Source organism: Notolepis coatsorum (assembly GCF_963971535.1).
Source record: "Notolepis coatsorum genome assembly, chromosome: 13".
Classification (NCBI taxonomy): domain Eukaryota; kingdom Metazoa; phylum Chordata; class Actinopteri; order Aulopiformes; family Paralepididae; genus Notolepis; species Notolepis coatsorum.
In genome coordinates this window covers 24,851,445-24,995,623 of record NC_140177.1, presented here as the reverse complement: position 1 = coordinate 24,995,623, position 144,179 = coordinate 24,851,445, and the positions used below count along the sequence as shown (strand labels likewise).

At 43.4% G+C, this 144,179-nt stretch overlaps 2 protein-coding genes across 3 annotated transcripts; one reads left to right on the top strand and one right to left on the bottom strand.

Moving 5' to 3' along the window:
• Positions 1–26,838: 26,838 nt before the first annotated feature.
• LOC311238827 (calcyphosin-like protein) lies at positions 26,839–31,728 on the top strand. The gene is made up of 4 exons (XM_084327029.1): positions 26,839–27,048; positions 27,143–27,320; positions 27,698–27,907; positions 31,449–31,728. The coding sequence occupies exons 1-4, from the start codon at positions 26,846–26,848 to the stop codon at positions 31,551–31,553; spliced, it is 696 nt and encodes a 231-aa protein (XP_084183155.1). The 5' UTR covers positions 26,839–26,845; the 3' UTR covers positions 31,554–31,728.
• Positions 31,729–38,408: 6,680 nt separating this feature from the next.
• ranbp3b (RAN binding protein 3b) lies at positions 38,409–112,784 on the bottom strand. 2 transcript variants are annotated; one of them, XM_084326780.1, is made up of 17 exons: positions 112,752–112,784; positions 90,551–90,606; positions 86,377–86,413; positions 85,682–85,771; positions 85,516–85,587; positions 65,839–65,904; positions 61,512–61,604; positions 60,925–61,028; positions 58,133–58,231; positions 57,855–57,946; positions 57,656–57,737; positions 57,436–57,532; positions 53,242–53,366; positions 53,013–53,133; positions 44,880–45,022; positions 41,049–41,255; positions 38,409–40,407 (listed from the first exon to the last, which is right to left on the bottom strand). In XM_084326780.1, the coding sequence occupies exons 1-17, from the start codon at positions 112,771–112,773 to the stop codon at positions 40,351–40,353; spliced, it is 1,563 nt and encodes a 520-aa protein (XP_084182906.1). In that variant the 5' UTR covers positions 112,774–112,784; the 3' UTR covers positions 38,409–40,350. The 2 variants fall into 2 exon arrangements, with proteins under 2 accessions (XP_084182906.1, XP_084182907.1); XM_084326781.1 differs by having other exon boundaries at positions 41,075–41,255.
• Positions 112,785–144,179: the final 31,395 nt, after the last annotated feature.

Genomic DNA, 144,179 nt, shown 5'->3' with positions numbered 1-144,179 from the left:
GTTATGATTATCTGTGTAACCAATTGAATGGACTCTGTTGTACTGTGGGTGGATCACCTGTCAGGCGGATCAGCCACAGCGCGGCGGAGATTATAAATGGGTGATAGGAACCAGCTGGGGTGTGTAGCCACGGGAAAGCATAATATTTTCTGACCGCTTCGGAAACGCTTCGGAAACGCTTCTGATGGCTTCTGATCGCTTTAGAACGTTTTAGATAGTCTTTGAACCATTATAGGAAAATAGGATCGCTTTGATCACCTCTCCCATGTAACCCATACATATTCTAAATAAATCGGATATCTGTGGTATCTGATAACGGAACTCAAGGTGTGGAGACTATTATTTGGATGGAGCGCGTACGGAATCACTCCCCGACTACCACTAGAAGCGGACCCTGGCAGAGGCCTCTACAGGTACCTTGGTCGTGTAGTGTATCTTGTAGACCAGGCTCATTGCAAGTTGCTGTACTCTGTCGTCTACTCTAAGCCATCCTAGGTTGTCAAAGTGGGCAGGGGTGAGGTGGGTTCTAGGAGTAAGGTCAAGCAATCGTTACAAGAATCGAGTTTGTTGGTTGACTTTTTTTATTACATTGGATGCCATTTTGTCACAGGAAAGATTAGCCTCTAGGATGGAACCCAGATAGGTAATTTCATCTTTCCTTGTGACAATATTGTCACCCACTGTAACTGAGAAGCCGTCGGTCTTGCTGAGTTTGTTATTTGAACCGAAGAGAATGGACTCTGTTTTGCCCATGTGTAATGATAGTTTGTTATCAGCAAGCCATATGCAGATTTTGCTTAGTTCCGAGCTGAGTTTTTTTTTTTTTTGACCAAATCTTTTTATTTCCATTTTTCAAACAAGAAACAACACAGCACAATAATGACAATAATACATAACAGACATCCAAGAACACAAACTAACACAACAATGACTAGACAATAAATTAGACCTATATATATTGGATACACAACCAGTCAAAACAAGTTGTCACAGAGAAAAAGGATAACAAAATAAAATCTTTACTATAAAAAAGTGCTCACCGAGCCCCCTCCACCTCCAGGTCCGGCAACCGCAAGCCACAGTCCCGGAGGACCCACAGCCCGGCCCCCCCGCGAGCCAAAACACCACGCCTCTTTAGTGCCTCGACCCGCAGAGACCCCGAACCGCGGCCCCCCCCCAGCCAGAGCCCACGATCACCAGATCCAGATCAGAAGGGGGTCAGAAAATATACATCAATATTGAATGCAAAATAATAAACAAAACAAAAATACAAAAACCACCATAACCATCAACATACATGAATATTTGCTCGTTCTCCCCCCCCCCCCCCCCCCCTCTCGCCCCAGGACCCCAACGTGAGACATCAATATAATACCTTATTCAGTACTCAATTTCCAGAGTCATATGCGTTCTTTTAGTTTTTCCACCACAGCCCACCAGACAGCGATACTGGCCTCATTAACACCTATAACACGTGCAGTGGAAATCTCCAAATAAATAACATCAAGATAATTGAGAATCCATACCTTCGGACATAACTTATCTGGTTGTATCCAGCGTGAGGCAATCAGCTTTTTGGCAGCAGTCAGCCAAAATGAGCCTCTTTACTTGTAAATATCTTCAATATATCAAATGCAAAGTAGTTTTTATGGGGGGATTATTACAGGCTAGCATAATGTCAATGATTAGCAACAACACTGATTTCGATGGATTTTTTGTTTTTTGTAATGTCAAATTGAAAAGAAATACTCACTCTTACCATTAGGGAACTAATTGTCCTCTTCAAAAACGCCATAAAAATATGATATGCTTTTTCTTTCATACATCTTTTATTCAACTTCAGCCCTGATCATAACCACCACGTATTCAATACATTTTCGAATTATAACCCTTTAAATGCCAGTGTGTGTGATGGCATCACAAATTATTGTTAAAAAAACACAAACATTTTAATATTTTCAATATATCAAATGCAATGTAGATTTTTCTGGGGGGAATTATTACAGGCTAGCATGTGTCAATGATTAGCAACAACACTGATTTTGATGGATTTTTAGTTTTTTGTAATGTCAGATTTAACAACAACTCTTTTCAGAAAAGTGGGAGTATTTCATTTTTAATCTGACATTACAAAAAACCAAACATCTAAAAATAAAAATGGTTATGATCAGGACTGAAGTTTAATAAAAGATGTATGACTGTTTAGACTGCGTTACTCTCTGTCTGTTTATTCTCTGTATACTCTCCGTCTGTTTTTAATATTTTGGGACTTAGCACTTTTCTTTTTTTTGCTATGCGACTTACTGTGAAGCACTTTGGTTGACGTGTGTGTCATGTGTCATGTGTCATGTGTCAGGTCTAAATGTGCTATACTGTACAATTAAATTAGATTGATTGATTGTCACAGTGATCTCCTGGTTGTTGTTCCCCACTTAGGTTATCTAACTATCGCGTCGCTGCAACTAGAAACACTGGCCTAGCCTGCTTCTAAGTTATGTGGCCCACGATCACCAGATCCAGATCAGAAGGGGGTCAGAAAATATACATCAATATTGAATGCAAAATAATAAACAAAACAAAAATACAAAAACCACCATAACCATCAACATACATGAATATTTGCTCGTTCTCCCCCCCCCCCCCCCCCACCCCCCTCTCGCCCCAGGACCCCAACGTGAGACATCAATATAATACCTTATTCAGTACTCAATTTCCAGAGTCATATGCGTTCTTTTAGTTTTTCCACCACAGCCCACCAGACAGCGATACTGGCCTCATTAACACCTATAACACGTGCAGTGGAAATCTCAAAATAAATAACATCAAGATAATTGAGAATCCATACCTTCGGACATAACTTATCTGGTTGTATCCAGCGTGAGGCAATCAGCTTTTTGGCAGCAGTCAGCCAAAATGAGCCTCTTTACTTGTAAATATCTTCAATATATCAAATGCAAAGTAGTTTTTATGGGGGGGATTATTACAGGCTAGCATAATGTCAATGATTAGCAACAACACTGATTTCGATGGATTTTTTGTTTTTTGTAATGTCAAATTGAAAAGAAATACTCACTCTTACCATTAGGGAACTAATTGTCCTCTTCAAAAACGCCATAAAAATATGATATGCTTTTCTTTCATACATCTTTTATTCAACTTCAGCCCTGATCATAACCACCACGTATTCAATACATTTTCGAATTATAACCCTTTAAATGCCAGTGTGTGTGATGGCATCACAAATTATTGTTAAAAAAACACAAACATTTTAATATTTTCAATATATCAAATGCAATGTAGATTTTTCTGGGGGGAATTATTACAGGCTAGCATGTGTCAATGATTAGCAACAACACTGATTTTGATGGATTTTTAGTTTTTTGTAATGTCAGATTTAACAACAACTCTTTTCAGAAAAGTGGGAGTATTTCATTTTTAATCTGACATTACAAAAAACCAAACATCTAAAAATAAAAATGGTTATGATCAGGACTGAAGTTTAATAAAAGATGTATGACTGTTTAGACTGCGTTACTCTCTGTCTGTTTACTCTCTGTATACTCTCCGTCTGTTTTTAATATTTGGGGACTTAGCACTTTTCTTTTTTTTGCTATGCGACTTACTGTGAAGCACTTTGGTTGACGTGTGTGTCATGTGTCATGTGTCATGTGTCAGGTCTAAATGTGCTATACTGTACAATTAAATTAGATTGATTGATTGTCACAGTGATCTCCTGGTTGTTGTTCCCCACTTAGGTTATCTAACTATCGCGTCGCTGCAACTAGAAACACTGGCCTAGCCTGCTTCTAAGTTATTTGGCCTGAATTTTTTTTTTTTTTTATTATATATATATATATATATATATATATATATATATATATATATATATATATATATATATATATATATATATATAATTATTAGGGATGCTCGATATTGGCTTTTTTACCGATACCGATATTCCGATATTGTCCAACTCTTAATTTCCGATACCGATATCAACCGATATCAACCGATACCGATATATGCAGGGGTTCCCCCCCAAAAAACCTAATAATTTCAGGTAACTAATAATTTCCCTGGATATATATATAACAAATATTGTTATTGTTTTTTTCTTTTTTTAAACCGATACCGATATTTTCCGATATCACATTTTACTGCCGATATCGGCCGATAATATCGGTCGGCCGATAATATCGGACATCCCTAATAATTATATATATTTTTTCATCAGCACAGGCCAGGCCAGGCCAGAAAACTCCCGGTGCTCCTGATGGCCAGTCCAGGCCTGCATACTGCCATCAATAAAAGCACTTGCAGTGTACATACATTAGTATTTAGTAATGCATAATTGGTAAAAAAAATTCAATCTTTGCAACTTCAAAGAAAGCTTGCTGTATTACCTACCTCACACACAGCAGTAGGGTGCAGGGTTACAGTTCAGACTGCATTAAGCCCTCTGGCATCTGAACATTCAAGAGGGGACGTGTCTAAAACTGACAACTTAAATGGATGGAATATTGTAGTGACAGGGCTGCTCAGAGTTGTGCCTCAAGTTCCCAGCATGCTTGGACTTTGTGCCTCAGTTAAACTAACTATCTAACCTAACCTAAAGGATACATTGGGGGGAAAATAGGGACAGTGCAGATCGAGAAACATCTAAATGTTAGCTAGATATTAGCCCATTGGTTCCTTGCAAAAACTCAGAAAATATTTGCTAATGGCCATATAATGTGTTTAGAATATAAGCAGGGTTTAACTATTTTGCAACACCCCTAGACTGTCTTCATCATGGCACCCACTTTGGGAAAGCCTGCCCTAGTAACCTGCATCACATTTTATCCACTAACAGAGCAGTCATTAAGACACGTTATTAAATTCTCTTGCTATGTTTTCACCACTCAATAGGGCACTTTAGCATGACATTATTTAACCGTGGGGCACATGGTCAAGTTTAGACCATTGGAAGAGCACTAATAGGGCACACCCTCTCATTTTCCACCACTCAAAAGGGCACTTTAGCGTGCATTTTTCAACCGTGGGGGCACCAGGGGGGGCGATCGCCCCCCTTGCCCCCCCCCCTGAGTCCGCCAGTGATCTGTAGTGTATAGCATAGCAAAAGTATACCGTTACCTGGCCCATGGGGACATTAACGTGTGTTGTCGGGCCTTACAAATACATTTTATTTTGATTTGATTATCAATAAGGTAGGATATCTGGAACACACAAACACACTATTTTTTAAATCACATGCCATGAAACTCGGGGACCTGGCTGAATTTAAGACTGCACAAATCATGTTTAAAGCACGAAACAATTCACTCCCGGGCAGGGGTGTAGCTCCAGAAAAAAAATGTGGCCATTTTTTTATTGATGAAAACGCATAATATGGTTTTTACCTATACATTCGGATCAGCAGTTCAGCACCTGCACTGTTGGTGGGTGAGCCTAGTAAAGGATGTCGCATTGCGTTCATCTTCAATGAATGGACCAATGCAATAGTCTACCAAAGCCCCCCCTCTCTCTATATATATCTCACACACACACACACACACACACACACACACACACACACACACACACACACACACACACACACACACACACACACACACACACACACACACACACACACACACACACACACACACACACACACACACACACACACACACACACACACACACACACACACACACACACACACACTTCAATAATCAATAATACACCTGAGTGATGTCTAGTAAAAAAAAAAAAAAAAAAAAAAAAAATTGGGGCCCCCCTCAGTGCTGGGCCCTTGGAATCATCCTAAGCTACCCCCCCCCCCAGCTACGCCCCTGGCCGAGCGCTGCTTCTGTAGATTTCAGGTAAAGAACGCTGGTTCCAAGGAAGAATTCAAACTTGATCGGTTTCAGAGACAATGGCTCTTGTATGGTGGTAGGTTTATTCGACAGCAGGCAAAGCAGGTCAACAGCAAAGTTACATGGTTCCATCTTGAGACAGCTACATTCTGTCCTCCTCACTGGTTACCAACAGGACAATTTATACAGAGTTGAAATCAACAGCTAGGTCTGGGTACACCCCTATTTTGAGACTGCTCGTCAAACTGGTTCTTTATATGAAACCTTTAATCACCAAGGGGTGATTGAATTAGTCTGGTAAAGAGAACCGGATCTAATTCGCATCATGAGGTTCTCTGGGGGTTTGTGTGTGTCTCTGTGTGTGTATGTATGTGTGTGAGTGTGATGTGTCTAGTGTAGTCTAGTGTGTATGTGTGTGCGTGAGAGTTAGTAATATGTGAATGTGTCTATATGTGTGGGAGAGTCTCTGTGTGTATGTGTGTGTCTCTGTGTGTATGTGTGTGTGTCTAGTATCTGTGTGTGTGGGAAAGAGAGTGTATATGTGTGTGTCGTTAATCAGGTTACCTTTCTGTTTACACCAAAACCCAAATGGTTCCAGTTACATTGCCTCTAGATGTCTTCAGCCTCTCAGACGTCTCAAACAGGGGCGTTTTTAGGGTTAGAAAACATTGGGGGCTTCAGCCCGGGTTTTTTTTTTTTTTTTTTTTTAACACAATACGCAATTTTAGAGTAATTAGAGATGAATACTGAATAACTAGAATCATTAGAGGTTCTCAAAGTGAGGTCCAGGTCCATGAGAGGGATCTGGGCAGTCCCCATAGAAAATTCAAAGTTAACAGGACCAAATCATCACTTTCTTATTTATTTATTTAACCTTTATTTAGCCAGATAAAACATTGATCTGGTCCAAGAAGCCCCAACAGGAGTACAAATATACATATATACACATATATATACATATATATATATAATATATATACATATACTGTACAGTGTACATACATACACACATATACACCAATAACAAAATAAAAACACAGTTAAGAATCATACACATAAGCAAATAAACAAACAAACAAACATATGCACAGCCTATGTACAAAAGAAATAAACAGTTCATCTCTAGTCTTTACAGTTTTCTTCAATTGCATAAACACTCAAATCAAAAGTATTACACAATTATCAAAACCTTACACTCAAGGAGCAAAATATAGGCCCAGATTTGCACCCCTACAACCCCTCACACTTTTTGCAAAACAATACACACAGTGATTTGCAAAACACTAAACACACTTGCATTACATTAGACACAGAATGTCAAATTACCACACATATGAGCCAATTGGTTAAACACAGCCATCAGATGCACAAACACACCATTGCTTAATTGTAGATACACCAATCAGGTTTAAGCACTATAAAAATGCAGCAGGTGAGTTCACCTGTCTTCAACCAAAATGGAAGGAGAGTGAAGTACTGTACACAGAGAACGTGAAAATATACAATACATTCACCAAACACTACACAAGACAACCAATGATGCAGACTGATGAAAATATACATTTTCTCCCATTTTCCCAAATCAGTCAACATGGAGAATCACAACAAAAAATTATCTTGCCAGATCCAGCTAGGCAAAGAGATAATGTCTAGTATTTTCTGTTTAAATTTTTTCAAAGAAAATTTTGTTTTACTGTCATTTTAACCTGTACTGGATACAGTATTTTATGTTTGTCTGATATTTGCTGAGCTTACAGTGTTATGCACATAGTAGCATGAAAACTGGGACATGTATTGTTGTGATTCTCCATGTTGAAATGTTGACTGATTTGGTTATATGGAGAGAACATTTATATTTTCATCAGTCTGCATCATTGATTTCGGTATATGGAGAGAAAATGTTATTTTTTTCATCAGTCTGCATCATTGATTTGGGTATATGTAGATAAATAAATTATATTTTCATCACAGCATTGGTCTTGTGTAGTGTTTGGTGAATTTATTGTATATTTGCACATTCTCTGCGTACTTCACTTACAGTACTCTAATCACTGAGAAGTAGAATTGCTAAATGTGTTTTAGGTTAAGCACAGCAGTGTGTGTAACTGGTTCAAACAGAATTAAGTCATATGAAACGTGTGTTTCATATGGTAACAAAATGTAGTTTTTATAAATTAGTGTATGGTTTTGACAAGTGTTTAATTTAGCAAAGGATCTGATGTGTTCTGATAATTGTGTGTGTGGTTGTGCTAATTGTGTGTTTTGAAACACCGGGCCCCGTTTTCAAAATCATGCTTAGGCAATCGAAAAAAAACTGTATTGTGTGTTTCATTAAATACATATGTTTCAGTCTTCTCATAAAAAAAAAGATTCGATTTTTGGGTCTTTTCCTGCCTTTGGTCCGCTTTGCATTCACATCTCAAATGAACCGCAGCAGGGTTCACTTGCAAGAGTGAATAAGCTTTCACACCACCCCAAACCAACCGGACTATCCGAGGAAATGAACCAGGGTTCGATTAAAGCTTATTATAGGACACTGGACATGGGTATGGATGGCTCCAGGTGCTGCTGCGTTAAAGTGCACCACTTCAATATCTGTACTATTTAAAAGCACAGTGCAGGACACACTCAAAGGTTATCGCACCTCAGAGATGGCAGTGGACATGTATGACAGGACAAAGGCCATATGTAATGGCCTTTGGATTGAGGAACATACTACCAGCCAAAGGAGGAAGCAGAAAAGGATGGACGAGTATGTAGTTGAGTCATCTTGTGGCACAAGCTCAGACCTCAGCTCAGGAGATCAGCTGAGACAGAGACTGTTCTATCCAGTCGTCGACGGAATGCTGCAAGAGCTTGAGAGCAGGTTCTCATGAGTTGGATAACAACTTATGAGAGGCATACAGGCATGTTATCCAGCCTCAGACCAGTTTCTCTCAGTGGAATTGCTGCAACCCCTCGCCATACATTACAATATCCAACTATTGCCAGAGGAGATCACAGTTGCAAAGTGTTTCCTGGTCAGGACAGGCAGAGATGCAGTCCCTACTATCCAAAGTGTCTTTTCCCTCCTGGATAATAATAATAATAATAATAATAATAATAATAATAATAATAATAATAATAATAATAATAATAATAATAATAATAATAATAATAATAATAATAATGCATTTGATTTATAAGGCGCCTTTCAGGACACTAAAAAAAAGTCCACAAATCGGTGAATGAAAGAATTATAGGATCAAATGAAAACTACTTACTAAAAATGGACGTTTAAAAGTACTAAAAACCAACAAAAAATACCAAACACTAACAAACATTCAGCACAGACAATGGGGATGCTGACATAAAAAAATTAAAATAAAATAAAAAAAAAAAGTTTTTTTTAGATCCGGGGCTAGGAGAAAAACATCCGGGGCTAAAGCCAGGGCTAACGACGCCACTGGTCTCAAATACATCTCAAATAAATCAATATTATTTATCTAGCTAGTTTTAACTTAATCTTAAATCAATGGCCCTGTGAATCAAATGTGTTACGTCACTAGATAACTGTTGTGCCGTTCTTATGCTAAATGAGACTGTAGCTTTTTATACATTCAACATACATACATAAATTGCACATTTACAGTTTGTAGAGAAAACGTTGAGCCACTGGTCGTGCCCGACCAGAAGGGCTCCTATGGGAGATTCCGCTCGATTTCACACATTGCTGATGAGAGGAGTCCTCTTGTTCTGTCCAGCTCCATTACATAAAGGGGCAGTTCACCCAAAACACACAAATAACCCCAACATATTTCCACTTTTACCCAGAGTGCTATTCATCCAGATAGTTTCGGTGTGATTTGTGGAGTTTTGAGATATGGGCCGTAGAGATGGCTGCCATCAGCCCAGTACAATGGCGTGCCAGTACTTTCCCGCGCATTACATCGTGTTGCTGTAGTTTGTTTATCTTTCATAAGTATGACATTTAGACTTGATCCTCAAAATGAATGGAAGTGAATGAGGAGCCTGACACCTGGGAAGAACGGTCTGACCAGGGGCGGATTTAGGATTGTAGGAGATCCGGGGCTTAGCCCAGATAGGTGCCCGCGTAAGCGTGCACGGATTTTTGTTACTTCGACACCACAACCTTTAACTTATACCACCACCTTAAAGCGGACAAAAGGCACTAGAGAACACTTAAATTCACACCCTTTAATTAATGAAGCAAACTATAATAATTTATAATAATAATAATAATAATAATAATAATAATAATAATAATAATAATAATAATAATAATAATAATAATAATAATAATAATAATAATAATAATAATAATAATAATAATAATAATAATAATAATAATACACTGTGTTTGTATAGCACCTTTCATACAAGAATTGCAGCTCAAAGTGCTTCACAGCAGTACAAAAAGACAGGTATAAAATGTGCACAACATTGGCAGATCAAGAGCAATGCATAAAGTGCAGACATAAAGCATGAAAAAGATAGCAGTAAAATAGACAAAGTCAAGGTAAGACATAGAACATTAAATCACATCGTTTTTCATATTAGGATCTAAGATCTAGGGTTAACTCGCCGAACGTTGAGCGCCAGGACCCCCGAAAACCAGAGTATAGTCGGGTTTTCATCGTTGTTTCTTTTATTCGATATTTCCATTCATAAAGAAATGCCGGCAGCCTGTGTTATCACTGGGGATGGGTCTGATATGTCAAAAGTCCAATACCGCCGCCTAACACCTTGCGGCCGCTATTGCACTCCATTTGAAACGATGTTTTCATTTTGGAAATGACACCAGACCACCCTGAAACTACACTCATATTCATGACGGTATAAAACGGAAATGTATGGATGGAAAAATGATCTGTTTTTTGCATCTTGACCGGAAGAAACTCAATGACAATCGACTATATTATTAGATCCATAGCTATAATATATAATATAGCTTTAGGCCTGCAAACACAGCCACGTATCCCCATGTTAAAAGGCGCTGGCCTTTCAACAGTAACAGTAAACAGTGCCATCTGGCGCTGAAAGTGTTAATATGCGTCTTTGTTTACGGTTTGATTATCACTGATGCAAAGTAAAATAGTGCAGTGCAATAAAATAGTTAGTAAAATAGAATAAAATAATGCAATAGTGCATTGCAATAAAATAGTTATCATCGTATTTTTTCGGGGAGGCCGGTAAGGAGTGCATTACAGTAGTCGAGTCGGCTTGAGATAAAGGCATGGATCTGGTTTTCAGCGTCCTTTTGATTTATAAATGGCCGTACTTTAGCTATGTTTCTAAGGTGGAAGAATTATGTTTTTGTCAACTTGTTGATTGTGATTTAAAGCTTAGGTCTGAGTCTACCATAACACCAAGACTTAACTCACTCAAATACAGTTAGTGTGAGGATTCGCCAGTCCCTGGACCCTTTTTCCCTGTCTACTCTCCTCAACAGCCCCCACCCTTGCAGGAACTTTTCCCTGCCTCCTACTCTCCTCAACAGCCCCCACCTTTGGACGTTCTTATACTCTTGGCGTTTTTATTGTCTCCTGTGTTGTTTAACTGTGTTCTGTCTTTAGTCTCGTTCCCTTTGTAATTATTTATTAGTTCCTTGTATGTTTTGTTTACTCTGTCTAGTGTTCAGTCTTCTTGTGTAGTTAGTTCTGTTTGCTTCCCTGTTTATTTTCCCCATTGGTCTGGGGTTTTCCTGTAGCCCTGTTAGTTCTGCCTTTTCCCTCTTGTGTGTCTCATTTAGCTAATTGCCCTGCTGTCTCTCTAGTGTTAATTGTTTCCCCTATATCTGGTGTGTGTTCCCTACTCTTATTGTCAGTTCATTGTTTCGGTTCCATGTTTGATATCCTCGTCCCTGTTTCATGTGCTGTTCTCCTGTGTTCATAGTAAGTTTTCCAGTGTCATTTAGTGTTGTGTTTTTGGACTTGCTCTCTTTTTGAGATTATTCTTTGTTTTGTATTTTGCCCTCTGCCAGTCTTAGCTGAGCTATACCTTGTTTTTGTTTTGCTACTGCCTTGGAAGTATTTTTGTTACACTTCACCCCTGGCTCGAAGTGTTCGAATTAAAGGAGCAGTGCTCATTTGTGACAATCTACCTTTACCTCTCCCTCGTATCTGTTTGCGCCTGGGCCCTCTGCTAACAATCCCTAACAGTTAGCAGCTGGATAGACTACAGATGGAAATAAATCTGGTGCAAACATATTTTCATGTAACAATGATTAATTGTCAAAAAAAAATATATATATATAAAATATATAAATTAGTACTACTATGTAATATGTACAGAGTTGTAATATTAATATGTACATTGATACCGGTATAAAGACACTATGATAGGTCATACTGGACAGCAGCGTAACTACTAGATGGAGGTAATATTGCTGAATCTTGAGAAGTTTGTGAAGTGAAATGTCCCTTTACAGTCAGACAGAAGGATGAGGCTGTGGAATCTGCTAAACCCACACACACCCAAGCTGCCAAACAGGAAAGCGTCGCCTGACATTTTAGCCGTCACACCAATTAAACAACTGCTTAGCATTCTGTTCCATGAGACTAGTACATCAAGTTTTTATCTGTTCCTCCTCCTCCTTCCTTCCTTCTCCTCTTCCCATTCTCCTGGTTCCTTTCTTACAGACATCATCATAATCATAACTAATTATTGTCTATTTTATATTTGTTATATGTCTGCACTTTATGCATTGCTTTTATTCTATCAATCATCTGCTCATTTTATGCCTGTCTATATGTATGGCAATTGTATGCTAATTTTATGTCTATTTTATGTCTACATTACTTCTGTGAAGCATTATGGGCTGCAATTCTTATATGAAAGGTGCTAAAGTTGTTATCATTATTATCTATATTATTCTTATTCTTATAACCATTATCTCGCAGGTCAATGGCAACATAGAGAAACAAAACAGAACAAAAGAGAAGAGGGGGGTTTACAGGATTTCCACACATGAGTTTGACTCCAGAAATAAAAAGAGGTATTATTCTTCTTCATTCTCACAGAATCTACACAAACAGGCCTCAGCAGCATGTTTTTAGGAAGACATGTATATAAACTGTTACGTACCCCAGTAAGGAGACGCAACACAAGGCCACAGACAGGGTAGGTGAGGGTGCAGTGACACAAAATCAAGGAAACAATTTGCAAAATAATAGTATTTATTTTTACAAACACAAAAGAAACTCAGCAACACAGAGAGCAAGGATGACTACCTAGTGGCACCAAATGAAATACCAAAAGGAAATGAACCCCCCCCCCCCCCCCCCCCCTCCTTACAGGCGCTGGCACCCAAAAGTACAGGTGGTGATGCTCACTCTAAAGCTGGTGTCTTTAACATCAGGTCACCTACGTGATGCAAAATGTAGACCCAGGGTATCTTCCTGTCCTCAATGTCCCTGTGTGCGAAACAAAAGGAACAAGGGAAAAGGAATCACCATAGGCTGGGTGACAAGGGAACAAATATACAAGGGATTAATACAGAAATGTACTACAAACACCAAAAGACACAAGGATTCCAATAAAGAACTATTCACCAAAGGTCCTACTCAAAAGCACACAGCTCTACAATTACAATAATGCTCCAAAAGCCACAGTTCTACAATAAGGCTGAACACAAAAGATATCTCCTAAACTAACTAACATCCAAGTGCCAGAGCCTTCACCAGCTCTATTACCACACAAACAGAGAGAGCTCTACCAACAAAAGCACAGAGACAGAGTTACCACCAACACACAGAGCTCTGGCTAACACTGCACACAATGGGACATATGAAGTGAGAGAGAAGGTTGATTGCTGACGAGCCTCAGCTGCTGCTGCACTGGGGTGAGTTGCTGATTGACTAGCTGCTGCTGCAACTGGGACTGGGAGACACCTGAGAATGGGGATATGTAGACACAAGAGGGAGACAAAACAACAAACAAAACATGCCTATATATACAACAGATCATATACATAACTCCCATATACATATACATAAGGACACCGTCCGTAACATAAACCATCAACTTACTGTTGCAAATTCAGTTGCAAATCTTTTGTAAAACACGTGATCATCCCAGGGAGATTCCAACAGTAGTGGCCTCGCTCTTAGCTAGATGTTTACATTTACATTTAGTCATATAGCTGAACGCTTTTATCCAAAGCAAGTTCAAGTTCAAGTTATTTATTTGTCAAATACACAACAATACAGGGGCATTGCAAGTAACGAAATTCTTGTGTTTCAAGCTCAGACAGTGTACAATTAAGAAACAACAATGAATACAAGAATGGTAACAATAAGTAGTAGTAGTAAGATAAAATAAAATCTAAAATGAGGTACGATAAAATTATTATTTATAGAAAGTGTCTTGCATATAGTGTTTGTGCTTGTTAAGGTGCAATGCAGGGTGCGTGTGTGTTTGTGTGTGTGTCCGATAACAATAGTTAAAGTAGTAGTAGTACGATAACATTTCATTGAATATCAAAATGAGATTTACTTTCTGTAAATCTATTGTGAAATTTGTTAATTGGACATTTTTAATAAACAGATTTATATATATATATTTGTTTAAAACATAATGATCATCATCATATTCACTGTTTGTTATAAGCAAACTTATTGACAGAAAGGCTTGCTAGCATAAAGTTAGCTTTTTGGGTCATTATCATTGGCACACAGGGGAAGTTTACCTTCAGGGCTTTTCTGAAAGACAAACAAGTGCATTAATTGTGTGTGTGTGTTAGTGATGTTAAGATTCACCGATTCGCATCGGTGCACCGGCATAAACTTTCACAATGCGAGTGCACCGGTGGAATAAGTGCGCATCGGCTAGAATTCAGGTTGAACTCGCGATGCATCTGTTGTTAGCGTCTTTGCATCGGTCAAAACCGATTAATTCATATAATTTCCTCTCATCCACTTCTGTCAGCAGTGCACTGCACACAGCAGATACTATCTTTGCTTCGCTACTACATCAACAAACAGTGGAAGTCGAGGAAGAGACATGAATTTAATTGATCAACTGGCTAACGTTAGCCAGTTAGCCGTTCAGCTAACGCTAAACTACAGTATCTAACTAACTAACGTGACTCTGCAACACCAATTCCATTAGTGAGGAAATGGGGGGGGGGGGTTCAAAGATAATTCGTTTCTTTATATCGCTTCCTCCAGGTTCAAACTGTGTTGTTGACAAAATGCCATCATGGTGTGGTTAGCTACGGAGCATCAGAACGCTCAAACTCAAACACGCTCTCTCTCTCTCTCTCTCTCTACGTTCAATGATTTAAAGTGGCCAAACGTTACAATATAAATACTAACTGGATAGTTGATGATAAACATTTAATTTCATTATCTGAAATATTATAAAATCATAAAGTCTGCTATAAGCCATTATCCCTTTGTGTGTGATTATTATTGTCTCACAGTAGTGTGTATATATACATCAGTGGTGGCTGCTGACCAAATTTTTTGGTGAAGCACAAATTATTATATTATATATTAAATTATATTTTTAAAACATCCCACACTGGGTCCCTACCTCACCGAGATCCTGCACCCCTACACCCCATTACGGTCTCTGAGGTCTGCTGACCAGTCCCTCCTTGCTGTCCCTAAATCCAGGCAAAAAAACGTGGGGGACCGTGCATTTGCGGTTGCAGCCCCCAAACTGTGGAACGAGTTGCCCCCCCACATTAGGCTGGCCCCAACGCTCCCAGTGTTTAAGTCCCATCTTAAAACATATTTGTTCTCCTTAGCTTAAAAAAAATGTGTCTGCTGCTCTCATTTTGTTTGTAGTTCTGTGTAATTTGTATTGTGTTTGTGTGTTTTACTATGTTTTTTTTTTTTACTGTGAAGCACTTTGGTCAACCATGTTGTTTTTAAATGTGCTATACAAATAAAGTTGGATTGGATTGTTCAGAGTGTTATTTCCCCTGGTTGCAAAGTGTATGTGTTGATCAGACTTTGGCAGGTTTTGGTTGGCATGATTAATGTCTCCTAAAGCAGTGAGGAATGTGTCAGGATGGGCTGTTTGTTGCTCACTGATGGCATTGAGAAGTTCATTCAGAGCCTCCTTAGCGTTATAACTTGGGGGGATATTCACAGTAGCAATGATGATAATACTTGTGAATTCCTGAGGCAGATAGTATGGCACTTCAGGAACAGTCTATAATAGAGCGTCCTGACACCATGCCTTGTTGGTAGGGATGCACCGAATGGGAAATTCTTGGCCGAAACCGATACCGAAAATAGAAAACAGTTGGCCGAAAACCGAAAGCCGAAAATGATTCATAGAATAGATTTTTTTACCAATGTTGTGGAACATTATGATTATGGAAAAATATATGATTATGGCAAAACTTAACTTAAATAATAAATAATCACTATTATGGGTCCATAAAACATTTATTCAGCACTTCTGAATGCATACAGTACATTAATTCCATCTTTTCTCTGGCTGCCGCAGCGGACATCTGTGCTCTACTGAGCGCACCTTTCTAGTCCCCAGCTGAATGTGCTCGCTTGACTCGGCACAGTAGACAGACGGACAGCGTCAATGTGAGAAACACAATCCCCCCCCCCCCCCCCCTCTCGCTCTGAATAATATGCATATTAGATCACTAACCGCGACGGGCATATAGTAAATAAGGATATAAAAGCATGTTAAAGACGCATTTATTGGACGCGTTGCGCGCAGAGTTTACATAGAAACAGCGCAACTCCCGACAGCGCGACATCATCACAACAACACGCGTTAGGTTACAGGTTGTTTCTGTTTCGGTGACATATTTTCGGTGAAAAAATTCTTTCGGCCGGAAGTTTTCGGCCACCGAAATTTCGGTGCATCCCTACTTGTTGGCATAGTTTTATACAGGGACGCTAGGGACATGTCCCCACCAAAGCCACATAGTTTTATACAGGGACGCTAGGCATAGGCGGCGGGTGAGCTGGACATTAGGGTAGGCTATAGATGGGATAGGACTCCTGCGGAGCGTGCAAAATGTTTCCCTTTCTTTTTTGCTTGCACGCAAACGGTGCTGTCCAGGTTCTGATTTCATACAATACACATACCCACTAGGCTACTACAGCGAGCCCCACTCATTTCATATAGTGCAAATTAATTGTTCAAATGAAGGCATCCAATATGATTAACCATCGTCTTACCTTAAAGGGGAACTATCTTATAAATGGCCTTTTTCAGTGTTTAGCATTATTTTCTAGCTATGTGGACTTATATTAGGATCTATGTCTCTAATTCTCAAATTGGCGCATTCTTCCAATTCTCCTCTCACAATATTCACCCTCACTGAACTGAGTCATCTGAAAATGTGCATATCTGTGATGTCAGAGATTTCTCAGCTGCATAATAATGTGGCAGTTGATGTGGCAGTTGGCACCAGGCCACACAGTGGTTGGAGCCCAGCTTCAAAATGGCTTAAGATCTTGAGGTAGAAAAATGCTGTTTTTGAGTACTTGATTAGAAATACAAAACAATGAATTTTTTTGAAGAAAAAACGTACAGAGGTGTTCCATAGACTCATGGAAATTGTGTAAAAGTGCACAAATAGTGAAAGAAATAGTAAAATAGTTCCCCTTTAATGCAACAAAATAAAAATGTGACGTTTCGCGCATCAATGATCTTTTCTGCTTTAAGTTTGTCTGTGAGATCACTTTCAATGTGAAGCGGACTCAGAGTTGACCGTCTCTCCTGGCGCATATTGTTGTTCTTCTTAGCCAGTTTCAGATGCGCCTCATTGGGAAAGACCGTTCACAAGTTGCGGTGCCGATGGCAATGAAGGAAACGTTTTCCGTAATTTGGATCTCATCATGCTTTGAAAACAATGTACATAGTAGCTCTAAAAAGTTTCCACGGTTTGATTAACTCTGACTCAGTCTCATCATGCCCTCGTAGAGCAAGCCCTTGGCCTCAGGTGATCCGGTGTTATGCCCAGGCGACATGTAACTTGGAATGGAGTTCCAGGTCTTGGCAGCTCTCACGGAGAGGGCTGATTTGCTAATGTACTTGTCCTTAATGGAACAGCCAAGTCACCCGGTACAACAGTTCTGGTGAACCTGGAGGTGAAAAAATCGGAATGAATGAAAACTTTATTTAACAGATTGCAGAATGGGTACAATAAGGTACGGCTCAATACACACAATTGTTAAGGGGATGCAGACCAGAGAAAGACGTTTGTCTTGTTTGCATCAGGGTCCCCCATTTTCATTTCATATTGACATTTATGACATACTCAACATACATGACATTTATGGCATAGGGACATATAGGTATTTAGTACTGATACATTTTACATATACGGTATTCAAATATACAGTACTGTTACTCATAGATCCTGACAGAGTATATACATATGATGGGGGGACTGTACATTAGGAGGGGGTGGGTGGGTGGGTGGGTGGGAGAGAAATATACATATACGGTGGGGAGAGAATATATACATGCGGTGGGGAGGAGACTGTCTATTAGGAGGGGGTGGGGGGTTTGGACATTTATGGTGGCCAGTTTCGAATTGCAGCCTCCCGTAGGTGCTCTTTAAGAGCGGTTTTGAATGTGGGTAGGGATTCACATTCCTTTACAGCTTTGGGTAGGGCGTTCCACATTGATGTGGCATAATTGCGAAACGTGTTTAGTCCCTTGTTTGAGCCGAATCTGGGTTTAACATGATTTGTTGAGCTTCCTCTGGTGTTGTGGTCGTGGTATTCACTGACCTTTGGGAAGTATTTTGACATGTACATGGGTACCTTAGTCGTATAGTGTATCTTGTAGACCAGGCCCATTGCAAGTTGCTGTACTCTGTCGTCTACTCTAAGCCATCCTAGGTTGTCAAAGTGTGCAGGGGTGAGGTGGGTTCTAGGGGTAAGGTCAAGTAGTAGTATGACTAGTTTGTTTTGTGATGTTTGTAATCTTGTTTTTAGCGCCTTTGAGGTGCTTTGGTACCATGAGGTGCAAGCATAGTCGTAGTACCCTTGAATGAGTGCTCCTGCCAGAGTCTTCAGGGTATTCTTGTTTACCAGAGAGGAGATCCGGTACAAGAATCTAGTTCATTGGTTGACTTTTTTTATTACATTGGATGCCATTTTGTCACAGGAAAGATTTGCCTCTAGGATGGAACCCAGGTAGGTAATTTCATCTTTCCTTGTGACAATATTGTCACCCACTGTAACTGAGAAGCCGTCGGTCTTGCGGAGTTTGTTATTTGAACCGAAGAGAATGGACTCCGTTTTGCCCATGTGTAATGATAGTTTGTTATCAGCGAGCCATATGCAGATTTTGCCTAGTTCCGAGCTGAGGGTTTTTTCAACCTGCAACTTGTTCTTGTCAGAGACCAGCAGGGTTGAGTCGTCCGCAAACAGGAACAAGTTGCAGTCACAAGCTGACGACATGTCATTTGCATAAATTAGGAACAGTAGCGGTCCTAGTATGCTTCCTTGTGGAACACCACAGCTCACTGTGAGGGGGGGGGGGTAAGAGTACCGTTTACCTCCACCATCTGTTCTCTCCCCTCCAGGTAGGATTGCATCCAGCTCACTGATAAACTATCAAAACCAATTGCTTTTAGCTTGTCAATCAGAATGGAGTGATTGACAGTGTCGAAGGCCTTTTGGAAAGTGGGGGTGGGGCTAGACCATAGAGGATTTTGAAGACCAGACTGGCATCGGTTAGTTTGATGATGCGGCGTGATTGGTTACTGCCTGCAGTCTGGCATGTTAAACGGCCACCACACCTACTGCCATTGACACCTTGGTTGGCCGACCCTTGCGTATCGTCACCACCGGGCTGCAGCAGCCCACACACACACAATATCGTAGCCTAGGCTGCCTATAATAATGCGCAGACTGGGGCTGCCAGTTTGGGTAGGTAGGCATAGCCTAGCCTGGCCTTATATACCCGCCGCCTATGACGCTAGGGGCATGTCCCCACCAAGGCCACGGAAACACAAATTGTCCCTGCCGAAAAAACTGCAGAGTGAAAACTGTAGTTGTAGTATTATAATTCACAACATTGCTGTCTTGCGAAACAGAGCCATTTATCTGTGGTGAAAGTGTAGGTTGACAGCTTCATTAAGAACCAAGCAAGCATTACTATCTTTTTTGGACCCAATTTGCTATCAATTTGTATGCAGTAAGTGCACATGTAGGCCAAATGCATCAGTTCAGGAGGTTCATTAAAGAAACAGTCACCAGGATCCTCTGATGCTCTTTGTAGCTCGGAAAACTGTATTTACGCTCAAATTAGTGCAAAAAACATTTTCTGCTTGTGCACTTTGTGCACTCGCAAATGAAGTGTCTGTACCGAAGCTCAAATCAGACCTACGCCCCGCCCTGCTTGTTGTTTAACACAGGCCGGCGCCGCAGCTCTTACCAGACAGCTATTCTGGTTATTCTGTTTTTCTGTCTGCTGTGTTTTTACAGTCTCTCATCTCTTGTCACTATACAATGGCTGTTCCAGCTCTGTGAAATTAATGCATGGTACTGCGGTATTGGACAAGGCTGTCTGGTTTTTGTTAGTATACCCAAATAATGGCTACTTGTGTAAATCACCCTTCCTAGGAATAAATGCAGTGGGGAAGGATTTCAAACTTTGTCAATCAGCAGATGATACTGCAATTCTTCTAAAAACAGGCTTCAAAAGCAGTGGCTTGTATAAATTAGTTTACTAATGTTTCAGGTTTAAAGATGAACTTGAATGAATCTGTTTTGTTTCCAATTAAAACGTGTACTTGAAGAAAAGGTGACATATCTAGGCATTATTATTTGTAAGAATTGAAATAGAATTAGTAGTTAACTAGATATATTTCTATAGGGTTCCGTTATCCAAAACAGAAGGAATCTTAATGATCAGTTTAAGTCATTGTTGCTCAGTGTCCCAACAATTGATTACCTTAGACGAAGAACCATACAAGTCAGTTTTAAGTTATTCTCACTGTTTAATCACTGTCCTGCTACTGTTTAATCACTGTCATGCACTGTCCTGCACAGTACAGGACACAAAATGATTTAACTCTCTCTCTCTTATCAGAGGAACAATGTTTTCAAACTTTATTATCTAAAGATGGTAGGTTAGAGTGTTGTGTTCATTCATAGTTAAAGACAGTCGAAGTTGAGTCGTTTCACTCCAAGTGATTTAGATTAACTTAAGTGCAAATACATGAGCTGTCCAAAAGATTTCAGAAATAGACTTATATGGTTCTTCAGTGCAAGGGTTCAATTGTTACCAGGTACTTTGATCAAATACTATATGGATTTTAATATATTGAATAATACTTTTAAGATTAAGTGGATTATAGAATGTAAAAAAAAAATCCCAACACTATCTGGAATGTTTTCCTTGCATATTTATTTAATTATACTGGTGGCAGTGATGTTTTTGTTCAAATGCTATTTTTCTGTTGACAAAATCCCAATCAAAGCTCTTTTTGCCTGAGCATTATTATAAACACAATTTCAGTCCTCGTAGATACTTTATCTGTAGACTTATCCCCCCTCGACACACCACAAACCACCTCGGTCCACCACACCACAAACCACCACCATCAGGCTCGACAACCGTGGACATATACTGCTGCCAATAGCTGGAGAGCAGGAAACTTGAGAACTGTTACTTAGGAATGTCTGACTTTTAATAATAAACACTGCATGAACTCTGGTGTAGTGTGCTACTACGTTATGGACCATGTATACCACCATCACTATTACTACTGTCTGATTAAATCCGGCCATTCCTCTACTATCACTATTATTACTATGTTCTATCACTATGTCTATGTTCGTTACCATTACTATTCCTATTATTACCTAGTTATTGCTATTATTATTCTGCCTGTACCTCCCCTCCCCCATGCTGCTATGACACCTGAATTTCCCCAAGGGGATTATTAAGGAACACTTGACTTGACATATGAAGCAGTGGCAGCTGGTCCATATAGGGCGCTAGGGCGATTTCATATTTAATCAAAAGGAAACATTACCCACGTATTGCCCTGATTGCCCAGGTGTGCCGAGTGGAGCTATTTTAGTGGAGCTGCTGGTTGAGCTATTTTCCTTGGGTGAGGCGGTAAAAGCTCTTTGGACGATAAATACGTCCAACGACACACACACGCAGCCGCGGTGTCTCGCTATCCGCCGACGCGCAGACGGGGGTTCCCTCTGACGTGTCTCGCTCGGGAGACTCGCTCCGCCAAGTATACGTCCCGTGGGCGTGAATATTAAAGGCAACCAACTTGTGTTCAGCTTTTTGTTCAGCGTTTCTCTGATTGGCCACACGGCCACGTGACCGCCCTAGCACACGCCCTTATCCGCGCTGTGTGTTGTCAGTAACAGAGAGAGACGCGGCAGACGCGGCAGAGAGTGACCGAGGCCGTGCATGCGCATGAGGCTCCCCCAGGTGCTCTGAGAGGTGCTCGAGAGGTGCTCGTTGGTTAATGTCTCGTTGTGTTTGCGTTGTTGGTTAATGCCCGTTGTTGTTGGTTAATGCCATATCGCTATCGCCGCATCACTTAACGCCATAACTAACTGCCTAACTAACTAACTAACTAACTAACTAACTAACTAACTAACTAACTAACTAACTAACTAACTAACTAACTATTTCGCGATGGACCCTGCCGCCAACGTGCAAGCTTTTGTGCCAGCACAGAGCAATTCGCATGTTTCATTGATTAACGCCATTACCTGCTGTAGGCGCAAGCAGAGGTACAGTAAGGTACAGTAGGTGTAGGTTACATGTTTCATTGATTAACGCCATTACCTGCTGTGCTGTAGGCGCAAGCAGAGGTACAGTAAGGTACATAATTGTAAGTAGGTGAATTCTACACATCTGACAACGCCATCTGACAATATCATAATGATGTGTTTTCTATATTATATCCACAATCATTCATCTAAAAAATTGTATGGGCGTAAATACATGTTAAGATATTCAAAATCGTCACAGCAGTATAGTTTGTTTATACTTCAGAAGTGATGTACAGTGACGAGTGAATCTGGTAGTTGGTTGTTAAAAACGCGAAATGACATAATAACGTTAGAGCGTACAGTTTCTAGTTCAGTCAGCAGCCTCCACTGATGTTATGACGTTACGAAATAACATTATACATTATGCTCCGCGCTTCAATTATACATTATGCTCCGCGCTTCATTCATTCATTTCATAATCAGTCAGCAGCCTGCGTCCTCCACTGATGTTATGACGTTACAAACGCCGCGAAATAACATTATACATTATGCTCCGTGCTTCATTCATTCATTTCATAATCAGTCAGCAGCCTGCGTCCTCCACTGATGTTATGACGTTACAAACGCCGCGAAATAACATTATACATTATGCTCCGTGCTTCATTCATTCATTTCATAATCAGTCAGCAGCCTGCGTCCTCCACTGATGGATTTCATTTGGGACCGCTGCCGCTTCCTCCACTGATGGATTTCATTTGGGACCGCTGCCGCTTGCCTGCCGCGTTCGCGGCAAAAGGGGGCGGGGGGTCGTGGCCAATCAGAGAAAAGCTGAACACAAGTTGGTTGCCTTTAATATTCACGCGTCCCGTGGGGCCGGGATAATTAACCCTAGCACGCCGAGCGGGGGGGTAGAATTCGGGGTCCCCAGTCTGGCTAGACGGGGCTCTCTCCGTGGGGCCGATTAGCCCCAGCACACCAAACGGGGGTTTCCGGTCTGACGAGTGGCGGATGCCAAGCGCTTCTCTTTCTGAACGCGCAAAGGACTTTGGTGGAATCTCCATCTCTAACTAACAAAAAACTAAATCGTGCTCTTCAGCGCTGCAGGTGCTTATGAGCACTCAGCCTTTTCGCCTGAAAAAACGAGGAAGGGTGTGGCCACTACATCAGGCCAGGCTATATGTGACTGGAGGTAGGCGCTACGGTAGATGTAAGGTGCATGATTGGTTTTTATAGCAAGTGCAATAGGCACACGACTCAGTGTAGTAAGTAAAACGTGTTTGATATATATACTAAGTGTTCCAAATCTTTCCTGTGACAAAATGGCAAACAATGTAATAAAAAAAGTCAACCAACAAACAAGATTCTTGTACCGGATCTCCTCTCTGGTAAACAAGAATACCCTGAAGACTCTAGCAGGAGCACTCATTCAAGGGTACTAAGCTTGCACCTCATGGTACCAAAGCACCTCAAATGCACTAAAAACAAGATTACAAACATCACAAAACAAACTGGTCAGACTACTGCTTGACCTTACTCCTAAAACACACCTCACCCCTGCACACTTTGACAACCTAGGATGGCTTAGAGTAGACAACAGAGTACAGCAACTTGCAATGGGCCTGGTCTACAAGATACACTACACCACTAAGGTACCCATGTACATGTCGAGTTACTTCCCAAAGGTCAGTGAATATACCACGACCACAACACCAGAGGGAGCTCCACAAATCATGTGCAACCCAGATTTGGCTCAAACAAGGGACTAAACACGTTTCGCAATTATGCCACATCAATGTGGAACGCCCTACCCACAGCCGTAAAATAATATTGTAACGTTGCTTGATTTTGCACCACGTTATTGACGACTCTCGAGGCAGGTTGATAGTTCTCAGTTCACTGCTTTATTACAACGGTTCTCATACAGGCTGCAGTATAAGTGACTCATGTCTACACATTCCCATGCCCCAAGATGCCGCACCCCAGGTTCTACACCCTCTTATAGCCTCCCCAGGTCAGCCCGCGCACTCTCGACTCTGTCAACCCGCGGTTGGCGCGACCAATAGCGTCGCCGCCAGCCCTGGGGTGGCGGAGTGCAGAGTGGCAGCTCGACTGACCAACCACCCAAATCCCAGGGTCGCTACAATATTAATCCCTACCCACCTTCAAAACACACCCACCCACCCCCCCCTAATGAACATTTGCCTCCCCCTCGTATGTATATATTTACTGTTAGGATCTCTGTTTAACAGTACTGTATATTTGCATATCTTGTATGTCACAAATGTAACAGTACTGTATGTCATAAATGTCATGATTAGATTAGATGATTAGATTAGATTTATATCTGTATGTTGTGTATGTCATTATGAATTGAAAATGGGGGACCCTGATGTAAACAAGACCAAAGTTTTTCTCTGGTCTGCATCCCCTTAACAATTGTGTGTATTGAGTTGTACTGTATGGTACCCATTCTGCAATCTGTTAATTAAAGTTTTCAATCAATCAATTGTTTTAAGTCTGGAGAGCTAGCTAGCTAGGTTTTCTGTTTCACAGAGCAATGGCTAATTTGGTTGAAAATGTTCCACCCTGTTAGTTTCCGAAGGTCCAGGGTTCGATTCCCGCTTGGGGACCAGGTTTCCGCCATAGGTACCCAGGTGGGGTATCTCCCGGGCCCTTCTGTGTGGAGTTTGCATGTTCTCCCCGTGCTCGCAAGGGTTTCCCCCCCGATAAGATAAATTGATCATTATTATGAATGTTTATATTGTCAAGTTGAAAAGGTCTATACGATTTGCATTATAATAATTCTCTGTCTCTCTCTGTCTGTCTGTCTCACATTCTTCAATTTTGTTTCAGGTAAGTATGACAAGATTTCATGTAATCGGGTAAGTATAGGACACTTTGTATTATGTTTGTATTATGTTTCAGGCATTCTATTGTCTTAATAACTGTAATTCATTGCAATACTTGTCTATATTTTAGGTAAGTATACACTTCATTCCATTTAAGGTTTTTGTTACATTAATCGCTCTGCATGTCTCTGTCTACACTGTTCAGAAAGATTCCTCAACGTATCTCCACGTTGCTATATTTAATTGCACCAACCTTTTGTTTAGTGCTTGAGGCTCTTCAATCAGACGCAGTACCTGACTGTAAACATACCAGCTGAGATCTCTGCGAGGCATTTTGGCCAGAAATGTGCAAAATGTAGAGTCGTCACTCTACGGCATTGAAATGGTGTCAACAAACTCTTCTGACCTTGTCTCGCAGAGATCTCAGAGCCTCAAGCACTAAACAAAAGGTCAAATCCAGCACCGGGTACAGGTGGACCCAGATGGCCGATGGGTCGTGCCTCCGAAAAGGGGAGATGTGTATGTTCAGTTGCTATTGCATGCACTCATCTGTGTTTCAGCTGCTGACAGCTGAGCACCATGGGAACAGCTGTATAGCTGTCATAGGGGTGTGCAAAACAGTCGACTTACAAAAAAGAACCTGTGGGAGGATTTCAACAAGATAAATGCGACAACAGTGCAAAATATTTCACTATAATATTTCAAAGCGAAGAATTTTTATTTTTTTTATTATTATTATTAAATATATTTTTTAATGTTGCCCCCTGTGCCAATGAAAATGCCCCCCCCCCCCCCACCTCCTGCACCCAACGGAAAACAGCCACATATACACACAGATACAGCGTCGATCGGGGTAGAAATACAGTACATATCAGATCAACGATAAAATTTATATATAGTGTTCTTACCTTGTATCTGATGTAATGCAAAAGAAATAATCCAATTATCTGATCGCCATTTGAAGTGCTGGGCGCGGAGGTCCGTGCCACGTTCAACAGCATTGCATATGAGGGGGGGGGGGGGGGGGGGGGGGGGGGGGCAGCCTCGCAGATGTATTTTTTTAAATCAGGTTAACTCGCCTGATTATTTAAACCACGCCCGCACGGCTTGGATCGTCCCAGAAAATAAACTATACCATTCCCAGTGGAGTGCAATACTAGCCGGAAGGCGTAGGGGGATCAGGCTGGATGGATGAAAATGAATGGATATCGCTAATAAAATAAATTATTAAAACCCGACTATACTTGTGATTGGCGCTCAAGCGATGGCGAGTTAACCCGACTATCATCGTGACTGGCGTCCAATGAGTTAATGATCCCCTTGGAAACAACATCAACATTCAAGGGTGTGAAAAAGAGTCAGATGACGTTTGCTGTCAAACGTGTTTCAGCCTACAGTGTGTGTGTGTGTGTGTGTCATACAGGTACAGCTCTGCGTAGCAATGTGCGTAGAGAGGTGTTTGTCCCCTGCAAACGTATTTAAGATCAGCAAGTTCACATTTAAGGCGCATCTCTTTGAGACAGCTCTCCCAAACCGTGAGCATTTGACAGAAATGGCTTCGAACAGTGAGACCGCTGAGCTACTGGAGAAGCTGAGAGGGAAATGCATCGTGAGAGGACCGTCTGGGATGAAAGCCTTGGGACGGTAAAGTAAACAACATCTGCACCCATCAATAATCCATATGACATTAATGAGGTGACATTGATAGCTTTGCCACTGTTGATCCTTTCTCCTGAAGCATGTTCAAACGCTTCGATAACGATGGTGACGACAACGTAAGCCTGAGTGAGTTTGTGAAAGGCCTGGACGATTACAGAACCGGTCTCACCCACGAGGAGGCCCAGAAACTGTTCGAGGCGTTCGATAAGGACGGCAGTGGAACCATTAGGCTTGATGAGTTCCTGAGGGATCTGAGGGTACGTGACGCAAGCAGGCTGTTTGACACAGGCACAATTTTGACAGTGTACTGTATATGAGCCAACAGAATCAAAATCAGAATTTCTCTATTGCCAAGTAAAGTTTGCACATACAAGACATTTGTTTTAGTCATTTGGTGCAACATTAACAGACAATTATGGTAGAATAAAATAAAATGGAATATATAAACCAAATAAAAATAAAAGTACAATAGAATATAGGACAGGGCAGTACAATACGCTGTATACGCTAAATTATAATAAAAATATAAAAGAATAACAGATACAGCTTTGAAGAATGTTCAACCGAGCAATGTGAATGCATTGTAAGAAGAGTCAAGTACTATTCTGTCCACATTTCATCAATTGTCCACTAGCCTCCCATGCCCAGCGTCAGGACAGAGGTGGTCCTCCAAGCCTTCAAGAAGCTGGACAAGTCGGGAGACGGCGTGTTGACCGTGGAGGACCTGAGAGAGAGCTACGACGTCAGCGAACACCCCAAGTTCACGAGCGGCCAGAGCACCGCGGAGCAGCTGTTCATCACCCTGCTGGAGGCGCTCGATACCCCCAACGACAAGGACGGCAAGGTACACACAGAGCGTAGACCTGGTACACACAGAGCGTAGACCTGGTACACACAGAGCGTAGACCTGGTACACACAGAGCGTAGACCTGGTACACAGAGCGTAGACCTGGTACACACAGAGCGTAGACCTGGTACACACAGAGCGTAGACCTGGTACACACAGAGCGTAGACCTGGTACACACAGAGCGTAGACCTGGTACACAGAGCGTAGACCTGGTACACACAGAGCGTAGACCTGGTACACACAGAGCGTAGACCTGGTACACACAGAGCGTAGACCTGGTACACACAGAGCGTAGACCTGGTACACACAGAGCGTAGACCTGGTACACACAGAGCGTAGACCTGGTACACACAGACAGTCATGTTTTGTCATGTGTGTGTATGTGCACAGCATGTGTATACAGTGACAGTGGCTGGTAATGGTAATCGGAAGGTTCCCGTTTTGGTTTGATTCCGGCTCCTCCTGGCAGCGTGTCGTACTGTCCTTGAGAAAGACACTCAACCCCTAACTGCTCCTGATGAGTTAATTAAATAGACTTGTCCATGGATTATATCCAGGGGTGTGTTGCTCATGGGACGGGGTTGCACGCCGTGCAACCGGCTCTGTGAGCAGAAGCACGCGCACGCACATGCACGGATGTGCGCGCACGTGCACACAGGAATGCGCTGCACTCGACTGATGCGCCAACTCGCTAAGTACCCCTGGCTACTTTGCATAACAATAGCGCCGGTCGTCAGGTGTGTTCAAATACGTTCTCAGATACATTCACACAGAACTTGTGAATGAAATGTCTTACATTCCATTCGTAGAGGCAATTAGGCACCGTCTTTAGTCTGTGCCTATGCGAGAGAACATTTATGAGAATGCGCGGGAGCGCGCGTGCATGTGGCGTCATTAAAACGTGCAACCAGCTTTGATATCAGCAACGCAACACTGATTATATCACTCCAAGACCCCCAGACCCCCCAGGACCAGCACCCCAACCCCGCTCCTCTGCTAGATAGTGGCCTTTACTTTATCGGCCGCTGTGACCCACAGCTCAATGCTGGCCTGTCCCACCCCAATTACACATGCAGTAGAGATTTCCATATAGATGACATCCAGTAGTGTCAGAGACCAATTAATCAGTGTGAGTTTCTCAGGTTCCTTCCACCTCATAGCTATCAGCTTCTTGGCTGCAGTAACGCCCGCCAATTACAGAATTACAGTCTATTGTTTGTGTAACGAGTAACACTGGTTCTCAACCTGGAGGTTGAGAGATAATTACAGGGTTGTGAAAAGTATTTGGCCTACTGTGGATGCTCTTTTTAAATAATAAATATTTTAATCTAAAGCTCTCATCCGATTATTAATCAAGATAAATACCCTTAACACTTTGATTGCCAGCGTGGCGTGCACTATTTATCGTTGGATGCCACCACCCACTTCAATGATAGCGCTCTAAATGCATAATCTCTGTCTTAAATTATGGCTATGAGTCTAATCTGCCTGTCGTTTATCAATGACTTGTTTGCAGTCAACATTGTCGAGACGGATTGTGTTTTTTCTTTAATTTTTAATCGGTTCATTTCCGTTTTATAGCATTTTGAAAAGCCCTCGTTTTTCAGGAAAATATATAGATTCCGTGATAATCGCCCTTTACTGGAATATTCTGGCATACACAAAAAACGTTCACGTCGGCAGCTAAAAATTTCAGCATGAGCTATATTTTCTGCTCCCAAATATTTGAAAATTATATTATTTTATTCTAATACAATTGCTCAGAGGAAAAGTTTTATTTTAGACCTGTATCCGGGTCTGACAGCACTACAATTACATTTTCATATCATAATATCTTAACGCAGAGGCTGAGAGACTCACTGAATGTATCTTGTGATTATTATCAATTTTCGATGACGACAACAACCATTAGTTATTTCCTGGTTGACGTGTTTCCGGACGTGATCTCACACGAATGCCACTCGCTCAGCCAATAGACGATTAGTTTTATTAGTAGGCAGCTGTAATCCTGTCTCTTGAGTCCCTGCATTCATCATTGTCGTCATCACGTCAGTCCCCACTCCATCGCCCTTTAGGCATCATATTTGAAGACGCTAGGTGCATTTATTTTGCTATGTGCATTTTTCAATTGGCTGCGTTGCGCACTGACTGCCGGGCGATGTTTCCATCGCCCCAGAAGAGAGGGGATGAACAGGAAGCACAAACAATGATTTATATTTTATATATTACACGTTGAGATGAGATTCACTTTATTGTCATTACACAGTACAAGACAGTGCAACGAAATTGTGTACGTCCAACCAGGAAGTGACAATCAACAATCAGTTGAAATAATATATAAATAAATCTGTGCAATGGTTAGCACAATGTGCGATGGTGAGAAAAAAGATAATTAAAATAAAAATCGACATAAGCTATGGGCTATATACACAGGTATACAGTGAGGTGCAGTGGGCTAAGTAGTGTTTTGATTCAGTAGTCTGACATCTGAGGGGAAGAAACTATTTGTGGTCCTGTTGGTTCTGCCTGGGAGGCTGTGGTACCATGTCCCAGAGCGAGTACCCCGCAGGCGGGTGAACAGTCCATGGTTGGGGTGAGAAGCGTCTCTGATGTTCCGTGCTCTCCGTGAGCACCACTTCTCATAGACCGATGAGATGGGGGGGGGAGTGGGGTCTTGGTGATGCGTTGGGCTATGTTCACTACCCTCTGCAGTGATTTCCGGTCATTTACACTGCAGTTGCCGTACCAGACTGAGATGCAGGTGGTAATCGTACAGCGATAAAAGTTTGCTAGCACGGGAGGGGGTTAGTGGAGTTTGGCCAACTTCCTCAGGAAAATTGTCAACTGTTTCTTTTCTGGCTTAAACATCTAGCCCAGGGACTACACCTGAAAACTAGCAACGCTGCTAATGTTGGCATATTTACAGTTTTTTTATTTGTATTAATTTATAAATGTATAAACTGTTGATTAATATGCACTGTCCCTCAAATAAACTGAGTAAACTAAAAACTAAACAAAAAATAGGCGCTTGTGGGCCTTCTTGACCAGGGTCGAGGTGTTGGTGGTCCAGGACAGGTCCTCAGAGATGTGGACTCCCAGGAATTTAAAACTACATACCCACTCAACCTCCTCTCCATTGATGTGGATATTACACGTTATTGTGCATTTTAAACACAAACATACTTAAAATGTGTAATTATTATTTATTTTAAAAATGTTTATTATACTTTTAGTGGTCGAAATTATAGAAAAATCCAAAACCACTTTCCACCAGGGGGAGTCGGCGCACTAGCGCCCTCTAGTGACCAGCCGCCACTGTCCCCATCTCATTTTAGCATTTTAATGTTTGCATTTTGTACTTTAGTTTGTATATTGTATCTAGTAGTGCTTGGTCTTTACTCTTTTTACTGTATGAAGCACAATCTCAGGGGGGTCATACAGAACCAAGCATTCACTGTAATGAACATGTACCTTAATTAATATATGTGACAAATAAAACAAAACTTGAAACTTTAACTAGTCTTCCATGCCCTGCAGGTGACCGAGGAGGAGTTTGTGACCTGCTATAGTGGATTAAGCGCCGCCATCAAGAGCGACGAGAGCTTTGTGAAGATCCTGAAGCGGTCCTGGAAACTGGATTGACATTTTCCATGAAGAATGTTTGTGTTAAGAAAAGCCAGATTTGAAATGGAGTTAATGTATTTCAATGGTGCTCACACACACATTTGTCATTGTGTACTGTACTTGTGCTGTATAACGACAATACATTGAATCTAATTTGTCATCTTCGCTACATTCTTAATGACCCACGATTAAATTGTGAGATTTATTAAGTTGTTTCCATGTCTGAGCGTTTTTCATCTTTCATTCATCATGAAGAGGCATGATAGATATAGCCTACCTTTTTCCATACAACAGTCACCAGTAACAGTAAGACTGACTAAGATTGGTATTTAAGTGTTCAGGATCTCGGGCCCGTACATTAAGATGCAATGCATCGCCTGACAAGGACCAAGAGCAGATGTCATCGCTCCAACCTCATGACTGCTCTCTCAGGACTGCTGGGCCTGCGGTAGTAAAGTCCTTGTTCATGGGGACATTACCACGGAGCTGTTGCTCTTTTATATCCATACATGGGATGGCAGGCAGAGGCGGCAGGCAGACAAATCATGACATGAGATTTGAAATGTAAGTTTAACTTAACAGGCGCCCCTCGAAAATTGGCCATTTCGGTTTTCGAGGACTGCATACTTTTTTTGCAAACCAAAATACTATACTTTATAAAAAGTATGCATGAGCCTGGTCTCTTTTGAAAGATGACATTCTGACATTCTGATACAATAAGGAAAACTCACCTTTAGTGCTAATGAAAGAGAGTAACATAGGTCTGAACCCGAGTTGTAGAAAAACTTGTTACTCACATTTTTCTGTAGTAGTTAGTAGTCCAGAAGTAGTATTTCCCCAGAATGGCTGGAGGCTTAAAAAACCCGAGATCCATAGCCTGAAGTCTTATGTAGTACGTTATGTATGTACATACATACATCCAGATTTCATAAAGATCCGTTGAGAAATGAGTGATTAGGAGTGATTTTGGTCAACTGTGTACAAAAGAAAAGCTCAGTTTTCTCATAGACTTCAATTCATTCTGCGGTTTTTCTCTTCCTGTTGTCTCTTGCAACTTTTCACCTAGATCCCTGATTCGTACATCCCCAGGTGGGGTATCATTGGAAAGCCACACTCATTGGCTACAACCCTGTCCAATCATTTTTGAGATCGCCAAATGATTGACGGAACTAGAGCCCCAAGAGTCTGTAGTATTTGCGCAATACCGTGTACTTCGCGTGTACTTGAGAACCGCTGAACGGATTCTGTCACCTGAAAGGGCTATCGACAGGCAACAATGTAATAAAAAAAGTCAATCAACGAACTCGATTCTTGTACCGGATCTCCTCCCTGGTAAACAAGAATACCCTGAAGACTCTGGCAGGAGCACTCATTCAAGGGTACTACGACTATGCTTGCACCTCATGGTACCAAAGCACCTCAAAGGCACTAAAAACCAAATTACAAACATCTCAAAACAAACTAGTCAGACTACTGCTTGACCTGACTCCTAGAACCCACCTCACCCCTGCACACTTTGCCAACCTAGGATGGCTTAGAGTAGACGACAGAGTACAGCAACTTGCAATGGGCCTGGTCTACAAGATACACTACACGACCAATGTACATGTCAAAATACTTCCCAAAGGTCAGTGAATACCACGATCACAACACCAGAGGGAGCTCCACAAATCATGTAAAACCCAGATTCGGCTCAAACAAGGGACTAAACACGTTTCGCAATTATGCCACAACAATGTGGAACGCCCTACCCAAAGCTGTAAAGGAATGTGAATCACTACCCACCTTCAAAAACACTCTCAAAGAACACCTACGGGAGACTGCAATTCAAAACTGGCCCCTACAAATGTCCTAACCCAGTTGTACAATAAAGACCAAGCATGGCTTTGTCAGTATTCCAATGTACAGCCCCACCCAACCCCACCTACCCAACCTCCTCCAATGTACAGTTTCTATGTCAAATGTATGTCAGTATTCCAATGTACAGTGCCCCCCCCTACCCAACCCCCCCCCACCTCCAATGTACAGCCCCACCCCACCTACCCAACCTCCCCCAATGCACAGTTTCTATGTCAAATGTATATACTGTAGTGATTGTTAATGGTACATAATTCACCCACGGAACTATTGTTAGGAACAAGAGTTCCGCCCGAACATTATAGGAGGTGGCACTTCCTGCCACCACAAGTCAGTCGACTGCACGCAACGTAGCAGTAGCATGTTGTATTTGTGTACTGAATAAATGCTGTTCGCTCTACCTCGAGCTACCGTCTCCGACTCTCATCTCTCGGCACTACACTGGTGACCCCGACATTGGTCTCGCTGAAGTATCAGGGACCGAACCGAACATGGCAAACGATGCCGTTATTATTCGATTGCCAGAGTTTTGGGAGCATTCTGCGGCGGCGTGGTTCGCTCAAGCAGAGGCGCAGTTCGCCCTACGAGGGGTTGACGACGACGCCGCGAGATATTACCACGTCGTCTCGAGCCTCGGGAGCACTACAGCGGCGAGGACGGTAGGCTTCATAACAGCTCCGCCTGCACGGAATAAATATGAGGCGTTTAAGACGCACCTACTCAGAATATTCGAGTTGTCACAGTCAGAGCGGGCCCGACGCTTGCTGGCTTTACGAGGCTTGGGGGACAGCAAGCCTTCGGAGCACATGGAGATGATGTTAAACCTGCTGGGTGCAGAACGGCCTGATTTCCTGTTTATCGAACTGTTTCTCAGGCACATGCCGCCACACGTGCAGACGGCACTTGCCAATACAGCGGCTACGGATCCCCGTGCTTTGGCAGGAGAGGCAGACCGCTTCTACCTGGCCACTCGACACTTTGCCCCAGGGCTAATAGCCTCGACATGCGGTTACACGCCGCAGGGGGGAGGGGCGAGGAAGATCAGGAGCAGCGCTGCCGCAGGCCTGTGTTATTACCACGCACGTTTCGGCGCGAGGGCGACAAGATGCCGTTCCCCTTGCACTTTCGGCATAACGCATAAACGCAGACACCTGCGCCCAGTAGCAGCGGTGAGCGCAGGTATGTCGAACCGGCTGCTTTTCATTAGAGACACACTCTCCGGTTGCAAATTCCTCTGCGACACCGGAGCTCAGAGGAGCGTCCTGCCAGCTACAAAAGAGGACACCGCCGGCGATGATAGAGGTCCACGCCTGACGACCGGCAACGATACCCCTATCCGCACCTACGGTACAAGGACCGTGGAACTGTGTTTTGGGGGCCAGCGGTTCACGTGGGACTGCATCACGGCCGACATTTCGTTCCCACTACTGGGGGCAGATTTCCTGGGTGCACACGGTCTCCTCGTGGACATTAGACATGGCCGCCTAATAAACGCACAGACACGGGCTTCGTTGGCATGTGTCCGCGATGAGGCGACATACGGCGGCCTTCTTACAGCTTTCACCGACCACGAACCCCTCACGTTTTCTGAGTCAAGGGTAGCGGAGCCATGGTCGGCACGACAAGAGCTCACGTACGATTCCGAGTGCGCCGCGAGACACGTCGCCGAGAAGCCCAACGTCGTCATCGGAGCTGTACAGCCGGACCTCGACTACGTCAACAGGGGCTCGGAACAGGCCTCCGAACACGACATCCAGGCCCTCGGGACTGCAGATTCCAGTCTACGCCTGGAGGACGTCGCGATTGGTCACTCGGGTCCGACGCTGCTGGATGACCTATCCACCGGACACCCTAGCCCACAGGCCCCTGAGGACTGGCGAAGGCTCGCCTTTGAGGTGGGGTACAACCACCACAAGATTGAACCCGCCCACGTAGACATTTCCCAGCCCTTAGAGCTGGCCCTCTCCCCCCGCCGAGGCCGTCCGCCGCTACCCCGGGACCCGCCAACGACGGAGCCGCCGTTGGCCTCGTCGACGTCTGTGCCCCCGGGTGTCGGGGAGGACGCGGGCGCTGGCGCCGCCCCTACCTCCCCGCCCCTGGCTTTCCGCACTCACCGTGGCCGGTTCATGCCCCCGGACGCCGTGGAGGGCGCAATCGCTTGCACCGCGCCCTCGGTTGTCCGCTCGCGCCGCGGCCGGGTCGTTGTCTCTCCCCGCCGTGGGGATTTGGACCATGGATGAATTCTGGGGGGGCTTGTGTAGTGATTGTTAATGGTACATAATTCACCCACGGAACTATTGTTAGGAACAAGAGTTCCGCCCGAACATTATAGGAGGTGGCACTTCCTGCCACCACAAGTCAGTCGACTGCACGCAACGTAGCAGTAGCATGTTGTATTTGTGTACTGAATAAATGCTGTTCGCTCTACCTCGAGCTACCGTCTCCGACTCTCATCTCTCGGCACTACAATACACTCTTTTTCTGGATTTTTTTAGTATCACAAACAGTACTGTATTTGAAAATCTGGTAATCATAAATGTATAGATGTAGCAGTACTGTCTATCTGTATGTCGTGTGTGTCATATGATGAATTGAAAATGGGGGACCCTGATGGAAACAAGACGAAAGTCTTTCTCAGGTCTGCATCCTCTTAACAATTGTATGTATTGAGCTGTACTGTACTGTACCCATTCTGCAATCTGTTAATAAACTTTTCAATCAATCAATCAAAACAAATGGGGCTTTAATCCGATATATATATTGTATTAAAAAATATGCACACCTGAGCCACTAGAGGTCGCCAAAGTGCCTGTAAATCGCCCTTAAGAGGGCCCGCGCTTGCCAAGAGGTTTTAAATGTCTTAAAAAGGGAATTTTGGTGTAGGTTACATGCATGTGTCACCAAGGTGTTTAATACGAGAGTAGAATGAGTATAATAAGTATAAATTGTATACGTCATGCACTTGTCCTAATAAACTAACCTACACTGTAACACGCAACACTTTGATGAACATTGTTACTCAGCTGACAGAGTTGTACCCTTCTTGCTGTCTTGTCGTACAGAACTTGTAAGTCGCTTTGGATAAAAGCGTCAGCTAAATGACTAAATGTAAATGTATATGTAGAAATTATAATATATTTAAGAGCTTGAAATAAGTGAATAGTAAATAATAAATATAAAATCAATGGCATGTGTAAAGTGCATATATGTGCGTATGTATGTCAGTGTCATTTTGTGCTCTCTTCCGGGGGTTAGGATTTGACAGATGGAGCATGGCGGATACTGAGTGCTGGTAGTCCTTGTGCTTCATGGATAATGGGTTGGAGTGATGGCTTGTGGACGGCTGTTGAAATATCTTTGACCGATTATTCCTTGCCCTTGCTTGATGGTTCCGATACCATAAATCTGCTGGGTCTGTGCTGCTATTCCACCCTTGTAGTGTTGCCATATCTCTAGCCCCGCCCTCTTTTCTGGCTTCTCTCAGACAAAGAGGGAAGCAGCAGTTGTGATTGGAGGATCAAGAAGAGGGTGGGGCTTATCTCCACATGCACAATGTGGGGGCGTCATATCCGGTTACGTCTTTAGCCCCGTAGACTTCTTCCGGTCCCCTCACAAATTAATATTGAGTTTAGCAACATTTCTCCCGTCAAATAAACAACTTTATAGTCAGTTTTTTCTTTCGAGAATATCAAACGTGGGTCTAACTGTCTAACAGATGCCACGTCGATACTAATCGAGTTATGTATTGGATTTAGGCAGAGCTAAATGCTAATGTGGCTAACTAACAGTAAACCTTTTTACATGAAATACAGCCCAAAAACATTAGAAAAAAGTGACAATAAAGTTGTTTAATTGACGGGAAAAAGTTGCTAAACTCAATGTATTGTGATGGGACCGGAAGAAGTCTACGCCCCCACATTGTGCAAGAATCACCTATTTTAACACATTGGTTGCCAGCCGGATATGGCAATTTATCGCTTGAATGCCACCACGTTAATTAATGAGGACGAGCACATTTGCGAACGCATAAACTATATCTTAAATTATGGCGTCTAATACACCCGTCACTTATCAATGACTTGCTTGCAGTCAACATGTACGAAACGGATTTTTTCATCAGTACATTTCCGTTTTATACCGTTTTGAATACGAGTATAGTTTGAGATTTCTAGTCATTCCAGAGAAATCCGCAAAAATAGCCATTTACTGGAATACACAAAACACATTGTAATTTTCCGGCTGATTTATGATTTATGAGCGTTTTCAAATAAACGCTAGATTATCGAGAGTATTTGTGTTCTTATGCACGATACAAAAGCGGGCTGAAAAATCATTTATCCGTGCCGCACTCAGCGCCACGCCACACATGTTGTGCAATCTGAAAAACAACTCCGATTAACCCAAAACTGGTCAAATAGATTCCTTACCTCAGATCAGATGTTCTGCAAAAAGATTAATCCAATTCCTGATCGCCATTCCAAATATTGATCGCGTTTATTGATCCAACGTTATAGTCCGAAAAGCATGATCCAAGCTGCTTCCAGCTTCGCCAGTGACTCTGGTAACACAACACTGCTTGCCAGAGGTGGGGAAACCCTTGGGCGGAGTTTCTCTCTGATGCACTTTTTCACTCAATCCAATGATGTGCATTACCATCCGGGAGACGATAGGGGGCGGTATTTGCCCTTTGAGCTCAGAGCCATTCCCAATGATGTCAGGCTGGACGGATGAAAAATTAATAGATCTCTCGTTGTTGGCACCCAATGTGTTAAGGTCCTATATTTTATATATTACAGGGTATCTGCAGGTTTTAACAAGTTCAGTATAAGACTTTAATACCAATTTCACGACCATACTGTACTAGCAAAAAAATAAAAATAAAAATAACACATTGACTCACTGAACTGGCTGCTGCACTTGTGCGCCAAATTAAATTCTCACGTGTTCCATACAAGCTCTCACCAGACGCATCAAGCTCCTGGTAGCCCCGCAAAAAAACGACTTACAAAATACAAAAACATTTCACATATTTAATATTGTTTCATCTCCCGACAGCTGGGCTGCCCCCAAAAATGTTATACCTATGCAAATTAGACTTTTTAATACCTTTTAAGGCCTTAAATTGAGAATTATGATTGTAATTATTTTCCAGTAGGCCTTTCTTTCCATGTATCAAACAGGCCTTCTTGCTAGGTGCAACACAATTTTTGTATTAATCATTCCCTTCCTTGCCCGACTACACCACATCCATAAGTAAAAAGAAATCAAATACAAATGTTTACAAACTTGGTAGGCAGTGTTCCTGGCTGAAAAAAGTGCTGCCAAATGATTAATTAAAACCAATAGCTCATTGGGTGTCCTTGGCATGACATCACAAAGGGCAATACTTCTGAGCGGCTCGTTGATCTGAAGACTAGGTAAAAAGCCCTAACCAAATGTCAAGACGTACATGTAATTTTCCCCAGGGACTAAATAACATTTCAGACTGCAGAGAAAACACATTTTACATATTAAGAGACTTTAAATAATCTAGTCTGACAGAATAACACAATTTAAACTGAATGGATCCGTGGATTCGTGGTTGGAACCCGAGATTTTCACAAAGAACAGCAGAGGTCAGTCCAAAATGTTTTATTTTGTAAAGGGGGCAGTCGGTGGATCTGAGAAACATGATGCGCTACTAAATGATAATATATTCAAATGTACATGACATTCAAGGGTATTACAGTTATCACTCAAAATTTTCCACACACAAAATAAGTCTTCATTCCAACAGGTTTTTTTTCTCAAATGAAAATGGATAAAAAGTTTATATAATATCTTCAAAATAAAAAATATGTATCAACACAATATAAACCCTCGGGATGTTGGAAAAAAAAGAAAAGAAAAAACAGTTACATGCAGAATGTCAACTGATGGCGCGTTAAATTCTTGAGACAAAAACTAAACGAAAAATAAAAAAAAACCTAATAGGAAAACCCCCATGAGGGTCAGAATGACTAATCACAAAGTCTTACCAATTTAGATAAGATCTGTGGTGAATCCTGTACCCTCTTGTTACCTTTCACTACTGTTAACTCGCAGAGAGAGAGAGAGAGAGAGAGAGAGAGAGAGAGAGAGAGAGAGAGAGAGAGAGAGAGAGAGAGAGAGAGAGAGAGAGAGAGAGAGAGAGAGAGAGAGCCTGTGTTGCTTTAGTTCTTAATTCACTATAGTAGCGGTCAATAGGAAACAATAACAAACTGCGATCGTCGATGACTGAGTGGTCTTGGCTAGCAATTACAAACAGTGCATATGGGTTGTTAAGATGCCTTGTGAAAACGATGAAACCAAAATAAATTACATTGCCAGACACTTAACAGACTGGTTGGGGGGGGGGGTGTAAGAGGTGAGGGGGGTCAGGGGTGGGGGGTCAGGAGGAGGGTTTAGGAAGATAGGACTCGTCGAAATGGATGTAGAAACTGACTGATGACTAGTCGATACACTGAATGAGGCTCCTCTGGATGCGTGGCTCCCAGAGGGACGGTGGTACGAGTGAGTAGAAAGGTCCCAAGGTAGAAACTGCAGTCTTAACATGTGCCATACTTTAAAATGTGGAGGAGAACACCCTCGCACTCATCAATATGATGAGCAGCCAAGTCCCAAACCAAAGCATTGAAGTCTTTATTTTTGCTATCGAAAAAAAAAAAATCGTAATACTCGAAAACAAAAATAAAACACAAAACGGGTAGGGGAGGGGGAGGGGGAAGGAGTAACAACTCCAGATATTACGCTGAATGCAGAGAAGATGAACTGCACGAGTTGGGTGAGACACTCCGGCACGGGGGGGGGGGGGGTAATCCTGGAGCTAGACTTCTAATATCCAAAAGTACTGGTCTGGGGGGACCCATGTTGGTCAAGGGGTGTCCATAGAGATGCCTATAGTAAAATGCCTCGATAGCAGCATCCTAGAAGGCCGTTCCTAGAGGGTGTCGCTATGTACTTCCTGCTGCCTGGCTCTCGCCTCCCTCTGAATTACCTGAAGGGACAGAGTGACAGGTTGTTAACAGGATTGGGCTCCAAGTGGCTTCTGACATTTTCACAAAACCAGCCAAACAGGACAGTCATGGTGCAGACAGACAGAACCAAGTGTTTCACCAAGCGTAATTAGCAACTTGAAAGATGTATCTAGATCTTATGGGTTTACTCGATTGGGTTTTCTAATGTGATTCAGTCATACATATTGATAATTGTTAAATATTATAGGAGCAATAGGCGGCCATTGATTTTAGGAAGAACTATTTGAAATATTTTCAAACCCTTAAAACTGAATTCGACAACGCCCTTCCTAATCAGAACACATCAGGATGCCTCCAAAGCCACGCCAGGTAGCTAGCAGAAGGCCTTCCTGTGGACACACACTCACACACACAACTGTTATGTGCATAACAAGCCTTGTCACTAGAGGGGTTGATAGGCAGCTCACTCGTTCCAATCATTTGTCTAGTTTGATTGGATGTTGTTTCATTTCGGTGTCAAACGTCTTGTTTTTTTTTTACTGTCGAGATATAATAAGAAATCTAAAATGTTGCCAAAAACCAGCGGCCGCCTATTGATCCTCCAACAGAATATCAGAAGTTATTCAATGATATATTTTGGAAGTCACATGTGTATTCCTACCAACACGTCCATCAGTCCCGACTGACCTGCAGCAGACGTGTTGTTGGAGACATCGTCCTCGTCGCTGTCGTCCTCGTTGGACTGCGGGGGATGGAAGTCAGGGATGGCTGTCTGGGGGGCCTCGGGCTCCTGGTCCGCTCTGCTCTTTAGGGCCAGGATACGATGGTGTAGAGCTGCAGCCAACTGACCTGTGTCCTTAGAGCTGGCCTGGAGCACGCACGCACACACAAGCACGCACACACACGAGCACGCACACACACGAGCATGCACACACACACACGAGCATGCACACACACAAGCATGCACACACACACGAGCATGCACACACATGAGCACGCACAGACACACGAGCATGGACACACACACACAAGCACGCACACACACACACGCACGCACACACACGCGCACGCACACATACATACAAACATCATTATGCAAACTCACTAAATATAAATGGTAAATGGACTGCATTTATATAGCAGCTTTTATCCAAAGCACTTTACAACTTATGCCTCACATTCACACAACGATGGCGGAGGCGACCATGCAAGGTGCCAACCTGCTCATTGGGAGCAGTTAGGGGTTAAGGAGGAGCTGGAATCAACTAGCAAGCGACAGCTCTACTTCCTGAGCCGCTGTCGCCTGGTTAGATGCAGCAGATAAGATAGTCCATCTCAAAATGGATTCAAATCAAATGTCCCTTTATTTACAAAAACCACGGCATAAATCTCCTCTCGTTCATTTAAAGTTCACATCCTCTGCCTACAATAATCCTGGGTGGTCCTCACTGGCAGAGACGTGCTTTGCTCTGGCATACGTTTCTATATAAAGCCGCTGTTGGGAGTTCTTCCCTCTTATATCACTTCATTATTAGACTGGACCTCTGGACCTCATCATACTCGCTCCAATGACTGTCTTACACTTCAGGCCTCCAGAGTTTACAGTGAACTTGGGAAATCTGACTTTAGGTTCTGTGCCCCCGACACATGGGACGTCCTGCAACGTACCTTAAAACTCAATGCATTAGTATTGTAAATCTATATCACGGTATAATTACCGCATAGGTGCCAACGGTATATATCACAGTATATTAATTCATCTTAAAATGTCTATATAAATGCTTCTGAAGGGGTAACACACTGGTATGGCTGCTATTACTGTACTCTTGTATTACTGGGATAAATTTCACATAGTACAGAAGTATTTTAAGAACACGTATTGTGCAAAACCGCAATAGCAAAAAAAAATGCAATAGCAAAAATATGTCGGTTATGTCGGTCCACCGCTGGCTTTTTTGTCCTAAGGACTGCCTTTGGAAAACACCTGAGTAACTGATGTGTGGCGATAGAAAAGATTTTTACTGCCCTTTGCAAACACCGTCTTACAACATAATTTGCAGATTACGGTTTTCTACTCTTGTGTTTGGCGTTTTAAAACCAAAAGTTAAAACATGTCCATATAATTTTTTTATTCGCTGTGTGCTGCGCTTTCAGCCTTCTCTGTTCATAACGCCGCATTTTCCAGATGATTCGGTGGCACAGGCTGATGACTACACAGGCTGCACGCATTGCATCACTGCCTCCCACTGGCGTGGTTAGGTCATTGCTACTTTAGAGGTGCTCTACCGGTCACAAGGTATAGTCAAAATCCATACCGCTGGTGTACTCTATACCGTTTATACTAGGGGTGGGGGGGGAAATTGATACGTAGTAGTATCGCGATACTTTGCGCGGCGATACTGTATCGATACAGGGACACCAAGTATCGATATTTAATTATTCATAAAATAAATTATAAATCTTTTAATTTTTTTTGTATAAGGAAGTTGCATTGTTCATTTCAATACGTGTAATAGTACAGTAGTCCACACACATGTGCATTCAGTTAAGTTGGAATATGACTGTAATACAAACAGTTCAGTTTGTCAGGTACATGCAAGTAACACAGATTACAGTGTTTACATCTGTCTGCTTGAGAAAATACCATGTTCTGCAATAAAAATTATTGAAGTAAGATGAACAGACTGAAGTTTATTTTATTAGATAAAACATGTTGACAAAGTTTTACTTTGCAGTTGAAAAAAGGTAATAAATTAAATTTGATCAAAAAAGATTTTCTTTGTTGCAATACTCAGCGTATCGCGATATATTTAGTATCGCGATACTATCGTATCGTGACGCAAGTATCAAAATAGTATTGTATCGTGAGGTCTCTGGCGATTCCCACCCCTAGTTTATACCGTCCACAACTAAATATAACCATCACTTTTTTTAATGGCCATAACATGTTATCTAAATGCAAATGTGTGGATCCACCAATGAGAGCCACGCAGGCATAGGAATCGGCCTAATCGGCATACAGTATGCTGTACGCTACTGAAATCACCATGTTATTGGATATAGATGGACACGATACAAGGAGAGCTTAGTTCCTTTCCTTTGTGCCTTCCTACTGTGTCAGGTGAGTTTTACACAAACAACGTTACCGAAATGAGCACATCCTCCGCTGCACAGCTAATGTATAATTGATACATTTATTATTAATAATAATAATAATAACTTTATTTATATAGCACCTTTCATACATGGATTGCAGCTCAAAGTGCTTCACAGCAAATAGCATACAATTAACATAGGCATAACATTTGCATAGGCCCAGTGCCATCCCAGACCACCCACAATGCCACACGCGGCCCCATCCAACCACCATGTCCATTCACCCGTTGAGACAAGTTGTTGGGTAAAATGTTGTGTCATTGGACTGAATTATGGCGGCTTGCTCATTATTATCACGGCACCAAGCTGTGTGATCACCAGCTTAGATGTGATTTGTTTTTGACGATTTTGGCTGTGAGAAACGAATATAGGCCAAGTCCTCTAAATTGGATAGTGGAAAATTGGGCATTTTGAGTGCACTCAGCAGACACATTACAGCCCAGTTAGGTTTGATTTCTACCTTGTGGTTCGTTATGGAAACTCTGGAATACATGGGGGAGCCACTTGAATGTAGGCAGGAGCTACTGGTGGAGAGATCACTGTACTGTGATCTGAGTGTACAGTATGTGGTGTCGAGGTGACAGAGCACACAGCCATGGGATACAGTATTAAAGCATGTCGACTCGAGGTGACAGAGCACACAGCCATGGGATACAGTATTAAAGCATGTCGACTCGAGGTGACAGAGCACACAGCCATGGGATACAGTATTAAAGCATGTCGACTCGAGGTGACAGAGCTCAGCACACAGCCATGGGATACAGTATTAAAGCATGTCGACTCGAGGTGACAGAGCACACAGCCATGGGATACAGTATTAAAGCATGTCGACTCGAGGTGACAGAGCACACAGCCATGGGATACAGTATTAAAGCATGTCGACTCGAGGTGACAGAGCACACAGCCATGGGATACAGTATTAAAGCATGTCGACTCGAGGTGACAGAGCACACAGCCATGGGATACAGTATTAAAGCATCGCACAGGTGACTGATCCGAGCGTACAGTATGTGGTGTCGAGGCGACATAGAGCACACAGCCAAGGGATAGTCTATGTTATGATTATTGTCCATTTTATACTCATTTTATGCATTGCTGTTATTTAGTAAATTCTCTGCTCATTTTATGCCTACGTCTATTTCATGTCCATTATGTCTACATTACTGCTGTGAAGCACTTTGGGCTGCAATTCTTGTATGAAAGGTGCTTTACAAATAAAGTGTATTATTATTATTATTATTATTATTATTATTACTGGAGAAATTAAGCCGTACATTGTATCTTCAGAGTTGTGTGTGACATGAACACGGGTGATAATAATCTTAAATTGACTCACAGATATTAGGAAGACCTTGACTCCTTGGTCCTCTGTGTCCATGGCAGTGATGCGCACACTTTTCTCGCTGGCTTTGTCCACTTGCATCTGGGGCCATAGCTTGGTGTTGAGGATCAACCGCAGGCTACCCTGAGTCCGCATCACTAAAGACAGAGAGGAAGTGTGAAATGTCTACACAGAACCAAATGTCTCGAGACATCTCCCCATGTGGCCAACCCCAGGCCACACAACAGACCAAAAGAAAAATAAATGCAAACAAAGTGCAATAACAAACTGGGCTTTTTTTGCCTACAGGTCACCGCTTTGTGGCATTACAGATTCTACCTTTAAAAGCAAAAATCCACCCTAAAATGGAACATTCCTGTCATCTTGGACAGATCAGTCAATATAAATTAACACAAACAACGGTCTCCCTAAGCTGGAGACCAGAGCATCAACATTTTAATGTGTGAGTGATGTCATCAAGTGACTTTTTGGAGATGGTTTATTGACAATGAATTAGTGACCAACTTTGTGGGCTCTTGGATTTTAGATTACCATTACATCGCTATTACATAGAAATGCACGGCTTTCCCTAAACACTGGTACAGGGGAGCAGCGTCACTATGACAACACTCCAGCGCCACCATGCGTTTAAAAAAAAACATTATATATATAAATGTATTCTTTTGCAGTGAAAGCTTGGGGCTAGCTTATAAATACACTTATACAAAAACATTTCCCCCCCTTTGTAATGTTCTTAATTTGCAGGAAATTACAGCAAATGGGTCTTTATTGCAGATGTATTTGCCTCCAGGACGGGGGGCACAAGCCTCCTCTGAACCTCCCCCTAAATCCTGAGTTTATTTAAACGTAAGACAACGTACCCATATCCCAGTAAAATCACCCTGGCAGTGGCTACTGTCACAGTATTATACACTCTAGTCACCATCTATGGAGCAGCTCCAGGATCTCTTGATGACATCATCACTAGAGTCTCTCTGGTGTTCCGCTTCAGGAGAGATGTTCACACATTGAAACTGAGCTGTACAGCATCACAGAAACAACATGGGTGGATTTCACCCTTAAGTGGTATTTTGTTGCCATCTACTGGCCAAGGGAATGTTTTCAGTCTGGTAAAAAAAATGAAAAGTGAATGGTCCTGTTTAAACAGCTTTTGACAACAGTCTCTGGGCCTCCAGTACTGGCTAATGCAATGCCTGGGAGGCCAAGAACAATATACACACAAACAAGGATCCCCCATGAGTGTATATGTAGATGAAGAGGGTCTTGTTGAGACCAATGTTATGTTTAAAGCAGAAATATGCTTCAATGTCAGCTGTATTTTGCGTGTGGGAGCTAGAACGACATACTTCCACATCAGTAGGACCACAATGGAAATAAGTCTTGACTTTTTTGTGTAGCATCCTTGATGTTTTCTGGAATCTTGTATTTTTTTAAATGTCAAATCAAATCAAGTACAACGTGTGGGTTGCAGTACACCGACAAACCACTAGGTGGCTGTGCTGCGTTGCGTTGTACAAATGGCTATATTTTCGACTTCCTTAGGGCCCGTGTCGACCGGGGACGTTTTATGAGTTGTCAGCTCCTTTCTGTCATTAATTTCTATGCTACAGACGCGACAGGCGCGCTCCTTTTCCCAGCGCCGCGCCTCGCGTTTTAGCGCTCTCGGCGGCAGCGTTTTTGGGCGGAACGCTCCCAGCGCATAAAGTTGAAACTAGTTCAACTTTTGGAGAGGCGCGCCACTCATCAAGGTAACTTTTTACGACCGACCAATCAACACCGAGGAAGTGGCGGAGCCGCGGCAGTCGCAAGACTCAGGAAAACGCGCTGAGCTTTTTTTTTTTGCTTTTCAAATCGGTCGGTCTTGAAAAAAAACATCCCTGGTGGACACAAAGCCTTAGACTTCCTCGCCAGTCTTTCTTCGATTTAGTCCGTTTGTAATGCCTGGCCCAGGGCGCGTGTTGCTTAATAACAGCGGAAGAGTGCAAAAATGCTTCCGCATTAGTCACCGCACGCCACTACGGTAATGCGCCTTTCCTTTTCCTTCGCCCAGGTGCACCGGCGTGCTCGCGAGGTGCTCGCGCCGCACGAGATCCCCGCTTGGTTCGACACATATTAACACGCTTTGGTTCAATTTAATCACACTTTGGTTCATATTAATCACCATACACGTGATGGACGCAGCAGGCGATCACTCCTACTGTTATTCAGCTGCGCCGAGGTACATGATTGATTGATTGAGCACTACTGAGCTAACATGAAGCTAACTACTGAGCTAACATGAAGCTAACTACTGAGCTAACATGAAGCTAACTGCTGAGCTAACTGAGCGCACTACTGAGCTAACATGGAGCTAACATGAAGCTAACTACTGGGCTAACTGAGCTAACATGAGCTAACTGCTGAGCTAACATGGAGCTAACATGAAGCCAACTACTGAGCTAACATGAGCTAACATGTATATTCCATAGTAAAGTACACGTTAACGTTACAATGTGTTGTGTTCACAACACTGTTTAGTCTGACGACGCGTCGCGATAATATACATGTATATTCCATAGTAAAGTACACGTTAACGTTACAATGTTGCGTTGTGTTCACTCATAGTTAACACTTTGACTGCCGGAAAACGCTTTAAAGCGTCATTCCCGGCCATGCTCAAGTTGCCGGAGGACGCTGTACAGCGTCCTTATATCAATATTTCAAAAATCTGCGATCGGATTCATATTTCCCCTCCGCTGGCCTGAGATCCACCAGGAGGACCCACTGAGCTCTCTGGCGGTTCAGGAGCGCCATCTGGTGGCCGATCGGCACAATCGCCAAACAGGAAGTGCTATGGAGGTTGTGCTGGTCGACCATATTACTTCCGGGCACTCTGTTTGGCTCACGGGACTCGATCTCGACAGAATACATAGCGATCGATTGCCAATAACTCGATAAACAACATGATTTGGACATATATACTATTATACAAGCTGGAAATGGACCCGATATTTCTACATACCATAATAGGTAAATGACTGTTCCACGCTCATCGCCCAACGGCGCGAGGAGGATACGGTAAGATTCAGCGTTATTTTTGATCGTATTCCATATAAACTGTTATGATGAACATATCACCCACACTAGATTAATGATATAACGCTGCCCACGGAATTATAAACGATCCCCCGCCCATCCGGTCATCATCAGATCATACGTAGATCATTCTAGAAGTACGTCCAATTGAAAATTTTTATATCGCCCCGATTGCCATCAAACTGTATTTCATCATCAATATAATGCATTTGAGGCTATATATCACGTTCTGGAGAAAGCTGCAGAAAGAGATGAAAACATACTTATACATTAGACCATACTTTACTATGAATATGTGAATGAAAAAGTTTAACGTTGCTACACAATGAACAATACATATAGGACTTTGAATGGGCCCTAATAATGGCAATGTAGCAATAGAATTTAAAAAGTTATAGCCCTGCAAAGAAGGGGAATTTCTCCATAGACAAATAGCGCTGGCAATCCACAGTCATTTTCCGGATTTCTGGCCGGCACCCATAGTGTTAAAGACAGCCGAGGTTCCAAGTGATTCGTTGCAATGTACGCGGAAATGCCATATGCATTTGTCTGAGCGGCGTGAAAGGAAAGGCGCATTACCGTAGTGGCGTGCGGTGACGAAAGCGGAAGCATTTTTGCACTCTTCCGCTGTTATTAAGCAACACGTGCCCAGGGCAGCAGCCAATCACAACTCCGCGCCGCTCACGCCAGCTTGTGTCGATTTGACACGTTACATTTTTGGCCAGATGCATGGAGGGCGTTGCCGTTGTATACATTAGGCATTAGTTAGATTCAAGATTCAAGAGATTTATTCGTCACATACATACACAAGACATGTAGTGAAATGAAGGTGGCCATGCCCGCCTTGATTGTGCAAAAAAATACAAATAGAATAAAATAGAATAGATAATAAAATAGACATGATAAAAAGTACTAAGATAAAATACAATGCTTACGCATTAAAGGTAATGAGTCCTATATTATACGATACAATATACAGTTATACTGTATATAACTATACAGTTATACTGTATATAACTATACTATACTAACTATTAGTGTTGTCAAAAATATCAATTTTTCGATACACATCGATTCTGAATATTTAAAACGGTTTCAATACTAATTTCCCGCAATATCGATATTTAATTATTCATTAAAAAAAAGGAAGTTGCATTGTTCATTTCAATGCCTGTAATAGTACAGTAGTCCACACAGTCACACACACACATGTGCATTCAGTTAAGTTGGAATATGACTAATACAAACTGTTCAGTTTGTCAGGTACATGCAACACAGATTATAGTGTTTACATCTGTCTGAAAATACCATGTTCTGCAATAAAAATGATTGAAGTGAGATGAACAGACTGAACTTTATTTTATTAGATAAAACATGTTGACAGTTTTACTTTGCAGTTGAAAAAAGGTAATAAATTAGTATTAGTTAGTATCGCGATACTATCGTATCGTGACGCAAGTATCGCGATAGTATCGTATCGTGAGGTCTCTGGTGATTCCCACCCCTAATGTCATGTTATGATGAATTGAAAATGGGGGACCCTGATGTAAACAAGACAAAAGTCTTTCTCTGGTCTGCATCCCCTTAACAATTGTGTGTGCTTAACATTACTTAATTACTAAGATTATATCATTTAGTTATTTTTAAATGTGTGATCTAAAGATAAACAAAGGGTTTTTAAAAGTGTTACATTTATCTTCTCTTATAGTACCAGAGAGAAGCTGAGGAGAATCAACCAGCAACAAAAGCAAAATTTATTTAAAATATATTTATATATATATATTTTTTTACATTATAAGATTGAACCTTTTTCCCTGTGGTATCGAAAATGGTATTGAATATCGATACTTTTCAAGGTATCGTATCGAAGTTCGAAATTCCAGTATCGTGACAACACTACTAACTATAGAAAAACATAGTTATTTTCTTTAAAGTGACCTTTTTCTTTCCCTTCTCCCGGTAGGCCTTCTCGTCATTGTTAGAGATCAGGCCCACCACTAGTGCTTGGATCTGGGAAGTGACTCACTGGGAGTGATGGCTGACACCTGCATTGGTGTGACTGCACACCTATATATACATATGGGTGCCTGAGCAGTCTCTCTCTCGCTGCCCAAAATATCACGTCAGGAGTTTGACGATATAACGCCGGTATGTGACAGAATAGTGTTCCAGTACAAAAGTGTGATATCACATCTTCTTTGCGTCTTTGTCTTGTAATACAATTATCACATATAGGGATGTCCCGATCGCCTTTTTTTTGCTCCCGATCCGATCCCGATCATGTAATTTTGAGTATCTGTCGATACCGATCTTTCACATTAGTAACCAATTTGCCGCATTTGTCAGAAACTGGCGAAGCAAGACAAGCCCCTCTGTTCCCTTGAAATAGCCCCAGTCGAGCGACGTGGCTCGCATTACATTCACCATACGAGAAATATGCAAAGTTTCAATCTGTTGCAGTGTTAGCACTTGGTTGGCTAGAGGCTAGCAGTGTTAGCACTCGGATGGCTAGCAGAGCCACTTAGCCAGTTAGCTCCCACTAGCAATCCTAGCACTAGTAGAATACGGCGATTCCACTCAGAAAAAGTCAACATTAGCGTTTGCACTTCCCTCGAGTTGACCGCGTCCTCCTGATGTACCACGTCGTGTGTATCCCTCCGTCTCGGTCCCACCTTGAATCGATTGGTATAACGTTGGGTCCGGTATAGCGTTGATATAACGTTCCGTGTGCGTTTTGGACTGGCTTCGGTTTAAATTTTTAAATGCTTCCAAACTTCTGACATTTTGTCTAGCTGCTCAGGTGTTACGAGTTATCAGGTGGACCTGCCGGTGTTTTGGGAGCGACGCGTTGTGAGGTCTCCTATTTTTTTGGCCCACATCACTGTCGTGCGACGGTGTAAATCAAAGGAAATGCATTTGTTTTGGCAAATTCTTCTGCTCTGTGTGACAATAAATAAATGAATGCTGATATGTAATTTAAAACCAAAACTAAGGCCTCAGTAGGAGTTTAAGACGTGAACATGGTCATGTTTGTTGAATAAAATAAAATTTATTTATTTTTACTGCCGATTAAAAAAAGATATATATATCCCGATCCCGATCCTCTGAAAAATCACGTGATCGGCGCCGATCCCGATCACGTGATCGGATCGCGACCTCCCTAGTCACATCCCTATTTCAGAGACCATGGCACTCCCCTGACAAAAAGTTGTTTCAAACAAAAACGGCTGGATGTCATTTTGAGAGTGTGAGTCTTTCACCTTTTACATAATCTAGCTTTGGCATGGATTGATTGTTTAGATAGCTAGCATGGCTAAGAAATTAGGGCTGTCCTTCGAAGCTTTTTTTTTAGCCGTCGAAGCTTCGGGCCAAGATTCGATTTGAATTCGAATTAAATGTGCTGGATTGGATTGGATTAATTAATTAAATTAATAATGAGTCGGCCTGGGCGGCTGCTCTCCGTTACACAGCCAACAACATTACATTACATAATTATGTTGCAACCTTCGTCTATAAAGCAAACAATTATAAAAATATTTATATGTGGGCGGCTGGGTGGCGCAGCGGACATTGCGCTCGTCACCAACGCAAGATACACCGGGTTCGAATCCGGCTGTCGGCGTTGCCTCCGGCTTGGGCCGGCCGTCATACTAACTCAATTGGCAGAGTTAGGGGGTGGAAGTCGATGGGTGGTAATCTGGACGTTGTGGACAGCGACTCCTACAGGTCGGTTGGGGGACGCCTGCACAGCAGACAGGAAATGGCAGGGGTAGTGTGAGCCTCCCAGACGTTACACCTCGCCAAATGACAGTCCGCGCTGGCAGGTGAAAAGATGTGACGGGCTGCCTCCTCGTGTACCGGAGGGGACACGTGATGCAAGGCTTCTATCCTCCCTACAACCGACCAGTGTGGGGCATATGTGAGCAACGTTCAAGACAGGGGAGGGGAGAGTTGGAAACACGAAATTGGGATGGGAGACATTTTTTAAATAAGGAGAAAAAGTGGATAAAAAAAAATATATATATATATTTAGAGACAAAGGCAGAATTCGACTTCATTTTTTATTAAGACATGTTTTTATATGGGTCGGGACACTATAAAAAATACTATAAGAGTTAATAAGGCATATGGCGTTCATTGCATTGGAGGCGCAATTTTGCAGGTGGGAGGGGGGATAACATTTTTTATTATATATATTCCTTTACATATCTTTTTTTTATATATTCAAATTATATTTTCCCGTTCGAATCCCGTGCCCATCGAACAAAGCTTTGAAGTATTTAAGACAGCCCTATAAGAAATGCAAATATATTGTAGTCTGCCCCGTTGTTCTGACCAGGATTATGTTCCTTTCTGATCCGGTGATGCGCACGCACACAGAGTCTGACGTATACAGCGAACAGGTCTATATAGGCGAGTGGTCACACCAGGTGTCAGCCATCACTCCAACGAGCCCCTCCCCAGATCCCACCAACCAACTAAAACACAACACTGGTCTGGAGGCCTAGGAGCCGACACAAGGGGCGCTTCACAGACAAGTCAATTCAACATCTATGGTGTTTTGTGTGGACGGTGCATGAGATGCGTGCCTATGTCCATGGAAACATTAAAAAACATTGTGCTAGCCATTTTCACATGCACTGTACCGCCCGGCCTAGTGACCATTCATTAATGTAGATTTCATTGGGAATAATTCAATACAAATTCTATGCATGAGTCTCCCCTGGTATAGAGATTCACAAGCCAAAATCTAAATCCTGCACACAGTCTTCTCACATGAAATTACTTTATTTAGACTAGACAATATTGGATTATATGGTGGTTGGAAGTGTGACATACTAAAGTGTGCTTCACGACTCACATTATCGAAGAAAACCATTGCTGCCATCACAGTGAGGAGACAATAAATCTGGATAAATTGCCCAGCCCTCATTGCAAATGAGAAGACAAGTGTGTGGAGATGCATTAGCCCCAAGTAGCCTTCGCTTAATCACGCTGAAAATATGTTGAGCCATTCTGACTAAACAAAAAGGCTTTTCTGTGTGTCTGTACCTAAGCGGGACTGTAGCGTGCCGTCGTCCGTGGACGCCATGTCGTTGAGCCTCAGTAGACCTCGACCCCGCTCTATCCACGACTGAGCAGTCTTCTCAAACACGAATAATTTGCATTGTATCTGCAGGGAACAGAAGGCAAAACAAACCGGAACATCTTATTATCGTTTTCTGCTCCACGCGTTCATTGGCCTTCGTGTTGAGGTCTAGGAGACCGGTTGGTGACTCACCTGTAAAACATTGCTTTCTGATTCCTCTCCAGTTTTAACGTCTACCTTCTCTAAGATGCACTTCTTGGCTGTGGCTTTGGTGTACGCTGCTGCAGACTCCTCCAAAGACTCTGTCACGCTGTTCACTGTATAGAAACAACAACAGACTGTTCACTGTATAGAAACAACACTGTTCACTGTATAGAAACAAGATACTTCACTGTATTGAAACACAACACTGTTCACTGTATGGAAACAACAACAACAGAGACTGTTCACTGTGTGAAAACAAGATTTTCCGGGAGTAAATACTTGACTTATTGAATAAAGTATGCTATATTCACTAACTAGTTTGGCAATATTATTCTGTGCATGTTAACCGTATTTCCATTTGATTCATTAGATTACTCATGTGAATGTTTAATGTTTTAAAAACTTTTTCAGTTAATGATTTTTACTATCCGGTTATGGAGGAGAATACCAAAGTCTGGCCAAGAGAACAATCTTTAGCTTTAATTGTTATTGGGGGATGCTAGAATTCAGTCCATGTTGTGCAGGTTCATATCACAAATTGTACGGGACCTTTTTAAATAATAATAAAAAAAAATCTTTATCAATCAAAACAACGTTGGACATCTACGTCTTATAAATGGCCTTTTCCAGTGTTTAGCATTGTTTCCTAGCAATGGGGGTTCGTATCAATGGGGTCTGTGTCTCTAATTCTCATTTTGGCGGATTGCTCCAATTCAGTTGAGACAATATCCTCCCCCAGTGAACTAAGCTATTCTGATTTGTAGGGCTGACCTTCGATTTTTTTTGGTAATTCGAAGCCGATATTCGATTTTAATTCGAAGCTTCGAGATAAAAAAATTAAATAAAAAAGTTGTATTATTATTATTATTATTTTTTTTTTAATGTTGTGGGACTTGTACAGCACTTTGTTCAACTTTGTCAGTGCTGTAAAGTTTAAATCTTTTTAAATCTTAGACAAACGAAACACTTTGCTTTCATGAAATATTGTAAGTTGTCATTTGAGGCTTTATAGAAGCAGCACAATGGGAACACAAATCTGTCAGTGCCGAGTCCGACCTCATCTTAAATAACAAACAGCATATTGCTTGTTGTAGTTAACAAAGAGAGGCAGAGTTGATTTTGCCAAAAACTATTATTATTATTTTTAATCATTTTTTTTTTTTTATAAATAATCGAATTTTATTTTCTTATTCGAATCCCATGCCCATCGAACGAAGCTTCGAAGTATTTAAGACAGCCCTACTAATTTGACTCGGTATCCTACGTAGCACGGAGCTGATCTGCAGTAACGCCCCCTCTATGGTTGTAGCGCAACCATTCGCTCAACAACAGAGCGAGTGGAAATACAGACACTTCCTCAAGCGGGTGCTGACAGAGACAGCGGAGAACGAGCGAGCGAGCGAGAGAGATAGAGAGGGGGGAGGGAGAGAGAGAGAGAGAGAGAGAGAGAGAGAGATAGAGAGGGGGATACGGAGCAGGAGCTTCTCTCTCTCGGGGAAAACACACACATTTACCGGTACACACAACCTACACACGTGGGGCTGGAGCTTCTCTACTCGCATATCACTGTCAAAATATCTTTGACTCCCACGCACGCGCCCATATTCCGATCCGTGCAATAATATTCACAGGGGTATATATTGTCATTTGAAACAAGTTACCAATGCATTGTCCCGTGGGATTATGCCCCCCCGCGGCGAAATTAATTAGTATCCCCCTCAATCTCTCTATATCGCTCTCTGTCTGACTGTGGGTGACTGTCACTCAAAGCGCTTATGGGCGGAGCCCAGCCCAAAACAGCTTGAAATCTTGAAGTGGAAAAATGTGTTCCATAGACTCACAGGAATTGTGTAAATTTGCCCACATAGTGAAAGGAATAGCAAGACATGTCCCCTTTTAAACAACAAATGTATGTTTATTTTGCAGCAATTCTTTGTCGTTGCCACCATCTTTAGTGTTACAGCCCCTCACACTCCAGTTCTCAGGCTGCAGCTGGTTTGAAAGCGAAAGTACCAAAAAAAAGTGGCTGTGGCTCCAGGGGAGTTGAACAGTTCTGGCTCTGCTAGTTTCTTTTCCATCTTTTGGCGCTTTTCTGGTGGACAAACCACAGCACACATGCACCGTGACTCGCGACTGGAGACTAGCTCTGCTAGCACACATAACCTACTGTGTACAGACGGTTTCAAACTGTATTTTAAATTAGAAAGCAAGCGAAATAAATGGACAAGAGAAAAAGAAATCTCCATTTGGTCAGTATTGTCATTTGGACAAGCAAAGCCATTACTTTAAGTTGCAGGCAAGAAAGACAAGTCTGTCCACCGTCTCTGGTTTTAAAGCTGCCCTGTTGCAGGTCACAGGTTTTGATATTATTTTTTATTATCGAGTATAGAAACAACACTGTTCACTGTCAGGCCATGTGAGCGGATCGGAGCGTGAGCGGCGCGGGGAGCGGAGCGGGCGGTTTTGACGTGAGCGAGGAGTGGGTTTTAAAATGGGTCGGCGCGACGTCCGGAGCGAGAGTTCTCCTCCGCTCCAATCCACTCCGGGACGCTCACACAGTGGTTTAACACTGATGTAATAATATACATGTAGTACAATGCCAAAGCAACAGATGGCGATGAACAAACATGAAGGCCATTTTCAACCAATGAGAATTGAGAAGGGTGAACCTGTGATATCCTGTTCAGGCTTCACTCCTCCTCCTTCACTCACTCCTGTTAGAAAAGTATCGACGCCATTGTTGTTGTCGTTAGCTTACATGCTAACGTTAATGGCAGCGACCATAGCATTGTGGCTTGGCTAACTATCATCGCTTAATAGAGCTAGTGAATGGATAAACAACGTTATTTAACATTGCAGAATGGGTACAATTACAATGCTGCTCAATACAAACAATTGTTAAGGGGCCCAGGGGGTGTAGACTGTTGTAGTTTGAGCTAATTTACACCATGCTCCAAAAAATAAATAAAAAAAAGCCGAGCGATCTGGCGCGGGGAGCGCTCGATTCAAGGTGAGCGGTGAGGGAGCGGAGAGCGACTTGGGGGCGGGGTCAACATGAGCGATTAGCGGAGCGGACCAAGCTTTAAAGAGCGAAGAGCGGATTTCTCGGCCGCGCCGATCCGCTCACGTGGCCTGTTCACTGTATATTAGGGCTGTCCCCGACTAAGGATTTGGATAGTCGACTATGATTGGCCAAAATTTGCCGTTAGTCGACTAGTTTTTTTTTCTTTTAATTTAAAAAAAAATTTATCATTCCATTTGGGCTGTGGGGGGTGCTTAATGTCTGAAGGAGTCGACTGAAGGCTTCTTGTCCTCTGCAAAAGCATGCAATTGGTCCACTGATGGATACATCTTGATATTTGTCTAGTCTAGTGTGTTCATTAGATGGGTGAAATCCTCTTTCAGTGCCTCTGTGCCTGTTTTCTTAGGCAGTTAGCCTCTGGTATGCATGCCATTAGCGTTAGCCACGCTTCTAGGCCTCTTTTCTATTGGAAAGAATGATAAAAAAAAAAATAATAATAAAAAAAAGAATTGTAATCGACTAAGAGGTTGGCAGTCGACTACGGCTCCTTTCGACCGATTAGTTGACTAATAGGAGTCAGCCCTACTGTATATAAACAACACTGTTCACTGTATAGAAACAACAGAGACTGTCAACTGTATTGAAACACAACAGACTGTTCACTGTATATAAGACTGTTCACTGTATAGAAACAACAGACTGTCAACTGTATAGAAACACAACAGACTGTTCACTGTATAGAAACAAAACAGAGACTGTTCACTGTATAGAAACACAACAGAGACTTCTGGGCCAAGCTAGGGGCCAGTTCTTAGTCATGCTAGGGGCTGGTTCTTAGTCATGCTAGGGGCCAGTTCTTAGTCATGCTAGGGGCTGGTTCTTAGTCATGCTAGGGGCCAGTTCTTAGTCATGCTAGGGGCTGGTTCTTAGTCACGCTAGGGGCTGGTTTTTAGTCACACTAGTGGCTGGTTTTTAGTCACACTAGTGGCTGGTTTTTAGTCAGGCTAGTGGCTGGTTCTTAGTCAGGCTAGGGGCTGGTTTTTAGTCAGGCTAGGGGCTGGTTTTTAGTCAGGCTAGGGGCTGGTTTTTAGTCAGGCTAGGGGCTGGTTTTTAGTCAGGCTAGGGGCTGGTTTTTAGTCAGGCTAGGGGCTGGTTCTTACCCTTCTCTGGGGTGGGTTCCTGTGAGGAGGGCTCCGATGTTGGAGCAGCTGAAGCCTCTTTACTTTCCTCTGTCGACGACTCTCCTTTATGGGGACTCTGAAAACACAACAAAAAACACAACATCTCAACTCCGTGAAAAAGCTGTTGCCAGTTTTCTGTATGTGACCAATAAAAGGAATAAGAAGGCACCGGCTTGACCAGTCAATATGATCGACTCACCAGGACTCGTTCGGACATGTTCTGTCCAAAGACAAACTTCGCCCCGGTGTCTGCGTCTGTGTTGTTGGCGGCATGTTTTGAACTGGAGGCAGAAATAACAATAGAGAGAGTTGACTGGGATTAGAGACAATCCGAGACTCGTTTGCCAGAGGAAACGCTTGGGAGGCATCCATATGAGAAAGCCCTTCTGACACATTACCTGGGGGTGGAGATGTACTGTAAGAAATAATTAGTGCCCTCCGACTCCAGTGACAGCCCGTCCTTTGACTTGTCTGTGCTGTTCTCTTCCAACTGGGGAGAGGGAGAGGGGGAGAGGGGAAGAGAGAGAGAGAGAGAGAGAGAGAGACACTTAGTCACTCTTGCCCGCCCACCCCAGGGCTATAGAGGAATTAACAAAAACGCATGCAAAATGCAACAGCCCTGTGTCACTGTGTGATTTTCATGTAGGATCACGTGTGGAATTTGAAATGTAAAAACCTTCGCTCTGTCTTTGATATTCTGACCAAACACAAAAGAGGACGCTACGTCCGGATCCCCCTCTTGACCAGCCACCATGTCTTCCTCCTGTTCATGTTTCTAGAGGAGAGAGAGAGAGACAGAGGGGGAGAGACAGACAGAGGGAGACAGAGGGGGAGAGAGAGAGAGAGAAAGAGAGGGGGGAGACAGAGAGACAGAGAAGAGAGGGAGGGAGGAGACAGAGAGGGGGAGAGAGAGAGGGGGAGAGTGAGACAAAGAAGAGAGAGAGAGGGAGGGCGGTGAGAGAGAGAAAATCTGAGTTACTATTGGCCAATCACTGCAGTGGCAACCACCATTTACATTCAATTTAGTAATTTAGCTGAACGCTTTTATCCAATGAGACTTACAAGTTCTGTACAACAAGTCAGCAGGATGGGTACAACTCTGGCAGCTAAGTAACATTGTTCGTTCAAGAGTGTTGAACTTGGAGTGCTACAAGCTACAGTATAGACATATTAGGCCTAAAAGAAAAAATGGTTTGTTTCCGGTTGCAGACCGACCCTGACGATTTAGGTGCGACCCAATTTATTTTATGATTTTTTTTTTTTAATAAAGTTTCATAGAAATCTTAGTCAAACCTTTAGTATTATGGATATTAAACATGCTGGCAGAGTACATGCATCCATGTTGTTGTGAACATTTTAATTAAATAAAGAAATTCCCTATCCATAGTCGCCGTGGGAAAGAATCAAATAAATTAAATAAATTCCCTACCTACCCATGGCCTTAACTGACAACCAACAGGAAACAAACAATATTTTCTTTTATGCCTCAGCATAGTAGTACGGAAGCGTATTGCTGCCACACCAGAAAAAAAAAAAAAAATCCGTATCACGTTATAGCATAAAGGTTTCACGTTATAACGTGATAACTTCTTGTTTTAACATAACACGTTACATGTTATAACGTGATAACTTCTTGTTATAACATAAAGGTTTCACGTTATAACGTGATAACTTCTTGTTTTAACATAAAACGTTTCACGTTATAACGTGATAACTTCTTATCACGTTATAAGGTTTCACGTTATAACAAAGGTTTCACGTTATAACAAAGGTTTCACATTGCTGCCACACCAGAAACAAACAAAAAAATATCCGTATCACGTTATAGCATAAAGGTTTCACGTTATACCTACTACCTAGGGATGTCCCGATCACATTTATTTGCTCCCGATCCGATCCCGATCATGTGATTTTGAGTATCTACCAATACCGATCTTTCCCGATCGGTAAAGAATTTGTTAAATATTTTTTTTATTTTTTTCCCATCCCAATTTCTCACATTACATTCACCCTGAATGTTGACGTTATCCAGGTGAAAAGTTAACTTCATTCAAGTGAGGCATTGCAATCCTTGACATAAATCATTTGATGTATAATTAAAGGAAATGCGTTTGTTTTGGCAAATTTGTTCTGCTCCGTGTGACAATAAATAAATGATATGCAATTTAAAACCAAAACTAAGGGTATGAGTTTAAGACGTGAACATGGTCATGTTTGTTGAATAAAAATCTCAGCCCCGAAGCTTCCCCCCCCTAGTTGCTACCTCAGTTAACATTACATAAGTTACATACATTACTACTCACAGCCCCCAGGCCTTGCTGTTCATATCTCGGTTGTGGTAAGACCTGGTCATACAAACAAGGTTTGTCGGAAACTGACAAAATGAGCTTCTCCTCAGTTATCGATTGGTTTGTTTTGCTGTCGATTTCTCTTCAGATACCTCCGATTTGTAACCCTTCCCCTCGGTTGATTTGATCGGTCCGTCGACAAGAAGGTGACATTGACGTCAGTGCACTCCGCAGCTAAAGTTGAACGTTTTTCAACTGAGAGCGCCCGGAGAAAGGCGCTCTCAGTAACTGCGTGTCAAATCGAATCAAATCGTGAGCTGATGTGGACAGCACAGCCCTGTGATTGGCCGCTGCCCTTGTGTACTCTTCCTAATATACAGTACTAACATGTCTCTACTACTATGCACTCAACAATGCAGCACTCAAGTTTCAACACTTTGATAAACATTGTTACTCGGCTGTAAGAGTTGTACCCTTCCTGCCGACTTGTCGTACATAACTTGTAAGTCGCTTAGGATAAAAGACTCAACTAAATGACAACATGTAAATGTGTACGTGTTCCTCTGATGTACTTCCGTATTTACCACCCATCATCTCGGGAGCTCGGTCGGAGCGTTCCATTATCGATCGTGATTAACTACATTACAAACACGGACCAAATTGAATAAAGACCCGACGATGAAGTCCGAAAAACAGTCATTTGTACAACACAACGCAGCACAGCCACCTTGTGGTTAAGTGGTGTACTGCAACCCATGCATTGAACTGACTAGCTCCCACGTGCAAAATATCGGCAGCCAAAGTTGAAGCACATGCCGGCCTTAACACATTGGGTGCCAACGATGAATGACGATCTATCGCTTGGTTGCCACCACTCTAATCAATTGGAGGACGAGCACATTTGCGAACGCTTAAACTATATCTTAAATTAAGGCTATGGGTCTAATACACCCGTCGCTTATCAATGACTTGCTTGCAGTCAACATGTACGAAACGGATTGTTTTTTCATCAGTACATTTCCGTTTTATACCGTTTTGAATAAGAGTATAGTTTGGGAGATTTCTCGATTTCTCGTTATTAGCACACAACGCATGGCGGCCAACAACGAGATTTCTCGTCGTTGGCACCCAATGTGTTAAAGGAGCCCGGGCTCAGGATCTAACGGCAGCCGGTCCTCACCGGTGACTTGGCCGCGCCGTGCTCCGTGTTGTTCAGGAAGAGGGAGTTGCTCGAAGCGTCTTCATCCGACGGCTTCTTCACACCGTTGGTCCCACAGCTGGAGTCTACAGTGACAGGGAGGACAAATGGAAAGCAGACAGCGTGAGTGAGCGCTGGAGAGTCACGGACTGAATGGAGGAGCGGCGGTACGTTGTTGCACTTCCAAGTTTCACTCAAGGAAACTATAAAAGAAGGAAGGGTCGTCACGTCAGAATACCAGCGTTCTGTGCTCTGCTTGGTGCCAGACTTTGGTGTCAGTTCTATTGAAGCCTGTATTCAAATTTTTAAATACAAGCTATCTGAGGAAATATACATCAACCAATATATGGAACGTCAGCTAGTTGACACTGCAACAAATTGCAGATGATTCTGACATCCGAGGTAATAACCCTGTTTAAATGACAGGTCATAAACGGAGGAGATGGCCGATTCAACTCAATGTCGGCTGAATTGAAAGTTTCCACGTGTGTGGCACCAATGTGCGCTCACGCGCCACATGGTGAAGCAATGACCCTTCCTTCTTTTACAGTTGCCTTGGTTTCACTCACTGGACTCTGCATGGCTCTTGGAGGGAGGGGCCTGGAGCATGGCTGGGCGGAGGACACTGCGCTGCTGCTCCTTGGGTTTCTGACTCGGGACACCTGCAAACACAACCTGCTCAGTGCTCTGGTCTGAAGGGCTGCTTTTAAAGAGTTGTTCACCAAGTGGATTCAAGAGAACACACCAACAGACTGTTTGTTTACTAAGTCAAGACTTCAGATTCTAAGTGTTTTATTACCCATACTTATTGTAACTAGGGTTGGGTACCGTTCAAATTTGAACCGATACCAGTATCAGTTCCTAGAATTCGGTATCGGTACCTAACGGTACCTTTTTTCCCTGTATTTAATTCTCTAATACTTTTTACATTTTTTATTATTCCAGTTAAAATTAAATAAATCGGATGATCATGTATTATGTTTTTAAATATCAACATTATCTGGCCATCCTCATCCTCAATATTATCAAACTCCTCTGACCTCGTCTGGTCTTTCCAAAGACCCAAGATACAGGACAGTAGGGCTGTCCCAGACTAAGGATTTGGATAGTCGACTACCCCTCTGAATGCAAAAAAAAAAAAATATATATATATATGTATATTATAATAATTTTTTTTCATTCGATTTGGGCTGTGGGGGTGCTTAACACTTTGGCGTCCTCAGTCTTGCGGCGATTTATGCCTCAGAGGACAGCGGTTTGTTTACAAACCTATGTACTTTCTAAGAGATATATATATCATTTATAGTATTGCTATCTGTCCATTCTCATTGTCACTTGAGTGCATAAACCGTGCCTTCATAATGGCTTAAAGAAAATAAAAATCCATCGGTTGGTTGTCATTTTATAGCGTCGTGAATATAAGGTTTATCGCGCTTTTCGTCTAGTCTTTTTTCCAGGAAGCTAGAAAATAGGCTAAACGTTGGCGCTGTTATATCAAACGCCATTTCTGCTGTATATATACGAATGAAATAAAACAAACTGCGTAGCATCCAGACTATTACAGAGCATCTATGGATGAAATGGGGGCGGCGGGGAACGCCGATTAGTATTATTGATTAGCAATATAGTGTGCGTTCAATCACCCATGTTCACTGATCATCACGTTTTAAAACAATGTCCAATCCAGCTGTAATTTGGGGGAATAGTGTCCTACCGTCAGGCCATGTGATCGCCGGCAGCATTTCTTCATTAGTCATCGGATTCTGGTAGATCGATATGTACATTGGCTAATCATAAATCCCATTATTCCACGCTGAAAAATACGTTCGGTAACGGGATCAAAGATGGAGGGTCTTCGTTTTGGAATCGAGGCTCATATGATCCGCCCACAGGACTGTAAAAGATTTTTTATTTTTATTTTTTTTAAATCCCCTCAATGATACTGCAGTGGAGCGATGGCGCCCCTAAGCGGATCTGGCCGGTAGTGCATGTTTAGAAAATCAAATATGTGGGTAGGTAATGGATCTCGACAGCGGACGTTAATAGCGTTATAAATATGGAATAAAACAATAACAACTTGCCACGAGTATATACGTGGCTCTGGTCCACAACGCATGGAATCGAAACACGTATATACTCGTGGACGGACGGTATAGTGTTAATGTCTGAAGTAGTCGACTAAAGGCTCCTTGTCCTCTGCGAAAGCATGCAATTGGTCCACTGATGGATAGATCTTGATATTTGTCTAGTCCAGTGTGTTCATTAGATGGGTGAAATCCTCTTTCAGTGCCTTCAGTGTTTTCTTAGGCAGTTAGCCTCGCTGGTATGCACGCCATTAGCGTTAGCCACGCTTCTAGGGCCTAGGCCTCTTTGCTTTTGGAAATAATAAAAAAAAAAATATATATATATATATATACACACACACACACACCGGTATTTATTTTTTCTTTTGCATTCGACTAAGAGGTTGGCAGTCGACTCCTTTCGATCGATTAGTCGACTAATCGGGGTCAGCCCTACGGGACAGTAATATATATATTTGTGGAAAAGTCTCCTATTACACTCTTATACTAAACATGTAAAGGTACCGAAATCTGGTAACGATTGATCTAGCATGAATCTGTACTCCGTAGTACCGATGTAATTCGGTCGGTACCCTTAACACATTGTCCGCCATGCATTGTACCCATCCTTGGGCCCAGTCTGCCAGTGCTGTAACCCTATGGAGATGTTTACCTTCTTTGCAGGGCTATAACTTTTTAAATATTATAGCTATATCGACATTACTATGGCCCATTCAACATCGGGTCGTTCCGGATGTGGGAACGTTATATTTTTTCATTCATACATTGTCGTGTTAATACCGTCGTGAATATAAGTATGTTTTTAAGGTTTTCTGCAGTAATTCCTAAAACGCGAGTTATAGGCCCTGACGCATATGATAGATTATCGATTAGCGTTTCTTTCCTATACACGCTATATTAAAAAATTCAAATGTATATGATCGGTATACATTTATGCTTAATCACGTGTGAAGGAAAGGGGAGGGGGGGGGGTTGTTTATAATTCCTTGATCGTCAGTAGCGTCTTTTTTTTTTTACTATGGGTTGATACGTTGATCAGATGGATTGCAGTGAATAAATAAACAATCGGGCTGAAAATAACGTTAGATTCCTCTTACCGTTCGCAGATGAGACTGGAGGAAGAATATTCCAATTATTTGACGTCGATCTGCTAGATCCATTTCCCGTTTGTATGACGCAATAAACGTCGAAATCATATTGATTATTGCGTTTCGAAAGCGATCCCAATGCACTCGAGTGTGTATATTGATCCACGCTACAAGATATCTCTGGCGGAGGAATTTCCTCGATGCACCGAGCGCCACTTCCGGTTTGGCGTGGAGTGTAACTCGCCCGAAATCCACCAGGCGGTGGTATTGAGGCAATATCGGAACAGGGTCCAGCTGTGTCCCGAAGGGAGGCTGGATGAATTATGAATGCCATGGCGAAAAAAAGAAACGACGATCCCAAAAACGAGTTTACTCATTGTTGGCGCACAACGCATGGCGGGCAATAACGAGTATACTCGTTTTTGGCGCACAATGTGTTAAAAGTACCGAGTTCGGTACCCAACAGAGTATTGCCAGAAAGCTTGCATACTGTACGTTTTTCTTTATTTTTAGCTCTGATGACGAGAACCATTTTAATTTTAAGCATCAATATGTAATTACTTTAAAGCAGATGTGTATTTCAGCATGTGGCATAAAACTGTGGGATTCTCTACAGAATGATTTAAAGAGTTGTACAAATATTTGATTTGAAGTCTTTATTTCGAACATGCAATGAATACAACAAACAATAACAAAAAAGAAAAACAACTCAATCTGCATGTTCGAAAAGGAGTAGGAAGAAGTATACACTTATTTAATCCTACCCCTTTTCCACTACTCAAATGAGTGTACTATTTTAAACATAAAAAAGAAAAAAAAAAAAATATATATATATATATATGCAAAACAAAAAACAAAAACTATATATGTATAAAATAAAATAAAATAGAAAACAAAATAAAAATGTAAACACCGTGAATATCAAGTCCCTTCTTCATCCCTGTACCTTGTGAACATAATTTCCTTATACATCAGTTTGAATTGTCTCATATCTTTCAGTTCAAGAAAAAACTTTATGAAGTTGAGGGGTAACAGCTTTTGTGTGACTATTTTCTTTTCTTCCCACGTTATTGTAAGTATTGATTGTTGAATATGTGTAATTGAGAGTGTAATTTTATTTGCCTTTCATGGAACTGTAAATCACCATGAATGGAACAAAATCAAGGCATCTGCGGGTTTCAACAAGTTAAATTTATTTTTACTTTATTTTGACCTTTTTAATACCGCTTGGATCAAAATGTAAGACCAATTTCACGACCAAACTAGGAAAAAACAACGACAACAACACTGAACTGGCTGATGCACTTGCGTGCCAATTTTAATTCCAGCACGCTCCATACAAGCTCTCACCAGATGCACCAAGCTCTGTAGCCCCGCAAAAAACAACAATTTGAATACAAAAACATTTAATATAATATGATTTCATCTCCCGACAGCCCCCCCCCCCCCCCCAAATGTAATACTTGTGCAAATAAAACACTTTTTAATACCTTTTAAGGCCTTAAATTGAGAATTATGAATTTAATACTTTTTACTACCCCGCAGATACCCTGTTATGAAATACTTTTATTTCATGGAACTGTGCATTACCATGAACGGAGCAAATAAAATGTTTATGAAAGCCAGGCTGCTTCCCTCCGTCACATTTACCATTTCAATAACACTACAACGTCGAGACAACAAATAAAAAAAAGGAGCTCAATAAAGAGGCACTGGTCACCCACCTGAACTCGGTGCCTGTCCGTGTATGAGAGTCGGTGGCTTTAAACGGAACCCCACCGGCTTCTCCTCTGGTGAGATCAAACAAAAGAAAACACACATGTATTTATTTAACCAGGCAGGTCAATTAACACATTAATAATAATAATAATTCATTTATTTTGTATAGCGCTTTTCAGGGACCCAAAGTCGCTGACGATAGGCAAAAAATAAAACAAAGAAAAGAAAACCAGAGGGAAACTGAGGACAATAAGAATACACAGGAAACATAAAACCACGAGTAGCGGATAACAAATGCAGGAGTGAGTAGGGGAGACAGTCGGGAGCAGCAGGGGGCGCTGATCCCCCTTCAGCGCCAGGTCTTTATTCAATAGAGTTTTAGAATGCCGAACTTGCGAGTCCTAAAACTATATTTTATATTATAGCTATGGATCTAATAACGACTGTCGACTGTCAGTGAGTTGCTTCTGGTCAACATGCAAAAAAACAGATTGTTTTTTCATCCGTACATTTCCGTTTTATACCATTTTGAATACGAGTATGGTTTGGGTGATTCTGAGTAATTCCAGGAAAAGACGAGAAAAAGGCATTTTAGCGTAATCCAGTCATCACGTTGTAATTTTTCGGCTGATTATCTAATCATCCTGAAATCAACGCTAGATTATCATTATTATATCTCCTCGTGCATACATGAAATGGCCCTCGTAGCACAGCCAACGGTAATAAGCACAACACGGTCCACACAGATAGCTTTGATCGCGGGTGAAAGAAATATCAGATCAACGCAAGATTTTATATAGAGTCCTTACCTGGTCTCTGATGTAATGCAAAAAAAATAATCCAATTATCTGATCGCCATTCCAGTTATCCACAGCGATCCTGTCCCAGACATTACAGAGCGTTACACATGAACGGGCGGGCGGGGTTAGTGTTCCATGCCATCGTTGTAAAGGCCTGCCTTGCCTGAGTCACATGTCACATGACCAGAAACGTGCATGGCCAATCAGAGCGCAAAGCGGGAACGCGGAAGGACAAGTTGCTTGTGGAAAGTATAGAGGCCGCCCCCACGGCTCAGAAAACACACCAGACCATTTCCAATGGAGTGCAATAGCTCCGCAAGGCAGTAGAGGGCGGTGTTGACCGTCTGCCAGCTCAGACAGGGTCTAAAGGGTCTGCAGCCATGAATTATGAATAGATATAGCAAATAAAAGAAATAACGATCCCAAAAAGGAGTTAACTCGTTTTTGGCGATATTCGCATGGTGGGAAATAACGAGTTAACTCGTTCTTGGCAAATAATGTGTTAAGAACAAATTCTTATTCATAATGATGGCCTGGCGAGAGGACAAAAGGACCTCTCAAAGGGTAACAAGGGAAGTTGACAAACATTTTTAATAAAATAGAAGAGAAAGATGATATATAAATCACAGAGGTAAGATAAATTAAAACCCACATCAAACAAACCAAATAAAATTACAAGGTATGTACCGGTAATACATGAAGGAGAACTTCATTCCAACAGCCAGCAGACTGTATAACGCCTCACTGAGCAACAGTATAGATTCTTGCATACCTTCCTGTACATTTTACATCTACATTTGACTGTATAACTGTATATTTTTGGCTGTATGTTTTAGAATGTATATCTTCGACTATATTCTTACTCTAGATTTTTGACTACCTAAATGTTTATTGTGAGCGATCGGTGGTGCTGAATTTCCCTCAGGATGAATAAAGTACTTATATTCTATTCTAAATTACCGTTAAATGGCTGGGTGACAGTTGCAGGTGTGTGTAAACAGATAGTCTATATTAAAAGAGATCCAAGCCGACGGCTTCACAGACAACCTGAAAGGAAAGGTTCCCCTCCGTCCTGCCATCACACCTTCCTAGCCACAGGGCTCGTTACCACGGCAACTGTACCAGAACACCAGAGGTGCAACTCAGTCCGAATCCTGAGCCGTGCGACGGCCTCCAGGGCATCCTATCTATTTCTACCCCCTCCCCTCCCCTCCCCTCTCTCTCCAACTCAGTGGTTTTATTAGGCTGACATGGCTGGGTCCTCCTCCTAGTGCAATAATAGGAGCTGGTGATATTCACTGTACATGTAGAACACCTGCTGGCACCCGGTTGGATAAACCGTGCTGCTAGTTAGACGTTCCCTGGTTCTCTGCTACGGTTTTCGCTCTTAAATGTTTCTCTTTTTCTACCTAAAAGTTTAACCTAAAACATGTTTCAAATTCTGACAACATTTTAAGCGGGAGATAAAACATGAGTCGTATTTGATCTCCAAGACCTAGTTTGACAGTTTAATATGAACATAGTTCGATCCCTATGTACTCTATGTAAGCAACCCATCACACAACATCTAGTGGCTAAAGAAAACACATTAGGGATGGGTACCGAATTCAGTACTTTTAAAAGGTACTTACCGAAACGTCGGTAACATTTTTTCACTTTTTTTTTTTTTTAAACTTTTTATCTTTTCATGTCAACATTCACACGCACAATATACGTATCAGGGCAGACGTTCCACTCTACTGGTTAAAGTTGCTTACTCGTGAGTAGTACGTTCGTTGATAAAGAAAAATAAGGTCCACAAAACAAAGATATCCAAATGGTTTATTTCTCTTCCACAGTGAAGTCTTTCTTTACAGAAGTGATCCTAAAGCTATTTTCCTAAATATTCACGTCACTACTACAAGGTAAGAAAACAATTTTCCTCCAAAATCAACGCCGACTCGACACATGAAAATTCCTCCTCACCTGAAAGCCGTAAATCAACTTGCTGGCTCTTTCCACAGCAAAACGGTAGGCAAGGCACCCTGGTCTAGAAATGCAGGCTTCAATCTATGTTGTTTAGTCTATCTGTTCAGTACTGCTCAGCACTGTTTCAAGATGCACAATGAGCTCTTCAGACAGAATTGTTGAATATATATATATATAGATACACAAATGTTCTAGAATGTTTGATTATGACATCATACTGTGACATCACGAATGTTCTAGAATGTTTGACTATGACATCATACTGTGACATCACAAATGTTCTAGAAGGTTATTATGACAAATAATATGGTTCAATGACTTTATCTAAATCCAATCAATATTCCTAATGCCGTTTCAATGTAAGGTTATAAAAATAAACATATAAATTCATATAATACAATAACCTAAATATATAGCTTTGGCTCCTCTACAATACGCTTACCTAGGATTTGACTTGATTCAACAACAAAGCAGTCGGGCAATGGCAAGCCGAAAACGGTCGAAAGTGGTTATTTGAATTTTGGATTTTTCTTTTCACGACTGAGGTAGGTAGATTACATTTTTAGAGACTAAAGTACCGAAAAAGGGTTCCGTTGGGTACCGGTATCGATTCACAGGTACCGGTACCGTATCGGTTCAAATGTGAACGGTACCCATCCCTAACACACATTGTCGCTTTATGGGGACAATTTGAATCATTGCATTCCCAGTAGCCCTCTCTCCTCTTGTATTGAACAGTGTTTTTTTTTGTATCCACTTTTTCCTCCTCTTTTTCAATTTTTTCCCCCATCCCAATAGACCTGTCGCTAAACCACTGCATAAACTTTCTGCATCATAACGTTAGCTTTCTGTATCATAATGTTAGCTTTCTGTATCATAATGTTAGCTTATACTCTGGACTGGATTGATAGCAGGGCTAGTACTAGTAGAACCAGCTAGGTCCTCATCTCATCAGCAACGTTACCGCAAGCCAGGTGCATAACAGTGGAAATGATGACCAACAAGGACAGTTATAGTTATAGATGTAATGTAGTGACCACCATTGATAGTATAAAGAACTGACTAACAGACAACAGAATACTAATAACATGAATACTACTACATGCACTAAGAATGCTCGATGCACTTCAGATGCCATAGTGCCACTTGAAACCAGTAACAACAGGGACAACGATGTAAATAAGTCCTGGACTTTTCGTTTTATCCCTGACAAGGCAAATACAAATGTTGATCTGTCAAAGTTGTTATGTTTGTTGTCAATAAAATCCACTTTGAGCTGCATTTTATGTATGAAAGATGCTCCATAAATGAACTATTATTATTATCCGTCTATGCTTAGCTAATACTCAGCTTTTTGTGTTTTTTTCACAGAATGAGGTGTGCTGGAGATGTTACTGCCCTCACAGAGACGACACAGGTCAACCCAAGACAGGACATGAGTGACAATGAAAGAGGTCTGATTTATGTTTTTGGACTAAAGTGAGCATCATGGAATGTGTGCAGCTTTATAATCATGTCATTGATGAACTGAATAATATCCCTCTCCTCATTCACCTCTCCCCCTCATCCCTCTCTCCTCATTCACCTCTCCCCCTCATCCCTCTCCCCTTATCCATCACCCCTCTCTCCTCCCCTCTTACTCCAGATGAGGAGTGTGGAGCAGGCTCCCCCAATGGAAAGTGGACATTACTAGAAAGCTAAACAAAATGCTGCACCAGAATTATGTACCATTACAATACTGTATTAAGTTTCAAAAGTAAAAGTACAGTACATATTCTATAGGGTGTTCTTGTATTTCAGTGCATTCAACCCTCAATATATTGACCTGAAGGTTGTTAAAGTGGTCCAGTTATGCTGCTCTGTGTCCCTCAGATTGCTGGTTTAAAATGTTAAAGTACTTAATCTTCATCAACAGTTGCTGATATTGCAAATGTCAACAGACCAGGCTATTAATCCATAATGGAGGTACTAGAAGAAAGGTTACAGGGTAACCAAATTCAACATGTTTCTCCTTCCAAGGGTCATCAATAATCACAGCAAATGTTGTGACTATGACTAACGGGTCAGGAGATTGACAATGTACATCCAGCGATAACATTTTAATTCTATTTGTGAACTATGGGTCTGGGGTTGGGACAAAGTCAATTTTAAGCCTCGTCACAGCAATCATTTGGCTACAATATAATGTTAAATTACCATATATGTATCACAACAACAAATGATATTGTTCGCTATTCCAGTTTATATCGTACATCCATTTGTGTAACTAAATCCATGTATATTTATTGTATATATTAAAAATAGTGGCTATTTATGTACACTTTAGTTGTGGGTTTTCTTTTCTAATCAGAGTGATCTATCTTGAGAATGTGTTGTATATGCATTTATTTATATTTATATTAAATATAACTTATACTTAGTGTTATAAGAAAAGCTATGTCCTGTACCCATATACTGTGATTTACAGGTATTTTGGTAAATGGTAAATGGCTGTATTTATATAGCGCTTTTATCCAAAGCGCTTTACAATTTGTTTCTCACATCTTACCCATTCACTCACACATTCACACCGGTGGAGGCAACCATGCAAGGTGCCAACCTGCTCATCAGTGTCTTGCTCAAGGACACTTCGACACGCTGCCCGGGAGGAGCGAGAATCAAACCGGGAACCTCCGGATTACCAGACGACTGCTCTACTCCCAAGCCACTGTCGCCCCCTATTAGGTCTATTTTATTATTAGGTATTTTTACTTTGGTCTCCATCACTATACATTTCGGTCGCTTTCACACAGGGGCTGTTTGGTCCGGACTTTCGGACCAGAATTCGATAGTCCGGTTTTTCGGGTTTGTGTGAATGCGCGTTGAGCTCGGTTCGCGGACCAAACAGGCGAACTCTGGTCCGCCTGAAAATGTCGGTCTCGGTTCGGCTTCATCGAACCAAACGCGAACCAAATATAGGAAGTGATTATTATTACCACTGCTCGCAGCACTCACTGAAAAACAAGCACACTGCATCTAATCTCTCTATCTATCGCTCTATCTATCTCTCTATCTATCTAACTGTGCATCTTGGGAAGAAGGAAGAAAAAACGCGGCTTATTATTATTACCGAGGCGCACGGCATTGGATCAATGCCACGTCAATACTATTATTACCTTACCACTGCTCGCAGCATTCATTCACTGCAAAACAAGCACACTGCATCTATCTCTCTCTCTATCTATATATCTATATATCTGTGCATCTTGGGAAGAAGGAAGAAAAAACGCGGCTTATTATATTATTAATAAAACAGCTACTTGTGGGCACTCATAAAAACACTGTGGTCTACAAGTTGTTTAGCGAGAGGATGGTGGTAATGTGCTTCAATAGAACAATGGATCAATGCCATGTCAAAACTCGCCTCCGCTCCGCTGATCTGGAGGACTCGCAGTCCACACACAGACACACACACACACACACACACGGGCTCGCAGCCACACACACATTTCCACTGTCCAATAGACAAGCGCCCTTTTCGACCGCGTGACATTGTTCAGAAGGTTCGGTCCGCCTCACAGATTTCGATGTGAACGCAGGCGAACCAAATGAAGAATGCAACAATGTTGCAACTTCACCCCCAGAACCGCACGAGTCCACCAAAACTATATGTGAAAGCGACCTTAGTGTAATCAATCATTTGACCTGACCCCTTTATGGAGGATTGTTGGCAAGTGACAGTAGTAGTAGGCGTTGGTACACGTCCCCTTCTGCAAGCGAGCTGGCTAGCCCACTGTATACCACTTCATCGCGCATGCAGGTCAATGAAGCATATATATATAATATAATGCAGGACCTGTTCAGAGGTCTTTAATTGGCATGCAATTATCCTCAATGTTTAGCGATTAGTACACACGGTTAGCACACACACACACCGGAACACACACGCATGCATTGTCTCTTGTAGGATCGCCGATGCGATTCGTCTCTGCGATTAACCCATCCCGTCGCCCTTCCCCCCAAGGGCAGCCGGGAGCAGACAGGCGTCGGCGAGGGCCGCGCCAGGGGACCAATCCAAGTGCTCCTGCCCGTCTTCGTCAAGGACGCCACAGCGTTAGCGATCTGTTGTTGTGCATGTTTTTCCATTGGGTTTATCTTATCGGGGGGAAACCCTTGCGAGCACGGGGAGAACATGCAAACTCCACACAGAAAGGCCTGGGAGATACCCCACCTGGGTACCTGGCATCATGGAAACCTGGTCCCCAAGCGGGAATCGAACCCTGGACCTTCTTGCTGTGAGGCGACAGTGTTAACCACTACACCACCGTGCCGCATATGTCCGGGCGTCTACTAGAAGGCTGTGTCTAACGTCCACGAGGAGCCCGTGTGCACAAAGGAAATCCGCCCGAGTAGCGGGAACGCAATGTCGGCCGTGACGAGGTCCCACGTGAACCGCTGGCCCCCAAAACACAATTCCACAGTCCTCGTACCGTAGGTGCGGATAGGGCTACCGTTGGCAGTCGCGGGCCTCCATCCCCGCCGGCGGTGTCGGCCACCGCCGCAGGTAGGACGCTCCTCTGCGCCCCGGTGTCGCAGAGAAGATTTCGCCCAGAGAGTGTGTCCTTGATGAACAGCAGCCTGCTTGACGTACCCGCACCCACGGCCGCTACTGGGCGCGGGTGTTGGCGTTTCCCGCTCTGACGAAAGTGTAAGGTGGGTGGCACTTTGTCGCTCTCGCGCCGAAACGTGCGTGGTAATAACACAGGCCCGTTATTGCCGTCGGCCACGGCAGTGGCTCCTCTCTCCCTCTTCGCCCCTCCCTCTCTGGGCGCGTGCGCTCGTGTCGGGGCTAGCACCTCTGGGGCTAAGCGCTGAGTGGCTAGGTAGAATCGGTCTGCCTCCTCTGCCAACGCACGGGGAACCGTAATTGCCGTATTGGCGAGTGCCGTTTGCCCCTGCGGCGGCATATACCCGAGGAACAGCTCCATAAACAAAAAAAATTGGCTGTTCGGCGCCCAGTAGGTTCAGCATCATTTCAATGTGCTCCGACGGCTTGCTGTCCCCCAAGCCTCGTATAGCTAACAAGCGTCGGGCCCGCCCTGACTGCGACAACTAAAAAATTCTGAGCAGGTGCATCTTAAACGCCTCATATTTATCCTGGGCAGGTGGAGCTGTAATGAACCCTACCGTCCTCGCCGCCGTAGTGCCGTTAAGGCTCGAGACGGCGTGGAAATATTTTGCGGTGTCATCCACAATTCCCCGCAGGGTGAATTGCGCCTCCGTTTGGGCAAACCATGCCGCTGCCGACTGCTCCCAAAATTCTGGCAGTCGGCGTTTGCCATGTTGGTCAAGGTCCCGGAAACTTCTTCGAGACTAATGTCGGGGTCACCAGTGTGGTGCTGAGAGACGGGAGTCTGAGGCGGTGTCGAGAAGCCGAAGGTAACTCCTTTAATATTCATCCGCACAACTACAAGATACAATACGTTACTGGAAAGCTAGAAAGAATGCCGGTGGCAGAATCATGTTCTAGAATGTTCCTAACAATAGTGCTGTGGGTGAATTATGTACCATTACAATCACTACACATGAAACATTTGAATTTGGATCTTAAGCAACTTGCTTAAATCAAAATGTATTTGAATAACATAAATACAATAAAACAATCAATCATAACAAAATAAATAAATAAAATAATACAAATTAAAGTGCAAGTGTTTAAATGTAAACAAAGAAAGAAAATAAGTAGCAGCATCTGCCCCCAGCACCGCGGCTAATGGGGATGTAACTTGGTCCAGGAGGGTGACTTGGAACAGCTGTAGGGGGAGAGGACAGGAGGATGACAGATCAGACAGACTTCTAGGTCTTTTGTTTGCCGTGTGTGAGAAGAGTGTGTGTGTATGTGTGAAACTTTATTTTAGACGATGTACTGCATAATGCCATTAACGTTAAACCATGGGAAAGCTAGTTGGAACTTGGCTGGCTAGGCTACAGACAGCTCACATTAGCACAGAGTGTCGTGTTTTTGCAGACTGACTAGCTAAGTAAGATTGTGAGACACACTGCCACATTGAGTATGTGTATATAAAAGCAGCAACACTGTAAGCTTGGCGCTGTTGTTTAGCTAACGTTACGTTATATACAACATACCGCAGCCTCGGTATAACTGAAATAGCGTGCAGCAACGCTGTAGCTTGGCGCTGTTTAACGTTACATACAACATACCGCAGGCTCTATAAGCCCCAGCAATAGAGTTTACTTAGCAAGCATTATCCATATCCATGAGACTGTTTTCCAACATGTAAGCTAACGTAAAAAATACAATACTATGGCTAACTATCTAAAACTTACCCATGTTCCGAAGCTCCAGGGTGCATTCTTTCTTCTTCTTACCCGGGCCGTTACTACAGAATGCAGTCAGACAATGGAAACGATACTGCCCCCAGCACTTCCTGTAGTGCATTGCAGTTACAAATTAACATTTGTCTCTGATTTTTTTATACAACGCAAAAATTCCCCATCAACGATTTTTTATGATTGACGTCGTTGATTATGTCGACTAATCGTTGCAGCCCTACTCATTGGCGAGGTGTAAGGTGTGGGAGGCTCACACTACCCCCGCCATTTCCTGTCTCTGCTGTGCAGGCGTCCCCAACCGACCTGTAGGAGTCGCTGTCCACAACGTCCAGATTACCACCCATCGACTTCCACCCCCTAACTCTGCCAATTGAGTTAGTATGACGGCTGGCTCAAGCCGGAGGCAACGCCGACAGCCGGAGTCGAACCCGGTGTCTCTTGCGTTGGTGACGAGCGCAATGCCCGCTGCGCCACCCAGCCGCCATCTTGAACAGTGTTTTTAGTGGGTGCAGCACATACTGATTTTTTTATGAATAATTACCTCCCCTGCCTGGCTACCCCATAACCAAGAGTGAAGATGTTTTCAAAGCGGGCAGTACATCAGGGAGGCGGTGTTCCTGGCTGCCGAAAGCTCGTGTACACCATCAAAGCACAATCATTCTCAACAGGTTGTTCCAGATGTGAACACTTCAAACCCTGGCCAAATTGTAAGGAGTATATATATATATATATATATATATATGTAATTTTTCTCCAGTTCCTAAATAATATACCGACGGATAAATTCATACAAAAGACCAGACGAAACCCATTTTCCATAATATGTCCCCTTTGAATCCAAAGCCACCTTTGACCGGATGAGGCTTGCCGCTCAAGCATCGTTCTCCACTCGTGATCGGAACTATTTTACGGATAACACTAGAATAATTTTACCATTGGCTTATTGCCAGGATCAAACCCAGCTAAATGGACTGCATTTACAATTTGTTCCTCATATTCACCCATTCGCTGAGACATTCACACACCGACGGCAGAGGTGACCATGCAAGGTGCCAACCTGCTCATTGGGAGCCGTCAGGGGTTAAGTGTCTTTTGCACACTACGATACGCTGCCGGGAGGAGCGGGAATCAAACCGGGAAACTTCCGATTACCAGACGACCACTCTACCTCCTGAACCACTGTAGCTAGTCCAACGTGGTGCGGGCGACCTGTTCATTGCCTCCTTTCTCCGTTTCTCGTCTGTTGCGTTTCCGGCAGTCAAGGTCTAAGGCTACGTTCACACTGCAAGCCCTAGTGCTAAATTCTGTCAGATTTTCTTTGTTTGGCTGTCCACATTAGATTTTCTTAAATGTTGCCAATAACAGATTCCAGTGTGAACTGCCACGCTCCTGAACTGGCGCAAATGAACAATAACGAAGATGGATTTAAACATGGAGGACACTGAAGTCAGTTTATAGTTGAATTTATACGTTGATTTGCAGCGGAGGCCAGCTAATCGGTGAGCAGATGATAATGGGGGTGAGAAGGAGGTGAAAGAAATATTTCTTCTTTCAATATGCTTTCAAACACAGAGCAGTTATGATGCGTCCCCTCAGGTTTTGCTTGTACAGAAGTATCACCCCAAATACCTCACTGTCCCTCCACTGACCACCTCCATCACAGCCGTCTTCCGTGTTTGTATTCACAGAACAACTCCTGCCAGCACAGAATTGTGATGAATGTCAATCTACAACTGTTGGCAATGACAGTGACGTAAAAGTCGCAAGTATGAACGTGGCCCAAATCAGAATTGATAAGATCAGATTCCATGTGATTTGTGCTGTTCACACTGTCATGAAAGAATCAGATCCGAATTGGGCCACTCTTGCAGGGCTCTACAGTGCAACCATATTACTCACATTTGCCCCTAGAAATATGTGTGTGCGAACCGGAAAAATCAATTACTCGCACAGTGTGCGAGTGAAGATTACAACCTCAGTCGTGCTTTTTTCTCTCCGCTCCTAATCGTTCAAAAACTACAAGTCCCACATTGCACTCAAGCCAACGGTCCAATCACAGTAGAGTGACGTGACTGGTTTCAAGGGAAAGAAGCGTTCATTCGCTTTTTTACTTCCAGAAACTCCGCCATTGCGCTATGCGAGACTTTCCCGAGACAGTAACATTAAGTTAATGTAATAACTTATTCTAGTCTTACCAATAGCAATAGATTTTAGTAGAACACCTAGATTTATCGATAGCAATAGTAATATAACGTTAATGCAACAAAACGAATGCCTTGCTTTGTTAATCATAACGTTGATGCAGTACCGTATGTCGTTGTGTTGGCTGTAACGGACATGAGAATAACATAAGTGTACACATTAAAATTGCGATAATCGATTAACGTTTTCAAATCGATGCAGTTGAATTTTCCCCTTAGGATCGATGCATTGTTACACCCCTACACCAAAGTCACTGGCCCACTGTGCATGTGTGTATGTGTGTGTGCTAACTTGGCTAGCGTTATCAAGAGCAGAGGTGGGTGTGACGTAATTGGCAGAATCGACTGTCAATCAATGGTCTACCTGACACGCAAACTCATAAACAATGTTTCTGTACTGGAGGTGTACAGTATTTCAATAGGCAACCCTGAAAGGATTATTTTTCTAGAAGAGCAACACTAGGCATTGTATGCATAAAAGGGGAAAAAGCTAAAGTTAAGTGACTGTTACTTTTGTAGCAGTAGTTCAATGTCACTTCCTTTTTTATTAGGCCTAGTTGTTGGCGACAACTTTGCCATAGTAGGCATTAGGGGTGTACCTCGGTTTTGAAGTCACAGTTCGGTATTTTTTCGGTACAGTTTTTTTTTTTTTTTTTTTAATATAAATGAAACTTTATTTTTTTATACAGCTACTGTTTTATATATACTGTTTTTTAGTAATAACTAGAAAGTAATGGTATTTATTCAACAACAGGTGATTGATTAATGATACTAATACAAATCTATACAATGAGTATGGGGCTGCAGCACTGCAGATATACCCTACTCCAATGATCCACACACGGACATTACACGGTGTTGCACTCGCTACCCAGTGGCTCTGCAGATATACCCTACTCGGTCTACAAGGCTCCGTTGATGTAGCATAGAGGATCTGTTGTGAATGATTTTTGCACAATAAATATTCAACATTCTCTTTTGAGACTCCGCCTCAGACTCTTATCATTTGGCACTAAAAGCTAAACATTGTCACCGATATGGCTGTCCGCAACATGTCATTAATTCTGTACGCGAGGTGGTTCAGTGACGACAACTAACGTGAGCTTGGTTAGCTAGCAGGAGCTACCGAGAGATGGAAAGACTAACGTTACTGGTGAAAATGTGATTTACGTTGGAATACTCCTTTGCCAACTTGCTGTACTTTGATTGCAGGTCTGCAGCCATTATTGCTGGATTATGAATAGCCCCAACGTTAGCCAAGGTAACGTTATGGCTAAACCTTTAATGTTAGTTAATGCTAGCTTTCGGTTAGCTGTTCAATGCTAAATAACACCAGCAAGCTCCCCGTCAACACCCCTCTCTCGGGAGGATGGCATTTAAGAAAGTATCTGCTGTTAAAATGACAAACAGCATTGACACTTTAATTCACGGTCGGTTAAACACACGTTTGTTTTATAATGCTCACAGCAGACCGCAGTGTTGTTGATAAATTACGTGGGGCCGGGGGGATTTAAGTTCCGCAAAAAAAGGTTGACCATACCGTTGTAATCGTACGGTGCACAGCCCGTACTGTACCGGAGGTCCAACTTGGCGCGGTACACCCCTAGTAGGTATTAATCACTTAATAGTTCAAATGTCTGTGTCCCATTCCCGTTTGCACACACAGATACACACACACGCACACAGTGGGCCAGTGACTTTGGTGGTATGTGCTATTGCACAGATGTGTCCCGTTCCCGTTTGCACAGTACAAATATACATTTATTTTTGAAAAAAATTATAAACTCTGTTACTTGAAATATTTTCACTGTGCTCCTAAATATTTTTGTGTGCTCCTAAATTTTTTCATTTAGGAGCACATGTGCTCCTTGGGAAAAAGGTTAGCGTAGAGCCCTGTCTTGCCTGCAGTGTGAACGTAGCCTAATTATATCTAACTCGACACACCTGCCTCTGAGGCGTAGAACAAGGAATAGGACGAATTGACCAAATGTTATAAGTAAGGCTGTCAAAGCTAACACGGTATTAACGCACAATTCTATTCTATTAAATCTAATTCTATTTTTTTTCTAACTTGACTTCACACAGGTGTATTATTGGTACTTCTCATTGTTACTATGTTTGTTTCTGACTCAAAGTGTGTGTGTGTGTGTGTGTGTGTGTGTGTGAGCGTGTGTGTGTGTGTGAGAGAGAGAGAGAGAGAGAGAGAGGGGGGGGTGAGAGAGATGAGGAAGGGGTAAGAGAGAAAGCGAGCTGGGAGAGTGAGGCGTCGGTTACACCTAGGGTGTTTTCGTTTCGTTTTCAGGATGAGTTTCGCTTTTCCAGGTCGCAACGTAGTGGCAGCTGGCAGCCGAGTTAGACATTCGTTTTGCAACCTGAGCACTTTCGTTTTGCCTCCTGAGCACAGTGATGTAGTACAATGCCAAAGCAGTAGGTGGCAGTAGGTGGCGAACATGAAGGCAATTTCAACCAATCAGAACTTGAATGTGCCAATACACTTCCTGCAAAAAAAATACACAAGCCGCCATCTTTAAATGCCTCCTTGAGCTATTTAGCCACTGTAGCACTTATTTTTCAGCAAAGAACGTGCAAAAAAACAAAAGGTATACATTCACTGTGTTCTGCCTCTCATTTGTTGATGAAACAAAACTAATATCAACACAATTGAACACCAAAAGCGGAGTTTAGTCTCATCTGCGCCGATTTTGTTAGCTTACATGCTAACGTGAATGGAATATGCCAGTATAACAGTATAGCATTGTGGCTAGCAGCTAACGTTAGCTCACGTTAGTTAGCCAGCCAGCACCAAACTGATGATATCGGGAGCCATCAGTAGCTAGATAACATTAGAGACAACGCCTCATGTATTAAACAAAAGTGAATAGATGACTGGGCCATTTTGTTTAATGCTTATGTTGAAAGAGGAGCTCTGAGCTAACAGGGTCTGGTAGCTAGGTAGCTACGGTAGGTAGCTAACGTTAGCTCAAGTTAGCCAGCCAGCACAAAACTGATGATATAAGGAGCTATCAGTAGCTAGATAACATTAGAGACAACGCCTCATGTATTAAACAAAAGTGAATAGATGACTGGGCCATTTTGTTTAATGCTTGTTATGTTGAAAGAGGAGCTCTGAGCTGCTCATGCAATCGACTCTTGCGTGGCTGCTGGTTTGTTGACATGCATGTTGGGAGGCGGAGGATTTGGCCTTGGTCTCTACTGCGCATGGGCATTGGGCAAAACGGCTCCGCGCAGATTACACAACACGTTGTCGACGAGTTTTGGCGTTTTTCCAAAGCGGAAACACAATTTCAGCGTTGTCAGTAGGGCAACGCGTTTTCCTGCCAAAACGGCATTTCTATTTAACAAGGACAGCAAACGTATTCATTCAGCAACAAAACGAAAACAAAACACCTAGTCTAACCATGGCCTGAGTGTGTGTGTGAGAGAGAGGGGGGGGCGGGGATTAATCGCGAGTTAACTATGGACAATCATGCGATTAATCAGATTAAATATTTAATCGATTGACAGCACTAGTTATAAGTTATATCACTGATGTCCTTCTTTTCAAGTGGAGACTATTTTAATCCATACGCTACGGGGGGCGCTTTAAAAGACAAGCATCATTATGAGGTCACGTTTAGAATATTAATCCTAGTCCTTTGTTTTTTTTAACAATGAATTATGTTTCTGAAGCTAAATGTATGCATTGCCTATACCCTAGGCTCCGTTACCCATACTGTACGAACTCTGTTGCCTATATTCAAATGTATACCTACCTACTGCTTTCCCCGTCTACAACTGCCCTACACTGTGATCATAGTAATAAAAACCACCTACCTCATACTATAGTCTACCCATAAAACTCTGTATGATAGCATGTACAATAGTGCTGTATAACATAGATCCGTCTGTACATACCTGCATAAAATCCTTTTTACATATCTGTAGATACTATATCTGTCGTATATACCTTACCTACTCTTACTAATTATACCGCTGGCCAGTATGACTTACTACCAGTGTCTTTATACCTGTATCACTGTACATATTAATACTACAACTCTGTACATACATCTGATTAGCACTATTACTCAGTAGTACTAATTTATATATCTTATACTAGGGCTGGGCGATATGGAAAAAAATCACATCGCGATAACGATATGATAATGTTATCATATTTCTCGATATCGATAATTATCGAATTGTTATAAGTATAATTTTTTTTTTTTTAACAACAGATGTATGTTTATTTTGCAGCAATTCTTTGTCATTGCCGCCATCTTTAGTGTTACATCCCCTCACACTCCAGTTCTCAGGCTGCAGCTGGTTTAAAAGCGAAAGTAAACCGGCTTCTCTGCTGGCTGTGGCTCCAGGGGAGTTGAACAGTTCTGGCTCTGCTAGTTTATTTTCGATCTTTTGGCGCTTTTTTGGTGGACAAACCACCACACATGTGCACCGTGACTCGTGACTGGAGTCTAGTTCTGCTAGCACACATAGCCTACAGACAGTTTCAAACTGTATTTTAAATTAGAAAGCAAACAAAATAAATGGACAAGAGAAAAATAAATCTCAATTTGGTCAGTATTGTCATTTGGACAAGCAAAGCCATTACTTTAAGTTGCAGGCAAGAAAGACAAGTCTGTCCACTGTCTCTGGTTTTAAAACTGCCCTGTTGCAGGTCACAAAAAAAAAAAAAAAAAAAATCGATTTTCTTTCAATTTCGATATTCGATATCGATTATTAAAATATATCGTGATATTTATCGTTATCGTTATATCGCCCAGCCCTATCTTATACCCAGTTTAACTCACCTGTACATTGTATATTACTATTGCACTTTACTGTTGCATTTGCAGTCTGGTTGGATGCCAAACTTCTTTTCATTATACTGTACTTGCAGGGGAGGAAATTAGGCCACTTTACTCGCCAAATGCGAGTATTTTTTACGTTTGGCGAGTGATTCATGAAGACCACTCGTCAGTCTGGCGAGTAGTCACTGGCAAACGGTGCGCGTCTTCTGAGTGCTCGCTTTAGTTGACAGTGCCACGAGAGCACTGCACAAGACCCGCGGACATATATAATGTTTAATAAAGGTTTCGCGCAGTACTGGCCAACCCGCGGACATATATAATGTTGAATAAAAGTGCATAACGTTAGCGCCACGCATGTAGCCATGGCAGACTATTTGATTCCTTAAAGCCTCGAAATTGCCTGGGTTTTGGTCATATGCTCCCGAAATGCTCCCGCTGTTTGGCTGCTTCTATGTGCAGTGAAAACTACTCTAATGATTTAGAACCTAGTCATTGATTTAGTTCAGGATAACCTAAGATTAGCCGCGGAGCGGGTGGGGGCTGTTGTGTAAACCTTGTACTCTTTAGTTCACATATAATAAGAGACGGAGTGTTTGTTTACTAGTCGGTAAGCCAGGCAGTACCGTGCAACATACAAATGTGTCCGTGTAGCAACACAAGCCAATACCTTACAGGGGCCCGGGGAGGGAGCTGTGTGTGTGTGTGTGTGTGTGTGTGTGTGTGTGTGTGCCTGCCTGCGTGCGTGCGTGTGTGAGACAGAGAAATCAGAGGAATAACGACCTGTTGAATGCAACTACGGTTCAATAGATTACATTAGTTTAAGATATTGAACTGTAGTTACATTAAACAGGTCGTTATTCAATAGATTAAATTAGTTTAAGAATACAAAAATAAATACATTTTAACACTTTAAGTGCCGAAAACGTGTTTAGGCGTCTTTCCTAGCCATGCTCAAGTTGCCTAGGACGCCGTAACTCGTCTTTGATATCAATATTTCAAAAATCTGTGATCGGAATCATATTTTCCCTCTGCAGCCTTCACACACAGTTCTGATTAGTGGTCTGCAAGGGCCTTGAAATAAAGCCCGAGCCCTGCCCGAGCCCGTGAACTTCAGGCCCTGCCCAAAAATAAGCCTGACTGTAAATAATATTTTAAGCCCTAGCCCGCGTGAAAACCCGATTTTTTTATTATTATTATTATTAAAATATATATTTTTTTTGTATTTGTTTTAAATATTCGAAACACGGTTTTATATGAACGTAATAAATAAACAAAACTAAGAAGCATTTACATAGCCTGTTTCGCAATGCCGTCTCTCCCAGTGCTCGCTTATAGACTGACTCACACATCAGCCTCGTAAAACGTATTGAAGGCTATAGAATCTTCTTTGACACACACACACACACACACACACACACGACACACAATAGCCTACTCAGTCAAACAAACAAACAGAAAACAGATTTCGAGCAGAGCAACGTAATGAAAAGCACAACAAAACAGGTAGCGATAGCGACCCAGCAAATAATAAACATCACTCACCACGACGTCAGCAACGCGTTGAACACCGTTAACAAAACTTCACCAACCGGCTACATACATCCCAAGAACAAATTAAAACGTTCGCCAACTGGCTATATTCCAACACAACCAATCGAGTTGAACTTGTCCCCTGAGTTCTCCCTGCGCGCTGCGGTAATTACATCCAAATGTTTCTCTGGCGCCAAAAAGAGAAAACAAATCTTAAAACAAAGGTTATCCTATAACCCTAGTTATATGAAAAAAAAAAAAAAAAAAACGGCGGTGCCCGGGCCCGGCCGAGCCCGAATTATTTATTAAAAAAAAAAGCCCTACCCAGCCCGAACCCGCCGGGCCGGGCCCCGTCGGGCCTGGGCAAGGTTGCAGTGCACTAGTTCTGATCTCCTCTCAATCCTCTAGCGGTTCAAGAGCGCCATCTGGTGGCCGATCGCCCAAACAGGAAGTCATGTGGATGAAGTGGTGATCACCCATATTACTTCCGGGCACTCGCTATAGGTCCCGGGACTCGAGCTCGACACAATACATAGCGATCCGTTGCCAATAACTCGATAAACAACATGATTTGGACGTATATACCATTATACAACCTGGAAATGGACCGGGTATTTCGACATCCCATAATGGAAAACTGTCTACCCCACGCTGATCGCCCAACGGCGCGAGGAACATACGTTAAGATCCAGCGTTATTTTCTAACGTATTCCATATAAACTGCTATGATGAACATATGACCCACTCTGGATGAATCATCTAACGCTGCCCACGGAATTATAAACGATCCCCCGCCCATCCGGTCATCATCAGATCATACGTAGATCATTCTAGAAGTACGTCCAATTGAATTTTTTTATATCGCGCCGATTGCTATCAAACTGTATTTCATCATCAATATAATGCATTTGGGGCTATAGATCACGTTCTGGAGAAAGCTGCAGAAAAAGATAAAAACATACTTATACTTTAGATCATAGTATGAATATGTGAATGAAAAAGTTTAACTTTCATACACCCTGAACAATACATATAGGACATTGAATGGGCCCTAATAATGGCAATCTAGCAATAGAATTTAAAAAGTTATAGCCCTGCAAAGAAGGGGAACTTCTCCATAGACAAATAGAGCTGGCAACGGATGGTATATCATGAATTTAACCTTAGGCAATCAAAGTGTTAAGAGAATCTCAAATACATTATTTTATTTAAGTGTAGGCTATAGTTAATGTTTTATTTTTTTACAGTTTTTGTATTTTTCTGACATGGGGGCTCAACAATAAATGACAATCAGAAATGTCAAGTTGCATGTTGTTATTCTAACCAGCTTAGTTCTGTTGCATTTCCTATTTATTTATTTAAATTATAAATTGATCAGGAAGCGATAAGGGAATCGGTAAAGAATCGAATCGATAAGCAGAATCGATAATGGAATCGTATCGATAAAATCCTATCAATTCCCATCCCTACATCAGGGTCCCCCATTTTCAATTCATCATAACATACACGACATACAGATAGACAGTACTGCTACATCTATACATTTCACATCTATCTATACACTTCACAACATACTTCGTTTTTTTTCTTTCACTGCCCAACCCAGTCCAACCCAGCATCTTTCACTGCCCAGTTCAGCCCAACCCAGTCCAGAATAGATCCCTCTTTCATGTTAATATGTTTTATGCTAATATTGTGAAGAGTAAAGACACTGTTATTAATGTTTTATGCTAATAAATATTTTAAAGAGACACAGTGTGATTATTACTATGATTGAAAATCTATTTAGACGAAGACATACAAAGAAGTAATTATCACAATTAGCACAATTATTTTTTTTGGCTGGTAAAAAATCTGTTTGGCTGGTAAAAAAAATCAGATACTCGCCAGTTGGCTGGTAAGCCAAAAAGTTTGTTTCCTCCCCTGTGTACTTGTGCTGTATGACAGTTTTTTTTGGGAGTTAGGAATATAATGACTCCTGCATGCAACTCTTTACCAGGGACCATGACGATGAGAAAGTAAAAGGGCAGATTCCTCACCTGGCTCAGAGTCAGAGTTCCCAGTTGGAGACTGGCAGAAACTCGAGGGCATGAACACATTGTTCTTGGGAGCTGTGAGGGAGAGAGGACGACACATACACATTAATCTCGGCAGGCGAATACGTGTCTAGATTACAAACAGGAAGTAGACGTGTGTGGTCATTACCAGAATGCGAGGGAGGGAACTGCTGCGTTAACGATGAAGTTCTTTCCCTTTTCACCGGGGGGCAGTAGCTTCCTTCGTCTTTATCTGAATCTGGAAGCATTAAAAAAAAACACAACATCAGAATCAGAGTGGTCTTTATTGCCAAGTAGTTTACACATACAAGGAATTTGATTTGGTTGTTTGGTGCGACATTAACAGACAGACAATTACGGTAGAATAAGATAAAATGGAATATAAACTCAATTAAAATAGAAGTACAATAAAATAGAATTATTAAATTAAATTAAATAGGCCAGGGCTGTAAAATTGTGCACAATGTGGTCGAGTATATACACTACTTAGAATAAAAATAACTAAACAGCATACATAGAAGTCCAGGAGAATAACAAGAGAAGTACAAGAAAGATGTCTTGCAAGTGAGGTAACTTTGTACACCATTTTTCATCTGTGGTGCACACATTTATGGTCAGAATATGATACTGAAACCAGGGGTCATGCTTGAACCAAAGGGGATAGCACGGGCAATTACACTGCTGATTAAACAGAATTTACAGTATTTCCATGAAAACCTTACATGGTACCACTTTCATGTTCCAAATGACCAATAGCTGATCAATAGTACTATGGTAGCAGCTTATTAAAGTCTATGAAAAAGGAGGATCTTAATGGCCAAACGTGGACATCAGCAGATTTACCTTCTCCATCTTCAGCACTCGATGCCTCCGCTGACCGCTGGAAGAAAAGGCAACGTGCGTTATATTTTTTACCATCTCAGTAAAGCAGTTCACAGCTTACATGAACTCAATCAAATCCTAAAGGGTTTCATGATACGGGAAAGGAGAGGGAATGAGCTATTGACCATATTCATACGTGTGTGTGTGTGTGTGTGTGTTTTGCTCCAGATGAGCAGGTCGGCACCTTCCACCGTCGGTGTGTGAATGAATGGGTGAATGCGAGGACCAAAATTGTAAAGCGCTTTGGATAAAAGCACTATTTAAATGCAACATTTACCATTTTACCATTTTTGTGTGTATGCTCATGTGATGATTCTCTATCCGTCAGTAGTCCATTTGGAACTGGAAGTAGCTGTTCGGTGTTCTTCTCGTATTCGGTTTGGAACCACCACAGTAACATGCCCGAGCACCGGCAAGAATGTAAGGCCTGTGTGGAGAATAAATTTAGCCAAGATGTTTTGCTCTGCATTAGGAGAAGGGATTTGGTGTAGGGCTGGGCGATATGGCCTCTAAATGATATCGCGATATTTTTTGGCCACATCACAATACACGATATATATCGCGATATTTTGACATTTCCTCTAAAGCACTTAAAAATGCTTGATTTAACCATTTGATGCATACAGTCACGCCAATATGATGATTATAATAAGTCCCTGCAACATATGTTTGCATTATTAAACCATGAAGATGCTTTAAAAAATAATTAAATGAAAATGTACTAAGAGTAGTCTACTGACACACTAATACCATTTTTTATTTACATCTAAGACAATTTATATAAAAATAAATTGGGTGCCTAAGACTTTTGCACAGTACTGTGTTTTCTATCCACTTTAGCCAAACACACACACACATACATATACACACACACTACTGTGAGAAAATAATAATCACACACAAAGGGATAATGGCTTATAGCAGACTTAATGATTTTAGAATATTTCAGATAATGAAATTAAATGTTTATATCATCAACTATCCAGTTAGTATTTATACTGTAACGTTTGGCTACTGAATGTAGAAAGAGAGCGAGAGGGCGAGAACGCGCGAGAGAGCCAGCCCCCCCCCCCCCCCCCCCCTCAGGTTTTGTTCTAGGTTTGCGTTTTGATCGTCTAAGCTGCCGTAGGTGATGATGTCACACTCGAATGTAAACAGGAAGAGTTAAACACACGGAGATGGAAACTGGATGATCTAAAGAAACTAATAACCAATAAATATGAAGTTATGTTTAAACTTCTGTTGTCAAGCGTTGTCAATATAATCCACCCCCTTTCCTCACGAATGGAACTATCGTTGTGGAGTCCGCTTTGAACGTTTTCCAAGGTTAGCAGCTAACGCTAGTTAGCTTAGCATAGTCATCATGCATAACTTGGTTAGCAGCTAACGTTAGCCAATTGCTCGTGTCAATTAAATTGTCATTAAAGGTCCGCACTGGTCTGTCTAATGAAATTACAATTGCATGTCATTTAAGGTCTGCGCTGGTCATGTGTCTATAATGAAATGAGGACAGCTCTGCGCTAAAGCAAGTCTCATCTCAGCCGCAACGTGACAACATATACTCGATGTTCACGATATAGTAATTTACTACATCTCATGTATCGCCCAGGCCTAATTTGGTGTGTTTGATTAGGCCATGTTTACCGTGCTGTAAACAGAAAGTGGTTTGATAAGCTTGGCAGCTCTCGTGCAACAAACACTATCAAAAGGTGGAAGGTCGGCCTAAAGATCGGTGGAATCAAAGCGACGCGGTGCAGCGTGATGCTGTGTGGTGTTGAGGTGATGCAGTGTGATGTCGAGGTGATGCAGTGTGGTGTGGAGGTGCAGCGTGATGTGGAGGTGCAGCGTGATGCAGTGTGGTGTCGAGGTGATGCAGTGTGGTGTGGAGGTGCAGCGTGATGTGGAGGTGCAGCGTGATGTGGAGGTGCAGCGTGGTGTGGTGGTGCAGCGTGATGTGGAGGTGCAGCGTGGTGTGGAGGTGCAGCGTGGTGTGGTGGTGCAGCGTGATGTGGTGGTGCAGCGTGATGTGGAGGTGCAGCGTGGTGTGGAGGTGCAGCGTGGTGTGGAGGTGCAGCGTGGTGTGGTGGTGCAGCGTGATGTGGAGGTGCAGCGTGATGTGGAGGTGCAGCGTGATGTGGAGGTGCAGCGTGGTGTGGAGGTGCAGCGTGGTGGTGCAGCGTGGTGTGGTGGTGCAGCGTGGTGTGGAGGTGCAGCGTGATGTGGAGGTGCAGCGTGATGTGGAGGTGCAGCGTGATGTGGAGGTGCAGCGTGATGTGGAGGTGCAGCGTGGTGTGGAGGTGCAGCGTGGTGTGGAGGTGCAGCGTGATGTGGAGGTGCAGCGTGATGTGGAGGTGCAGCGTGGTGTGGAGGTGCAGCGTGGTGTGGTGGTGCAGCGTGGTGTGGAGGTGCAGCGTGGTGTGGTGGTGCAGCGTGATGTGGAGGTGCAGCGTGATGTGGAGGTGCAGCGTGGTGTGGTGGTGCAGCGTGGTGTGGAGGTGCAGCGTGGTGTGGTGGTGCAGCGTGGTGTGGAGGTGCAGCGTGGTGTGGTGGTGCAGCGTGGTGTGGAGGTGCAGCGTGATGTGGAGGTGCAGCGTGATGTGGAGGTGCAGCGTGGTGTGGAGGTGCAGCGTGGTGTGGAGGTGCAGCGTGATGTGGAGGTGCAGCGTGGTGTGGTGGTGCAGCGTGGTGTGGAGGTGCAGCGTGATGTGGAGGTGCAGCGTGGTGTGGAGGTGCAGCGTGATGTGGAGGTGCAGCGTGATGTGGAGGTGCAGCGTGGTGTGGTGGTGCAGTGTGATGCAGTGTGATGTCGAGGTGCAGCGTGATGTGGAGGTGCAGCGTGATGTGGAGGTGCAGCGTGATGTCGAGGTGCAGCGTGATGTGGAGGTGCAGTGTGATGCAGTGTGATGTCGAGGTGCAGCGTGATGTCGGGGTGCAGCGTGGTGTGGTGGTGCAGCGTGGTGTGGAGGTGCAGCGTGGTGTGGAGGTGCAGCGTGGTGTGGAGGTGCAGCGTGGTGTGGTGGTGCAGCGTGATGTGGAGGTGCAGCGTGATGTGGAGGTGCAGCGTGATGTGGAGGTGCAGCGTGGTGTGGAGGTGCAGCGTGGTGTGGTGGTGCAGCGTGATGTGGAGGTGCAGCGTGGTGTGGTGGTGCAGCGTGGTGTGGAGGTGCAGCGTGGTGTGGAGGTGCAGCGTGGTGTGGAGGTGCAGCGTGGTGAGGAGGTGCAGCGTGGTGTGGAGGTGCAGCGTGATGTGGAGGTGCAGCGTGATGTGGAGGTGGAGCGTGGTGTGGAGGTGCAGCGTGGTGTGGAGGTGCAGCGTGATGTGGAGGTGCAGCGTGATGTGGAGGTGCAGCGTGGTGTGGAGGTGCAGCGTGGTGTGGAGGTGCAGCGTGGTGTGGAGGTGCAGTGTGATGTGGAGGTGCAGCGTGATGTGGAGGTGCAGCGTGGTGTGGAGGTGCAGCGTGGTGTGGAGGTGCAGTGTGATGTGGAGGTGCAGCGTGATGTGGAGGTGCAGCGTGGTGTGGAGGTGCAGCGTGGTGTGGAGGTGGAGCGTGATGTGGAGGTGCAGCGTGATGTGGAGGTGCAGCGTGGTGTGGAGGTGCAGCGTGGTGTGGAGGTGCAGTGTGGTGTGGAGGTGCAGCGTGATGTGGAGGTGCAGCGTGGTGTGGAGGTGCAGCGTGATGTGGAGGTGCAGCGTGATGTGGAGGTGCAGCGTGGTGTGGAGGTGCAGCGTGGTGTGGAGGTGCAGTGTGATGTGGAGGTGCAGCGTGATGTGGAGGTGCAGCGTGGTGTGGAGGTGCAGCGTGGTGTGGAGGTGGAGCGTGATGTGGAGGTGCAGCGTGATGTGGAGGTGGAGCGTGATGTCGAGCCAGAGCGACAACCTTACCTTCTGAGCTTTATCCTTTTGGAAAATTTGGATATTTTTGACAACACTAATATATTTATCTTTTTTTTTTACATTTTAAGATTGAACCTTTTTCCCTGTGGTATCGAAAATGGTATCGAATATCGATACTTTTCAAGGTATGGTATCGAAGTTCGAAATTCCAGTATCATGACAACACTAGTGCAGCGTGATGTGGAGATGCAGCGTGATGTGGAGGTGGAGCGTGATGTCGAGCCAGAGCGACAACCTTACCTTCTGAGCTTTATCCTTTTGGAAAACGAACACAGGTGGCGCTATGGCAGGCTTGTCTGAGAGAGAGAGAGAGAGAGAGAGCGAGAGAGAGAGAGAGAGAGAGCGAGAGAGAGAGAGCGAGAGAGAGAGAGAGAAGAGAGAGAGAGAGAATGAAGGCTAGTCACACAAATAAAACATACCCAACAAACATTGTTTTCCCCTGAAAAGACTGAAAGTGTGCTTGTTAAGGAATGCACATATATATATATATATATATATATATATATATATATATATATATATATATATATATATATTACACTCATCACTGTGTCCTTTATGAGAAGGTTGGTTGGCCCTCTCTGGTGGAGAGGCACAACAAACACTGGTATTTGTAAATTGTTAAGGCCCTTATTGGTAAGCTACCTCCTTATACTACATCATTATTGAAATGGAATTTTGGAACCTATATATAGAACCTGTTATAATGACTAGTGGCTGGTCCTTAACACTTTCAGAGCCGGCAGGGGGTGTCATCCTTTACGTGGTGGATGCCAGCATCCACTTCAATGATAGCTGTTGTGAAGGGCCAGATTAAACCGAATATATATATTTATTTATATATATATATTTAATTGTATTTGTATATTCTCTAATATTCCCTGATATCCCTTGTATATTCCTTGTACAATATGCATTGAATATCCATTCTAGCCTACTGAACATCCCATAATAGTCTCCATTCTACTATTGGTCGAGACCTTGGTGCCAGGCTGCCATACCCCTCAGACCCAGTTCAAACGTACCGCTCCACATGTACGAACAAGTCCTAGTTCCGCGTAGGAATCTGGCTACCGCACCACTAATGGGACTATTTGTTCATAGTGCGTATATATACTGCGCTACTAAAGTAGGACTTCCTTTTCAGTCCAGTTTCTTACCCTCCAATAGAGTCACAGACGTAAAGCCTCCCCGCGACGCCACGTGTGGGAGTAAGGCCAAGTTCGCCTACCATCGGTATTGAGACATCGTGTATATTAATATTTGAATAGTCATATTTGGCACTATATCGTCGAGTTGGACGTAGTCTATTAAGCTAATAATAGTCTGTTAATATATAGTGCTTCGTGCGGTGAGAATACTACCGTAGTCAGTACCCCATCGTTTCGGGCAGAGAACTGGCTGCTTACCCAGGGTGGTTGACCCCATGTGAAGCTGCACCCGAGGAGCCCCAGAGCTGACGAGCGAGTGGACCTGTATACCGGATTATTCTACCGACGACAGCCCGCCTTCCCAGGCACGGATTATGCTTTGTATACTTTGATTATTCCATGGATAAAGACCCCCGACACTGCCGTGTGTTGGAACCCCCCCCCCCTGGAGAGGACGCAAGGTGAGGAGACGCTCTGCAAGACGAGGTCGCTTCACGTCTCTCCCCCGTGGACCGGAGAGAGCCGGCCCACAAAGAGTCCACCTGCTTTCATCTGTGGTCCAAGGATCGCCGGCGCATTGAACGGCACTACAGTGGGTTCACCTGGGATACCCTTGGCCGGACGAGGCAGCCGGATTCTACCCCCCCCCCCCCTTCCTACTCCTGTCGGCTTACAAGCGACCGGATTAACCCCCTCTAGTGTATCTAGTATATAATCATTAAAGTATCATTGCTGTTATTCCTTAACTATTCCAGGTCGTATATTTACCACCTGCGCCTTCAGAGATTGGACATTCTCTATTGATATACCGACGAATACTCTTTGCCATAAAAGTGCATACTATTTCAATTCATAAATGTAATTAAGTGATTAAGTGCTTGTTCTACACACCATCGCTGTGTAGAAATAAAGACCTGTTTCGACTTCGTACATTTGTGTTGGATCCGTTTCATCTACGTGAGAGTGTTTATGATAATATATTTATGCCGTGTACTGGGTGGCCGAATATTAAGTACAAAGGTAGTGGTAGTAAGTATCATATCTAGTAATACAGTCAGGGAATTGTACCCCTCAGTTACAATAGCGTTAAAAACGCATAATCTATGTCTTAAATTATGGATTATGTGTCTAATCTGCCCGTCACTTATCAATGACTTGTTTGCAGTCAACATTGTCGAAACGGATTGTTTTTTAATCTGTTCATTTCCGTTTTATAGTGAAAAGCTATAGTTTTCTCGAAAATGTCTGGAAAATAGAAAGATTCCGTAAAAAAAACGACATTTACTGGAATATTCTCGAATACACTAGAAACTAGGGCTGGGCAATATAACGATAACGATAAATATCGCGATATATTTTAATAATCGATGTCGGAAGAAAAAAAAAATCTTTCTTGCCTGCAACTTAAAGTAATGGCTTTGCTTGTCCAAATGACAATACTGACCAAATTGAGATTTATTTTTCTCTTGTCCATTTATTTTGTTTGCTTTCTAATTTAAAATACAGTTTTAAACCGTCTGTACACAGTAGGCTATGTGTGCTAGCAGAGCTAGACTCCAGTCACGAGTCACGGTGCACATGTGCAGTGGTTTGTCCACCAAAAAAGCGCCAAAAGATAGAAAAGAAACTAGCAGAGCCAGAACTGTTCAACTCCCCTGGAGCCACAGCCAGCAGAGAAGCCGGTTTACTTTAGCTTTTAAACCAGCTGCAGCCTGAGAACTGGAGTGTGAGGGGATGTAACACTAAAGATGGCGGCAATGACAAAGAATTGCTGCAAAATAAACATACATCTGTTGTTTAAAAAAATATATAAAATAAGAAATCGCGATATGATTTTTTTGCCATATCGCCCAGCCCTACTAGAAACGTTGTCATTTTTCGGCCTATTTATGAATCGTTTTAAAATAAACGCTAGATTATCGATAGTATATGTGTACTTATGCACGCTATAGAAGCGAGCTGAGAAATCGATTATCTCATTTCCTGATCAACGCACACACACATGGGGCATGCTGTTATCTAGGGCTGACCTTCGAAGCTTTTTTTGACAATCGAAGCTTCGGGGCCGAGCTTCGATTTTAATTCGAAGCTTCGGATTTTTTTTTAAAAAAAATAAAATATTTTTTTATTTTTATTTTTTATCTTATGTTGTGGGACTTGTACAGCACTTTCATAAACGTTGTTGTTTTTAAATGTGCTCTATAAATAAAGTGGGTTGGATTAATTAATTAAGTAGCCCCTTTCGTGACTGAGCCAACAAGGTTTCACTCGGCTGTGTGATTTAATTCAAGGTGGATCGCTGTTGTCGTTTGAACAACTTCAGATTTCATGGGAACTACCAATCCCCCAAATCAAGAATGTTTAAGATGAATGAAGTAAGATTTTGATTATTTGAAATATGGCCTGTGTAGACTAAACTATGCACAGAATTATGTGAGTCTACATGGTCCGGCAATGTAGACCTTGTAGACTCCACTACAGACCAATTATCAGTGAATGTTCATGCATTTTTAAGAAGGGCAACTTCCACAAAAAAACAAAGAACTCACCAAAACATCTCAGTAGCACCTTATCTAAATTTTATTTCCTATTTTGTTTATTCATCCCAGTATCTTTCTTTCTTATGTGTGGAATTCTACAAGGCATGTAGGTGTATATGTATTTGAGGATGATATCCTTCAAACAGGCAATAAGTGATGATATAATTTGGGCAGTGCTGAACTGGGTTACTTTCCTCCAGTGTATTTGTCCCCCGGCCCCACCCAATGGCACGCACACACACGCACGCACGCGCACACACACATTTAGTAATTTAGCTGACGCTTTTATCCAAAGCGACTTGCAAGTTCTGTACGACAAGACAGCAAGAAGGGTACAACTCTATCAGCTGAGTAACAATGTTTATCAAAGTGTTGCGTGTTACAGTGTAGGTTAGTTTATTAGGACAAGTGCATGACAGTAAGGTTAGTCACGGTTAGATTTTTTTTTTTTAATCATTTCAGATAATGGTTGAAGAAGTGAGTCTTTAGTCGACGGCGAAAGATTGGACGGGATTCGGCTGTCCTAACTGGGATGGGTAGTTCTCACACACACACACACAAATCGAAGTAAAAATTATATATATATATATATTTTTTTTTTAACTTCGATTTTTTTTTAATGTTCGAAGCTTGTGCCATCGAACGAAGCTTCGAAGCTTCGAAGTATTTAAGACAGCCCTACTGTTATCTCAGTCAAAATAGCTCAGATTATCCTAAAACTGGTAACATAGACTCCTTACCTTAGATCAGATGTAGTGATGCACCGATGTGAAAATTGTGGCCGATACCGATAACCGATATTAATATTGCTGTTCTGGCCGATACCGATATTTACCGATGTCGATATCTCTGTATAGAAAACACTTTATGATAATCAAATAAAGAGCTATTTTCCAAACCGCATTTTTTTTTTTTTTTTTTTACTTTTGTAACTTATTTTCAGAAATTACTGATATTTTGAAACTATTTAAGGCCAAAACATGTATTAAAAAAAAAGAAAAAAAAATTTAATATCGGCCCTATCTTGATATCGGACCGATACCGATGTGTAAAGAAACGGCCATATCGGCCGATATTATATCGGCGGCCGATATATCGTGCATCACTAATCAGATCTCCAAAAAGATTATTCCAATTCCTGATCGCCATTCCAAATATCGATCGCGTTTATTGACCGATTATTGGCTACTGTAAATATATATTCCAGGTTGTTTTCCATCTCGCGATCACTTCCCTGTTCATCAGATCCCTCGCCAGCATAGTGGAGCGAGGAGGCTCCCCCCCCCCCCCCCCCCCCACACATCCACCAGTGTAATCGAATGGGGTGCATTTACACAGGGATAGACGATAGGGGGCGGTATTTTCCCATTGGAGCTCAGAGAGAGGCTGCTGTACTAACGGGAGGCTCGGTTGATGAAATATGAATCAGATCGCTAATAAAAAAAATGACATTTAGCGTTGTCGGCTCTCAACGGGGGGCATGAAATAACGATATATAGCGTGGCCGGCACTGAAAGTGTTAAGGTCCCCAGAGTTGACTCAGAACAGGGTAAATCTGCATTTTGCTATGATGCCCCTCTAGCTCATGGAATGAACTCCAACAGTCCTTAAAGCTTGAGATTTTCCCCTCTGTTGCTGAGTTTAAAACCTTGATCTCCAACCTTTGTCAATCAAGTTATACATGTTTTAATTGATTTGTTATCCTTGCTTTTTGCCTCGTCTTGTTTTCTTTTTGTTATGATTTTACATGTTTTTCTTTGCTCATTTCTGTATGTACACTCAACGTGACTGTAAATGAGGGAAACTTCAGTTTGCCTTTCTAGTTTAAATAAAGGTTTGAAATTTTTTCAAATAAAGAATTGAGATTTCTTCTAAGACTAAAAATCAATGATGTGATAGGGTTTCAACTTCTCCTGATCTTAGAACTGTGAATTGATGACTACACCCTATACATTGCTCAAATTGGCTAAACACAAGACCCATAACATACAATATACAAGCTTCGTAACGCGTTGGTTAATAGATATAGAATGCAAGTTGGGCCATGTGCTCCGTATTCAGATCGTCCTCTCATCTCGTCACCCTGTGAGATTGGCCATAGCTGATGCTATCGCCCACATTTCTCCTCTCCATCTCTCCCCTTCTCCCTCTCAGCACACTACAGTGCGAATGGACCGTCTCCATCTCAGAGCAAACAAATATAGCCTCAACAACAAACAGGCTATTATTTTATGTTGTCATGTCGACATTGTCAAACTATTACAAAGATGAATGCAATGTTGCCGGTGCCATTTTCGGCACGGCACACACAAGACATTTCTGCCAATTAGGCTATATTTGGAGGGTGAAAGCTGGCGTGTCTCTTTCAAACACCCATGTCAGAAAGGATGTGAATACAGCGTTAGCAGATGCTTGGCTATAGCTGCAGTATTAGCAGACGTAGGCTATTATGTGTTATTTTGCAGTAGACACTAGGGCTGCACAATTTTGGGAAATAATCTAATTGCGATTTTTCTGACAGATATTGCGATTGCGATTAAATTTGCGATTACAATTAAAAAATTATTAAGCAGCCCCACAGAGGTTTATTGTAAAATGCGGCTTGCATCTGGCCTACGCGGTTGGTCTTTTCGGGACACCGAGCCTGAAAATGTTTCTTTTTACCTGGGAATCGATAACGGTAGCCAACGGTACCTTTTTTTCTGCACTTTACTCTCCCTCTCTGAAGTCTAAAGCATCAAGCTCCCGCCCACCATTCTGATCAGCAAACCACAGGTCGCGCTGCAGCAGCCCCAAATTGATCTCGACATCGAAAAAGAAAGAGGTTAAAAAATGCCAGGAACTGGTGATACTTGCTGTGTGCGTGAACATAATCCATTGGACATGAACTGACGGTACATTTTTATTGATATATCATTGGGATCCCCCTCCGAAATTGGTCAACACGTCACCATGCATTTTGGCCGGAGCTTTTAAAAAAGCACGGTGGACACGGTGGACGCGCGGTGGACACCTTACGTCTGTGTTTATAATGAATGAATGGTAAAACTGATTATATTGAAACATAGTGCGAGCACTCACAACAACTATTCACACAATTTATAACAGCCCATATTTATTATAGTTGACAGTCGCACGAGACCACTATACAAGAACCGTGAAAATATCAGAATGTTATAAAAATAAAAATAAACGCTATACTGGCATCCTCTCAGTGAAGAGAGCACCGCAAATATGCTGCGCTATTTGAAGAGGATAAACACAGCAGAAGAAGATGGAGAACAGACACACACTGACCAACAGGGAACTGCATCCAACAATACAACCCCTGACTCTAACGTAAGGACACATTTAAATAACAGAAGTGTAATGTTATACGCAACGCCCCAACCCTGGACACCTTCAAAACTGCTCTAAAAACACACCTTTTGACCAAGGCTTTTCCCCATCAGTTAGTTTAGATTAGGTCCATTATCCATTATCCCTAACCTTCCCTCATCCCCTTTTTCCCCCCTATTTCCCTAGCCCTATTTTTTGTCCCGATTGTGAAGCGACCTTGGGTTCTATGAAAGGCGCTATATAAATTTGATCTATTATTATTATTATTATTATTATTATTGGAACTGTATATTATCGACACGTTCTAGTTATAGCTGCTTATTATCTTTGTGCTTACAATAATCAAAAGGTACGGTACACACAGTTGGTCTCACCCTCTGTGCCATTATCAGCACAAAATATGTCCCCATATGATCAAATTGACGTTGATATATTATATATATAAAAAAAAAATGGGACGGTTTACATTCACTTTGGGACGGTTAAAACTGTATTTCGGGACGGTTCTGGGACGGTGGTGAAAAAAGTTAGTCTGGAGCCCTGGGCTAGACGTGTGTCGGAGGAAGCACGTGATAGCCTCCACTAGTGTTGTCAAAAATATCGAAATATCGCTACATATAGATACTGAATATTTAAAATGGTTTCAATACTCATTTCCCGAAGTATCGATACTTTCTGCAATACCGATACCAGCTGGCTTGCTCCCGCAAGTTGTTGACAGACAGACGCGCTGCCAGAGCACGCTTGCCCTTCCGCTTCCTCAGAGACCGGCAACAGACACAGGCTGCTGCAGCCTCCTCCCCCTCACAGCCGGGACAGGCTTCAGTTAGTAAACAAAGCTATTATTAGCTAACGTTAGCTGTCGTTCCTCCGTTAGCTTATGCTAGCTAGCTGGCCACCTATTACTTCATGGAAACGGAGTAACGTCAAGCCGAGCCCACTCACACTACACCAGTACACGCATGAACTCGACACAACTACCCCGTTTCCAACGTTAGGTCGAGCGGAGCCCATCCTACACTAGTACACGCATGAACTCGACACAACGTTACCCCGCCTCCATGAAGTGTCCAATTAGCAGCAATGTTGTTGAAAATGTAACGTTAATAAATGCTCCGAGCATAGCTCCGGAGAAATCTCCCTCTCTCTCTCAAGTACCCTTGTTTTCGGGTCATAACTAGAAAGGTGCGCTCAGTAGACCTCAAATCTCCAGCAGCCACTCTCTCTTTCTCTCTCTCTGATCTAAAGATAAACAAAGGGTTTTAAAAGTGTATTTATCTTCTCGTATATAGTACCAGAGAGAAGCTGAGGAGAATCAACCAGCAACAAAAGCTAAATTCGTTATAAAAAAAAAAAAAAAATTATATATATAATTTTTTTGGTATCAAAATGGTATCGAAGTATCGATACTTTTCAAGGTATTGTATCGAAGTCGAAATTCCAGTATCGTGACAACACTAGCCTCCACTCTCCCAGACCGACTGTGGGGGGTAAGTGCGCAGCGACCAGGAAGGGGATTGGGAATTGGCATAACAACTAACATTGGGATGGGAGAAAATCGGAGGAAAAAGGAGGGGGGGAAAGATCAACAATAAAATTTTAAAAAACACCTCGGCGAGGCGCCTCGGTATTTTAAACTCTGTGTCGGTCAATTATTTTGCAACAATGACCTCGTAGCTATACATTATCCCTTACATAGTCACTGGGAACTATTCGAATAGTTTACATATGTTAATATGTGATTTTGTTTTTACTTAACCACTTAACACATTGACGACCACGGCTTGCAGTGTAATATATGGCTGGAGGACAACGCTTTGTCAACAAACCGATGTACTTTCTAACAGCTATATATATACTTCATAGTATTGCTATCTGTCCATTCTCATTGTCACTTGAGTGCATAAACCGTGCCTTCATAATGGCTTAAAAAAAATAAAAATCCATCGGTTGGTTGTCATTTTATAGCGCCGTGAATATAAGGTTTATCGCAGTTTTCGCCTAGTCTTTTTTCTGGGAAGCTAGATAATAGGCTAAAGGCTAGTCACGTTATATCAAACGCCATTTCTGCTGTATATATACGAATGAAATAAAACAAACTACGTAGCATCCGGACTATTAAGAGCATCTATGGATGAAATGGGGGCGGCGGGGGATGCCGATTACTATTATTGATTAGCAATACAGTGTGCGTTCAAATAGCCATTTTCACTGATCGATCACGGTGCGTTTTAAAACAATGTCCAATCCAGCTGTAATTTGGGGGAATAGTATCCTACCGCAGCCCATGTGATCGCCGGCAGCATTTCGTCATTAGTCATCGGAATCTGGTAGATCGATATGTCCATTGGTTGATCATAAATCCCATTATTCCAGGCTGAAATCTGCGTTCGTTAACGGGATCAAAGATGGAGTATGCTCGGCTGGGATCGAGGCTCATATGAAACGCCCACAGACAGTAAAAAAAAAAATTCAATCGCCCTCAATGATACTGCAGTGGAGCGATGGCGCCCCTAAGCGGATCTGGCCGGTATTGCATGTTTCGAAAATCAAATATGCGGGTAGGTCCTGCAAGTCGATCGGGGACGTTAATAGCGTTATTAATATGGAATAAAATGTTTGTAGCCAAGGAGCGTCTGCTCCGAAAGCGATCCCAGACGTGCGCTCAAGACGTGACAAGCGAGCTAGCTGGATGCTGTCATTGCTAACAGCTAGTCGCTAACGTTATTTCCAGGGACAAAAGCATTTAACGAAACAAGTTACATCGTTGATACTTGAAATGTCTGAGCTTCCATGTTAACGTATTGTTTTGTTTTTACTTAATAGCGAATATGATAGTCCAACAAGCAAGCCAGCTAGCTCCTGTCAATGCTAACATCTAACGTTAGCGGATGGGGCTAGCGTATTTCCGGGAACAAAAGCATTAATTCTGAACATTACATCACTGATGCTAGAAATGTGAGAGCTTAGTGCAGGGGTCAGCAACCTTTACTATCAAAAGAGCCACTTTTCCCCCGTCCCACAAAATAAAATGCTCAGGGAGCCGCACAACCTATTGAGAGAAAACGGTGCTTTTTCAATGTATGTGATGTATAGATTGGGGAGATGACTACAGCTAAAATGGTAGATCGAAATGTGCATGGAAGCAGGAGACGGTGATAGAACGGTGGTGGAACCAGTGGTTTCACAGGCACAGGCCGCGTCAGCGAGGGTTTTGTTATGAATTCCTTAGAACATCTGAGATTAGAGTGTACTGTCTCCCAGGACAGGAGGGAGAGAGGTTCATCTTAATGAAACGTGAGTTTATTAGTGTTAAAGGTTATGCAGTTGTCATGACAACACGTCGCATGACAACCAGAAGGCGGGGCCGTCGTTGCGACGACGAACATCTATAAATCGAACGGTGTTTCCGGGTGTAAGGCAGACTAAAATCTGACTGAGACTAAGAGGGAAGAAACCAGAAGAGACTCTCTCCTCTCATTGAGAGAGAGGGGGGGGGGGGGGGGGGGGAGAATGGCACATCACCAGTAGCTTCGGCTACCACGAGGATGGTCTTAGGCTAACGACTAGGCCTGACCACTATTGGACTGAATAACAAAAGGACAATCTGAACACACCGAGAGATCATTAGAATAGACTCTTCAAGGACGATACAATTTGATAACATCTGATTACGAGGTTCTGTTTATAGCAATAAAACAACGCTTCTCCTCATAAGGTATCTCACAGTGTCGAAGTGTCGAATTCTTACGGAGGTGGAGAAGTATTATGGTTTATGGATTGCACTAACGGGGGGGAGATAAGGATCTTATCTACCAGTATCGGAGACGTCAGGACCATTAAAAGTACACAACGCAGAGGAATTGGATGGAGGGCCGAACAGACGAGGACGTGATACTGGCCAGTTTGATCAGAATCTTACAGTTGGTACCGTGACCCGGATTTGCAAGAGATTAAAACAACGGGAACAGTTGGTTGTTGATGACAGCCAGAAAGCAAGAGATAAGAACAACGGATAAAGACTTTTTCAATAATGGGGCGACAGTGGACAACAGTCATCAATGTGTGGGAGAATCATGATCGAAGCAAGGCCGGTCAGCCCTGGGAGAGAGCGGCGAGTCGAGCGGTCAGGAGGCGAACCAGCGCTGTAGGGGAAACAGCGCTCCGATCAAAAATGTGAGTTCACTGTGCACACGGTTGTTTTGATTTTATAGCCAAATAAAAACGAACAGATAGTGAATCCGTAAACGTAAACATTTCTAGTTCGACACAGAGAATGCCAGCTGTAATAATATGAGCAGAGAGCCATGGTGGAAATCGAGGGTGTTATCTACAGAGAATGAAAAGCAAACGAGGCAGGCTGCACAGTTTTGGTTTAAGGAGGGTAAATGCGAGATGAGGAAAGGGGGGGGGGGGGGGGGGCGCTTGAATCAGATCGAAAAATTGTTATGGCGGGACTGTTTTCATAACAGAAGGAAAGTCGAAAGGAGATTGTACCAGTGTGTATTATGTCCGATCAGGCAAGAGTATTAGTCTGAGAAAGCGTCCCCTGATAATGGATAGGAAAGAGAGGAAAAACAGCGGTGTTTTCAGGCCTTGGAAGGAAGGGCAGCGGCCGTTTGTTGAGAGAGTAGCCATTTGCACCGAGTCAAAATGGCCGCAGAGCCACGAGGGGTTTAGAATCAGGAAGTGACACGTCACCTACAATCCTCTAGACTGAGTTTTGGCCGCCATCTAGGGGGGCAGTGGGATAATACAGGCAAATGGAGGAGTAGGTCGCCACCTAGGGGCGGAGGGGGGGGGGGGTAGTTCTGGGGAGTTTCCATTACCCATAGGGGAATATTTAGAGTTTAATTCAATTAAGGAGTTTAATTGCGGAGGGGGGGGGGTAGTGCTGGGGAGTTTCCATTACCCATAGGGGAATATTTAGAGTTTAAGTTAATTAAGGAGTTTAATTTTTTCAAGATTACCAACTGCTTGTGTGTATACACGGTGGTGTATGTAGAACTATGTAAAGGAACTCAAAGTGTGGTATAGAGCGACGGGACAGCTCCAGGGCGACGGTAGACAGCCCCGTAGGGTATATAGAGCGACGGGACAGCTCCAGGGCGACGGTAGACAGCCCCGTAGGGTATAGAGCGACGGTGACAGCTCCAGGGCGATGGTAGACAGCCCCGTAGGGTATAGAGCGACGGTGACAGCTCCAGGGCGACGGTAGACAGCCCCGTAGGGTATAGAGCAACGGTGACAGCTCCAGGGCGACGGTAGACAGCCCCGTAGGGTATAGGGCGACGGACAGCTCTGTTGTATGTTAGATGATAGTACGAGTACGTATGTGAGTTAGGAGCAGGGAACCAACCTGCTCTGTTGTATGTTAGAGCGATGCTCGGTTGTATGTTATTATCATAATAATAAGATCGATATACAGGTTAATTAAATAAGTTTAATTATGAAATAAGAGGGAGTTCGATCTCCAGTGGGGCCTTCTCACACCTAATAAATAGGCAGAGTCTTGAGGGGACACGTCACCAGAAAGAACTGGCGCGCGCTGGGGGTCACCCGTGGGACAAACGTAGAGCGCCGAGTGGGTATCGTTTAGCTGCTGGTGTCACGCCGGAAGACAACAAAACAGGGAACAGCCCTGTAGGATTAGATATGGGTGTTGAGAAGGTGGGGGACTAATAGAGAACAAATAGCGCCATGGGCTGTAGGACACTCACACCGTCCAACAGTCTGAAAGGGCGTGGCCATGGCAGGGGCTTGCAGAGGAAAAAAATATATAGAGAACGAGCTGCAGGCCCCAAAGCCACGGTAGACTAATAGCAAAACAAGGGAAGTCGAATGGACAGACGACTGCCGGTGTTGTGTTTCTGCTTTCAAGGGGGGAATGACACCGACAGCGATGGAGATGGCCAGGAGACAGACTGGAGGAGGAGGAAGCCGCAGGGGCCAGGCACCGCAGCCTGGTACACAGATGATCCACGACGAGAGGGAGGAGACGGCGGCGGTGGAGATGAGCCTCAACCAAGATGACCGACAGGGCGGAGATGACCGACGGGGCGGAGACGGCCGACGAGGCGGAGTCCAGTGGTCACAGGCGGTGTTGCCCAGGGGAGAACGAGGCGGACATCGGAGGGGCCTTCCCGGCGGAGACGCTGTTTAGAGAGCGCTTTGAAACAACAGAGCACGGGCGGTGAATCATGGACAAGCAGGGACTTCCTTTCAGAGTCAATCAGGAGATCGAGAGACGAGACAACAGCGAGAAGTCCTGTGTTCATTGATTAGGAGTATGAGATATAAATGGAGGATTCATATATAAGATATATGTATAGAAGGATATATATATATATAGAAGGTAGATATAACTGAGAACAGTAGAACAACAGGATATAATTATTGGGAGCAGACAGGGGGGCTCCAATGGTTATGAGTCGTTGGATGTTGTTGGTTTTGGTGGTCGGTTTCGGTTCCCTTTGTGCACGAAGGGGGGCGCAAACAGACATCAGGCAGCAGGATCACTGGGTTGACCGTGGGCCGTCTTCGTTTCTTGTGCACGAGAGACGAGGTTGGTTTGCTTCAACCACAGGCTATTTTTGTGTATAATTAATTGAAAAACCAAGTAGTCTTATGATTCTGAGGGGTGATAAGAATCAAGGGGGGATTGAGAGAAAACGGTGCTTTTTCAATGTATGTGATGTATAGATTGGGGAGATGACTACAGCTAAAATGGTAGATCGAAATGTGCATGGAAGCAGGAGACGGTGATAGAACGGTGGTGGAACCAGTGGTTTCACAGGCACAGGCCGCGTCAGCGAGGGTTTTGTTATGAATTCCTTAGAACATCTGAGATTAGAGTGTACTGTCTCCCAGGACAGGAGGGAGAGAGGTTCATCTTAATGAAACGTGAGTTTATTAGTGTTAAAGGTTATGCAGTTGTCATGACAACACGTCGCATGACAACCAGAAGGCGGGGCCGTCGTTGCGACGACGAACATCTATAAATCGAACGGTGTTTCCGGGTGTAAGGCAGACTAAAATCTGACTGAGACTAAGAGGGAAGAAACCAGAAGAGACTCTCTCCTCTCATTGAGAGAGAGGGGGGGGGGGGGGGGGGAGAATGGCACATCACCAGTAGCTTCGGCTACCACGAGGATGGTCTTAGGCTAACGACTAGGCCTGACCACTATTGGACTGAATAACAAAAGGACAATCTGAACACACCGAGAGATCATTAGAATAGACTCTTCAAGGACGATACAATTTGATAACATCTGATTACGAGGTTCTGTTTATAGCAATAAAACAACGCTTCTCCTCATAAGGTATCTCACAGTGTCGAAGTGTCGAATTCTTACGGAGGTGGAGAAGTATTATGGTTTATGGATTGCACTAACGGGGGGGAGATAAGGATCTTATCTACCAGTATCGGAGACGTCAGGACCATTAAAAGTACACAACGCAGAGGAATTGGATGGAGGGCCGAACAGACGAGGACGTGATACTGGCCAGTTTGATCAGAATCTTACACTATTTACCCTTAAAATGAAGATAACAGTGTATAACGTTTTATATATCCCCAAGAATACCCCACATTTAGCATAAAACGCCTGACAATTGCATACCCAAAGTCATTTGCGATTTATTATACTTTATACTTATAGCACACAGTTTGTTGCATTAATGGGATTATAAAGCAACAAAAAGAAACATTTTGACTTTTTAATTGCTGTTTTTACCTGTTATAACAAAGGAAAACCTCAAACTCTTATGAAAAGGAGAAAAAATACTGGCTGTGTAGACCTATTTTTTAATAAAACACAGAAGAGGAGAAAAAACACTGGCATCTGTAGACCTACTTTGAAATAAAACCCTGAACTATGCAGCTCTATTAGAGTCCTTCCCTTATTTGTGGAAAATCTATAAAATAAAAAGTAAATTTTTCGTTGTTCGCAAATTTCGCACCACATATCAGGCATACAGGTAAGCCTTTTGTTGACTAAATATATTAGTTGATGAAATATTTTTTCATTTCAGTGTCACAGTATGACAGCGATCTCCAAAATAAGAACAATTTTAATTTTTTGCCAGGGAGCCGCAGCTGATTGGCTAAAGAGCTGCATGCGGCCTCGAGGCCGCAGGTTGTCGACCCCTGGCTTAGTGCAACATGCCAACCGTACAAAACGTTGCTGCTACAATTCAATGTCCCCAGTCTCTCTTTCTTCATCTTTCTTTTCTGTTCTCCCAGCTGTTAGCAGACTGTTGTTACTAGAGATGTTCCGATACCATTTTTCCCTTTCCGATCCGATTCCGATACCTAAGCTTTGGGTATCGGCCGATACCGATATTTATCCGATACCAGTGCATAAAAAGAAATTTAAAAAAAAACTATATAAATTATACTTTTTTTTTTTTTTCAGATACTGTTATACTGTTTTTTAGTAATAACTAGAACGTATGGTATTTATTCAACAACAGGTGATTGTATAGATTTGTATTAGTATCATTAATCAATGAGTATGGGCTGCAGCACTGCAGATATACCCTACTCCAATGATCCACACGGACATTAAACGGTGTTGCACTCGCTACTCAGTGGCTCTGCAGATATACCCTATTCAGTCTGTAAGCTAGTGGCAGATAGAACGTTCATGTTGTGATTTTTGATGCAAAATAAATATTCAACATTCTCTTTTGAAACTCCGCCTCAGACTCTTATCCTTTGGCACTTGCTGTACTTTGCTTGCAGGTCTGCAGCCATTATTGCTGGATTATGTGAATAGCACCAACTTTAGACACGGTAACGTTATCAAGCTAAGCTAACTGACCTAGCTCGCCTTCCCGCATCGACATTAAGATAACGTTAGTAATAGTCAGCTAACGCTAGTCCGTAGCTACTTAACTTAAATACAATTCACCGTGGGTGCATTATTGTTGATAGACGGTCACGGACAGTGTTAGGTCCTGGAGAAAGGACAGGCGATCATCTGATTTGATGTAACGTTAAAAGCGGATGTTGTTCCAACTAGCTATATTTCCAGCTAATGCTATCATAACACCAGCCAAACACATCCCGATTCCCGTCCGAGCTCCCCGTCACACCGCACTGTCGGGGACAATGGAATTTAAGAAAGTGTATCTGCTGTTAAAATGACACAGCATCACACTTTAAAACATGTTCATTTTATAATCCTCACTCTCCGCAGGACTCGGCAGGAGATAAATTACATCATGGGATCGGAGGCTAGAATTTACGTGTACTCGCCGATACCGATACTAGCATTTTAGGCAGTATCGGCGGCATTTCCGATACTAGTATCGGTATCGGAACAACTCTAGTTGTTACCTGGCTAGTAGCTAGCAAGCTGTACTGGGCTTGGGCGGCGGTATTACGGTATACCAGGGTATTTCGAAATCCCGTTGGTATGATTTTTAATACCGTGACGTCACAGACTGTGCGCCAAATCACAGATGCGTTGCTTGTAGTGCACAGCACGTGCCAGCAGAGGGCAGGGCAGTCTGTCTTTCCCTCTCTCAGTCAGAGCTCAGCAGACCCATGCGCGTGTTCCTGTGGGTCTTTCATCTCGCATGTGTGTCAATCTGCACAACAAATAAAGACTTATTCTTCTATAGAATGCGGTTATGGACATTGGATGATTGAGGAATCGGGAAACGGAGCGTTTTTCTAACGTTTTGAAATGGATTCGTGCACGAATGTGGACTCAGGGACACGTTGTTTGTGTACCGGTAAGTAAGTTATGTTATGGTTAGGGATGCCCCGATCACGTTTTTTGCCACCGATACCGATCACCGATCGTCGTGAGCCATATCGGCCGATACCGATCCGATACCGATCGTTTTTGATTAAAAAGAAATTAAAAATTATTTTATATAAAAAGTTTTTTTTTTTTTTATAAAATATATATATTATATAATTAGACTTGTACTTGTATTATCTGCGAGACATCGCCACCACGCAACAAGTCAAAATGCTCGCTATCTCCACTGTCTGTGTGTACATACTCTGCTTTGATCAAATCACATTCGGCTCTGCAGATTTACCCTAGGCTCTGCAGATATACCCTACTCCCTCAGCTATCCCCGTTAATGACTGCGACGCAAGCCGGGCTTCGAATATGCATCGAATGAGTGTTATAAGACATTGATATCAGGAGCTGTCTGTAGCTACTGCTAGCCGGAAATATAACGTTAAGACAACGCCTCAGTGAACTATTTAGTTGAATGGGACATTTCGTTTTGAACAGTGAGCTAAGCTAACGTGAGCTAACAGAGGTAACATACACTAGTACTAGATAACTAGACTATTGCTGGAGCATTTGTTGATATCAGGAGCTATCAGTAGCTAGCCGGCTAGATACCGTTCAGTTAGACTAGGCCTGCCACGATAACACATTTTGCTGGGCGATTAATTGCCCCCGAAAATATCGCGATAAGCGATATTATTGCGACCGGTTAGAGAATTTTTTTTTGAAATTTATTTCCCCAAACTTTTATTTTGAAGCCCACCGCTCCGTCTTTTCCGGTGTTTAGACTTTTATTTTGAAGCCCACCGACCGGACCGGAAGTATTTTGTGATTATCCTAAGCAGAAACTATGAGCCGACAACTTGGGCTAATGATATGATGTTTTTGAGCTAATGATAAAACAAATTGTTGGTGAACAACTAACTTTAGGTTAGTTTTAACGTTAGCTACTAACGTTAGATGCAGCTACTACAGGCAATCAACGATGAGGAGGAAGCGTCAAAGCAGTATATAATATAATAGCTGTGGTGCGTAAGCACTGCAGCACGACTCGAAACTACCGGAGTGTTATAATAAATTAATTCATGTTTAACTTGTCCCCGTGTCCAGTCCTTTGACTAGCCCCACCCGTTAATTGTAAACAATGATGCATGTAATTGTATTAACGTTATTCTGTGTTGTACTTGTAGCTATGCTATACGTTGTATTTCGTTTGTAGCTAATGTTGTTAGCATTGAATGAGCATCAACGAACGCTAGATCTTTAATCTTTATTTAGCAGTCCAGTTTCTCCGGGCAGTAGCGAGTAACTACTTGGGTCTAAAAATAGCTAACGTTACACTACAAATAATGCTACTTGGTTAAAAGGAGCAACACTATTGAGAAATGTCTATGTGGCGTTGCCCCACGGAGCTCCCGTGCTGTACTCTAGTAACGTCAGCGGCCCGCCTCCCAACACAGACAGTGACTGAGGGGCACTGGTTCCGCCTCATTAAAACAAACGCGCAAATAGCAATTAATCGCGCCCGTCAAAATCATTGCATTCATTTTAATTATCGCAGCAATTAATCGATTTATTGCTTATCGCGGCAGGCCTAAGTTAGACAATGCCTCATCATGTATTAAACTAAAAGTGAATAGTTGACTGGGTCATTTTGTAGCGGTAGCTAACGTTAGCTCATGGAGGTCCCGTCCCACTAGACTAGACTAGACCCGTGTTTACATGCGTGCGGGAGGAGCTGGAGGAGGAGCAGAAGACGCGCAGCACTGTGTGCAGCTCCCGGTGTCTGAGACAGAACTCAGCGAGTGAGATCTGTTTTGACGATCGGCGAAAATAAAACAGTAACGATAGCTAGGTAGCTAACGTTAGCTCAGGTCGAATGCACTATCTAGACTCAGCAGAGGAGCCGCCTCCTCTGTGTTTACAAACTCTACACGGGTGCGGGCGGGGCTAGGGAGGAGGAGCAGTTTGCAGGTCCTGTGCGTCTGAGACAAGCGAGTGAGATATCCACTTGATCAGTTTCCGCGATCGGCGAATATGACTCATTATCGGAATTCCCCGATCGCATATTTATACTGAATATCGGCCGATAACGATCGGGGCATCCCTAGTTATGGTTAAGCATATGGAAGATGAACATACAAGTTATGAATGCCAGGAGTGTATGTTTGGTAAAGTGTTCCAGTTCGACTGTGTGTGCGTATTGGCTTCGGTGATTCACTACTACAGGGGTTTAACGGCTTAAGCTGGGTTTTGATTATCACTTAATCAATGCAGATACATTTTGTGCGTCTGTATGTGTAGTTGTCTATTGGTCTAATTTCAGCCTCCGTCATTTGTTCCGTATGACTCGTTTCATATGCGTGTCTCGAATGTGCGCGCCGATTTGTTTAAGTTGGTAACACGGGTCGCTAAGGAATTTAGGTTTGAGGTTGAAGAAAGTGCACTTTTAGGTTGAAAGAATGACCCTAATGTCAACGTTTCTATATAAGCGTTATGTATGGTGATAACGAGTATATCGTTAACTTAGCTCCGCTCCGTTTGTATGTGTACATCTGCTATAGGCCACTGATTCTGTTTGACATTGACTATCTTTAACAAACCCAATAGAGAAAGAGGGGCTCTGCAGCCTGTGACTATTTTAAATCAAAAGGAAGATACTGATTTTTATATACATAATCTTTTTGGTTTATCTTTTAAAAAAAGGACACAGGGACAATAATCGTGAAAGCCGTGACATTTCCTGAGACAATAATCATACCATAAAAACCTCACATTGTGACACCCCTAGGCATAACCCTATTCTAATCTATAAATGTGCCTAAATTGCCATGAATCGAGAGTGTTAAAAGGTAATCATGACCCCAAGAATCAAAGTGGAATTGAATCGTGAGATTCCCACCCCTACAAAGTACACCAACACACACTGGCACAAATTGTACACCAACACACACTGGCACAATGGTATTGTACACCAACACACACTGGCACAATGGTATTGTACTAGATCTGACAGGTGAGGGTACCATCACTCTAATAACCAGCAATACATGCAAGTCTGGGGCATATTAGTCCAACAATTATCAACCCTATATGCAAAAGTCCACTCAGACATCTGGCATTACATGGTATATGCAATATGTGGCTTTTTAAAATCATCCTTAGTGATGGCAGGCTGCAGCTAGGGCTGGGCGATTAATCAAGTTTAAATTTCAATTATGATTGTGGCTTCGAGATATTATCGAGATAAAGTGATTATAGTGCTACATGCCGTGTTGCTCTCATTTTGTCTTGTGTTGTAAATGCAGTGCACACTTCCTTCACATTAGTGTGCCGTGTGACTGTGCCCACTGCCCACCCCCCTCAAGCCCAAACAGTAGTTTCAGCTCGTGTTGAGAGGGAGTAGGGAGCCACGGCGCGCTTCTCCAGTTTGTTTGAAACGTCTTTGGTAACTTGTAGAAGAAAGGCAGCCCTTGGTCGAGAAGAAAGGTAAAACAAATTCAGTCGTCATCATATGATGTTCTCAAATCAGTGAGTAATCGTGTTTAATAATCATGATTATTAATCAAGATAATCGTGACTTTTGCCATAATCAAGCAGCCCTAAGGGCAGCTACAGTATAATCTTCAGGAGCTTCTGAGACGCCACTGCCTAACGAGCCCCCAACGGAATTGAACAGAATTCTGAAATAGAATTTTTAAATAAAGACCTGTAAATGCTGCACAAGATTGATGCTATTAATAATAGTTTTGTGAAAGTCAGACAAGAGATCCAACTCATTACAAGAGACAGATTTTACTTGCACAATCCAGTTAAACTGCAGGCAAGGACGGCACTGACTCTCGACAACATTATTTTGGCCTACACTTTCAGGACATCAGCCCAATACCAAAACACCTGATATGAACAACTGTGTTTGATAATAATGGGGCACACTGTTAGAGAGAAATGTTGGACAAGTGGCTTGCAACCCTTATTCTGACATTCTACAGGCCGGCCAAACACTGTGCTTGGTAAACATAAGCACATGATTGAGCTCAGCAGCCAGACTACTGCTGCTGCATTGACACAACCACGTTCACACAAAACTAGTAAATGACTAAATGTATCGATTAAGTTGATCAAACTGGCAAACGAATGACGCCAACCAACACACCACCAGGTGTTAAGTACAGTTACCTAAAAGTATACATGTGTAGATCGCTACAGTACATTTTGAATAGTAATGTTAATCTTCACCAGCAGCATGTTATAACAGGAGCTATGCAATGTTATTCTGCAGCGCCGTGCAAGGCATTGCTGCATCCATCCGGCAAATGGCAGGGAATATGCATGCACACACAACCAAAGACAATGATAATATATCGGTATCTTTGGCACAACTGTCACCTCTGTCTGAGAGAGCAGTCTCTCACAGTCTAACAGTAATTTATGGCCCAGAGAGAGCGTGCATGTGCCATACGTGACTGACTGGCCCTGTATCCTGAAACCATGCAGCCACACACTAATAATGCCTGGATTCAATCTTATTAAGTATGGAAATCCGAACAACCTGAGACTGTCTATCTGTATGTCGTGTGTGTCATACATGTTATGATGAATTGAAAATGGGGGACCCTGATGTAAACAAGACGAAAGTCTCTCTGGTCTGCATCCCCTTAACAATTGTATGTATTGTACTGTACTGTACCCATTCTGCAATATGTTACTGCATCCCCTTAAGTTACAATTGTATGTATTGAGCTGTACTGTACTGTACCCATTCTGCAATATGTTAATACACTTTTCAATCAAGCAATCAATCAATTCAAAACGTTCCCAGCTTAACGTTAGCTAGCATTCATGCCACCTGAGCTGTTCCAGTAAATAGTCACACACCCCTCATCGCCGGCTGCTGCTAGCTATATGGAACAACACGGGGCTTTACTCGCTAAAGTTAGCTGGGTGATGCGTTTGGCGCATTGACTCATCTAGTAGCATGACATGCAATGAAATCAAGCTCGACTTCGGAATCGCAATGGAATAGGGAAATAACATTAAGTGAAATGTGAAAATATGGGAGTTACCATCCATTCTTTCCTTCAGCAGTTAGACTGAGTCACTGGTCGCTTGGTTCTCCCCGCCTAAATAAGCCCCAGAGCGACGCCACCACTGGACGGGAACTAACAGAAGTGCACCGCTAGCTAACCTAGCAGTAGCCCTTAGTTAGAATCAACCCTTAGCATGGCGTCAGTAGCCCATCAACAACGGCAGCAGCAGCACACTGGCGTTACTCACACACACACAGACCATTCGTTTTAAACACCAATAAACGTACTTTATGACGTGTAATTCCACTAACTAACACCCCACCACTGGACTGCGTTAACGAACCGACTAGCATCACGCTAACGTTACACTCGAAATGCGTCCTAAAAAAAGCACACCATTTTTATCCCAGGTATTAGCCCGAGCCCAAGCAAAAAAAAGCTAACATTAGCACGATTAGCTAATTGTGTTTCCTATATGCAACGGAGCGGAAATACAGTTCAGCTCTTGGCAAATCCGAGGAGCAGTAACTTCATTTTCATTATTTGCTACTGATGCCGCACAAGCGTCGTGTATAATAACGCCAGTCTTTGTTTTGTTTCCTCACACCGCCACCACTCACCTTCGTTTGCCAAGTCCGCCATTTTACTTGTGCTGCGCCTCACACACCCACAAGCCACCGCGAAAATACTAGAAGTTGTTGAGACAGAAATTTGTTTTCAGAGAAAAGGGCACAGATCTGGCAACCTACTGGGTGATGCGAGGCCCCCGGGGAGTCGGGACGCATGGTGGAACCAGTCTGTCTGTATTCACGGCGACAAATGTAACAGTACTGAATGCCTGTATGTCTGACTCATGTATGTGTCCCTATGCCATAAATGTCATGTATGTTGTGTATGTCATTATGTCACTATGAATTGAAAATGGGGGACCCTGATGTAAACAAGACAAACGTCTTTATCTGGTGACTGGTCTGCATCCCCTTAACAATTGTATGTATTGAGCCGTACTGTATTGTACCCATTCTGCAATCTGTTAAATAAAGGTTTCATTCATCATTAATTCATTGTCACAGACGTTTCTTCTTAAAGAAATTGACCAGAGTCAGGTCAGCGTGAAGTCTTATGAATGGACGGTGGCTGTATACTTTTTTTTTTTTATATAATGTTATTATATGATTGTGAAAATTCCACTTTGGCACCTAACGTTACACGCCTTCGCCTCCGTCTTCATAGTTTATTTATGTTATGATGTCGTTTGATGTGTGTGCGTGTTGGTTGGGGTGTGTCGTGTGTGTAATATAGAAGTCAATCTACAACCACCACTAGATGGGGTAGTGTTGTCAACATTAACATTGCAAAACGCTCAGTCCATCAACAAGGACTGGTGACAGACCACCTATTCCTATCTTAATTATTGAAAGGATGAAGGTACGCTTAGAAAAAAAAATATGTTTATTCTATTCTGACTCTAGTCACCCAAACAACTGCCCCTGGTAAACAGTTGGCTTGGCAAGACTTCTTGAAATAAGTAAAAATATCTAGGGTTCTTTCTCCAGATTGGATAAAGTGGGAATACCAGAATGGGATACCAGAACATTTATTTTGTGTTTACTGCAGAGTGGAGGGACTGGGAGACCCATGTTACTGACCAAACACTAGATCAGTGGTATGGGCTGTTGGAACGTAGAGCTATTTGAGATTTATCTTAACAGAAAAAGCATGTTTAAATCATGCCTGGATCGTGACAGCTTAGCTGACGCTCCATTGTCCCACCTACACTGATTTGGTGGTCTGGTTTAAAGACCTCAACATTCACATATGCTCTGTGCGCTGACGTTGTGCCAAGTGCTGCTGCGCTAACCTGCAAGTATAAGGTTTTCATCCACCACCACCCCATCCACCACCACCAACCCTTTATTGGGGAAAAAGAGAATTTTTAGTTTAGTCATTAAGGGTAACGTTAGGATAAGGATAAGGATAAGGCATGGGCTAGGTTAGGTTAAGATTATCATCAGACAGGGGCCATAAAATACTCCCAACATTCTTGTTGTGGGTGTGAGCGCAGAGGTAAAATGTCAGACTTGGCAAACGAAAGTGAATGGTGGCGGTGTGAGAAAACAAAACAAAGATTGGCGTTCTTGGCAGGTATGATACCCTGTTCTGTTCTATTCATTTCTTTCCCTTCACTACCCATCCCTATCTGGATAGCTTTGTCCTTCTCTCTGTATGTCTCTCCATATCTTTCTCTCTGTCACACCACAAACCGCCTCGGCCAGTCCTTCGTGCCAGCAGCCATCAGGCTCCACAACTGTGGGCACGGACTGCTGCCTATAGCTGGAGAGCTAACGCTGGTGAACTTGAGAACTGTTAGGACTATCTGACTCTAGTCTTAATAATAAACACTGTTAGGACTATCTGACTCTTAATGATAAACACTGCACGGACTCTGGTGCAGTGTGTTACTACGGTTTGGACCATGTATATCATCATCACTATTACTACTGTCTGATTGAGTCCTGCCACTCACTACTGTTCACTGCCAGTACTGTTATCACTATCATCATTATTACTTTGCACACAGTAAATTTCGCAGAGTAAATTTTACTCAGACTGAGTCCATTTGAGCCCAAGTGAGTACAATTTTACTCAATTTGTACTCAAAATGTACTGTGCACTTTGTTCTATGTTCTATTATTATTACTACCTATCCTACCTGTACCCCCCCCCCCCCCCATGCTGCTATGACACCTGCCTTTCCCCAAAGGGATTAATAAAGGAACACTTGACTATTCTCTTTGTCTCCATCATTCTATCTCTCTCTGTCTGACTCTCCGTCTCTCTCCAAGAAACCCCTGACTGCATCCCTCCAGAGTGGTATCGCTATAAGGCCTACAAGGCTGAGAAATATTAGGAATGTCTGACCAAGTGTGTCTGACTCTTAACCACCAAAACCTGCACGGACTACAACGTATGACATATATCATGCCGTTTGGGGTACAAATCCTCACCTCTACCTTATATATTCAGATTCAACACTTTATTTATTGCCTATATTCATTACGTATATTGTAACCACATACAGCAGAGCACACAGACCCTGATTTGCACCTTGTTTACACTGTTTATTTTTCTCATATCTTTATATTAAGAGTTAATTATATTGTTTACACTGTTTATTTTTCTTATATCTTTATATTCAGATCTAAATTGATTGCCTATATTTATGCCTTTCTATTATTACCCTGCCCATACCTGTACCCCCCCCCCCCCCCCCATGCTGTTATGATGCCATAATTGCCCCAAGGGGATCAAGAAAGGAATATCTTATCTTATCTTCTTTGATCTCATCTTAGTACTGTATGGCCGTTGGAGGTGTTGCTGTATTTCATGTTACATGGCAACAACTACCCCTTCAGCACCAAAAGCAAGATCCACTTCCATGAGCCCAAATTAGGAATGCGCTATCCCAACGTAAGGCGTGCACGCACACAGACACACACATGCAAGCTCATGCACAATAATAATAATAATAATAATAATAAACCTTATTTGTATAGCACCTTTCATACAAGAAATGCAGCTCAAAGTGCTTCACAACAGAGAAAATACAGGCACAAATGAGCACATAAAGTGCAGACATATAAAATCACAGTTTTTCACATTAATAATAATAATAATAATAATAATAATAATAATAATAATAATAATAATAATAATAATAATAATAATAATAATAATAATAATACATCGGATTTATATAGCGCTTTTCCAAATGCGCAAAGACGCATTAGGATCTAACATCCCAATAGGCCATCTTGTTTATGGTTTGAGTCTATTGCAGTTTAAAAATAGACAATAATAAAAAGAGTAAAATAGAATAAACAGAGTAAAATTATGCAACAATAAAATAGTTCTGAATTACTGACGGTTTCAAACCGTCTTCCTTCCGGTTTGATATCCACTTTGACCCTTCGGACCTTCCTCTCAGGGTGCAGTTCCCTCTCAGGGAAAACCTCCCTCTCAGGGCGCAGTTCTAGGCCTGGGTCCCTCACACAGTTTTAAAGCCTAACAGTCTTTCTTTCTGCTTGATCGCCACACAGTTCAATACCTGACAGTTTAGAACCTGTAATAAAAAGTAAAATAGAATGGACAGAGTAACATAAAATAGAATGGACAGAGTAACATGATGCAATAAAATAGTTCTGAATTTAACAGTTTCAAACCGTCTTTACCTTCCCTGTTTTGATATCTATTGACTGACCACTGTTAACTTGCTCTTAGTGCTGCTCTTCCTGGCTACTTGCTATGTTGCTGATACTGGAAGTTGTGCATACTTTACTGGAGCACTTCATGCAAGTTGTGCATACTTTACTGGAGCACTTCATGCAAGTTGTGCATACTTTACTGGAGCACTTCATGCAAGTTGTGCATACTTTACTGGAGCACTTCATGCAAGTTGTGCATACTTTACTGGAGCACTTCATGCAAGTTGTGCATACTTTACTGGAGCACTTCATGCAAGTTGTGCATACTTTACTGGAGCACTTCATGCAAGTTGTGCAAACTTTACTGGAGCACTTCATGCAAGTTGTGCATACTTTACTGGAGCACTTCATGCAAGTTGTGCAAACTTTACTGGAGCACTTCATGCAAGTTGTGCATACTTTACTGGAGCACTTCATGCAAGTTGTGCATACTGTACTTTACTGGAGCACTTCATGCAAGTTGTGCAAACTTTACTGGAGCACTTCATGCAAGTTGTGCAAACTTTACTGGAGCACTTCATGCAAGTTGTGCATACTGTACTTTACTGGAGCACTTCATGCAAGTTGTGCATACTGTACTTTACTGGAGCACTTCATGCAAGTTGTGCATACTTTACTGGAGCACTTCATGCAAATTGTGCATACTTTACTGGAGCACTTCATGCAAGTTGTGCATACTTTACTGGAGCACTTCATGCAAGTTGTGCATACTTTACTGGAGCACTTCATGCAAGTTGTGCATACTTTAATGGAGCACTTCATGGAAGTTGCTCTTGATAAGAGCTTAAAATGTAAACAGACATATTACACACACAAAATGTTTTACCAAGCACTGACGAATTCTCAACCCCCCTCTCTCTCTCTCTCTCTCTCTCTCTCTCTCTCTCTCTCTCTCTCCCCCTCCAGAATGGCAGGATATGTTGCGGAGGTGTCTAACTCGACGCCCTGAAGGTCGACCGTCCCTCGAGGGGATGTTACTCCACCCCTGGCTGCAGTGACCCCTGCCTGCCCCGGGCCTTTCTATGTTGTTTACTAATAACACAGCGGCTAAAGCTCACTTTCAAATCATCTCTCGTCCAGGTCAATTCGGGTCCTGTGACAATGTCCCCAAAATGCACCCACTCCCCTGTTGTAACACAGAGAGGAAATGGCTAAAGCTCACTCTCAAATCATCTCTCATCAACTGCACAAAATGTGCTCTAGTCCCACGGTTCTCAACCTTTTTGGTTCGTGACCCCCTTACATAGTCAGGGATGAACAGAATCTTTAACTTTGACTCAGGACTATAAATTATCTCTGCAAAATAGGAGACTAACAGTTAACAGTTGTGTGTACAGTAGACCTATAGTCTGTTCATTTATGTTTTAGCCTATTATTAGTAGACTATAATACATATAGTTGTGTGTAGACCTATAGTCTATTTGTTTATGTTTTAGCCTATTATTAGTAGACTAGTAATGCATATAGTTGTGTGTAGGCCTATAGTCTATTCATTTATGTTTTAGCCTATTATTAGTAGACTAGTAAATTAATGCATATTGTTTTTTTTTCTATTGTTTCTCACACACAAAACAATAAAAGAGCAAACATGATCCAATTGTTTTTCACACACCACCTCAGATAACCCTTGGCCCACCCCAGTTAAAACTCATAGCATCGCCTCTGTAAAAATGGTCTTCTAGTTTCAGAGCCACCAAACATGTCTGTTAGAATCTAATAGATAGATAAACACTTTTTGAGTAATTGGAGAAAATGTAAAGCCACTGAAAAGAGGCGTCCTTACAGCTAAAAAGGTCCCAACAATAGCCTGTTCAGGCTGTTGCGGTCAGGCAATCGCCTCCGCATACATGCAGCAAGAACAGAGAGATTCAGACTCAACTTCTTCCCCCAGGCCATCAGAACACTGAACACTGATCTCTCCACACACAAGCACACATGAACACACACCCACACGCACGCACGCACACACACACACACACACACACACACACACACACACACACACACACACACACACACACACACACACACACACACACACACACACACACACACACACACACACACACACACACACACACACACACACACACACACACACACACACACACACACACACACACACACACACACACACACACACACACACACACACCACACATCCTCACTTGCACTCTCTCACACACAAACACACTACACAAAAGGTCACTTTAAAAAATAACTGTATATTTGTATATTATTGTATATAGTACTCATTACCTTTCATTCTTAAGCTTAGCATTGTATTGTATTTTATTTTATTCATATGACCTTTTATCATGTCTATTTTATTATCTATTCTATTTTATTATTCTATTTTATTATTTGTATTTTTGCACAATCAAGGCGGGCATGGCCACCTTCATTTCACTACATGTCTCGTATGTGACAAATACATCTCTTGAATCTTGCAGGAGGAGGTGGAGGAACAATGAATAGAACATGTTTTATGAGAGCGCTTGTGTTACACAATATCCACATGTGATTTTAGGGGAGAACTACACCTCAGATATGTCCTCAAGGCAAAACCCAAGCAAGCCGCTGCATGCTTTACAGTGTATAGTTTTACCACAGAGGGGCAATCAGTCAAATGAAGAGGAGGTTCCTCTCTTGAAGTCAGTGCCGTGACCGTATCGTTTCCCATTTCAATGCAGCTCACCGTCATTGATTGTGAACTCCTCCAATCTAGGTGCACTGGACCGTGATAATGACTAGAGTGAAGGATGTTCATATTTCTTCATTGATTGGTTGAATAGTTATTCCTAGATGGGGATACACTTTTGAATGTAAACCATGTGCTAATCTGTCTCACTCTCGTTTCCTTGACTAGGATCCCCATTAGTTGTTGCCTTATAAACAACTATTCTTCCTGGGGTCCACACAAAAGACTAAATATTATATAACCATCACATGAGATCATAAAAAAGATCAATAAAGATCAATAAAGATCATTCTTTATTGTCTGTTGATACAGAAATATGTTTTGTGTCAGAACACACAATACTGTGTTACAAAAAATTTAATCACAAGACAACCCTGTTACAGCAGAGACAGACATGTGATTAACCCCTTCCTTTCCTCCCAACCAGTTATTCATTTGATGTGGCACAGTCCTATAAGTCCAAGGTTATTTTGTATTGCACAGCCCTTTTATTTTGCACTGCCCTGTGTAGGTTGTAACCACATTTAAATCCTACATGTTAGTTTATTGCAGTGGCGGCCGGTGTGAACTACATTTGGGTGGGCGCGGGGGGGTGAAGGGGGGGGGGGGGGCAAGCGGACAGCTAACCAAGCGAATACTGACTCGAGTCTCGACATAACGTTACCCCGTTTCCAACGTTAAGTCGAGTTCATTCATACTACACTAGTACACGTATGATCAATCCAATAATGAACACATATATATATCTTGTCATTTTAAACAAGTTACCATTCATTCATTCATACATTATGCGTCACCCGCGGCGAAATTAAATGTTATAGTTCAACAACAACACGCTGTGTTGAGAGAGCGAGAGAGAGAGAGCGAGAGAGAGAGAGAGAGAGAGAGAGAGAGAGAGAGACCGCATTAACTCACTTTGTTTAGTTGAAACGTGGTCCAGGAGGGCTTGATAAAGTGTATATGTCCACTGTCCCACAGTCCCAGACTGTTGATGTATATCCACTGTCCAGACTGCATCCAGCTAGCCAAATAGCTTCTTGTTAGCCAAGTTAGGCACACCAACACAAGTACTGTGATGAGCTGTGTCTTTGCCCATTTCCGCATCGAACAGCCTGCAAACTACCTGGCGTTCTATCGCCCTGCACTAAGACAAACTCTAACCTTAACCAACTTTGAAAGAGTGCCTAAGCTTAACCGTCGAAAGAACTTGCCGTCATGCTCTAAGACAAACTCTAACCATAACCAACTTCGAAGAGTAACTAAGGCTATGGTTAGACTAGTGTATTCCTGGCGTTTTTTTATACGTTTTTGACGACGTTTCATGTCCTATCTACACAGAAACGCGTTTTTTGGCGTTTTTTTGTGGATACGGCTGAAACGCAAAATTGTGTTTGCGTTTGGAGATACGCAAAAAAACGAGTCGACAAACAGCGTGTAGTCAGCACGCTAGCCGTTGTTGCGAAAACGCCCATGCGCAGTAGATACCATCTGCGTGCCCTTCCGGTGACAGCAGAGTGTGTGTGTGTGTGTGTTTGGGACAGAGCTCCGTGTCCCAAATAGCTTCAGCTACCATGTGTTGTCAAGTTATTGTTATAAGGACCCCAGTCCAAGCTACAACAGTCTGCATTCCCTTAACAATTGTTTGTATTGAGCCGTATTGTATTGTACCCATATGCAATATGTTAAATAAAGTTTACATCCATTCATTCTGCTAGCATTACCGATGGCATGAGCAGCTGGCTAACGTGAGCTATCAGGATTCAGACCCTGTTAGCTCAGAGTTCCTCTTTCAACTTAACAAGCATTAAACAAAATGGCCCAGTCATCTATTCACCTTTGTTTAATACACACAGCGTTGTCTCTAATGTTATCTAACTACTGATAGCTCGCGATATCATCAGTTTTGATGCTGGCTAAGTAGCGTGAGCTAACGTTAGCTTCTAGCCACAATGCTATATTATAATGGCATACTCCATTGACGTTAGCATGCAGCTAACAATGCTACCGCTAACAATGCTACCGATCGTTTTTTAGACTAAACTATCCGCTCTTGGTGGTCACTTGTGTTGATGTTAGTTTTGTTTCATCAACAAATGACAGGCAGAACACAGTGAATGTATCCGTTTTGTTTATTGCACTTTTATTAGGCTTTGCTGAAAAAAGAATTGCTGCATTGAGCAAGATGGTGGCGCGGCATAGGCGCCTGCCTTGTTGACATTTTCTTTGCTGGAGCTTCCAGGAAGTGTATTGGCACATTCGTTCTGATTGGTTGAAATTGCCTTCATGTTTGCCACCTACTGCCACCTACTGCTTTGGCAGTGTACTTCATCAGTGTGCTCTGGTGACAAAAACGAAAAAAAAACGAAAGTGTGACTCGAGGCGCATGACGTCGCGGCGATACGCGGCGATGCGTATAAGAAAACAATACGAAGATGATACGAAAGGTGTAACCTCAGCCTAAGCCTAACTCACATCACCCCTGTACTTGCCTCCCTCCACTGGCTCCCGGTGCGCTTTAGAATAGACTTCAAGGTCCTCTTAATGGTTTATAAAGCCCTAAATGGTAAAGCCCCTGCTTACCTAGCAGACCTCCTCACCCCCTGGGCCTATACCAACGCCAGGGCCCTCAGATCGGCTGATAAGGGTCTCCTAACCACTCGTAGGTCTAACTTCAAGTCTAGGGGGGGACGTGCTTTTGCGGTCACAGCCCCTGACCTCTGGAACAGCATCCCCATGTCCATCAAATCTGCCCCCTCTATCGAGTCTTTTAAATCAAAACTCAAAACCCACCTATATCGCCTGGCCTGCCCTGACTCACTTTGACTCTTGCCGTACTTGTTGACGTGTTGTTCTGTTTTTCCTTTGTCTATCCGTTGATTTTATTTTATTTTTCTGTTTATTTTATACTTTTCTTTGTACTTAGCTTAGCTATGTGAAGCACTTTGGTTGACAAGCGTCATGTTTAAACGTGCTATACAAATACATTTGATTGATTGATTGATTGATAACCAGTGTAGAAACTGGCGTCAGCCAATCAGAGAGCGTCTCCGAGAAATGCGGCTACGGAAAGTATAGACGCTGCTTGCTTAGATGATATAGATCGCTTGAAAACGCGCCCGGCTTCCATCATATTACATCATATTTCAACGCACAGTGCGTTACGTGCGTTGACCTATTTGATTGGCTGCGAGGATACAGCGATGAAACCAGTGCACGCCCTGCTGTGCGCGATATGTCTCGCCCCGGCCTGAGAGGTAGTTACTAGTGACTTCCTGTGAATGAAAAACGATTATTTATATTTGATATATTAACGTTATATTGTGCATTGGAAACACAAACATACTTAAAATGAGTAAATATTATTCATTTTAAACATGTTTATTTTATTTCTAGGGCTCTAAAAATATATATATATATATTTTCTTCTTCTTCTCTCTTTTAACCAGGGAGGGCGGCGCTCTAGCGCCCACTATCGGCCGGCTGAGTGCTGAGCCCAAATGACAAAAACATTGTGTTGCAGAAGTGTCACAAATCCCACTGAAGAGGGTGAGTCCAATAAAGTCCAACGTTTATCTCCTGCTAACCATAAACCTGCAGTTCTCTCTCACACTTCCTCTATGTGTGTGTGTGTGCTAATCAGATCAAATTTTATTGCCTATATTTATGTCTACTATTACCCTGCCCATACCTGTACCTCACCCTCACCCTCCCCCTTCCCCCATGCTACTATGACGCCCGGATTTCCCCCAAGGGGATCAAAAAAGGAATATCTTATCTTGTTTTTCCAAGTGAATTAATTCTACTCCCTTACGAAACAGGATAAAGTCAGATGGTGTGACTGTGTGCCTACCTCTCTCTGTCTCCCCCACTTCTACCTGTCCTGGGGGATAGAAAATAAAGCTGCACTTGTGGACTGTGTGGTGTGATACTGGATCTCTAGTGATTGTATTATAATTATTTTTATTTAACCTTTATTTAACCAGGCAGGTCAACAAATTCGTATTTACAATGACAGTCTGGCGAGAGGACAAAAGGGCCTCTCGAAGGGTAACAGGGAAAGGGGACAAAAAAATGTAACAAAATAAAATAGAAAAGAGACAGATGATACATACATCACAGAGGTAAGGGAAATAATCAAACAAACAACCAAATAAAATTACAAGGAAGGTATGTAATACATGAAGCAGAACACACAAATTACAGTTAAAAGGCTGGGTGACAGTTGCAGGTGTGTGTAAACAACTCTGTGATAGAGTCCTTAGAAGTAGTGAGGAGGGTCAATTTGTCCATTTTCAAAGACTTTTGCATCTCGTTCCAACTGCTGGGAGCAGCTTATTGGGAGGAGGGTTGACAGAAGGAAGTGTTAACACAGGGAACATCTAGCGAGATATGTCAAAGGTAGTAGTCTGTCCCTGACGCCTGTCTAGTTTAAAGAAGCATCTGCACTTCAGTAAAAGTCATGTTATTGATATATTTTCTTTTCTTTTGTCTTTTTCCCCACATTTGTCATTGAGATAATCCAAAAGTAACTGAAAGATTACATTAGGTATTGTGATACTCAGTCTCAGAGTAAGTTACTGAATACCTTTTTCAACAGGTAACTTGTAACTGTAATGGAATAAATGTATAGTAGCCTAACCCTCCCAACCCTGTGTAGTTGGTATGTGACCAAAGGATGTGCTAATGATAACATTACACTCAATTAATGATAACATTACATAATTCATAGTGATAACATTACACTCAATTAATAATTAATTCATAATGATAACATTACACTCAATTAATAATTAATTAATAATAATAACATTACACTTAATTAATAATGATACATTGTACTTAATGTATCTGTCTTGCGTTGCTGGTAGGGTTAGCTCGCCTAGTGCAGCTTTCAATACACAATAGCAGGAGTTGGTTGGGCTTGACGTGCCGAGACAGCTTGTACACGACCCTCAGCCTGTCTGGCCTCACGTGGTATGAGGCTGCAATCCATCACCTGGAAGACAATAGGCGTGGGAAGAGGACTAACAAGCCAACTCCAAAACCCTCCCCCAGAGGTTAAATGGGTTTGCGTAGGGCCAACAACCCTACCTGGAAAAAAAGCACGTTACTAAAGCATCTACGATAATTCAAAACCAACTCGACCTGGGAAAAGAAGGGCTCCCACACAGGAGGCGCATGACGCCGTGCAGTGAAAGCCGAAAGGAAGCTGTAAGGCCGACTCCCCTCTTAACCCCCAAGAAAACCACCAGAATTTCCACATGGAACATCAGGACGATGTAGGAACCAGGGAAGACAGTCCAGGTAGCACAGGAGATGAGGAACTACAACATTTCTCTCCTTGGCTTGTGTGAGACAAGGTGGCTACAAGCAGGACAACTGAGATTGGCATCTGGGGAGATGGTGCTCTACTCCGGTCATACAGAAGAAGGCGCCCCACACACGGAAGGGGTGGCCCTGATGCTGGCTCCGGAGGCACAGCGCTCTCTCATTGGTTGGGAACCGGTGAACCCACGAATCATCACCGCCAAGTTCACCACTAAGAAGGACAACATCAGACTATCCATCATTCAGTGCTACGCGCCGACAAACGACACTGAAGACGAGAAGAAAGACAATTTCTATGAACAACTGCAGGCTGTACTGGACAGACGGAGAGAAAAAGATATCACCATCCTCATGGGTGATTTCAACGCCAAGATAGGAGCCAACAACATAGGCTACGAAGACATCATGGGCGTACATGGATTGGGGCAGATGAATGAAAATGGAGAAAGGTTTGCAGACCTGTGCTCCCTCAACCAACTGGTAATAGGAGGCAGCATCTTCCCCCACAAACGTATCCACAAGGCCACATGGAGATATCCAGATCAAGTTACGGAGAATCAAATAGACCACATATGCATCAACAGAAAGTTCAGGAGGTCATGGCAAGATGTACGAGTCAAGAGAGGGGCAGACGTGGCATCAGACCATCATCTCGTGCTGACGATCATAAAACTACGTCTGAAGAAGTATGCCACAACCACCGGCGCAAGAACCAGATATGACGTTGGACTTCTTAGGAACAAAGAAATACAGAGTAGATTCCAGATCAGCCTTACCAACAGGTACCAGCAACTACAGGAACAGGATGAAGACACAGATGTGGACATAGAAACTCAATGGCAGCACACAAAGACGTTGTGGCTGGACACCTGCAAAGAAATATTGGGAAAGAAGAAGACAAAACACAAGGAATGGGTCTCAATGGAAACACTCCAGAAACTGAAAGAAAGAAAGGAGAGGAAAGAGATACTGAACACAAGCAAAACAAGATCAGCAAAAGCAAAGGCACAGGAAGAATACACCCAAGCCAATAAGGAGGTGAAGAGTAGCATTAAGAAGGATAAAAGAGATCACATAGACAACTTAGCCAAACAAGCAGAAACAGCGGCAGGGCAAGGCAACATGAAAGACCTCTATATGATCACTAGGAAGTTAGCAGGCAAGTTCCAACAAACGGACAAACCAGTAAAAGACAAACAGGGAAACCCACTTATAACAACAGAGGACCAACGGAGAAGATGGGCTGAACATTTCAAAGAACTACTGAACCAACCAGCCCTGACAGAGCCAGCGGACATTACACCAGCGGAGAGAACACTTCCAATAAACTGTGATAAACCCAGCAAAGCAGAGATCAAAAAAGCTATTATCTCAACAAAGGACGGAAAATCTGCAGGACCAGATGAAATACCAGCAGAAGCCATCAAGGCCGACTTGAAGACTGCGGTAGATATGCTTCATAGCCTCTTCACCAAGATCTGGGAGGAAGAAAAGATTCCAGAAGAATGGAAAGATGGAATCATCATCAAGCTACCAAAAAAGGGAGATCTTACCAACTGCAACAACTACAGAGGAATAATGCTTCTATCAGTACCGGGAAAAGTACTCAACAGAATTATACTGGACAGAATGAGTGTTGCTGTGGATCCCATGCTTCGAGACCAGCAGGCAGGCTTCCGGAGCAACAGATCTTGCACGGACCAGATCGCCACCCTGCGCATCATTATATAGCAATCCATCGAATGGAACTCTCCATTATACATAAACTTCATAGACTATGAAAAAGCCTTTGACAGTGTGGATAGAGAGACTCTGTGGAAACTGCTGAGGCATTATGGTATCCCAAAGAAAATCATCACTCTGATTCAAAACACCTATCAAGGAACATCATGCAAAGTTTTACATGCAGGCCAACTGTCAGAGAGTTTTGAGGTCAAGACCGGTGTGCGTCAGGGATGCCTCCTATCGCTCTTTCTATTCCTTCTAGTCATAGACTGGATTATGAAGACCACCACAAAAGGAAATAAAAACGGCATACAGTGGACCCTATGGACACAACTGGATGACCTCGACTTTGCTGATGACCTGGCTCTCCTGTCACACAACTACAACCAGATGCAGGACAAGACAACCAAGCTGGCAACTACATCCCTTGAGACTGGGTTGAGAATAAACAGGAAGAAAACCAACCTAATGATGATCAACACCTCTACCAACAACACAGTCACAGTAGGTGATGAATCCATACAGGAAGTCAACTCCTTCACTTACCTAGGCAGCATCTTGGATAAGAAGGGCGGCACAGATGGCGACGTCACAGCAAGAGTAGGCAAAGCCAGAGCAGCATTCATCATTCTGAAGAACATCTGGTCCTCCAAGGACATCGCCATGACAACCAAAGTGCGGCTCTTCAATTCAAATGTCAAATCTGTCCTTCTCTACGGTTCAGAGACTTGGAGAATGACGAAAAGAACATTGCAGAAGATACAGACCTTTATAAACAGCTGTCTGAAACGCATCTTTGGGATCCGGTGGCCAAACAAAATCAAGAATGAGGAACTATGGCTGAAAGGAAGACAGGAACCAGTGGAGAAGCAGATCCTGAGACGAAAGTGGGGATGGATAGGCCACACTTTGAGGAAACCGGCTACCAGTACTACATGACAGGCCCTGACTTGGAATCCCCAGGGGAAGCGGAAGAGAGGGCGGCCTAAGAACACCTGGAGGCGGGACACTGAGGCGGAGCTCAAGAGACAAGGAACTACCTGGGGGGAGGCAGAAAGGACAGCCCAAAGCCGTGTTGGATGGAGAAAAGTCGTAGATGGCCTATGCTCCATTGGGAGCGATGGGCCTAAGTAAGTAAGTAAGTACTTAATGTATACCTACCTACTGCTTTCACTGTCTACAACTTCCCTACACTGTAATCATGGTAATCATAATATTCATAACTACCTACCGCATACTATAGTCTACCCATATAACTCTGTATGATAGCATGTACAATAGTGCTGTATATACCGTACAGTATATATACATTTATAGATTGTATTTTACTGCATATATATATATATATATATCCATATCTGTCTGAATATACCTGCATATAATTCTTCTATATACCTTACACCTGCATATAACTCTGTATATTGACTCTTGACTCTTGACTTGTATGATAGCATGTACAATAATGATATCATATCTGTACATATCCCTGACCTACTCTATACTAGTTACGCTGCTGGCCAGTATGACTTACAAGTTACAACCATAGTGTCTTGTATCACTGTACTTATTAATACCACAACTCTGTACATACATCTGATTAGCACTATACTCAGTACTACTAATTTATATATATTTTATACCCAGTTTAATCACCTGTACATTGTACAGCCAGGTATATTACTATTGCACTTTACTGCTACATTTGCACTCTGGTTGGATGCCAAACTTCTTTTCATTGTACTGTACTTGTGCTGTATAATGACAATACATTATAATCGAATCTAACATGAGGATATAAATAATGCAAGTGCCATCAGTGCTGTTGTATGAATCACACTGGGCTATTGCTCCCCTGTGTGTGTCACAACGGTGATGAAGCTTTTCTTTTTTCCCCCTAAAGGCAAACAAGTTAAGTGAGGATAACGAGTCCAAATATAAAACAAATGATCTTTCAATTGTGTCCTTGTTTGGAAAATCAGTTAATCCGTGTTTATCTTCCTGTCTTTAGGTAAAGGGAGCCTGCAAAGGGCCTGGTTGCTGCACGAACACGTTATTCATGATCAGACAGCTCTGTCTGCGAAGGTTGCCGTGTGAAGCTCAAAGGCTGCGTTCACACCGCAGAGATCTATTCTGATCTATTGCTCAGATCTGATTCTCTTTGTTTGGCCGTTCACATTGTTTTTTAAATGTGGCAATATCATATTCCATTGTGAACTGGTCATGCTCCTGAACTGACCCACATGCGCAAATTAACAATAAAGAAGATGGAAAAATAAATTGTGACAAATGTCAATCTAGAGTGACGTAAAAGTCACATGACTGTTCAGACTGAGGTTGCCAAAAATCTGATTTGGTCCACTTTTGCCTGCAGTGTGAACGTAGCCAAATAGGCTTGTTCTGAGCCAAAGTAAAGATTCTCCCACATTTGATTAATGGCTCTCAAGTGAGTTCAACATGACAGCACCAGTGATTGGCTAAACCAACATATCGTATTGTCTGATGGAATGTTGTAACATCATATCATCATCACACAGGTTGAATCCAGGGTTTCTTGGCAGTGGACCATCACCACCCTTCCACAAATACTCCTTTCCTATTGTTATCGTTCAGTGCCGTTACTCCATCGTGGTCAGCCCCCCGATCGCTGCCGGGAAATAAGGAAACCGCAGCCAACTTCATGCCTCGTTTTGTTACCTGGTGTTTTGCCCAAAGGCGCCATCGTTTTCGCCCAAGAGGCGTGGCCACATCAGCTCTTCTTCTCTGGTGAAAAGTCCTCGGTGGCAACAGGGAGGATACTAAGAGTGTCCAAAAGGGACGACACAGGGATACAGGTGTCATACGCGAAGACTGATGAGCCACAAATCACGCCGCAGAGGAGGCCAGCTGAGAAGCGGGACTTTTGTTATATACAAGTTGTTATATTGTCTCACCAGTTCATATAAAGTAGTTTTAGTTCTATCTCCATCTGTTGTGTGCGTTAGTGTCTGTCAGGACAGCCGAAAACCCGACCAATTTTCCGCTGTTGACTGAAAACACACTTCAAGGGTCGGCCGGGGGCGCAGCGGTCTAAGCGTCTGCCCACCACCACAGAGACAGTGGGATCGAATCCAGCTGTGGTGCTTCCGGGTTGGCCGACCGTCCATACTCCTACAGATCGGTCGGGGCGCCTGCACAGCAAGGTCGGATCCTGGGGGAGGTAGTGTCCTCCACACGTTACACTCCCCCAGTGAGAGCCCGCGCTGCCAGGTGAAAAGAAGTGGGGATTGACTACACATGTGTCGGAGGAAGCATGTGATAGTCTCCGCCCTCCCAGACCGACGGTAGGGGGCAGAGCACGCAACGACCAGGTAGGGGATTGGGAATTGGCATAAGAGAAACGGAAAAAGAAAGGGGGGAAAAGAAAGTATATAATTTTTTTTAAACACAATCAATATCTGAAAAGGAAAAAAAGAAAACTATCATGCACTTTGCTACTAAATAATATTCCTTGCCTATACTACCTACTGTCACAGTCCCTGCCTGGCTTCTCGCTCTCTCTCTCTCTCTCTCTCCCTCTCTCCCTCTCTCCCTCTCTCCTCTCTCTCTCTCTCTCTCTCTCTCTCTCTCTCTCTCTCTCTCTCTCTCTCTCTCTCTCTCTCTCTCTCTCTCTCTCTCTCTCTCTCTCTCTCTCTCTCTCTCTCTCTCTCTCATTAAATATACCCATACTGTCTGCCTGCCTCTTTGTCTGCATATTGGGTTCAATACGCCTAGCCCCCCCCGTGACAGTACGATCTGGCCAAGAATGAACCCAGCCGACACAGTCACTCTCCAGCGAGAGCTGGAAGCACAAGCCAGTGCTTTACGCCATCATGAGCAGCAACTCACTGCTATGGCGGCGGCTATCCGGGAAGCTGCTGCACGCCATGACGACCACATGGAGAGACTCAGCGGGCATCTTCGGCAGCTCCTCCAGGTCCATCAAGCGCAGACTGTCTCCCCGCCGGTTGTTCCATCGCCTCCTGCTCCCGCTGCCTCCGGCCCAGAACCTCGCCTAAGCGCTCCAGAACGCTTTTCTGGAGCTCCAGGTACATGCTGCTCGTTTCTGACTTCATGCTCATTGACTTGCAGCCTCTCACTTTCTCCAGCGAGAGGTCTAGAGTGGCTTTCATGATCACCCAGCTCACTGGGCGGGCTCGAGACTGGGGCACGGCTGAGTGGGAGAAGCAGTCAGCTGTCTGCTCCTCTGTGGCAGCTTTTTCTGAGGGTCTTCAGAGGGTTTTTGATCATGTTACCCCCTGGCCGTGAAGGTGCTCGTGGACTGTTTAATCTGTTTCAAGGAAGCCAGCGAGTGACTGATTATTCCATTGAGTTCTGGACACTCGCAGCCAAGAGCGACTGGAATCCCGCCTCTCTGACTGACGCCTTCTACAACAGGCTTTCTGATGACATCAAGGATGAGCTGGCGGCTCGGGACCCCCCAGCTGATTTAGACTCTCTCATCGCGACGGCCATACGTATTGGCCGTCGAAAGGAGCAGGAGACGTGAGAGGAAAAGGAGACGTGAGAGGGCGATTACCAGTGGTCCTCGGCGTTCCCCGCATCTTCCAGCGTCACCGCCCACTTCTGGGTTTTCCCCTCCCACCGGCTCTCCTAGTGATCCACCTGAGCCCATGCAATTAGGCCGAGCCCGTCTGACAGCGGGGAGAGGACTCGCCGATTCAACGAGAACTCTTTCTTGTACTGTGGTCAGACTGGGCACTTTATATCTACCTTCTTCAACGGGCTTCTGTCCGTTGCGCCCAGAAAAAGACCGGGCTCGTCCGTAGTCGGAGAGGTGCGTACGAGACTACGAGACAAGCAAAAATTCCCTCTCTCATCCCCTCTCTGCATCAGATCAGTGCTACTCTGTTGTGTCAAAATCAGTCCCTTGTTTTTTTCGGCCTTAATCGACTCCGGGGCCGACGAGAGCTTTATCGACGTCGAGGTGGCCAGGTCCTTGGGGTTGAAGTTAGATCCACTCGACTCACCTCCAGAGGCCAAGGTACTGAACGACATGCCGTTGGCTCGGATACATTTTCAGACCGCCCCTGTTACTTTATTATTGTCCGGTAATCATCGGGAGGAGATCCGGTTATTTGTCATCTCTTGTCCTCTTACGCCCTTGGTGCTTGGCTATCCGTGGCTTAGAAGACACAACCCGCAAATCGACTGGGCCTCGGGCAAGGTGATATCTTGGAGCAGTCACTGCCACGCTAACTGTTTACGTTCCGCACAGCCTTCTCTCTCTGATGCTCCGTCTTCTCCCCTTGAGGTCTCCGATCTGTCTTCCATTTCCAGGCCTTATCATGACCTTGCAATGACTGCGCCATTGACCTCCTGCCGGGGTATCCCCAGCAGTCGTTTGTATAATGTCCCATTTATCAGATTTACCTCATCCCATTTATATTGTACTGTAACTACTCTGCATTGTATATTGTACATGTGTCACATACTAATGTCTAATGACAATATAAAATATAAGCTGGAGCGGGCTGTATGTGAAAACCAGCCCCCTCCAGTTGTAACTGAGGGGTACAATTCCCTGACTGTATTGTTAGATATGATACTTACTACCACTACCTCTTGTACTTTAGACTCTGGCCACCCAGTACTAGGTATAAATAATTATGATAAACACTCCCACCTGATGAAACGGATCCAACACAAATGTACCAAGTCGAAAGTCTGCGTTTAATAATAATACATAGCAAAAGGTATGTACAACGATCACTTAATTACATTTATGATTTGAAATAGTATGCACTTTTATGGCAAATGAGTATTCGTAGGTAGATCAATATCGAATGTCCAATCTCTGATTGCGCAGGAAGCAAATATACAACCTGGAATATTTAGGGAACAATAGCAATGATACTTGAATGATTATATAGCTGGATACACTAGGGGAAGGTTCCGACTGCTTGTAGGACAGCTGGAGGGGGGGGGGGGTAGAGTCTGGCTGTATCCCGTCTGGCCGAGGGTATCCTGGGAGAGCCCACAGTCGTGCGACCCGGTGCCCAGCGATCCTCGATCCACAGATGAAAGCAGTTGGACTCTCTGTGGCCGGCGTCCTCCGGTCCACGATGGAGAGACGTGAGGCGACCTCGTCGTGTAGAGCGTCTTCTCACCTGTCGTCCTCTCCGGGGGGGGTATTTCCAACACACCGCAGTGTTGGCCTTTATCCATAGAATAATCAAAGTACTCAAAGCATAATCCAAGCCGGGGAAGGCTAGCCGTCGTCGGTAGAATAATCCAATATACAGGTCCACTCGCTCTTTGGCCTGGAGCTCCTCGGGTGCAGCTTCACGTGGGGTCAACCACCCTGGATAAGCGTCCAGCTGATGCCCGAAACGATGGGGGTGCTGATTACTATAGAACTCTTACCGCACGAGGCACTACATATGAATAGACTATTATTAGCTTAATAGAATACGTCCAACTCGACGATATAGTGCCAAATATGACTATTCAAATATTAATATACACGATGTCTCAATGCCGATACTGGGCCGAATTGGCCTTACTGCCCACACGTGGTTCGCGGGGAGGCTTTTGCGTCTGTCACTCTGTTGGAGGGTAATGAACTGGACTAAAAGAAAGCTCTACTTTAATAGCGCAGTATATATACGCACTATGAACAAATAGTACCATTAGTGGTGCGGTAGACATATTCCTACGCGGAACTAGGACTTGTCCATACATGTTGAGCGGTACGATTGAACCTGGTCTGAGGGGTATGGCGACCTGGCACCAAGGTCTCGTCCAATGGTAGAATGGAGACTATTATGGGATGTTCAGTAGACTAGAAGGGATATTCAATGCATATTGTACAAGGAATATACAAGGGATATCAGGGGATATACAAATACAATTAAATATATATATATAAATAAATATATATATTCGGTTTAATCTGATCCTTCAGAACAGCCGCCCCCTAATTGGTCCCAACCCAATTAGTTAAGCAGAGACAGATTAACCGCACTGTCTACCACTCAAGGGTTCGCTGTAAGGGTCAGTCAACTCACAAAGTCATAGGGTCATGGTCATCATCGATTGTGTCTGGGAGTCGGGGCAGTTCTATGAGCCTCGCCACCGGACGGGTGTAAATGCGCCCCTGGACGAGTACTTCAGCTGCTCGGACCTTGCCATCGGCACCGGTGATCACTTTGCTTACGCGGCCAGCCGGCCACATAGCTCTGGGTAGTGACTGGTCAATAATCATGACGACTGTTCCTTCCGTCAAATTGTCTCTCTCTTTTACCCACTTCTGGCAGGTCTGTAGAGACGGTAGGTAGTGCAGTAGGAAACTGCTCCAAAACTTGTCGGCTAATACTTGGCTGTACCTCCACATTCGTCGGCCGTTCGCTTCTTCAGGCCGGTACATTGTCTGGGGTAACGCGGGATCTAGCCGCCCCATCAGGAGGGTGTTGGGGGTGACTGGGTCGACATCTGCTACATCACTGGAGACGTAACCGAGGGGCTTTGAGTTCAATACTCCCTCAATCTCCGTGAGGACTGTCATTAGGACTTCTTCCGCCACAGTCTGGGCCCCAAGTACTGCGTACAGGGCTGCCTTTATAGAACGTACTTCTCGTTCCCAAGTTCCACCGAAGTGGGGTGCGTTTGGGCGGTTGAATTGGAAGTCAATCTGGGCTGGAGCGAGGTGGGTCTTAAGTTCTGGGCCCATAGCTTGGAAGCTCTCCCTCAGCTCTCTTTCTCCGCCTTTGAAGTTTGTCCCGTGATCGGACAATAATGTAGACGGTTTTCCTTTCCGTGATGTGAATCTTCGGAAGGCCATAAGGAATGAGTCTGCGCTCATGGTCGGAAGGAGCTCGATATGTATCGCTCTGGTAGTCATGCATTTGAATACAATACCCCACCGCTTCTCGGTGCCTCTTCCTTTCTTTATGTGCAGCGGGCCAAAACAGTCCATGCCTGTTGAGTGGAATGGCTTGTCGCCGAGTCGGAGGCGACATGGAGGTAGGTCAGCCATCCGTGGTATGCTGGGCTGCGCGCGCCACTTTCGGCAGTCTAGACAGGTTCGCTGGAAGCGTCGCACCGCCTCTCTTCCTTGAAGTATCCAGTAACGGCGTCTGATTTCCGCGAAGACTCTCTCTGCTCCTGCGTGGTGTACATCCTCGTCGTATTTCTTTATAATCAGCTCTGTGACCTTGTGTCGGCTGTTCAATACGATCGGGTACTTAATGTCATCCGGTAAATTGGGGGCTCTCCGCAGGCGACCACCCACTCTGATGAGGGTATGTGTGTCACTCTCGGGGGCCAGATGAATCAATCTGCTGTCTGATGGGACGGGCTTTCCTCCCTGTAGACAGTCTAGTTCATCGGGGAACGAGTCTCTCTGGGCTCGTTGCAGTAGAAGCAGTTCTGCTTCCTCGTAGTCAGCTGCTGACATATCAGCGGGGGACTTAATCTCTGGGTGGTGCCGCAGGAATGTCCGTTGCTGCGCACTCTCTATGGTAATGCAATCGTCTATGTTGGGGTCTGCGGAGACAACAGTGCTCAATCCACAGAACATGGGTTTCTTATTCTCAGCCTCCTCGTCACTTGCTTCCCTCGGGGTGGGCGTGGGCCAATCTCCTTCCGGGAGCTTGAGGAATGCTGGTCCGTCACTGTAGATGTTATGACGGGTTAAGTCATCTAGGGACATTCCCCGGGTGATGACGTCAGCTGGGTTGTGTTTTGTATCAACATAGCGCCAGTTTGCTTCTCCGGTTAACTCTCCGGTTAACTCTTGAATCTCAGTGACTCTGACTCCCACGAAGACTTTGTATTTGCATGAATCCGATTTGATCCAGGTGAGTACTGTCGTGGAATCTGACCACAGGATTGTTCTATGCACCGGAATGGTGAGCTCACGTTGGATGAGCGTGGCTAGATGCGCTCCTGCGAGGGCTGCGCAGAGCTCTAGACGTGGGATAGACTGTTGCTTGCGTGGGGCTATTCTCGAGCGGGCGAGGATGAATGCTGTGTAGATCTCTCCCCCCTCTTCTTGGGCCCGCAAGTAGGCTACTGATCCGTAGGCGACCTCGGAGGCGTCACTGAAGACGTGTAAATCCATTTTACATGTCTCTGGCCTCACCGTGGGTGGGAAGTAGCTTCGGCGTATATTAACGCCTGGGAGTGAGTGGAGTTCCATCTCCCACTCTCTCCAGGTGGATGCAAGGTGTGCGGGAATGGGGTCGTCCCAGCCCTGGTCCTTGTCCCACAATGCTCGTACAATCATCTTTGCCCTGGTGGTGTACGGTAGTATACATCCTAACGGGTCATATTGTCGGGCGAGTGTTCTGTACACACTCCGTCTGGTGGTCGGTATTGCCGTCGACCTTCCCTGCTCCGTGGTCAGGGGTTTGTGTCTATAGTGGAGCGAATCTGTTTTGAAGCGCCACACTAGTCCTAGTGTCATCTCTTGGGCTTCTCCTGGGATTGTGGCCATCCAGGTCTCGCTGCTCGCTGCCTTGTCCTCGGAGGAGAGGCTGCGCAGTACGTGCGGATCGCTGCTGGCCCACTGCCTGAGATCAAAGCCGCCTTTGATCAGAGAGGCGCGGAGTTTAAGTAGGAGAGCCTCGGCTTCTTCCTGGGTCGAAACGCTTTGTAGACAGTTATCTACGTAGAAGCTGTTCTTCACACTGTGTCGGACCTCTTCGTCCGCTGCTGGGTCCTCTGCGACATGTCTCTGTAGTGCAAATGTAGCACAGCATGGGCTGCATGTAGTTCCGAAAGGGAGGACTTCCCATTGGTAGATGGCTGGGTGCTCATCTCCTGGCCTCTCTCTCCATAGGAACCGCAACAGGGGCTTGTCCTCCTCTACTAATCTCACCTGCAGGAACATCCCTTTGATATCCCCGCCACCTTGTCCTGGCGGAAGCGGAGTAGTACGCCTAGTAGGGAGGGGCCGAGTGTAGGACCGGGCAATAGCTCTTTATTCAGATTTTGGGATCCGATCTGGTAGCTGCAGTTAAACACGATGCGGTCTTTGCCGTTGTGATGAACCTTGTGGTGGGGCACGTACCACGATTCAGTCGTCTGGTCGGCCTCTTTAATGTCAATCTTTGTGACGTGTCCCGCTGTGATGAGCTTCTCAATCTCAGCGCGGTATACACTTTCTTGGGCGGGGTCCTTGGCTAAGCGCCGCTCTGTGTTTAGTAGATACCGCTCTGTGGCGTCTTTCTTTGCGTGAAAGGTAGGCATCCCTTCCCGCCGCAGGAGTGGCGTGGCGTATCTCAACACGCCGCTGACTGGGACTCTCTTTGTTCCCGTCTCGAGGAGGTTAATGGCGTAGATGTCGTCTTTAGAGCGAATGTCTTTCTTTTCGTTCTTAAAGGGCATTTGTTCTAAGGTCCATAGCCTCTCTACATGCTGCAGGAGTGCGGTGTCTCCCTCTGTGACTCGGGAGTGGAGACAGCTAGTGGCTGTGGTTCGGTTGAGAGATTTGGCGAGTGGGCCTTGGAGAGTCCATCCTAGGCGGGTCTCGACTGCTGCAGGACAGCCTCTGGGTCCGGTATGAACCCGGTCTATCGGGACAATGAGGTCTGCATGGTCGGAGCCTATCAACAGTGTCGGGGTAGCACCGTCTATGAGTGGGATCGGTAGCTTGCGTAGATGTACATATTTCTCCATCAGCTTGGCTACGGGGTATGTGTACCGCGAGAGTCCTATTTCTTGGCTGGTGAAAGCGTCTGTAATCCTGTACCGTCGCTCGGGCTGGCCGCTTGCTGCGATAGAGAATGAGACATTCTCGCCCTTTATCGTTTTCAAATCTCTTCTTATTGTCCGAATTGTCATTTGGTTTTCGCTCCCCCGCAGCCCTAGCTGGGCCGCAGCGGACGCGAGCAGAAGGGTCTTCTCTGACCCGTCATCAAGGACGGCGTAAGTGTCCATGACTTTATTCTGGTAGCTCAATGTCACACGGACTACCTTTAAGAGCACTCTGGCTCCGCTGCTGCTGGCGGGGTCGATGTACATGACGCTTGCTTTGCTGCTTGATGGTGCGGGTGGAGGCCGCCGTCTGTTACTGTCGTGGAGTATGTCCAGATGGGCTCCATCGCACCGACTGCACTTTTTCTTTAAGCGGCATTCGGCTGCCATGTGTGATCGCGCACAGCGAAAACAGCGTCTGTTGGACTTTATCCATTGACTCGCTTCCTCCGCATTCATCTTGGGGAATGAGTCACATTGTGACAGCCAGTGTTCTTTCTCACAGTAGGGGCACACTATCTTCCACTTCTCCTTTCTTGAGGGGGTACTGTGGCTCCTACTGCTTGGCACTGACTCCGATTGGTGCATGACAGTCACCGATCTTCTTCCATCATTTAGTCTCCTGGTTCCTTCTCTGGAGCCAGGGGTGCTCCGTCCGAATGTATCTAGCCGTAAGCTGCTGACTTCTCTCGCCAGGAAGTCGGCTAGATCGAGGAGGTTCGGTTCGGGGCCATTAGGGTCTCGGTGGTCTCTCTGCCGCCTAAAGCGCTCCTGTCGGGCGGGCGGTAGCTTCTCCAAGATCCTCTCTACATTTGAGTTGGCGTATAGTTCATGCCTACCCTTTTCCCTCTGCGCTCCCAGCATCCCTACCAGGGACTGCACTCTGATGGACAGGTCGTCCAGTGCTCGATTGTCTGTTGCTGGGGGTAGGCGGTCGATGTGCCTGATCTCCTGGATCACGTAATCCCATATACGTCCATATCTCTGGTCCAATGCTACCAGCGCTGCGGTGTATGGGGTCGTGGAGGTGGCGTAGGCGAGCGCTATGTTGTGCGCGCGGGGTACCTTTAAATGCTTCAGTAGTATCGCGTATTTATGGCGTTCATCAATGACATCCACCAACATTGTCTCCAGACACATGCGGAGCTCCGTATACTGGGCCCGGTTCTCCTGGGTGAAGTCTGGTACCATAGGTGTGCCAATGTATGACACGGATTGTTGATACATCGGCGAGCGTTGGGGGAGAGGCCTCCTAGGCGAGTCTCCTCCTGCTCCTTGGCGTGGGCTGGTACCGGCTGTGTACCATGGCCCGCTGGTCCAGGTGCTGTTCCTCGGTGCGGGTCGTGCGTCGTGCTCACCCGTGAATAGCGTCGGGGGTCTGTAGCGCAGCTCCGCGGGGGTATAGCCTGGGCTGTACTGGACCTCCTGGTCCGGTAGAGTACTGTGCTGTCGTCGGGCGTGGTTCTCCTCCTCTTCCTCTTCGTCTTCCGTTAGGTCATCCAGGGCTTGTAGTCTCTGATTTAGCCTCTCCGCAGTGTATGCTGCTCCTTCACGGTGGCTGGGTCTCGCTTGGACCGGTTGGGGAAGGGGGTCTGCGGGGGGTATAGACCTCGTCTGTTGGTCAAGTTCAGGGTCGCTTACTCGGCTAGGGGATGCCGCCCTGGAGTGATGTCTAGACGAGTTCCTGGAGCCTCTGGTGGAGGGAGGGGGTGTTGTCCTTCTGATCAGCTGTTCTATTAGTTGCGCTTGTGCTCTGTCGCGCTCGGCTTCGCGCTTGGTGAGATCCGATTCTCTCTGGGCACCGGTGGCGGCGCGCCGGGCGTCGGCCCGGTCTCTTGCCATATTCTCTTCCATCTGAATGCGTCTTATTTCCAGGCGTATGTGCTCTTCTTCGCTCCGTTGCTGTATCTGCAATCGATCGCGTTCACCCTGGAGTCTATCGCGTTCAGTAGAGGCTTTCAGGCTGACGAGGAATGCCTGCTGTAGTGTCTTCTCTGCCTCGCTGGGAGAAGACGGTTGTATAGGGGAGCCGTCCCTTGGGGTACTCCGTGCGGAGTCTTGGAGCTCTATCTCCACGGTGCTCTCCTCATCTTCTTCCATGCCGAGTTCTCTCTCGGTAGTGTTGTCTTCCTCCCGGGACTCGTCGGGACTACTTCTTCGGTATTGGCGGGGTGTAAAGTCATGTCTGGTTCCCCCTGGTCCCCACCGTGAGCTGGGTCAGTTACGTTAGAACCCATAGGGGCCTCTATGGTCGGGGTAGCCTGGTCGTTAGGGTTAGACATAATTTTACTTTCTAGTTTTACCGCGTTTACTGTTGGTAGAAGACTAGGTTGTTGACTGACAGCGTAAGCCTCTAGGTACTGAGGGAGCTGTCGTTTGCGCCGCGGGCGTTGTTGGTTAGGAGGATCGTTTCGTGGAGTGTTCATCATAGGCCATTTTAATATTAATAACACTATATTAATATTACACTGATTACCCTCCGGCTCGAAGGACCAATTGTAACTGAGGGGTACAATTCCCTGACTGTATTGTTAGATATGATACTTACTACCACTACCTCTTGTACTTTAGACTCTGGCCACCCAGTACTAGGTATAAATAATTATGATAAACACTCCCACCTGATGAAACGGATCCAACACAAATGTACCAAGTCGAAAGTCTGCGTTTAATAATAATACATAGCAAAAGGTATGTACAACGATCACTTAATTACATTTATGATTTGAAATAGTATGCACTTTTATGGCAAATGAGTATTCGTAGGTAGATCAATATCGAATGTCCAATCTCTGATTGCGCAGGAAGCAAATATACAACCTGGAATATTTAGGGAACAATAGCAATGATATTTGAATGATTATATAGCTGGATACACTAGGGGAAGGTTCCGACTGCTTGTAGGACAGCTGGAGGGGGGGGGGGGTAGAGTCTGGCTGTATCCCGTCTGGCCGAGGGTATCCTGGGAGAGCCCACAGTCGTGCGACCCGGTGCCCAGCGATCCTCGATCCACAGATTAAAGCAGTTGGACTCTCTGTGGCCGGCGTCCTCCGGTCCACGATGGAGAGACGTGAGGCGACCTCGTCGTGTAGAGCGTCTTCTCACCTGTCGTCCTCTCCGGGGGGGGTATTTCCAACACACCGCAGTGTTGGCCTTTATCCATAGAATAATCAAAGTACTCAAAGCATAATCCAAGCCGGGGAAGGCTAGCCGTCGTCGGTAGAATAATCCAATATACAGGTCCACTCGCTCTTTGGCCTGGAGCTCCTCGGGTGCAGCTTCACGTGGGGTCAACCACCCTGGATAAGCGTCCAGCTGATGCCCGAAACGATGGGGGTGCTGATTACTATAGAACTCTTACCGCACGAGGCACTACATATGAATAGACTATTATTAGCTTAATAGAATACGTCCAACTCGACGATATAGTGCCAAATATGACTATTCAAATATTAATATACACGATGTCTCAATGCCGATACTGGGCCGAATTGGCCTTACTGCCCACACGTGGTTCGCGGGGAGGCTTTTGCGTCTGTCACTCTGTTGGAGGGTAATGAACTGGACTAAAAGAAAGCTCTACTTTAATAGCGCAGTATATATACGCACTATGAACAAATAGTACCATTAGTGGTGCGGTAGACATATTCCTACGCGGAACTAGGACTTGTCCATACATGTTGAGCGGTACGATTGAACCTGGTCTGAGGGGTATGGCGACCTGGCACCAAGGTCTCGTCCAATGGTAGAATGGAGACTATTATGGGATGTTCAGTAGACTAGAAGGGATATTCAATGCATATTGTACAAGGAATATACAAGGGATATCAGGGGATATACAAATACAATTAAATATATATAAATAAATATATATATTCGGTTTAATCTGATCCTTCAGAACACCAGTAGTGCACTAAGCACGGTCCCGAGCAGGTAAGCAATAAACACAAGGCGTTGTTCCAAAAATAGTAAATTATATTTATTATACAGGGTAGGGATTGAAACCTCCACTGATATTTGAATATGTAACAAAGGGAAAAAACAACCCACAAACAATTAACAAACAGGGAGAAGGGTAATGGGAGAACACACAAGGTAAGGATAATACAAGTAAACTAACTAAGCGCCCACAGGCACTAACCAACCAGCCAGAGGTTGGTACTGGGAAACCCCCAGCAAAAGGTACCAAAGGTACAAGTCCACACTCAGTGGAACTAGGCCTAAAGCCAACAAGAGAATACTCACAATAGTTGAGAAGTGGCGCAGAGGCCAACAATATCTACATATATATACTTAGTACTTAATCCACACGAAGCAGTAGATAAGCACAGTATCGTTCCACAACAGTGGCAAACAAATGGCAACCCCACTCCACTCTGGTTACTGGCAATTGACAGAATGAGGCGCCCCGATGTGTGTCATCTCCCACTCTGTTATCCACCCATCTCCACTGCCTGTCTGAGAGTGCACCAATCAGGTGCAACCAATCCAATCAGGGAGATGGGTGGCATCTGCGAAACAGAAACAGGAGATTAGGAGATGACACAACATCACACATAGAAAACAACACATTAAATATACTAACCTGATGTTACATGGTGTTAAAATATATGGCAATAATGATAATGAACAACCCACGTACGTGACACATGTGTATATTGAAAATGTCTTGTTTACACTGGTTAAGTACTTGACTTTCTATTTTATACTTATTATACTTTTTATAATTATCTTTTTTTTACCTAGCACACTCTCAGGAGCAAAACAGAAAGAAGCATTTCATACAAAAGTATCCTGTATTTCTGTATGGCAACTAATAAAGAAACTTAAACTTGAACTTGAATGTTGTTATACAAAGTATATCCAGGAATCTCTGGTGGGCGGGCTTGATTCATCCCTCGTCTTCTCCCGTGGGGCCGGGGCTCTTCTCTGTTCGGAAGAAGGATGGAACCTTGAGACCGTGTATTAATTACCGGGGTCTTAATAACATCACGGTGAAGAACAAATACCTGCTGCCCCTCATCTTACACAGTCATGGTATCCATAAACTTCAATCGGTTTGGATCCTTTGAATGAAATGAAAATGTAAACAAACACTGGCGTCACGTTAGAAAGTAGCACTGGTGACGTGAAATCACTGAGCCCCGAGAGGAGTGGTTCGGCAAAAAATAGTTCCATTGAGTTGCTTAGAAATGTCGAATTAAATAATTTTTTATTTCTCCACGTGGTAAATACACAGGTCACAACATGTTTACAGGAACGTTTTGGAGTTGTATTTGGAGTGTATTTCGTGACTGTAGGGAACTTCAGGCTAAAGGTCTGACCCACTTCCAGTGATGAAGCTAAGCTACGCTAACGGTGCGGGCGTTCCCTAAGCCTAATGCATACAGAGAGACAAAAAAGGTATGTATCTTCTTGTCTAACTCCAGGGAAGATGTTAAATAAGTTAATTTCCCAAAATGTTGGAGTTTTCCTTTAAAGCTGAAAAGTGCAACCTACGCTAATATGTCTCTACCACTATGCACTCAAGACTGTAGCACCCAAGTTCAACACTGTTTGATGAACAATGTTACTTCGCTGAAAGTGTTGTACCCTTCCTGTACAGAACTTGTAAGTCGCTTTGGATGAAAGCGTTCAGCTAAATGACTAAATGCTAATGTAAATGTAGTGACTGTAAAACCACACACACCAACACCCAAACCTGTAGGAATAGACAGACATCAGAGTGGATGTGTACTGTCATGTTGTGCGGTATTGTGCATTGAAGGAAGAGTAAAGTCCAGTTATCAAGTTACCTCATCCTGTCTCCCTGAATTCATATTGATTCTCTGTGGTTAATACGACATCCATACCATTGCATTGGTCCTCATACCACTAGCGCAAAGAGAAATGATTGCACGAACCACAACATGCATAGTAGCACGCATTGAAGAACCACAATGGAAAACCGCTGACACAAGAAACACCGTCCTGCAGGCAAACCGAAAGGGCAGGTCCGTGAAATGCCTCATTAGGCGTTTGATGCGAGCGGTGACAGAATATACACACAGGAGAACACTATCAGGTGTACACTCAGACACTAAAGACCATTTATACGCGTCACAAGGCTTTAGAAATACCGAAAAGCACTTTGAAGTGAAGACAAGCGCCTATTTCTATGAGCCATAGGGCAAACACTTAGGAAGATAAGGCATGGCGAACACTGGCGAGGGTTTTCAACGCACAGGCTTCTCATCTGTCAGGAAACGTGTCCTAATATGGTCATTAAGGAAGGATGGTTTTACTTCTCACATCACATTATTAACCACGTTCTGCTGACATTATCTTCTATTCACTCGATATGTTGTTATGTACGACACCATAGTTATGTACATATACAGTAAGTGTTAATTTGCCTTTGACACAGAATGGTAGAGTATACGTGTGCATAGGGCTGTCTTGGACTATAGGAATTCCTAGTGCACTACCGGTAATAGTCATAGAATTGTTTTGACTACAATTTAATTGATGATTTAATTGACATACGGGAAATGTTAGTTGCCATATCCAGCATTGCAACAAAAAAGTATAAATGAAATGACTAATCAACTAAGAAAATCCTGGTTGACTAGACTAAACTGACCGATTAATTAAGACCAAACCGACTGATTAATTAAGACCAAACTGAAAACGGACAGATTCATTAATACCAAACTGAAAACTGACCGATTAATTAAGACCAAACTGAAAACTGACCGATTAATTAAGACCAACTGAAAACTGACGATTAATTAAGACCAAACTGACCGATTAATTAAAACCAAACTGACTGATTAATTTAGAACAAACTGACCGATTAATTAAGAACAAACTGAACTGATGAATGGACTAATGACAAAGAGGGGCCAGCCGGACCAGAGTGTGTTGACTAACCACATGAAAAATAGTGTTGTTCAAGTATCATGAACAGTGCTGACTTCATGGCGACAGTGGCTCAGGAGGAGATAATCAGAAGGTTCCCAGTTCAATTCCGGCTCCTTCTGGCAGTGCGTGGAAATGTCCTTGAGCAAGAAGCTTAACCCCCACCTGCTCCCGCCGTCGGTGTGTGAATGTGAGTCATAAATTGTAAAGCGCTTTGGATAAAAGCACTATATAAATGCAGTCCATACAGGAAACACAAGATGCTTTTATAAAGATTACAATATGTCATGTTTTGGGGACTTCCACTGGTATAGAAATGAGATGAAGGGCGGCTGGGTGGCGCAGCGGACATTGTGCTCATCACCAACGCAAGATACACCGGTATCGAATCC

Excerpts from the sequence above, each read along its gene's own strand:
- LOC311238827 (XM_084327029.1), top strand. The coding sequence starts at position 26,846 with ATGTGCGTAGAGAGGTGTTTGTCCCCTGCAAACGTATTTAAGATCAGC. Across the intron at positions 27,049-27,142 it reads GGGATGAAAGCCTTGGGACG|CATGTTCAAACGCTTCGATA; the intron begins GTAAAGTAAACA and ends TTTCTCCTGAAG. Across the intron at positions 27,908-31,448 it reads CCAACGACAAGGACGGCAAG|GTGACCGAGGAGGAGTTTGT; the intron begins GTACACACAGAG and ends CATGCCCTGCAG.
- ranbp3b (XM_084326780.1), bottom strand. The coding sequence starts at position 112,773 with ATGGCGGACTTGGCAAACGAAG. Across the intron at positions 53,134-53,241 it reads CAGAAAGCAATGTTTTACAG|ATACAATGCAAATTATTCGT; the intron begins GTGAGTCACCAA and ends TGTTCCCTGCAG. Across the intron at positions 41,256-44,879 it reads TCAAGGTCTTCCTAATATCT|GCCAGCTCTAAGGACACAGG; the intron begins GTGAGTCAATTT and ends TGCGTGCTCCAG.